The sequence below is a fragment of the Hyperolius riggenbachi genome, chromosome 1 (genome assembly GCF_040937935.1).
Source record: "Hyperolius riggenbachi isolate aHypRig1 chromosome 1, aHypRig1.pri, whole genome shotgun sequence".
Classification (NCBI taxonomy): Eukaryota; Metazoa; Chordata; class Amphibia; order Anura; family Hyperoliidae; genus Hyperolius; species Hyperolius riggenbachi.
Genome location: NC_090646.1, coordinates 256724410 through 256868588, shown reverse-complemented (window position 1 = coordinate 256868588; position 144179 = coordinate 256724410). Strand labels below are relative to the sequence as shown.

General features: G+C 43.3%; 3 protein-coding genes across 6 annotated transcripts in view; 1 reads left to right on the top strand and 2 right to left on the bottom strand.

Annotated features, from left to right (window-relative positions):
* The window catches only part of HERC3 (HECT and RLD domain containing E3 ubiquitin protein ligase 3), a 126268-nt gene extending 100971 nt beyond the window's left edge, over nucleotides 1-25297 (bottom strand). Inside the window, exons 1-3 of the mRNA XM_068233196.1 lie at nucleotides 25123-25297; nucleotides 6094-6357; nucleotides 2658-2817 (exon numbers count right to left, since the gene is read on the bottom strand). Of these exons, the coding sequence (XP_068089297.1) occupies nucleotides 2658-2817; nucleotides 6094-6319 (386 nt within the window). The 5' untranslated portion in view covers nucleotides 6320-6357; nucleotides 25123-25297. The remainder of the gene's footprint in view (nucleotides 1-2657; nucleotides 2818-6093; nucleotides 6358-25122) is intronic.
* A 6564-nt stretch (nucleotides 25298-31861) lies between these two features.
* Nucleotides 31862-32263, top strand: PIGY (phosphatidylinositol glycan anchor biosynthesis class Y). The gene has a single exon (XM_068233203.1). The coding sequence runs from the start codon at nucleotides 31954-31956 to the stop codon at nucleotides 32167-32169; it is 216 nt and encodes a 71-aa protein (XP_068089304.1). The 5' UTR covers nucleotides 31862-31953; the 3' UTR covers nucleotides 32170-32263.
* Nucleotides 32264-36642: 4379 nt separating this feature from the next.
* HERC6 (HECT and RLD domain containing E3 ubiquitin protein ligase family member 6) lies at nucleotides 36643-130405 on the bottom strand. Of its 4 annotated transcripts, none has more exons than XM_068233167.1 (23): nucleotides 130075-130405; nucleotides 118387-118546; nucleotides 117591-117667; nucleotides 108878-109105; nucleotides 108701-108795; nucleotides 107205-107332; nucleotides 105289-105440; nucleotides 105082-105158; nucleotides 101279-101397; nucleotides 99775-99834; nucleotides 98219-98312; nucleotides 87148-87337; nucleotides 86285-86427; nucleotides 75151-75267; nucleotides 71868-71975; nucleotides 71381-71551; nucleotides 65199-65342; nucleotides 63556-63722; nucleotides 52886-52949; nucleotides 49718-49788; nucleotides 45075-45258; nucleotides 40341-40443; nucleotides 36643-37166 (listed from the first exon to the last, which is right to left on the bottom strand). In XM_068233167.1, exons 1-23 carry the CDS (start codon nucleotides 130292-130294, stop codon nucleotides 36955-36957), a joined length of 3084 nt encoding a protein of 1027 aa, XP_068089268.1. In that variant the 5' UTR covers nucleotides 130295-130405; the 3' UTR covers nucleotides 36643-36954. The 4 variants fall into 4 exon arrangements, with proteins under 4 accessions (XP_068089268.1, XP_068089276.1, XP_068089283.1 ...); XM_068233175.1 differs by having other exon boundaries at nucleotides 108701-108792; XM_068233182.1 differs by lacking the exons at nucleotides 36643-37166; nucleotides 40341-40443 and adding an exon at nucleotides 49519-49619 and having other exon boundaries at nucleotides 45176-45258.
* Nucleotides 130406-144179: the final 13774 nt, after the last annotated feature.

Below are 144179 nucleotides of genomic sequence, written 5' to 3'. Positions count from 1 at the left end.
GAAGCCTGCCTGTCAATAGCTTCAACCTTCCGAGCAAACCTGAACTGAGAGGGATATGAAGGCTGACGTATTTACATCCATTTAAACAAAGCATATTGCCTGGCTTTCCTACTGATCCTGTGCCCCCAATACTTTTAGCCATAGACACTACATAAGCTTGCAGATCAGAGGTTTCTGACTGGATTAGCCGCATGCTTGTCTCAGGTGTGTAAAATCTAAAGCAAGGTACACACGTGAAGATTGCAGAAGATGGATTGGTGAACTTCCGTCGACCCGCCGGCCGCTCGTTCCCTGATCCAGCTTCTGCAGTGGGTACAAAGGACGGTACGAAGAGCGTGACACAATTGCGGTACTTTTGCAAGAAATGCTATAGCGATCGGAACGATCATTCGTGATCGGATCCAACAGTAACAGTCGTTTAAAGATGAATGATCGCCGCGTCTAGCTGCGTCACGCAACATTAAACAAGGCTTTGTTGACCGATGTAGCAAAAAAAACAATGTAAAAATTGCGTTGTGGGTACTGGCCTTAAAGAGGAACTCCAGTGAAAATAATGTAATAAAAAAAAAGGTGTTAGAACCTGCTTCTATATCACCTTGCTTCGACACCAGTAACTTCTTACAGTTACGTCTCACAGACTATTGAGATCACTTGACTCTCCACACAGCAAGCAGGAAATAGACTTCCTCAGGCTTCTTCAAGGTTTACGTTATTTAGTCAAGTAACAGAAATACAGATAGATACAGTTTATCATCTCCTGGCCAAGCAGACTTCCATGTTGCGTTACAGCTGCGTGAGTACCTTCCTGCTGAAAGTACCCAGGTCTTCTTGTATCTACTCTATGTTACATCTAGACTACCTATGTACAGCATACATTATATCAGATTACAGAAAGGAAGCACATACTTAGAGGTCCCAGGCAGCCTTGCGAGCTATTGCGAAAGTAAAGAGCAGAATGAGCTCCCATAGCTCCCTCAGCCTTTAGTACTGACTAGGAAAGAGTTAAATATGACATCATCTTCGCCACCCCCTAGATCAGGCTATTGGTGGACCCACTCGTGGTGTCATCATACACACCTACTTGATTAATAATCAATGAGGCTCCTGACCTATATGCAGGAATGTGGTTATTTACATAACATGGCTTATGTTTATTGTTCTAGTGGCGGTACATGCCCAGGTCAGGGAGACCTGCGGCCTTGTACTAGAACAGCTTCTTGGTATGTTCTAGTTCTGCTGACAGAACTGCAGATTTTCTCTCTCAGAGAAAATCCCCTTAAAGGACCGATCTGCACTCCAAGCCTTTTTGACTAACTCAGTCCAAATAACTGAGGCCTACTTAAATTATAACAAAAAGGTACTTCATTTTTACAATAATTATGTATAAATGATTTAGTCAGTGTTTGCCCATTGTAAAATCTTTTAAATCCCTGATTTACATTCTGACATTTATTACATGGTGACGTTTTTACTGCTGGCAGGTGATGTAGCTGCTGCATGGTTTTTTGGCAGTTGGAATAAGCTGTAAACAGCTATTTCCCACAATGCAGCAAGGTTCCCAGACAGGAAACTGCCAGGAGAACATACTCAAGAGTTTCTTGTGGGAGGGGTTTCACCACAATATCAGTCATACAGCGCCCCCTCATGGCCTGTTTGTGAAAAGGAATAGATTTCCCATGTAAAAGGGGACAGCCAAGTGAAAGGGCTGTCCCCAGTACAGTACTGCATTAGAAATCCAGCAATGTAAACTAAAAGAAACGGGCATTTCTTTTCTTTTCAGTCTGCTAGCGGACTGCCGGCAAACTGTTTATGGAGCTCTGCTCAGTTACTCAAGTGGTGATCTCCTCCTCCAGGACTTGACGCCTTTCAGCATTAGGCAGTCCTGGGGGAGCCGCCAATCGGCGTTAGGCAGTTGTAAGGTGGTTAAAGGCCAAATCTGCATGTCTCCTGCCTGATTGTTATCTGTTACTCAGGCTTATCAGAACCATTTCCTGCTGGCCCCTGGTGGCACCATCCCAAAGCCTATGACCTTGCAGCACCTTCCTGTGAAGTCACCCAACAGTCCCTGGGGCTGCTGGTCCAGTAACCCTTGCAGAGTGCTCTGGTGAAGACCAGATGTTACTATGAGTATACTTCTAACACCTGCTAGTAGGGCTGCCTGTTTTTTCAGTGCCAACTTCTTGATGTAGAACAGTGGCATCATTTTGTGGTCTACAAACCACATGCAGCCCCTGACTACTTAAAGTGCAATCATAATACTGTATAAAAGAAGAATTTAAATACTTTACTAAAGAGGATGAGTGATCCCAGTTATTCTTAGGCCACCCAAACTTGTTGCTACAGAAGGGAATGCTGACCTGAACCATGCATTCTCCTAAATCCAGCATCTAATCTATTAAAAATATTGAGTTGTATGGCAACCTTTGTCCTGCCCATTGCCCTGTTGACATCTACAATATTTTTTAATTTCCCACTTTTGTTCCAGAGGCAAGTCACAGACACAGAAGAAAAACTCCAAAACAGGACTCCTGCCCAATTAACACATACATTAGAAACATAAGTTGTGCCAAGATTTCCAGTTTCATAAACTCTGTCTACAGACAGAAGATTTTAGCACAATGTAGTCACTTTATAGTACGGAACACACATACACCCACCTTGGAACAGGAACAGACTGTTCAGCGTTGGAGTGACCCAGCTGCCCATCGCTGTCAGCACCCCATGAGAAGAGCTGGCCTTGAATACTGAGTGCCACACTATAGGATTGACCACAGGCCACGTGAGTTATGTGTTCAGCTGCCAAGGCATTCACATGGCCTAAGGAAAACACAAGAAAACATTATACATTTTTACAGAACTGTTTTGTGACAGAAGTAAAAATAATAATAATAATATTAATATGACACTAGTGAGCTAGCAGCCACTACTGACCCCAAATAATGCTCTCCTACTCTGTAACCTGTTTATCTGGGATACTTTGAGCCAGCGGTGGACACTCGCCTCACATTTGGGAGGCCCACAAACAGCTCTTGGATCTATAGACTATACATGTAACATGTATAAAGTGATCAAAAAAAAAGAATACCTGTCACTACCAGAAAAAAAAAAAAAAAAAAAAACTACTTGGGCACGATTTTGATACCCTTAAAAAAATGCAAATTTTGTAGATGTAAGACTAATCCCCTGAGAATAGTCAGTGGCCTGATTAAATTACGTGCTTGGTTTTAATGAAGAGTCCAAAAGTCCTACGACCCGAGGATCAGCGTAACAGTTACAAATGTTTGCAACATAGGCATTTTTCAAAGCTTTCAGTTAACACAAAATAAATAAATAAATAATAAAAAAAATAATATATATATATATATATATATATATATATATATATATATATATATATATATATATATATATATATATATATATATATATATATATATATATATATATATATATATATATACAGATAGAAGCGCACAGGGGATTTGTAACATTCAAGACATTAGAGAACCTTTTAGGATTTGTATTTAGATTTGAGAAAATTTGGGATTCGTCCCATCTCTAGTTATAACAGGGTCTTATATTTTTTAAAGTAACAAAGTTTAGCCTAGAGTTACACTTTCACTTTCCCGAATGTAGAGGAATTATATACAGTAAAAATATATTACTTAGCAGCAGGGAAATAAGCCTGTTTACAGTCTACCTGGTATTCTATTTTAGCGTAGGCATGGCTCAGTGGAGATAAGTACTTCACTGGGAGAATAGCCTATCTAAGGGCTCATTTCCATGCAGCGCAGAGCCCATGGCTCTGCGTTGCGCGTCACTCCTGGTGGGGGCAGAGCTTGGGATTCCATTCATTATAATGAATGGGATCGCGGACTGAATCGCCACAAAATGTAGCAAACCATGCGATTCAGCAGTGAATCACAATGCATGAATGGAAACGGCAGACAGTGCAGTCTATTCACTGTCTGCTGCCCCTGCAAGCTTGTTTCCATAAGTGCACTTGAAAGCGCGCTATATGGAAACAAGCTCTTAGGGCTGGTGCACACCGAGCGGCTTTTTGGGCGTTTTCAGATCCGCTTGCGGCTGCGGATCTGCTTGGTCAATGTATCTCAATGGGGTGGTGCACACCAGAGCGGCAGGCGTTTTGCAGAAACGAAAAATGCCTGGGTGAGGCATTTTTTGGATTTCGGATGCGTTTCTGCCTCAATGTTAAGTATAGGAAAAACGCAAACCGCTCTGAAAAACGGCACTTCAGAGCGGTTTTGCAGGCGTTTTTGTTACAGAAGCTGTTCAGTAACAGCTTTACTGTAACAATATATGAAATCTACTATACTGAAAACCGCAGCAGCAATCCGCAAAACGCTAGCAAAACGCCTCATAAAAATAAAAAAAAGCGTTTAAAAATCTGCTAGCATTTTGCAGATCTGCTAGCGGGTTTTGGTGTGCACCAGCCCTTACGGCCTGTTTCCCCTACACGCGGATTCTGGAAAAACTGACTTCAATGAATGTCTATGGGCCTGTTTCCACTATAAGTGATTTTTCTGATGCAGAAAAACTATGGATGGCATGTTGCAGATTTCTGCATAAGGGCCTGTTTCCACTACAAGCTGATTCTGTGTGCAAAAAAGTGACTAATGAATGCCTATGGGCCTGTTTCCACTAAATGTGATTTTTCTGATGCAGAAAAATTATGGATAGCGTGTTGCAGATTTCTGCATCAGATTCTGAATGCAGAAAAACTGACTCCAAATGGATGCCTATGTGCCTGTTTCCACTAACGGTTTCATTGTATGGGAAACGATGCATGATGCAGAAATCTGCAAACAGCGTCTAGTGGAAACAGGCCTATAGGCATTCACTGGAGTCAGTTTATCTGCATCCAGAATCTGCGTGTAGTAGAAACCGGTCCAAAATAGCCACATCCAGAAATCTGGATGCAGATAAACTGATGCAGATATAATGCAGAACTAGTTGAAATAGGCCCTTAAAAGGGAAGGTTCAGGGAGGGTGGGTAAAAAATAGAAATCAATTTCCACTTACCTGGGGCTTCCTCCAGCCCGTGGCAGGCAGGAGGTGCCCTCGCCGCCGCTCCGCAGGCTCCCGGTGGTCTCCGGTGGCCGACCCGACCTGGCCAGGCCGGCTGCCAGGTCGGGCTCTTCTGCGCTCCAAGGCCCGGAACTTGCGTCAGGAAGTGAAAAATCAAATCGCTCTGCAAAAGCACTTAGAAAAGCATTTTACCAAAAAAAAAAAAATCGCAATGCACAGATAAGCACCGGGAGGCGCTAAAAATAATTGTGCACCAAAATCGCAAACCACTGGCCTCAACGATTGCGATTTTAGATGTGAAAAAGGCCTTAGGCATGGAGCTTCACAGGTTGCTCCTGGAAAGCTCTTCCACACCTTCATGACTAAGCTGGTGGATGTTGCGCTCCTTTCCTCCAGATGCTGAATAGGATTTAGGTCTGGGGACATGCTTCATCAGTCCACCACCTTTACCCTCAGTTTCTTTAGTAAGGCAGTTGTCATCTTGGAGGTGTGTTTGGGACAGGTAATAATGTTGAAATAATGCAATGTGGCCCAGTTTCTGAATGGAGGGGGATCATGCTCTGGTTCAGTATGTCACTAGCTTTATGTAGAGTCAAAAAAAAACAAAAAAAACTGTTTTTTGTTTTTTAAATCTAAACACTTAGGGCGATTCACAAAGCCTTGATAACTTATTACGGCTGTAAAAAAAAGTGCGTGCATTTTAACGTGAAAAACTGTTGTCGCGCGCAAACATTTGCATCCGCGTGTTAACGTGAATTTTCATGCGATAACGCAAATTTATTGCGCGAAACATTCACGTGAACACGAGTTTTTGCATGCGATAACCGTTTTCATGCAAAATTTCACGCAAAGCACTTTTCACAGCATGATAAGAGTTATCACTGCTTTGTGAATCAAGCCCTTAGACTCTTACTTATTGTTAGGGGAGTTCCTTTCCTGCCAAAGAACCACATACTATAAATATGGTTTAATAACCATAAAGAGCATCAATTTGTTTCGTTTATTCAGGGTTGGGATTATAATAACCATGAGTAATATTAATACCTGGCTCCGTATATAGAGGATCATGTCCAAGCTGGCCAGCACTGTTTCCACCACAGCTAAAGACCCGACCGTCGTCAAGCAGAAACACAGTATGATTCTCCCCACAGGCCACCTGTTTCACACAGTCAGCCAGAGGAAAAGTAGCTGAAACAGGCTCCGAAATAAAACTTATAGATCCATGATTTAGTCCCAGCTGACCAAGAGTAGACTGACCCCAACATAACATGGCTTGGCTTCTCAGCAAGTCATAAAGCCCTTGTATACCTGGAAAACAAAGAATTACATGAGATGCATTTCAAAGAGCAGCATATTACCTCCCTGAGCCCTCCAGTATAATAAAATTCACATGCTATTTTTACTTCAATGAGTTACCCTGTCAGGCCCCACACCAAGCAGGCACAAATTTCCCCGTTCAGGTCTGAAGTAACCTATCACTAATTGATATACTTGTCTAATGGCACCCTCCATTATAGCAGTAAAGGCAATCACCCCACTCACAGGTTCAACACTACAAGCATGAGTTTTGTAAGGCAAGACCTGCCTCAAGTAAAGCCTGGTACAAACTTCCAATCATGATTGGCCAATCACTGACCAATTTTACCACCTCCGTGGAGTATGAGGGTTTACCTACATATTGTGCTCATAGTATTCAACATCTGTTGATCCTCATACTACATGGAGGTGGTAAAACTGGTCAGTGATTGGCCAATCATCACACTGAAATAGTGTACTAGGCTTAAGACAAGAATTTAGCTTAAACAAAACCATCACACATATTAAAGAGTATATTCTAATGCATACTAAATAAACCTAAATTATCACATGATTAATTACGCAATTCTAGTGGATTACGGGTTTTGCCCATAAAGAGGTCAGAGTCAGAGATACGTTTAGCTGCAAGTTCATTTCCTTTACCAATATTTTATATACCAATGCCAGCAGTTTTTCTCTACTTGGTTCAGCCATGGTTACTGTGGTGTGTTGATGTCAGTAGAACAACCATGTATTTTCATTGAAGACTCTGCTGACCGCAGTTCAAGGCTCATGAATCGAAACCCAGAAGCAAAGCACAGCTGGATCTTCTTATAGTTTAGTTCCTTGAAATGTTAATTCTACTCTCACTAGTGCTGAAAGCAAAGTTTTCTTCTAAAGATATCGAATAAGCAAAAGGATCATGACTACATTTTTGTTTTTATACTGTATATGTTTAGTGTACTTTTCCAATTGATAACATAAAATTCTTAATTTACAAACTTTTGCCACCAATTAAAAAAAAAAAAATCCAATGCAAGTTTGCCAGATCACTAACACATACCCACATTAGTGCCTATGAGAGGGATCATGCTGATCACGAGAAGGGAAAAAAATGAATAAAAAAAAAAAAAAAAACAACACATCGCAGCAGCAATCAGATGCCACCAACTGAAAGCTCTGAACTGAAAAAAAAAAGGCCTGGGGGAGGGGAGGGGGGGGGGCGTGTAAGCCTGTGGTCCTTAGGCAGTTGAAGGGCACTGTATGACAGTTGGAATGTAGAATAACTGTCACTAATAATTACACGGTATACAAATCTCGCATGGCAGAAAGAGAACTCTGAGCAAAAGAAATAGATAGAAAAAAGTTAATAGTTGAAGATAGTCATTCAGCTGAGACAAAGACTTCACGTTGCGAGCATCCCAGCAGGCATGAAGGAGCTTTCACAGTTCCTCCTAAGTGGGACTGGGTAACGTGGTAACAAGGATTTCTGGGCGGACTGTTACATTTTATGCATGAAGGCCGGATGCTAAACATACAGGAGATACTGGGCATGCATGGTCCTACAAGCAATTAAAGGGTAACTTAAGTAAGAAGACTATGGAGGCTGCCATGTTTATTTCCTTTTAAACAATACCAGTTGCCTGACAGCTCTGCTGGTCTGTTTGGCTGCAGAAGTGTCTGAATAACACCAGAAACAAGCATGCAGCTAATCTGTCAGATCTGACAGTAATGTCTGAAACACCTAATCTGCTCCATGCTTCTTCAGGGTCTATGGCTGAAAGTATTAGAGGTAGATGGTCAGCAGGGCTGCCAGGCAACTGGTATTGCTTAAAAGGAAATAAACATGGCAGCCTCCATATACCTCTCTCTTCAGTTGTTGCCAAAGATCTCAAGACATGCTTCTCCAGAGTGATGTCACAGTTTGAATTGATTTGCCAGCAAGGGAATCAAGTGATCTATACTGTGTCTTTCGTGTATACATTTTTTGGAAGCCCAAAAAAGGGAAAAAACAGAAGTGTGCCTTCTTAAAACAAAAGGTATTCGCAATTATTCAGGTTGGAGTGAGCTCTGAGATGTCTCCCAGCGCATCTCACAGTGCATGACTGCTAAAATATGCAAATCATCTATTGTTGTCCCTGTAAGCTAAACACACCTCCAGAACCACTGAAATGCAATGATGTGTCAGCTTGTTAATGTTACAGAGCCACATTAATTCAACATGCATACAGACTGTTTCAGACTGGTTGGTCATCATCTGTGCATGGCATGGATTAAAGAGACCCTGAGCAGTAGATATAAATGAAATCAGTACTTACCTGAGGCTTCCTCCAGCCCACTGTAGGCTGCGAGGTCCCCCGGCGTCCTCCTTGGACCCCGGCCAAGTGTCGGCCCATCACTTCCTCAACAGTGAGGCTCCGCGTCATCACGCCGGCCAGCATGACAGTCCTGCTCATGTGCGTTCTGAGTTAGAAAATCGCGCATGCTCAGGAATGTCACGTCGGCCGGTGTGATGACGCGTAGCGGCTGGCGTGATGATGTGGAGCGTCACCGTTCAGGAAGTGTTGGGCTGACACTCGGCCCACGTGTCGCCCAGCGGGGTCGGGAGAGGAGCCAGGAGGATGCCGGGAGACCTTGCGGCCTACGGTGTGCTGGAGGAAGCCCCAGGTAAGTACCGATTTCCTTTTTTATCTACTGTTCAGGGTCTCTTTAATGTGGCTCAAACAAAGGAGACTCCATTGACATTTACTGATAAGTAGGAGCGGAACGCTGAATAGGCTGGAGTAGAGATAGACTGGGAAGACATTTTTACACTTAAGCAGAGTACTCGAGAAGGGATTTTCTCGACGAATTTCCCAATGACCAGCGATACTTTGAGCGACAAGCGATTGCTTCTGCAATCTTGCAATGAGGGTACAGGCGCACAATCACGCATATTTCATTTAGTGTTGCGCGAGGAAGTCAACTGTCAAGGCAGATCAGATCTTTAAGATCCCCGACGACTCTGTGCAAAGTACAATTGTTTGACTTCCCATGTGCGCGATGCCACATGTATCATGTGGCATCGCGCATACCCGCCGTCCGGAAGATGGATCGTGGAACACTCGTCGTCAGGGAGACGTCGCTGGATCCATCTTCCTCGTTGCTGCAGTGAGTATTCATTAAGCATGGGTTCAATAAACACCTCAATTCAGGAAGTGAATTATAAGATCCTGACACACTGGCATAAAGCACAAGCTGATGTCCACCTTTGCCACCAGCAAGCGTTGCGTTAGGGGACGTTATGCGACCTTAACGTCCCCTGCAATGCAACGTCTAAGTCTGAAAGAGCCCTTAAAGTTTTTACTGTTTCATTGTCTCTGCTCAATTGTCTCACCTTCATTGAAGTATGTCAGAGCTAAAATCTATGAATTATTGACCCTTTTTATCTCTTTCCTGCTCTCAGAAGCCATTTACTGACAGTATTGTGTTTTAGGGCTGTAATTACTTATCAGTGAGGTTATGCTATGGTCTGACCCAGTCCGGCCCGGTCCCGACCCAGGCAGAAACTGTCACTTGCATACCTGATGTTTAACTTTTTCAGGCAGAGAAATTAAAAAAAAGGAGGAACACAGCCTAGTTATTTGTGTGCTTGGCACTGTACATACACATGTCTATCTCATCATGTCACCTCGGTTTTTCTTTACGGCTCACGGATTAGCCTCTTAATGGACAACTGAAATGAGAAGGATATGGAGGCTGCCATATTTTTACCTTTTAAAACAGTTGCCTGGCTGCCCTGCTGATCTATATGACTGCAGTAGTGTCTGAATCACACCAGAAACAAGAATGCAGCTAATCTAGTCAGATCTGACAAAAATGTCAGAAACACCTGATCTGCTGCATGCTTGTTCAGGGTCTATGATTAAAAGTATTAGAGGCAGAGGATCAGCAGGGTGGCCAGGCAACTGGTATTGTTTAAAAGGAAATACATATGGAAGCCTCCATATCCCTCTTACTTCAGGTGTCCTTTAAAGGACAACTGAAGCTAGAGGGATATGGAGGCTGCCATATTTGTTTCCTTTTAACAAATACCAGTTGCCTGGTTGTCCTGCTAATCCTTAGCCTCTAATACTTAGTCATAGCCCTTAAACAAGGATGTAGCATATGAGGTGTTTCTGACATTAATGTCAGATCTGACAATATTAGCTGCATGCCTGTTACTGGTGTTACTCAGACATACTGCAGCCAAATAGACCAACAGGACTGTCAGGCAACCAGTATTGTTTAAAAGGAAATAAATATGGCAGCCTCCATGTTCTTCTCACTTCAGTTGTCCTTTAAGAGTTAAAATTTAGGTTAACCTTTGGGAAACAGACCTCGGCTAAAAAACATGACCATTCAGATTGTTTCTTTTATTTCAAAAGCTGCCTCTGTAAAGAACCTTTACAAAGATACCGGTCAGCCTGGTCTACACGTGTCACTATTATAGCAATTGGACTGTACCACTGTGGTTTAGAGAGTTCAATGCCACACTCCATGAGAAAGCTGGAAGTCCGGCAAAACACGTAGCGTTCGTTCACCTGATGCATGAGATGCCACATCCCCCATGCCTGATGTGGTTTGTGCGGCAGGATTGGCATCCCATGTGGTTTTAAATGTTGTTCTATCAATTTTAAGAATGGTGTCAAAGTTGTGTTCATGGTTAATAAAATATGAAGATTTCATTATTGAATATCTGATTATTGTACACAGCATATATACTCCACAATTTGTCCCTCTCTTGTTCCGTGGTTTGATGTTCAGAGAGTGCTTTTGAAAATAAAGAAAACCTTAAAAAAAAAAAAAAAAAAAAAGCAGTCAGTAAAGCTGGGTTTGCTCTGAATCGGCTGCTTTCAGCTATAATGCAATGGAGAACTGATGAGAAGGAATTTTACATGTTTCCCTATGAGTCACTTTACATCTATAAACACATACAGTGACATAAATGGACTTTTGCATGATATTCTAATTTTGAGTTTCAACTGACCCATGCAGAAACATAGAAAATTTCTTCTTATCAGTTGTCCATTTGTTGACAGCAACTAATTAAGAGTAAACCCAGCCTTAAGGGGCCCATACACCTAACGATTTTCCTGCCGATATAATATAATATGCTGTGAAATCGTTGCACAAATGTTGACCGAATGATTGATTCCCGACCGAAATCTATAGTTCCCGTCGTTCCTGTCCGTGCGGAAGAGTTTGCTCGATCACCGGCGGGTCGGGAGTGCGTCGATAGCAGCGTTCGAATGTCCGACGCAATACATTACCTGTTCCGACGGCGCGTATCCCCACTGTCACCGCTGCTCCTTCTCTGCTGCGCTCCGAGTCCGGCAAGCTTCACTTCTTCCTGTCCCAGCAGGAAGTTTAAACAGTAGAGCACCCTCTACTGTTTAAACTTCCCCAGACAGGAAGTGAAGCTGGAGCCGGCGCGGAGAAGAAGACAGCAGAGACCGCGGGACTCGTGCCAGCCGGATCAGGTAATGTATGCAGGGGGGGGGGGGGGGGGGGGGCGGCAGGAGCTTCACAGATGGTGATCGGTTTCGTGTCTGAGGGCAGCCATGCTCAGGTGGGACTTCATAGTGGGGCAAGAACCCAGCTAGTGCAAGGGAGCAACTGACGGGTGGTGAAATCAGTGCATTAATTCTGGGACAAAGGTGTATGTCATGTGTATGGGCACACGTTTTATATGTTATAGTTTTTCACCATAGTACCCATTTGAATTTGACAGCATGAAGAAGTGAAGTAAGGATGTGATATAATGGGGGGGGGGGGTTAGAGCTACTTTTCATATAAGGAGAATATTAGGATGATGAATAGGTAACATAAATCAATGTAACCAGTATTTTCTACTTGAAATTCATTTTTATAAGAACATAAGACTATAGCATATCTGTTAACAATGCACAGGTGTTTTGATCTTAAATATTTAAAATAAGGGATTAAAAAAAAAACACGCAGATTGAATAATTTACCAAATATTTCCTGTGTGTCTGTTTAAAGGAAATGATCGGACTGCAAAGTCATTTCTGTAAACACACAGCACATACAGTAGAACTGCATGTAGTAAGATGGTTGCAGGCCAACTCAGCTGTAGGGCAAGTCAGCTGTGTTTGTTCACAGTGAGGAATGTGAGGCGATTCTCCTGGCTCTTCCAGCTAGGGGAATCACAACAAAGGTTTTGCACAGATGATCTAATGAGAACACCACCGTATTTGGTGACAAATCCTCCAGTAGGTTGTGCCTAGAGATGAAAAATCTCTTTCGAGTGTCAGGTACAGAATGTACATTTCTACTTACATCAGAAGAAGGAAAAGATTAAGCTTTGACTTTGGTTTGCACGCATTACTGAATACTTTACCTGACATTAATCTCAGCTCCTCACTAACCTAAACACAAAACTAACCCAAAAAGTAATAGAAGTAGACACAGTCATAAATTGGGCTAGTAAGTCAGAAATCGTAACAGCATCCAAACAAAAAAAAAAAAACAAAACAAACAAACAAAACAAAAGTCCAGATCCTTTTCCAGCTCACTGTTCCAGCGATGGGTCCCTCTTTATCTTCTGCCCAGTGGGTACAGGTGAAGAATGGGCTGGGTTGAATAGGTATAGAGGGACACAGAGCTGGAACTGGAGTATCCAGGAAGCCTCTGGTCTATTCACAGGATTACCACCACTTAGATAAGCATCTACCTCCTATGTTTTTCTCATTTCAGGATTGCTTTATACATTTGATACATAAATTTTGACTTTATACATTTGATTTGTTGATCAATTGGGGCATCTTCCTCCACATTAATATCTCACAATTTTTCAGTGTTGCTTTAAAAGGGAAATATAAGGGTGCATGTGGGCAGCCTTATCGCTAAATCGCCCTCCCCATTATCCACAACCATCAAATTTGGGTGTAAACAGCAAATTAATAATTTGGGGTGGCCATAGACTTTAATGTAAAATAGTGGCTACAAAGTCTAAACCCAGAAATTTGGACATGGGGTTATTTTGCATTATAAAACAGTATCGACTACAAAAGGTTTAGTTTTTTCCCATTTATATAGTATTAAACACTTCAAAACATCGTTAAAGTTAACCCGAGCCGGGTGTCAAAGTAAAAAACAAAAAAAACATGCTGCCTGATTAGGGGGTGTGTTGGGAGTGTTGGCTGGTTGCCGGATCAGGTAGCACTCATTGCCTCCTCTCTCCGCCGCTCCTATCTGCAGCAATCCATCACTTTCAGTTTTGTGATCTTTTGGGTCACTAAGCTGGAGAAGCAGCACTCCTCTGATTGACGTGGAGGGGGCAGGGAGCAGGCAGTGGAGTGCCTGTTAGAAGGCTCTGATAGGCAGGGAAGAGGCGTTACTATCCTGCAGTAAGACGCCCCTTCCCAGTTAGTTTACAGACATCTGAATGTTGGTAGATTCTGGAGTGGGGGGCGCTAGCATGACACAGGGGGCACAGAAAGCAGCGAACAGGGCACACAGAGGCATGACCTGCAGATGGGAACATGCCAAAGTGTCCCTTTTTTAGATTTAAAAAAAATGTCTCAGGTTCTCTTTAAAGGGACTCCGAGCAGTGCAGAAACTATGGAAAGATGCATATCATTTTAAAGCTCTCTCTTTCTCCGCTTTACAATGATATATAAACCGCCGCCCTACGCCTTTTAGTTTTCGCTATTTTCGCGATCGAAATTGCCGCGGCCGCGATTTCGATCGCGAAAATAGCGAAAACTAAAAGGCGTAGGGCGGCGGTTTATATATCATTGGGAAGAGGAGAAAGAGAGCTTTAAAATGATATGCATCTTTCCATAGTTTCTGCACTGCTCGGAGTCACTTTAAGGTTAGGCTCCAGGTGTTGGGGGGGTTTGTAACGATTGTGGAATTCTCTCCGTGATCAGCGCACAAGACACTGCGGAAATCCTCCACAAGCGTGTAATTTGAGGGAACCCAGCAAAAGGTGCAATGCACCTGTAGAGGGAAATTCCTGTCGACAGGTGGAGCTGTGGAGTGCAGAGGAACAGCTCCTCTGCCCTGCCACAGACGCCAGACAGGAATTGTACGAAGGGAAGAAACGCAGGGCAAGATAGCCCTGAAAGAGAGAGATCAAAGCGACAGAGGGTGTGTGTGTCCACCAAACTAGTCGCCACCCTGCGACGATGAACACACAACCATGAAGATAAAGTGAGAAGGCAATCGCCAGAGATGGCGATTGCTAACAGCGACACAAGACCGAATAAGCACAGATGAGGAATGTATGTATGTCCACCAATCTAGCCGCCAACCTGCGACGGTGGACACACAACAGAAGAAACCAAGTGAGAACGCAATCGCAAGAGAAGCGATTGCGGAAGAGAATGAGCACAGGGACAGATTGTATGTGTGTGCACCAAACTAGTCGCCAACCCACGAAGGTGCACACACAACAGCAGATATGAAGTAGGAACGCAATCGCGAGAGAGGTGATTGCCAGAGGTGACACAAGGCTACAGCAAGGCAGAGCACGAGAGTAGCAAAGGCACAGCAAAAAATACAATGAGGAGGTAAGGAAAATAACAAACGCTAACTAAACGCGAACACCACACTCATTCGCAACAGTGCACGCGTTTATGCGCGGTCCCCGCGTGATAAGCACAACAGAGACAAACACGCCTAACTAACCACCGACAGACAAACATGAAACAGAGGATGCGAGCGCTTAACGGTTACCTCACCGAGCCTCCAGCAAGCGTTCGTAGCAGACAAGACAGATACACGAAAACAGGAATAAGTGAGAGATAACAGCAAGAGAGATGGAGATCAGACAGATCCACAGCACTAGCGCTAGGCGCGTGCGATCCAGGCAAGACAGATAGCTATACTCCAAGAACACAGATCAGAATGACTTCCTGTCGACCACCGCTGGGACAGAACAATCGCAACAGACAAACAAAACAGATATGCAATCCTAACTGCACTAGGGAATCTGCCTAGTGCAGTCCCAGGAATTACTCTAAGATAATCTTCAAACAATGAGCAAGGCTGACACTCCCAGAGTGTTTCACAGGACTAACCCTTATGACCAGCCCAGGACTCTGGGTAACATAGCTCTTTATAGAGCAAGCCTACAAAGGATGTGGCTAGGCAATCTGCATGACAAACGTATGCAAATTCCTTAGCAGCAAGCTGCACAACTGACAAAAGGTCTCTCTTGCAGAGACCTGCAGAATGCAGACCTGAACAGTGGTCAAAAGGCTGCCTGCCTGCGCAGGCAGCCGAGCGGATCCTCACAGGGTTAAGGTTAGATGGGAGGGGGGTGTTAAGATTAGGTGTCAGGAGAGGGTTTTAAGGTTACCGTATATACTCGCATATAAGCCGACCCGCATATAAGCCGACCCCCCAACTTTTCCCTGAAAAAACAGGGAAAAATGATTGACCCCCATATAAGCCGGGGGTAGGAAATGCTGGATTGGTGCAGCCCCCCAGTGTGTCCCAATATAGCTAGTATAGTGCCCAGTATAGGTAGGTAGTGTCCAGTATAGCTAGTATAGTGCCCAGTATAGCTAGTAAAGTGCCCAGTATAGCCAGTATAGTGCCCAGTATGGGTAGGTAGTGCCTCAGTTTAGCCAGTATAGTGCCCAGTTTAGCTAGTATAGTGCCCAGTTTAGCCAGTATAGTGCCCAGTTTAGCCAGTATAGTGCCCCAGTATGGCTAGTAAAGTGCCCAGTTTAGCCAGTATAGTGCCCAGTTTAGCCAGTATAGTGCCCAGTTTAGCTAGTATAGTACCCAAGTATGGCTAGTAGAGTGCCCAGTTTAGCCAGTATAGTGCCCAGTTTAGCCAGTATAGTGCCCAGTTTAGCCAGTATAGTGCCCAGTTTAGCCAGTATAGTGCCCAAGTATGGCTAGTATAGTGCCCAGTTTAGCTAGTATAGTGCCCAGTTTAGCCAGTATAGTGCCCAGTTTAGCCAGTATAGTGCCCAGCATAGGTGGGTAGTGCTCCCCCCCGCTCCCCCCGCGGCCGCCGCTGCTACTATTACCTTGTTAGACAGCGGCCGCTTCCTAATCTGCGTTCCTCTTCTTCCTCAGAGTGCATCACAGCAGCGCGCCCGGCGCTGCTGCTGTGACGATGCAGGGGGCAGGAAAGAGCGCGGCTCCCTATAGCGGCGATCTGTATCGCCGTTACCAAGGGAACCGCTCTTTCCTGCCCCCTGCATCGTCACAGCAGCAGCGCCGGGCGCGCTGCTGTGATGCACTCTGAGGAAGAAGAGGAACGCGGATTAGGAAGCGGCCGCTGTCTAACAAGGTAATAGCAGCAGCGGCCGCGGGGGGGAGCGGGGAGGGGGGGGGGGAGCGGGGCGCGGACCACCCGACCACCCACCACTAGACCACCAAGGAAGACTCGCATACAAGCCGACCCCCCAACTTTTGACCCCCTTTTTGGGGGTCAAAAATTCGGCTTGTATGCGAGTATATACGGTAGGTGTCAGGAGGAGGGTTTAAGGTTAGGCGTGGGAGGGCTTTAGAGTTAGGCATTGGTAGAGGGAGGTTTCTGTGTGAGAATGCGGTATGGTTTAGCTGTAGTAAACCGGAATTTGCACTGTAGCTGTTACTGTTTACCATAAAATTCAGTTTTATTAAGAAAAGTGGTCTAATTATAATATTTAGCAAGCTTTTTTCTTCGCGCTTTTCTTGCATAGCCTCCCCCTGGGTCCTTATAGTATGTTTAAAAAAGGAACAAATATGGCAGCCTTCATATCTCTCTCACTTCAGATGTCCTTTAAAGAGAACCTGTACTGAGCAAAAATATTTAAAATAAACACGAGGTAACTTCAAATGAACATTACATAGTTACCTTGCCATCAGTTCCTCTCAGAAGCTCACCATTTTCTTCTGATAATAATCCCTTCCAGTTCTGACAATATTTTGTCAGATCTGAGATATATCAGTTGCTGTCAGTTACAGCTTCGAAGAAAACTGATGTACCAGGTAATGTCCATGTTTCCCTATGGCTCAAGTGGGCGATGTTACAGTTTAACTGTGTGCTGACCAGAAAGCTGTTATGGGTAATTGCCATTTTCAAAATGGAGGACAGAAAATTCCCTTGATCACAGTGAACAAACAGGATGCAGGACAGGAGAAAGACACGGAGGAGTAGACTACATGGAAGGCAAGTATGACTTGTGTATGCTTATTTTGACTTTTAATTTTCAGTTCAGGTTTTCTTTAAGGCCTGTTGACACTGCATGGTGCAGTGCACTACTACATGCTGAACATATTGTGCAGTATATAAGATCACACACTGGATAAAAACAGCCTGTCCTATTCTGTACAAATGAATGGAGCCAGTGTCACTGTGCACAGGGCAATGAACAGTGTTGTAACATATTCCACATGCACTGGTAGTCTATAGCAAGTGAGGTATGATCCAATGTTAGCCGTGGAGCAGATATGCCTACATCAGACTAACAAACACTAATTTACTTACAGTAAGGGCCCGTGTCCACTAATGCGGTGCGGAATCGCCGCATATCACCGTTGACAAAATCGCATGCGGGTGCGATTCCGCATGCGTCTTTTGCCGCGATTTCGCATAGGCAGGGTATATGCGATTTTAACCATGTCACTGCCTGTGTCAATTTACATTACTTTCAATGCGAAATCGCGGGAAAAAACGCATGCAAAAAACGCATGCGATTTCCCTATTAAATACATTACCTGCGAATCGCCTGCATTCCACACGCAGGCGAATTCTGCAGGGTCTACCGTGCAGAAAAATCCTGCACATAAAAACACAAATGAAAACTGACAAGTGGAAACAGTCCCATCCACTTGTATTGCCTATGCGAATCCGCATGCGTTGTCTGCATGCGAATTTGCGCTAGTGGAAACGGGCCCTAATACCTTTCACTTTTTATTTGGTTCTGTAACATGCCTGAAGAAGAAATTTAAAGTGAACAATACAATACAATAACATTTGTAAAGCGCTTTTCTCCCATAGGACTCAAAGCGCATGAATGGTAGTGTATACATATCCTTAGGGACTGTATAAAATAAATTGGTAAATACACATGGCTTAGAGACCAACTAAATGGAAAACTATTCTTTATATATAAAAAAAATGCTATGTGTAAATACAGTCAGCTCCTCTGTCTGCCACTTACCTAATGCTTTGTCTCCAGCCACTGTCACAGCTCTACTCTATTGCATGCACCTGGCACAATTACAGCCCGCTGCATGAAGTAAGTGGCAGGATCAGCTGGCACCTCATGGCTCTAACAGCATTTTTTTTTTTTTTTTTACATTTGAATGCCTTTAGGCTTACGTTAAAGATGAAATGTCTCAAGAGATCTGGCACTTATGTGGGTTTCACAAATGCTCGGCTTATGACTTTAGTAGGAAATAAGACATAATAAAACATCACTTGGATATGAGGCATTAGTCATGTCATACTTTCATACTTGTACATCACTTTCATACAGTAATATTCCTGTCACTTGGGAGTGAGTTTAAAAGTAAGGAAAAAAAAAATCACTTCACTTACTACTAAAAATCTGGAAGCATGTGTATGTGACGAAAAAAACTTGCAGTAAATTACAGAATAATTTGGCACAATTTTTTTCCATACACAAGTAGTAGAAAAAAAAGGGAAAAAGAACAGGTTAAAAAACAAACGAGGTGACATGTGACATAATGAGATAGACGTGTGTATGTACAGTGCCAAGCACACACATTACTATGCTATGTTCCTTTCTCTGCCTGAAACAGTTAAACATCAGATATGCAAGTGACAGTTTCTGTCCGGGTCAGGACCGAGTTAGACTATAACATAACCCTCACTGATAAGAAATTACAGCCATAAAACACTTTCCTGTCAATTAATGGCTTCTGAGAGCAGGAAAGAGATGAAAGGGGTCAATGGTTCATAGATTTAAGCTCTGGCATACATCAATTCATGTGTCATTGAGCAGAGACAATGAAAAACAATAAAAACTAGATTTAAATTTAAAATAAAACTTGCAGGAGGATATATACACAATTGTTTATCTCATCAGTTTATTTTCACCTCTGATGTCCTTTAAGCCTAAACTCTCAAATGGAGATGTGCAAACTCTGCTAGACAGTCTTTTCTGTATGTTCTTCTCTTGAGTTTAATAATCCATATAAAGGAGAACAGAGAGTACTGTGAATTGGAGTATCCCAGGCTGTTTAAATCAAGTCACACAATGCAATGCTCACTATTCAGTGTTCTCCCCAGGCTCTTTTAGGCGGGTACTTCACCCAGCTAATTTTTGTGACCACCCGGCTGTCATCGGCTCCCTCCTCATCCTCCTCCTATACCATAAGCAGTGTTGCACTGGTCCTGCCTTCCCCCATCATGCCCAACCCAGCTATTTGATCATTCCACCTGGCTGGAAAAAAAAATCTGGAGAACACAGTTATTGGCGTTGTGAACCTCTAGCAGTAAATGAGTTATCCTAGGGGGTTAACAAGCAATAGAGAACTTGTGTGCAAAGGCAACCAAAATATAAAATGAGCAAAAAGAATTATTACATCAGTCTGAATACTTTCATTTATCATTGCATGCACTGAAAGAGATAGTTTTTCTGTTCTAAATGCATTATTTCACCATTAGTTTCACAAAGTTATGGCTGATGGCATAGCAATTGCACATAACAGACCACAGTACAAACCACACAAAAAGAAAAGGAAGACAAAGTCAAAAGTAGACACATATCCTGTCACAATCACATCTTGCACTGCACTCAACTCATAATCAACTTAATGTTTAACCTCCCTGGCGTTCAGTTTCTGCTGGATTTCTGTGCAAAAAGTGATCCAGTTAATTTTCATAATGTTCTTTTCCTGTAACTTAGCAAAATGTGTAAAGCAGGGGTCTATTGTACATTTTGAGTATAATAAAAGCTCAAAACACAAAATCAAATGAAAATTAAAATTTCAAAATCACTTCTGAGCTGCAGCAGCTCAACCTCCACTAATAGGAATGTAAAGGTAGCCACACATCTAGCGGTGATGGGCGATTCGACCAAGAGACAAATCTCTCTCTGATCTGAAATCTGATTAGAAAGAGATCTGTCGGCTGCCCATACGCCACAGGCCGATTCCTGATCGATTTCAGCATGAAATCTCTCGAGAATTGGCCATGTCCACTGCCTCACTGCTGCCCCCCTAGTGTATAAATGTACCACCGTGTGTGCATTTATACATTACCTGTCCTGTGTCACCCACTGCACGGTGCTCATCCATCTTCGGAATCCACTGCCGGTTATTGTATTGGATTCAATAAAAAAAAAAAAAAAAAAAAGTTTGCTGCCAGATGCTGCATGACCCTGGCATCATCAACACAGATCGCTGGGGAACGTCACTATCAGAGGTACACGAAGAGGGTAGTGGCATGCCAATGGTGAGTATAGGTGCTCCCAGTATAGGTAGCCAAGTATAGATGCCCCCAGTATAGTTTAGCCAGCAATAGATGCCCAAGTACAGGGTAGCCAGCCATAGGTGTCACAGTACAGGTTACCCAGCTATAGCTGCTGCAGTACAGGCTAGCCAGTACTTGGTGCCCAGTATAGGTTAGGCAGCCATAGGTGTCTCAGTATAGGTTAGCCATAGGTGCCCAGTACAGGGTAGTCAGACATAGGTGCCACAGTATAGATTAGTCATTGATTAGTCATAGATTTAATTATTCCACAGTTTTATTTTATATTTAAATCTACTCTTTAAATGTTTACTGTTTCATTGCCTCTTCTCAATGACACATTCAGTGAAGTATGTCAGAGATAAAATCTGTAAACTATTGACGCTTTTTATCTCTTTCCTACTCTCAGAAGCCATTTACTGCCAGGAAAGTGTAATATGGCTGCAATTCTTTATCAGTAAGGGTTATGTTATAGTCTGAACTGGACAGAAATTGTCACTTGCATACCTGATTTTAACCACCCTGGCGTTCTATTAAGATCGCCAGGGCAGCTGTGGGAGGGTTTTTTTAAATAAAAAAAAAACTATTTCATGCAGCCAACTGAAAGTTGGCTGCATGAAAGCCCACTAGAGGGCGCTCCGGAGGCGTTCTTCCGATCGCCTCCGGCGCCCAGAATAAACAAGGAAGGCCGCAATGAGCGGCCTTCCTTGTTTTGCTTACATCGTCGCCATAGCGACGAGCGGAGTGACGTCATGGACGTCAGCCGCCTCCGATCCAGCCCTTAGCGCTGGCCGGAACTTTTTGTTCCGGCTACGCTTGGCTCAGGCGGCTGGGGGGACCCTCTTTCGCCGAGCGGCGGCGATCAGGCAGCACACGCGGCTGGCAAAGTGCCGGCTGCGTGTGCTGCTTTTTATTTCACTAAAATCGGCCCAGCAGGGCCTGAGTGGCAGCCTCCGGCGGTGATGGACGAGCTGAGCTCGTCCATACCGCCCGGCTGGTTAAACTCTTTCAGGCAGAGAAAGAAAAAAAAAGGAACACAGTATAGTTATTTGTGTGCTTAGAACTGTACATACACATGTTTATCTCATTATGTCATCTGTCACCTTGGTTGTCCTTTAAACATCGGGTATGTAAGTGGCAGTTCCTGTCTGGGTCAGTACTGAGTCACACTACAGTGTGACCCTTACTGATAAGGAATTACAACTATAAAACACTTTACTAGCAGAAAATGGCTTCTGAGAGCAGGAAAGAGATAAAAAGGTTAATAGTTCATAGATTTTAGCTCTGGCATACTTCAATGAATGTGTCATTGAGCAAAAACAATAAAACAAAAACTTGAAAAGTAGATTTAAATATAAGATAAAACTGTGGAATATCTTAAAGTGTACCAGAGTTGACTAATAATAAAAGTTGTATACGTATCTGAGGCTTTCTCCAGCCCCAACCGCACGGATCACTCCCACGCCGCCGTCCTCAGCCTTCTCCTTCTCCGGTACCGGGTCCTGTAACTTCAGCCAGTCACGGCCAGTCTGCCGCAAGAGAAGTGCGCTCTTTACATATCTCTCCAGCAGCCGCTGGAGAGATACCTAGAGGGCGCGCTCCTCTTGCGCAGACTGGCTGAAGTTACAGGACCCGGTACCGGAGAAGGATAGAGTTGAGGAGGCGGCATGGGAACGATCCGTGCCGATGGGGCTGGAGGAAGCCCCAGGTATGTATTAAAAAAAAAATAAAAAAAAATAAAAAATTAAAAAACAAACAAACAAAAAAGAAACAACTTTTATTATTAATCAGCTCTGGTTTCCTCAAGGCTGCTTACACACTAAGACGTTACAGGCGCACGTTAGTGCGCCTGTAACGCTCCCCCAACGCACAGCAATGTAACACAAGTGGGCTGTTTACACAGCCCACGTTGCGTTACATGTAACGCTGCACGTTCTGCCGGAAGTGCAGCATGCTACGGCGTTAGAGCGGCTATAGCCGCGTTAGACTGTTTGCACATGCTCAGTGGGGGGTGAGAGGAGGCTGGGAGATGCTGCTACAGTAGCCGCGCACATGGCTACTTAATATTCACTGCCCTGGCGGCCGCTGATTGGCCGGCGGGACCACGTGATGCGGAGTGTCTCGCTCCGCATCACGTGGTCCCGCCGGCCAATCAGCGCCACTATGGGAGACCTTATATGGATAGAGCCTCCTAACGCGGCTCACTCTACCGTCCTCTCCGGCACCACCATACGTTGCGTTAGGTGCATGTTATGCGACCTTAACGTAGCACCTAACGCAACGTCTTGGTGTGCAAGTAGCCTTAAAAAGTCATTTTTAGGAGAAGGAAGATAGATACAATTGTTTATTTCATTAGTTTATTTTCACCTCGGGTGTCCTTAACGTTTCTGTGAAATATAAAGGTTTTAATATCTTGTCCAAGGCATTCAACTATTTCACACTTTTTGGCAGCAGAGAGATCATTTTTCTTTCTTTACTGATTTTATTTATTGTATTTATAAAGCAACAACATATTCTTTCTCATATTGCTTGAAAATGGTGGTCTGCTTAATAATGTGGAACACCGTTTTTTTGTAGTTTTTCCTTTAATAAGGCTCCTTTCACATCTAACAACGCGTGCAGGAGCAGTTCTCCTGCACACGTTGACTAGCCTGCGGCTGTCGTCGGGAATCTGCGGTGCGACGCTGAGTAGCGGCGGTAGTATTAATTAACCCGACGGGAAAACGCCGATTCCCGACGAGAAACAGCTCCCGGGTGCGTCGTACCGCAACGCATCGAAATGCACATCGGGTGTGAAAGGTAAAATGAAAGTCTTTGGACTTTCCTTTTACCTTGGTTAACTCAAAGTATAGAATTTGCGTTAAAACACTGAAAAAGGGCTTTGATGTGAAAGAGCGCCCTAAGGCTCACCTGGCAAACTAGATACCAGAGGTGTCCGAGATTGATTTCAGTGATTAAAAGAGCCCTGAGACACACAATACCATCCATGAGTTTAATTGAAAAAACAAAATATTTAATCTTTATGAGACTTAAATTCAATTTGCATAATAATTTGGAACAGTGTAGTTATGACATATTAGTCATAACTAAAACTATGATGTACCGGTAAGCACAATGCAAACATATATGTGTCAACTAGTTTTTTACATATAGACCAGCCTATGGTTCATCAGCGGGAAACCATTTTTTTTGTAAGAAACTTTACATGAGAAAGAGATAACCAAAACGTATTAAAACACAGATATAAATCAAAACAAAGAACCACTCTATATATTGCAGAAACTCGTGTATGTGTTTAAAAGGTGAAATCTAAAATGTGACAACTTTGTTTTTCAATCTACTGTTAATGGAATCAGTGGAAATGGACTTTTGCACAGGGCTAGCGATTAATAAACTTAGGGCTCAATTAATTGCCGAAGCTGTCACTATATTACTCATTTGCTTCCACACGGGATTAGCCCCACTCAAAGATCCTGTTTTGCAGCCACTAAAGACATCCAATTTTTATTGGCCAATTTTACCACTTTAATGTTGTATTAAAATTTACTTGCATAGTCTGTTCATAGTAATTAATATCTGTTGGCTCTCATACTACATGGAGGTGGTAAAATTGGTCAGTGATTGGCCAATCACAATTGGGATGTGTGTACACTCCCTAATTCTGTTTGCTGTAAATCAAAAATCTATAGGAAAGCCAAATTAATTTCTTTAAAATATCCCTAATATTTTACAAAGGCAAGGCCAGGAATTGCCACACTGGTTTGTGTATAGAATACATATCTTGTCAGCTGTCAATAAAGTTGTCGTGGCTGCAACAAAATAGCAGCAGTTTACCAGGTTTTAGAACTATGAATCCTGACTGCAGATTAAAACAAATAAATCCCTATAAATGCCAGCCTATCAAAATCTTATCGACTTGGCTCCAAAGTTCATTGATCTCACCAACTGGGGTATACACAACACATACACACCCCTACATAGCTGCTTACTTCACAAAGACTAGAGCAACCTTTCAGCGTCCCCAACCACCCTGGATAAGCAGATCAGAGAGATAGATCCTGTGATCCTAGCTAATTCATTTCCATCTAGTTCCTTCTTAACAGTATACACCAGCAATATATTAGATGGGCAATATAAAATGGGCTGTAGGTGTCGGAGGTCTTAGGTAAGTATAAGGAACAGTAAATCAGTGTAGTTCCTACACATTCTATTCTAACTGCCATTGCAATGTTGACAGCGCGAGGATACATACTGAAGACTATCATCATGACAACCACTCCATGAATAGCTCAGCATTCCACTGCTGGTAACAATGGGCATCGTTGTGATGGATCGCTGCAGCTTACCTGCGTCCAGATCATCCAAATCTTGCCGAGCTTGACTGCTTCTCTATTTTCTCATCATAACAGGGAAGTTTAGGAAACGACTCCCACACAAGCGCCGCCCTGTGTCGCCTCTGACCGACAACGCGGCCAGGCCAATCCCAGCAGGCTGACACACCAACACACGCAGCAGCCAGTCTGCTGACGGGAGAGGGCGGCACATGAAAAAAAAAATCACAAGGTGCCTAGGAACTGATGCGTGGGTGCCCAGTTTCAGGAGGGAATGCTTTTGCAATAGTGCAGTAGGAGGAGGTTTGTGTGCTTTCTGGGTAGTCCGTGCTTGTTGTCCTTGTGAGTGTTGTGTGGATGATGCTGGGACTGATTGCAGCCAGGGTTCTGCGTGTATCAGTGTCGGCTGTCAGGCTGCAGCCTCTCCACACTGCCTCTGTCCTCCTCAGCACCGCAGCAGACGGTACGAAGAGCAGCTCAGGGTTTGACAGCACTGTGCTGAACTTCCTACGCTGTCCTCTCTCCAGGAAGACTCTCAGGTAACACAGTTTGCTCACACAGCTGCCTGTTTGTACTGACGTGCTACTGACTTATTTACTAGCATGCAAGCTAGAGAGAATTAGATTTTAATTTGTAACTAGTGACCTTAGCCCGTTTAAAGAGTCTGAAGCGAGAATAAATCTCGCTTCAGACCTCATAGACTAAACCGCCGCTATCCCGCGGCTTAACGGGGGTCCCTTCACCCCCAAATCCCCCACGATACAGCCGGGGAGCGCTTCCTGGTTGGGGCAGGGCTAACTGTCGCAACCCTGCCCCACGCCCGTCTGTCAGCGCGTATCTCCGCCTCTCCCCCGCCCCTCAGTCTTCCATCACTGAGAGGGGCGGGGGAGAGGCAGCGATGCGCCGCTGATAGACGTGACTGGAGGCAGGGCTGCAGCCGTTAGCCCTGCCTCCAGGAGCGACCAAGTGTCGCAGTGGGGGGTGAAGGGACCCCCGTTTAGCGGCGATTTAGCAGGGGCACACGTGCCCCTGCTAACTATGAGCTTTGAAGCAAGATTTATTCTCGCTTCAGAGTCTCTTTAAAGGGAACCTAAACTGAGAAGGATATGGATTTTTCCTTTTAAAATAATACCAGTTGCCTGACTCTCCTGCTGATCCTGTTTCTCTAATACTTTTAGCCACAGCCCCTCAACAAGCATGCAGATTAGGTGCTCTGAAGCCAGACTGGATTAGCTGCATGCTTGTTTCAGGTGTGTGAGTTAGCCACTACTGCAATTAAAGAGATCAGCAGGACTGCCAAGCAACTGGTATTGTTTAAAAGGAAATATCCATATCCCTCTCAGTTAAAGCGGACCCAAACCAAACATTTTTTAATTGAAAATATTTAGTTGCACTCTGACACATACAAAGATAAATAAACACTCCTTCAAACCTATGATCATTTCAGTGCATGCTTTTCACCCTTCTCTTTTCATAGCTAGGGTTATACGGGGGGGCAGCCATTAGCAATTCCTCCATTGCTGGACACCATCTACTCCACCAGTTTGCCGGAAAAATCCCGGCAATTTGAAAGGAAGGGAGGGGTTCCTCCAATAAATGTAAAATATTTTATATTTGTCATCATGCAGGTGAAAAAAGGCTGCTATTTATTATTATAATTTAGAAAATAGATTTTATTTCTGAAATTCTAAAAAGTATTTTTAATTTGGGTCCACTTTAAGGTTACCTTTGAAAAAGGGCTTGGTCTGTCTCTGCACGCATCCGTCCACCGCGCACGTGCGCAGCACCCTCTACAGCATGAAGTGTGATTAGTCTAATAGTGTGGGGGTGTGGTTTACTACAACCCATCTATAACCTAGCTGTTCAAGAGGGTGCTGTCCAATAAATCGCATTAGCGGAATTTCACTATGAGGTTTCCTGCTGGGTCCCTTAACCATTTCAGCCCGTGAGTATTTTTCACTTTATGCATCAGCAATTTTCACCTCCCATTCATTCGCCAATAACTTTATTACTAATTATCTCAATTAATTGATCTATATCTTCTGTTTTCCGCCACCAATTAGGCTTTTTTTTTTGGGTGGTACATTTTGCTAAAAAAAAAAAAATCGAAATGTATTTTAACCACTTCAGGATTCTGCGTACGCATAAGTACGCCCCTGAATCCTGAAGCGGTTTCCATGGAAACGTTCCAAGTCAGTTCACGGAGGGTGTCTCCGTGAACACCCTGCGAGCCTCCGATCGCGGCTCGCAGGGTAAGGCTGCTTACACACCAAGACGTTACAGGCGCACGTTAGTGCGCCTGTAACGCTCCCCCAACGCACAGCAATGTAACACAAGTGGGCTGTTCACACAGCCCACGTTGCGTTACATGTAACGCTGCACGTTCTGTGCAAAGTGCAGCATGCTACGGCGTTGGAGCGGCTATAGCCGCGTTAGACTGTTTGCACATGCGCAGTGGGGGGCGGAGAGGAGGCGGGGAGAGCCAGCTACAGTAGCCGCGCACATGGCTACTTAATATTCACTGCACTGGCGGGCGCTGATTGGCCGGCGGGACCACGTGATGCAGAGTGTCTCACTCCGCATCACGTGGTCCCGCTGGCCAATCAGCGCCACTCTGGGAGACATTATAGGACTCGAGCCGCCTAACGCGGTTCACTCTACCGTCGGCTCTTGCAGCACCATACGTTGTGTTAGGTGCACGTTATGCGACCTTAACGTGGCACCTAATGCAACGTCTTGGTGTGCAAGAAGCCTAAATGTAAACACGTGGGGAACATCTTCCCCGCTGTTTACATACATACGGCGCTGCTGCGCAGCAGCGCCGTAAAGGAGATCGGCTATCTGATAGGCTGAAGCCTATCTGAGGCGGCGCAGGACAGATTTCAGTCCTGCGCAGCCCATAATGAAGAGGGGAGGGAAGGAGGCGGAGGGGGGCTTTGAGGAGCCCCCCCTGCTAGGCACAGCAGCGCGGCGGCGATCAGACCCCCCCCAGCAGGACATCCCACTAGTGGGGAAAAAAGGGGGGGAAGTCTGATCGCCCTGCCTGATATCTGATCTGTGCTGCCGGCTGAAGAGCCCCCGCAGCACAGATCAGCCAAACCACCCGAAATCCGGAAGTGGTTAACAGGAATATTAAGGAAAAAAATGCATTATTTCTATGTTTTCTGCCATTATAGTTTTAAAATAATACATGCTACCATAATTAAAACCCCACATATTTTATTTGCCCATTTGTCCCAGTTATTACACCATTTAAATTATGTCCCTATCACAATGCATGGCACCAATATTTTATTTGGAAATAAAGGTGCATGTTTTCAGTTTTGCGTCCATCACTATTTACAAGCTTATAATTAAAAAAAAATGTTCGCAATATACCCTTTTCACATGCATATTAAAAAAAGACCCTTAGGTAACTATAATTTTTTTTTTTTTTTTAATTGTAATTTATTTTTTTCATTAATTTTATTTGGGCAATTTTTGGTGTGGGAGGTAAACAGTTAATTTTAAATGTAATAATGGGGTTTATTTTATTAAAAAAAAGTATGTAAATATAGTTTTACTATTTGGCCACAAGATGGCCACAGTGAGATTTTTTTTTTTTTTTGTCTTTCGCTTCCAGGAAGCATATAGAGGACGGGAAACTTTTTGGTTCTTTTCCATTAGCCGGGCGCATCCACTAGGTGGCGATTAATACTGAGCTAAGTAATGTAGAATGTAATCTCCCTCGCCAGCGATCACTGGCAGCAGAGTTACATCTTTCCCTACTATCCATGATGGCCTGGAGGGGGAATAGTAATTAACGCCGCTGGGATTTTGCAGGCCGAGGGAGATTACGTTCTACATTACTTAGCTCAGTTGCGCCCGAACCTCCCCCCGCACTGTTCAACGCTGAAGTTTTATCGCCACCTAGTGGATGCGCCCGGCTAATAGAAAAGTACCAGTTTTTTTTTGTTTTTTTTTTGTCAGAAAGGCGGCGGCCGCTGATATGAAGCCGCCGTTTTTTCTGCCGGGGACTTAGATCAATGAAAGGGAACTATATTCCCATTCATTGATCTCCGGGCTCTCGGGGGGCGGCACGCTCAGGCACGATTGCACGTGTGGGATCGCGCAACAGCAAGGCAGCAGCCGCCTGGACGTGACAATATGCAACTACTTCACGCAGCAGGGCCGGTTCACACTTGCAGCGGATAAAACTGATCCATTTAAATCGGATGAGATAAAATGGATTCCTTTTACACGATTTGTGCTTTTTGTAGGATTTCTAGTAAGTTATTTTTTTTTTTTTCTTTACATGGTAATGTAATTTTTTTAGACCAGTGGGATGGAATTGCGATTGGTTATGCTGTAGCAAACTATTTTTTACCCATACGCCCTTATTTAATGTACCATACAACTGAAGCAAGAGGGATATGGAGGCTGCCATATTTATTTCCTTTTAAGCAATACCAGTTGCCTGGCAGCCCTGCTGATCCTCTGCCTCTAATACTTTTAGCCATAGACTCTGAACAACCATGCAGCAGATAAAATGTTTCTAACATTATTATCCATGGAGCTATCACAAATGGCTCCATGGATAATGCTTTTTCATAAAGCATATATGCCAGTAAATGGGTATAACACCTGCACCCTGCTAAATGATGCACAAGGAATGATACCTACATTCTGAAAGTCAAGTAGTTCCCATCATACATGAAAGTACTGTATCAATTTATGAAACATTGAAATCTGAGAACATTGCATAAAGGCAGAAAATGCTGTTTGAGAAATACAATCACACTGGCTATAAACACAAGCATTCTACCCAATGTTTTCTGGAAAGTGTCCAATTAAAATACTCCTCGTAGTGCTAATCATCCCCCTCCACCTCGCCATTGCAGTGTTGGGACTCCCTTAACTTCATCTACAAGGGTTCATTGACTGAGCAAGACAGCACTGCACATCCCACGCCTGTCGAGCCGGTCAGCCTGAGTGCCTCTGTGCCGCGCACAGGACAGCTTGTGCATGCACTGTACAGCATAGAGCTGCTCTGTCACATACGGGAGCGTGGCCACAGTGAGGAGCAGTAATGGAGGAGAATCCAGAGGCTTCCCTCTACTAAGGTAAGTCTCTAACTTTCCCTCCATTAAAGGAATACTATCGATTCACATTTTTTCGATTGACACAGGAATTGTTTGGGAAGTGCTGCTAAGTACTGGTGTATACATTTTTGTAGCAACCTCTTTGTTTACTGTTATTAAAATACTTTCAAACTTTACTGACGCCAAAACTGACGGCTGACTGAGCCATGAGGAGAGGGGAAATTCCCCTCACACTTGATCAGTTAACTCTATGTGTAGCTCTGTGTGTGACAGAGAGAGAGAGAGAGAGAGTACTCCCAACAGCTGCAGCTCCTGTGTCCTGTGTTTCTGACTGAAGTGTCTGAAGAGAGCAGAGAAAATGTAACTCATTGTCACAGCTTTTCATACTGTTTTTGCTTTCAGAGTTTGATATGTTTGATATTTGCTTTCTGTAGTCTGATATGCAACTCTGGCTGTGCATTGAAGCAGACACCCCTTCTGCAATTGATTTGTCCCAATATAGCTAAATCCTACCCTCAATAAATTACAGTTTTTGCCTCTGATATTTAACATGAAAAGTAGGAAAATTTTTACACAGCTACTTAGACATTATTTGTACATAGTCATTTTAGAACACTTGGGCAATGATAGTAATCCTTTAATTTTACAGGTTTGCTTTAACAGCTGGATTAATCATGTGTAGACATTGTATCATTGATAGAAAAGGTGCCAAAAGTAATTGATCTGCCACCTGTTTATTTTGGCAATGGTTGATTCTGCACAGTTGCTGGTATAAAGTTAAATGTTGATGCTAGCCTTTTGTTTTGTACACTGAGGGAAAATTGACATACTGTAAATTAAATATTCTTACTGTATAGAGCTATTGTTGTTTTGTCTAAATTAAATGAATACACTGAAATGTTTTGTATTGCAGTCTACACAAAGTCCAACATCATGTCTCTTGAATTTATTACAGGCTGCATTATAAAGATGTGAAATTAAAGATGATGAATTTTATGTATGCATATTTTCCACAAATACATTAAAAAACAAACATCTATTTGCAGAAGCCCAAGCGTACACGGGTATTTTTCTCTTTGCATATTGATTAGGATCTTATAGAGCAGTTTGCACCTGTATTTGAGATGCTTTTGATAAGCCTGGAACTCATTAGCAGCACTTTTCATTAGCAAGAGCTTTTCAAATCACAGGCGCTTGGGCTACGTTTCCACTGTGCTCAGCATGTGTCTTGCGAGACGCGATCCCGGCACAGCTGTCCAGCGTCTCGCAGCCGAATCCTTCTAGCCGCGATATGGGATTCGGATGGGTGAGGCAAGAATATGCTGTAGGCCGTCAGATTTTTTTTCCCCACCCACGAATTCGGATGCCTCCTATTTACTTCAATAGGCTGCCAATTCCCATCCGAATTCGTGGGTGGGGAATCAGCCAGTATTCGTAGCAGTGGAAACCTACCCTTAGAAGAGCGCTGCTAGTGAGTCCTAGGCCTTATTTTGGTTTGCCACAGCTAACTACATCGGAGTCAAAGTGTGTGCCAATTTCATTAAACAACATAATAAATTATTATATATTTTTTGTGTGTTTTCTAGGTATGACGAGTCAACCAATGAACTAATTAATGATGAACTTGGCATTGCATACCCTATTGTAGATGGTATACCGAATATGATTCCTCAGGATGCAAGGATGATTCACAAAAAGCAGACGCCTTCGGAGAACGATCAGAAATCGGAATAGTTTGATTGGGCTGTCTATTGATACTGAAAACATGTTTCTATCACTCCCCACATTAACAGTGCTTGTTCCTCTGGTGTCATTGGCTGGTATTTTCTATTCTGCTTCTGTAGAAGATGACTTTCCCCAGGGGTGCACCAGCACAGAAAGTGTCTGTTTCTACAGCCTCCTGCTGCCCATCACCTTGCCAGTATATGTGTTTTTTTACTTGTGGACTTGGATGGGGCTCAAACTTTTCAGGCATAATTAGTTTCTATGATTAATTACATGACTGTATAAAAACCTTATTAGCTTTAGTTAATGGCAAAGCAGTGTATGTCATAATAAAGGTGTGATGCACTTTACCAGGAGTGTGTTTATTTCCAGGAAGCTGGCAGTTTATGAAGAAGTGAACCTGTGATTTATTTTAGGGAAAACATTATATGCCTACCTCAGTAGAGTGAAGCCTCTGGAGGATGCAGAGACTGGGAGACTAATGTGGGAGCGCACGTAAACTCTTGAAAAACCCTACCCCAAGACTTGACGCCAATTGGCGTTAGGCGATCCTGGGGCTGCCGCCACGATCACACCCATCGCTGTGACGCGGTTGTAGACAGGTTAAAGTGGATCCGAGGTGAACTCATTGCATAATTGTGTTCCTTTCCTATAGTTTATAGGGCATTCCTCAAGCCAAATACTTTTTTGTTTTAATACTCGAATTCCCTATAAACTAAAGAAGCCACACTCACAGGTTTTCAGAGAGCCAAGGCACTTTCAGACAGTAGCAAGGGCTCATGGGAGCTCAGTCTGGGCAGCAGGAGGGGGAGGTATTACTAGCCAGAGATTTCAGAGGCAGAGGGGAGGAGGGGGGGATTAGTTTTTTTTTTCTTAAGATGCAGATAAGCCTGCTTCTGTGTAATGTTTACAAACATGGCTGCTGTCATTGTATCACAGGAATAATCAATCATATTCTATTAAAGCTGTTTGCAGCTAGATTTGCTGTGTAAACTATCTAAACTTTAGATAAGATATATAGACAAGTTACTTGTTATAGTTAGTTTTTCATCTCTGATCCGCTTTAACCATCTTAGCGGTATGGACGAGCTCAGCTCGTCCATGACTGCTAGATGGCGCCGCTCAGGCCCTGCTGGGCCGATTTTAACAATTTTTTTTTTTAAAACACGCAGCTAGCACTTTGCTAGCTGCCTGTGGGGGGCGATCGCCACCGATGCGCCGCTACCCGTCGCGTAAGGGCCCCCCTCCCGAGACCCCTGCACAGCCTGGCCAATCAGTGCCAGGCAGCGCTGCGGGGTGGATCGGGACTCCCGATGTCACAACGTCGATGACGTTGGTGACGGCATCACGATCGTTACCATGACGACGGGGGAAGCCCTCCAAGAAATCCCGTTCAGAAGCGGTCGGAAAAGGTGAGTAAGACGCCGCCGCGAGGGGGGAATCATGTAGCTAGCGCTAGGCTAGCTACATGGTTTAAAGAAAAAAAAATATACTGCTGCACCGCCACCCTGGCGATCTTAATAGAACGCCAGGGTGGTTAAGATGTCTGAGGCTGGGTTCACATATGACATGGTATGAAAGGCTGCGTTTTATGTTAATGTTGTGTGCATTTTTGGTGCGTTTGCAATGCGTTTTGTATCCATCTTTCATGCGTTTTTATATTTCCTTTTATGCAAATCACTAGGAAGACAATAGTAAGTGGAAATACAGCATAAAAAAATTATTTTGGGGGAAAAAAAACATATAAAAATGCATGAGAAACGCATACCATTGCGTTTCCATTGACTTTCATTATGTGTGGTTTTTTTTGATGCGTCTATGAATATTATGCAACAAAACCAGTGTTTTTTTCCTGCGGCCCATAAACGTCCATTAGGGGCAAAAACGCAGCGTTTTACACAACACTAGCGTATCTGCTTTGTGTGCACCCAGCCTGAGACAGTTTTGCACAGATTTCTAAAAACCTAACAACATTTTGGGCATGATCCACAAAGCTTTTTCACCTGTTTCCCTTTTTCACCTTATCTATGTTACATTTTTAAACTCCCAACGAGCAAAAATATAGTTTACGGTAAAAAAAAAAATAAAAAAATATTGAAATGAAGTTAATCAACAACTTACTTTGAGTGATTATTTTGCTTGTAAGTGTGCTGAAAGGTTATTTTTATCAATTAGGTGATAAGTCTAAAGGTGCATACACACATCAGACTATAGTCTTTGGAAAATGAAAGATCACAGATCAATCTTACCACCCTTCATGTAGTATGAGAGCCATACTCTACACAGTCTTTTCTATGGAGCTGAACTCCACATCAGAAATAAATCTTTGCAAGATGCTGCACACAAAGATGCTGTACAGACACAAAAGATCAGTATCTGCAAAAGATCTGTTCCTGCCAAAAATCCATTCCTGCAAATTGCAATGAAAGTCTATGAGATCTGCAGATCATCATACACACATGATTTAACTGACATTTATCTGCAGATCAAGCAGTCATCTGCAGATCTGAAAATCCATCCTGGTGGATCTGATCTGCAGATGAATGTCAGTTAAATCATGTGTGTATGATGATCTGCAGATCTCATAGACTATCATTGCAATTTGCAGGAATGGGTTTTTGGCAGGAACAGATCTTTTGCAGATACTGATCTTTTGTGTCTGTACAGCATCTGTGTGTGCAGCATCTTGCAAAGATTTATTTCTGATGTGGAGTTCAGCTCCATAGAAAAGACTGTGTAGAGTATGGCTCTCATACTACATGAAGGGTGGTAAGATTGGTCTGTGATCTTTCATTTTCCAAAGATTATAGTCTGATGTGTGTATGCACCTTTAGAGTGATGTGCAGGTACTCTGCAGGGAAATGAGGGGACTATTATCTGAGAAATAGAACGTTATCATTTCTCTTTTCTTTTAACCCTCCTGGCGGTTTAAAAAAATCCGCCAGATGGCAGCAAAGTAGTGTTTTTTTTTTAATTTTTTTTTTTTTCATGTAGCGAGACAAAGTCTCGCTACATGATAGCCGCTGCTCAGGGGCATCCCCCTAGCCCCTTCGATCGCCGCCGGTGATCGGAGATCAGGAGATCCCGTTCAAAGAACGGGATATCCTGGAGGGCTTCCCCCGTCGCCATGGCGACGGGCGGGATGATGTCACTGATGTCGTGATGTCAAAGGGGACTCTGATCCACCCCACGGCGCTGCCTGGCACTAATTGGCCAGGCAGCGCACGGGGTCGGGGGGGGGGGCGGCTGCGGCGCGACGGGTAGCGGCGGCGATCGGATGCTACACACAGCTAGCAAAGTGCTAGCTGCGTGTAGCAAAAAAAAAAATTATGCAAAGCGGCCGAGCGGGGCCTGAGCGGTGCCTCCCGGCGGCATAGCCCGTGCTCAGCACGGGCTTACCGCCAGGGAGGTTAATTACAGTTTAGATTTATTAGGAGTTGGTGCATTTTTCTTTACGAATCTGACCCCAGGGCCCATATGCAATTAACTTTTTCTCCCTAGTTTTCTCTTAGGAGATAATTTTTCATCTTCTATTTAAAATAACTTTCCTGCATTTTCAATTGAAAAAGTACCAAATAGTAGGTGAAAAAGTACTAACAAAATTATTTTGAGTATTTTCTTGCTTGCTATTGGCTTAAAATGCATTTTGACAAGTTTAAAAAAAAAAAAAAATCACCTAGGAGGAAACTCAGGGGAAAAATTAATTGCATATGAGCCCAGGACCCAAAAATTGCTCTGACTCCACAGTCCTGGTTTTACAGCCAATGGAAACCGCTACATAAAAAAAGAAACCAGATACTTACCAAAGGAGAGGGAAGGTTCTGGATCCTAATGAGCCTTTCCTCTCCTCTCCCGGTGCCCGCGGTGCTGCGCTGTCCCCGGGAGCAGTATTTGACTAAATTGGTCAAATACTGCTCCTTCCGCCGGCGAAGGTGACTTCAGAAAGTCTCCCGAAGACGGGCTGCTCCATACTGCGCACGCGCGAACGCCCTCTATCGCGCACGCGTAGTATGGAGCTGCCTGTCTTTGGGAGGACTCTGCTCCCAAAGACTTACAAAAACTCCCGTGGCAGACAATTCGAACGGGGGAGCCAGCGCTGTACCGAGGTCAGAGGAGAGGGAAGGCTCATTAGGACCCAGAGCCTTCCCTCTCCTTAGGTAATTATCTGGTTTCTTTTCTTAGGCCTGGTGCACACCAAAAAACGCTACCAGATCCGCAAAATGCTAGCAGATTTTGAAACGCTTTTTCTTCTTTTTCTGTAGCGTTTCAGCTAGCGTTTTGCGGTTTTGTGTAGCGTTTTTGGTGTAGTAGATTTCATGTATTGTTACAGTAAAGCTGTTACTGAACAGCTACTGTAACAAAAAACGCCCGGCAAACCGCTCTGAAGTGCCGTTTTTCAGAGCGGTTTGCGGTTTTCCTATACTTAACATTGAGGCAGAAACGCATCCGCAATCCAAAATCTGCAGCAGCCCGGGAGTATGCGGTTCTGCAAAACGCCTCCCGCTCTGGTGTGCACCAGCCTATTGAGATACATTACCCAAGCGGATCCGCTCCCGCAAGCGGATCGCAAACTGCAGCCGAAACGCTCTGGTGTGCACTAGGCCTTAGTTGGCTTTCAGTTTATTAATTTATATTACAAAATGAAAAGATTTTGTTTAATAAACATTTTTTGAAAGCAAATTATAAAAAAGCAAGGGCTATCTAGTACATTAGCTTTTGGGGACATATGCACCTGCCAATAAATATGTGTTTAATAATAAAAAGATAAACGAGATATACTTGTGCACAACAATTTTACCTCAATTTAGATAATCTACCAAATATAATATGTGGTAAATATAATTGCAAAAGTATTGGCTGACTTGCACATCTCTCATAAATTTAAATTACCATTTTTTTCTCTTATTACTGATTACAGAATATTGGAATTATTTATTAATCATTGTATTTGTTATTATGGCACTCAGTATCCTTCACAATCTCGTGGCATTGCACTCTGAGAAATGTTGCTTGAAGTAAGGGCTTGAAGTATCGGGTTTGTCTAGATTTTGTGAAATCCTTTGTTGTTCTCTATAGCCAAGAGCAGCTTTTTGCGAAGCAAAGAGAGAGAGGAATATTCTGGGAGCAGCAGCTGTTGCGTGCAGGTGTGTGCTTCTGGTAAGTAATCTTCCTTTGGAACACCAAATGAGGAAATTTTCATGCATGTGCTTTCCAAGCCAAATACTGGAATTTTATCATTTCCAGTTAGGAAATCTGAAAATTAAACCATAAATGTCATATCACAAGGCAAATGTATCTAGACCTGTGCATGGAAAATTGGAGCAGATTTGGGACCTTTTCACACTACCGTTGTGTTGCTAATCAATGGGGGATTTCACACTGTGCATGAACTGTATGCGCTTTACCAGTCGCATTGCATCAACATCTACATCGCCATTGTCCAGTAACTGCACAGCATGCTGTGTGCCATTCAAACGGAAACCGAAGCACTGCACCACTGGTGCACACATGTAAATGTACCATATAAATATAATTGCATCACTTTGCGATGCGACTATATTGTCAAATGCAATGGATGCAGGATAAAAGGAGCCTAAAACTGAGTAGCATGTGCACACTAATGCCAGGGACACACTAGAAGTCGCAAAGCGCTATCTCAGTCGCTTTGTGTCAGCGTTTTGTTGGCAGTTTGTGCTGCATTTTCGGGTGAAAACAGTAACTCATACAAAATCAGTGAGGGGTCAAATAATTATTTCCTCCACTGTATAATATAAGTTTGTCCAATGACAAAGAAATGAAAAGTCTCAGAACAGTATCATTTCAATGGTAGGTTTATTTTAAGTGGCAGATAGCACATCAAAAGAAAAATCGAAAAAATAACCTTAAATAAAAGATAGCAACTGATTTACATTTCATTGAGTGAAATAAGTTTTTGAACCCTCTAACCATAAAAGACTTAATACTTAGTGGAAAAACCCTTGTTTGCAAGCACAGAGGTCAAACGTTTCTTGTAATTGATGACAAAGTTTGCACACATTTTAGGAGGAATGTTGGTCCTCTCCTCTTTGCAGATCATCTCTAAATCCCTAAGGTTTCGAGGCTGTCTCTGTGCAACTCTGAGCTTGAGCTCCCTCCATAGGTTTTCTATTGGATTAAGGTCCGGAGACTGACTAGGCCACTCCATGACCTTAATGTGCTTCTTCTTAAGCCACTCCTTTGTTGCCTTTGCTGTATGTTTTGGGTCATTGTCGTGCTGGAACACCCATCCACGACCCATTTTCAGTTTCCTGGCAGAGGGAAGGAGGTTGTCGTTCAGGATTTCACGATACATGGCTCCGTCCATTTTCCCGTTAATGCGATTAAGTTGTCCTGTGCCCTTAGCAGAAAAACACCCCCAAAGCAAAATGTTTCCACCCCCCTGCTTGACGGTGGGGGCGGTGTTTTGAGGGTCATAGGCAGCATTTTTCTTCCTCCAAATGCAGCGAGTTGAGTTAATGCCAAATAGCTCTATTTTGGTCTCATCAGACCACAGCACCTTCTCCCAGTCACTCACAGAATCATTCAGGTGTTCATTGGCAAACTTCAGACGGGCCTGCACATGTGCCTTCTTGAGCAGGGGGACCTTGCGAGCCCTGCAGGATTTTAATCCATTGCGGTGTAATGTGTTTCCAATGGTTTTCTTGGTGACTGTGGTCCCTGCTAATTTGAGGTCATTCACTAACTCCTCCCGTGTAGTTCTAGGATGCTTTTTCACCTTTCTCAGAACCATTGACACCCCACGAGGTGAGATCTTGCATGGAGCCCCAGAGCGAGGTCGATTGATGGTCATTTTGTGCTCCTTCCATTTTCGAACAATCGCACCAACAGTTGTCACCTTCTCTCCCAGCTTCTTGCTAATGGTTTTGTAGCCCATTCCAGCCTTGTGCAGGTCTACAATTTTGTCTCTGACATCCTTGGACAGCTCTTTGGTCTTTCCCATGTTGGAGAGTTTGGAGTCTTGATTGATTGATTCTGTGGACAGGTGTCTTTTATACAGGTGACTAGTTAAGACAGGTGTTCTTAATGAGGGTGACTAATTGAGTAGAAGTGTCTAACCACTCTGTGGGAGCCAGAACTCTTAATGGTTGGTAGGGGTTCAAAAACTTATTTCACTCAATGAAATGCAAATCAGTTGCTATCTTTTATTTAAGGTTATTTTTTCGATTTTCCTTTTGATGTGCTATCTGCCACTGTTAAAATAAACCTACCATTGAAATGAAACTGTTCTGAGACTTTTCATTTCTTTGTCATTGGACAAACTTACAAAATCAGTGAGGGGTCAAATAATTATTTCCTCCACTGTATATTGGAGCCCAAACGCTCACAAAATGCTGCATGTCCTACATTTTCATTTTCAAAATCACAATTGCTCTAGTGGGCTCACCTCCATACACTTTCATTAGTAAAACGTTTTTAAAAGTGCTGGCGATTTCCAAAATCACTCACAAAAGTGCTCTAGTGTGTCCAAGGCCTAATGCTGCACCTAGGACTGGCAGAAATAAAAGCACTGTCACAGTCCTAGCTCTTGAGATTACAACCACTTCTGTGGCAAAGAATAAGCCACCCTTCACCCCATATCAATGTAATACAGGTGCTTAGCTAAGAGGGTAAAGATATGCGCAGCGCCTATGATCAGAATTGGTCTCATGGCTGGTTTACAGTGAATGCGCTGCAATGACACAATGCACAATTGACAGAGCACAGTAAAGGAAATGTCCATGTTTCCCTAGTGGTTAATTTACATCTATGCAATACAACTTAAAGAGAACCTGTACTGAGTAAAAATATGTAAAATAAACACATGAGGTAACTTCAAATGAAAATTACAGAGTTACCTTGCCATCAGTTCCTCTCAGAAGCTCACCATTTTCTTCTGACGATAATCCCTTCCAGTTCTGACAACATTTTGTCAGATCTGAAATATATCAGTTGCTGTCAGTAAAATATCAGTTGTTGTCAGTTATAGCTGAGAGGAAAACTGATGCACCAGGTAATGTCCATGTTTCCCTATGGCTCAAGTGGGCGATGTTACAGTTTAATTGTGTGCTGACCAGAAAGCTGTTATGTGGTAACGGCCATTTTCAAAATGGAGGACGGAAAATTCCCTTGATCACAGTGGACAAACAGGACGCAGTAGAGGAGAAAAACACTGAGGAGTAGACTACATGGAAGGTAAGTATGACTTGTGTATGCTTATTTTGACTTTTAAATTTTCAGTTCAGGTTTTCTTTAAAGCTTTTTCACAGCACACTTCTGCGTGCATTGTTGTGCAGTGTGTACCCAGTACATTTAAAAGTGCATGAAAATGTGTGTATTTAAGTGTAAAAATTATTCTGTGGTTTTTAATTGCTTAAAATTGGCTTTAATCAGTATATACGCTATACTTACAGAGAAAACATTTTTTTTGTTCCTGTGTTAGCTTGTGAAAAGCCTTCCAAAACATTTTAATAGTTGGGTGATTTTTGGAGTATTTTCCCATGTATATAGTATTCTGTAGACAGAAAAACAGATAAAGTAGATTTGTTGCTTTAAATTGATATAACAGATGTGAAAAAAATACATTACAGTGAATAATGTTCAAGACAAGGAATGCACGTTTTGCATCTGCCTTGTGTGCCAGTGCACTCCTTTCCTCTGAGAGACCCTGACAACAGAGTATTGCTGAGATTATCTCATCACTTGCTTACGTTCCATCCAGTGTTTCCTCACACCTGCCTGCAGGTCCCAGAACAGTGCAGGTTTCATGGGTAACCTGTCTGATAAGTGCACAAGTTATCCCATATGAAAGAGGTCTGTATTGTGAAGTAATATGAATTTCCTTGCTTAATGGCTACAGTGATATGAGAGAAACATCTAATTGCAGAGCTATGCATACAAATAACTAAGCTGTTCCTTTTTACTTTGAGTAAACATTTAGTGACAGTTTCTCTCAATTCAGGACTAAGTCGGACTATAGTGTAATCCTCACTGATAAGGAATTACAGCCATAAAACTTTTTCCTAGCAGATGGCTTCTGAGAGCAGGGGATAGATAAAAAAGGTCAATAGTTCATATATTTTAGCTTCTGGGACGCTGAAAGACTGTCAGCATATGAGACAATACAACTTAAAACATTCTTTTTTTAAGCTGATACACACAAAATACAACTGAGATAGATAGATGGGACAATTCTAAATTGACTTTCATAAGCTTCTTCAAACTGTGCAGCAGTAATGATCAGCAACTTCTGTTAAACACTGTCTTGCGCTTAAAGGATACATCCGAGGACCTAAAAAAAAAAGTATCTTGGGCCTCCTCCAGCCCCTGCCAGCCGTCCTGTGCCCACTCCGCAACTCCGCTACACGCTGGTGGTCCTGGGTCCCCTCTGGTGAAAAATACCGACTGCACATGCGCAAGCGGCAACTCGCTCATTGAGTCGCGCTGACGTGATTTGGACTGTAATGCGCAGGCCCGGATGACGTCAGTGCGATTCAATGAGCCGCACAGTGGAACACAAGAAGATGTAGGAAGATGCCGACCTGGCGAGGTCGGCCTCTGCATCGGGGGAACTGGGAGTCAACGGAGCTGGCAACCGGCCACAGGTCGGTTGCCAGGGGCTGGAGGAAGCCCGAGGTAAGTGGATTCCTTTTTTTTTTTTTTCCTCGGACCTTCCCTTTAAAGATAATACAACTGTCTTTTCAATAGTAAGTGCAATCAATCTGCTTCTCTACAGGCTTGGGATGAATTGCCCAGCTGGCTAGAGAGTTTTTTCATTGCTGATAACTTTTGAAGGACATAATATTTTAAAATGTGTAATGTAATGATGCTTCATGGAGTTATCCTTTAAAGGGAAGGTTCAGGGAAACCTTTAAAAAAATAAAAATCAATTTCCACTTACCTGGGGCTTCCTCCAGCCCGTGGCAGGCAGGAGGTGCCCTCGCCGCCGCTCCAGAGGCTTCCGGTCGTCTTCGGTGGCCGACCCGACCTGGCCAGGCCGGCTGCCAGGTCGGGCTCTTCTGCGCTCCAAGGACAGGCTCTTCTGCGTCCCACGGGGGCGCGCTGACGTCATCGGACGTCCTCCGGGCTGTACTGCGCAGGCGCAGAACTACTGCGCCTACGCAGTACAGCCCGGAGGACGTCCGATGACGTCAGCGCGCCCGCGTGGGACGCAGAAGAGCCCGTCCTTGGAGCGCAGAAGAGCCCGACCTGGCAGCCGGCCTGGCCAGGTCGGGTGGGCCACCGAAGACGACCGGAAGCCTCTGGAGCGGCGGCGAGGGCACCTCCTGCCTGCCACGGGCTGGAGGAAGCCCCAGGTAAGTGGATATGGATTTTTATTTTTTTAAAGGTTACCCTGAACCTTCCCTTTAAATACCAATTCAGACACAGAGGCTCATATGCAATTAACTTTTTCACCTGAGTTTTCTCCTAGGGGATAATTTTTTATCTTGTATTTAAAATAATTTTTCAGCACTTTGCACTTGAAAAAGTGCCAAAAAGTAGGTGGAAAAATACTATCAAAATTGTTGGTGGATTAAAAAGTATTAACCACTTAACATCTCAGTCGTTTTCAGCTTATGCATTCGAGCAATGTTCACCTCCCATTCATTAGCCTATAACTTTATCACTACTTATCACAATGAACTGATCTATATCTTGTTTTTTCCGCCACCAATTAGGCTTTCTTTGGGGGGTACATTTTGCTAAGAGCCACTTTACTGTAAATGCATTTTAACAGGAAGAATAAGAAAAAAAAATGAAAAAATTCATTATTTGTCAGTTTTCGGCCATTATAGTTTTAAAATAATACATGCCTCCATAATTAAAACCCACGTATTGTTATTGCCCATTTGTCACGGTTATTTCACCATTTAAATTATGTCCCTATCACAATGTATCGTGACAATATTTTATTTGGAAATAAAAGAGCATTTTTTCCGTTTTGCATACATCACTATTTACAAGCTTAAAAAAAAAAAAAAAGAGAGAGAAATATTTCATCTTTACATAGATATTTAAGAAGTTTAGACCCTTAGGTAAATATTTGTTTTTTTTTTTTTATAGTAATGTTTTTTTTGTTTTTTTTTTATTAAACATTTTATGTGGGCATTTTTGGGAGGGTGGGATATAAAAGTGTTTTATTTGGGGAAATATTGGTGTATTGTAATGTTTTTGGGAATTTACTTGTAGTTTTACTTTTTGGCCACAAGATGGCAATCTCGATTTTTTTACATGACGTCACTCTAAGCGTACAATGTACGCTTAGAGGGACACAGCTTCAGAAAGAGCGAAGCTTCCGAGAGAAGCTGTCGCTTTTTCAGCGGGGGAGAGGAATCAATGATCGGGCTCCATAGCCCGATAAATTGATTCCGTGGCTACCGACTCCGCGGCCGGGAGTGCGCGTGCACGCGCGCGATCGGCCGCGGGGGCGCGCCTGTCCTCCTTGACGTTTTTATATACGTCAAGGAGGACAAAGTGGTTAAGTTGACAAGTTGTGAAAATATCCTGGCCCATATGAAATTCACTTTTAGGGCTGGTGCACACCGACCGGCTTGTTCAGCGTTTCTGCAGCCGCTTGCGGCTGCGCATCGGCTTGGTCAATGTATCTCAATGGGGTGGTGCACACCAAAGTGGGAGGCGTTTTGCAGAAACGAATCCTCCCGGGGTGAGGCATTTTTTGGATTTCGGATGCGTTTCTGCCTCAATGTTAATTATAGGAAAAACGCAAACCGCTCTGAAAAACGCCTGTTCAGAGCGGTTTTGCCGGCGTTTTTGTTACAGAAGCTGTTCTTTACTGTAACAATATATGAAATCTACTACACCAAAACCGCTACACAAAACCGCAAAACGCTAGCTGAAACGCTACAGAAAAATAAAAAGCGTTTCAAAATCTGCTAGCATTTTGCGGATCTGCTAGCGGTTTTTGGTGTGCACCAGGCCTTACTCCTGAGTTTTCTCCTAGGTGATCATTTTTCATCTTTTATTTAAAATAACTTTTCAGCACTTTGCAACTGAAAAGGTACCAAAAAAGTAGGTGAAAAAGTACTATCAAAATTATTTTGAGTATTTTCTTGCTTGCTGGTGGTTTAAAAATATCACCTAGGAGAAAACTCAGGAGAAAATGCTAATTGCATATGGGCCAGAGTGTGCATTGTGGAGAACTCTCAACACACCACAAACACACTTTTCTCCTTACCCCGAATTCCATAAGGCTAAAAAGTCCTCACATACTGTTCTCAGTATTGTAAAAAATGTGATTGAATGTCATGGGTGCTTTAGGACAGCATTACTCATGACATAAAATGCCCACAACTTATGGGGGTCTAACATTGGCAAAGTGCGGCTTTTCCCAGTCCTGCGGAACAAACCATGTGTAAGGCGTTTACTCTCATAATTCTCCCAGCTAATGTATAGTATATGATACATTTATAGCTCTTGACAAGCAAATGTACTAAAACTTAATCTTGAAGAACATATTTTAACGACCTTTCTGATTACTATAAGGTGAAAAATTATTTAGATACGATGCAGTGGTCTTGAGTCCAACCATGTGATTTTGCTTGGAGTAAAATTAACAGTAGTTGCCCTTTGCCTCAGAAATTATAATGAATACATAAAATAATGAAATAAGGTAAGAAACAGACAGAAAGCACCTGAGAAAAGTTTAGTGTACCATGGCCATCATCTAAATTATGTAAACTAACAAGGTATTAAAGGGACCCTGAGCAGACAAATCTGAACTAACCTGGGGCTTCCTCCAGCGCCCCGTAGCCCGCGAAGTCCTTCTGCATCCTCTGGGTCCCCTCCGTGGTCCCACTGTCGGCCCTGTTAGCCTGACAACGTCAGACAAAGTCGTGCACAACTGTGCATGTATGACTCGTCCAGCCAGACCTCAGAGCGAACCCAGAGGATGCAGACAGACCTCGCAGGCTACGGGGGGCTGAAGAAAGCCCCAGGTAAGTTCAGATCTAGTTTTTAAGTATCTGCTCAGGGTCCCTTTAGGATTGATGTATAGACATGAGATTGTGAGCCCCTCTGAGGGACAGTTAAGTCACAAGACAATTTATACTCTCTCTGTACAGCGCTGCGTAAGATGTCGGCGCTAAGTGCTAAATAATAATAATAATGAGAACATTAGATTATCACCTGCTCAAATATGGTCCAATCATAATTTGCATGTCCAGCAACAACAGCCATTAATTCATTTGGCTGGAAAAGTGACAGGATATCTTTGTCACAGACTTTGTGCAGTCCTCTCTCAAACTCAGGAAAAGTCTCTGCCACAGAGGTGTTGAAAATGTAGTCAATGCACTTGTTCACGTAGTCCTTCCTGTAGCATATAAAGAATCATGGAACATGGAGTACAGTCTTTCCTACATCTCTCAGTGCTTTAAACATGCATCTCATTAAAGCACATTTCCAGTAATCTAAAGAAAGGGGGGTAAAAAAAAACACAGCAAAAAAACCTGCCCCAAACCTTTCAACAGATAAATACAAGTAAAAAACAAGCAGCTGTAAAGTTTGTCGGTCATGTTTGTATTCCTCCAAGGAAACTGCCGGGATCTCCTTTAGGCTCTATTCACACTTGAGCGGGAATCGCGTAATTCCTGCTCAGCGCAAAATGCTAGCGGTTTTTAAAAACCACTAGCCCATATAAGTCTATGGCAGTGTTCTCACTGCCGCGTTTGCGGTTAGTGTTAACCGCAAATGCATAACATGCAGCATTTTGCGACCGATTAGCGATTGCTAGTAGCAAGCATACCACTGCTTATTGTGATCGCTCCCAAAACGCTGCAATGTCCAGTGATTTTTCCGCGTTAATTGCTGAAAAAAAATCACTCACGCAAAAAGCCGGCGGTAATCACCGGCGTTTTGCGGTTTTAGGTGTGAATGGGGCCTTACAGTGTGGGGAACTTGACCTTTCCTGGGCCACATACTCCTCTACAGACTAGTCAAGGCAAGATGTTCTCTGGAAATCTCAGCTGTCCCAAAGTGTGATGTGCATGATGTATTGGATATGGAGGGAGCAGCTCCCTCACAAGTTGGGGGCAGTAAAGGCTGGTGGACATGGCTGGCTGGCTGGCCAAGTTGAACTATATAGTTAAATGTCACTTAGACAATACAATACAGAGGCGCCAACAGAGTAAAAGTATCAAGTTAAAAAGGTATAAAATGAGGGGCAAGAATGGACTTACCTCCCTGACAAAGACACAACTATTGTATAAGATCAAGAAAAACTGTATTTATTCTTACTCCAAAAACAGTTAGCAACATGTTTCACGGGTCTCAAGCCCGCTTCCTCAGGCAAAAATACACAAGTAGCAACTGCAATAGAAACAATATAAAAACATACTAAACATTTTTCACATAATACATTTTTGGTATGATGATACGATCTGTTAAAAAATTTTCAATTCAAAATAATGCAATACAAAACCGTGCAGCACAAATCTAAACAACACAAGTTTAAATATGTAGATGTTCAATACAGAGAACTGTGGGGTCTAATGCGACCGCACAGTTCTCTGTATTGCACATCTACATATTTAAACTTGTGTTGTTTAGATTTGTAATGCATGGTTTTACATTGCATCATTTCGAATTGAAAAATTCTTAACAGATCGTATCATCATAACAAAAACGTATTATGTAAAAAATGTTTAGCATGTTTTTATATTGTTTCTATTGCAGTTGCTCCTTGTGTATTGATGCTTGAGGAAGCGGGCTTGAGACCCGTGAAATGCGTTGCAAAGTGTTTTTGGAGTAAGAATAAATACAGTTTTTCTTGATCTTATACAATAGTTGTGTTTTTGTCGGGGAGGTAAGTCCACCCTTGCCCCTCATTTTATACCTTAACTTGATACTTTTACTCTGTTGGCGCCTCTGTATTGTATTGTCTAAGTGATAATTATCCACCTGGTGGATGGGTGTGACCACCCTTCTTTCTTGTTCTATGAAGAGTGACTTCTAAAGCAGGCCATACACTGGCTCGATTCACGGCCGTTTCGACAGCAGATTCGATCCTGGGATCGAATCTGCTGCCAATCGTTCGCGGTAAACGCAGCCGCCGATCCGATTTCCTCCCGAAATCGGATCGGTCCGTCGATCGCGCCGTGCGGGAAATTACCCTCGATCGCCCGCGGGTAGGGAGCGCGTCGCTAGCGGCGGCCGATCCGATCAAGTATACATTACCTGATGTTGGCTCCCGGGCGTCTTCTCCGCATTGCACGGCTCCGTTCCGGCTCCATCCATCCCGGCGCTTCCTGTGTCACTGCAGTGACCAGGAAGTTACAATAGAGGGCGCTCTATTTGAACTTCCTGGTCACGGAGTGACACAGAAAGCGCCGGGATGGAGCCGGAACAGAGCCGTGCAATGCGGAGAAGATGCCCGGGAGCCAGCATCAGGTAATGTATACGGGGGGGGGGGGGACAGGTGGCAGGAGCAGCTCAGCAGATGGTGAATCGGTTTCAGGCTGAAATCGATTCACAATCTGTTTGCAGTAAAGGCAGCCATACGATCCCTCTCTGATCAGATTCGATCAGATAGGGATCTGTCAGCTGGTCGATCTAATGGCACATCGACCAGTGTATGGCCACCTTTAGCCTGAGTGGGGACAGGCCTAATCTCCCCTCTTGCTTTTTGAGTGGTTGCCTGGTCTTGGCAACCCATACTTGTGAGTATTATTCACTACATACAATATATACATTGTATTATCAATAATACACGATTGGGGGCTCTCGATTGTCTACCTTCTTGTTTTATATATCTATATAGTTAAATGGTTGGTGTGGCTTTCCAAATGAATATGCATAGTTATATTATGCTTGCAGTTCTTTAATATCACAGTTCATGTACCATAGCCCTAAGGTTAGAAAGATGCAGCCTAAAGCCTGGTATACACTCCCAGTTTTGATTGGCCAATTTTACCACCTCCACTTAACATGAGGGCCAACAGATTTTGAATACCATGTGAAGGTGAGCTCTCACACTACATGGAAGTGGTAAAATTGGCCAATAAATGGTGTGTAACCAGCTTTAAGGTGCATATACACACACTAAAACTGTCATTTATAGGAATTGGACTCGACACTAGGTTGACCATTCTGGCTATGAGATCATATAGAAGCATTCCATGGTTACAACTCAGTGATGTGTACTGTTGCTATGAGGAGCGGGTGTTGGACGATGATGTGGCACAAAGCTGAATGGCTTCCGAAAGGGGAGATCGTCATATATTACAGCTTGGAGCAGCCAAAGGGAGAATGGTGGGAACCCAAAGGACGCTGAGGGACCTCACGGACTACTGGGGACTGGGAGAAGCCTCAGGTAAGTTAAAGTCAACAGTTTTAAAGAGAAACCGTGACCAAGAATTGAACTTCATCCCAATCAGTAGCTGATACCCCCTTACCCATGAGAAATCATTTCCTTTTCACAAATGGATTATCAGGGGGCTCTGTATGGCTGATATTGTGGTGAGAACCCCGCCCACAAGAACCTCTGAGGACCATGGTACTCCTGGAAGTTTCCTGTCTGTGAACCTTGTTGCATTGTGGGAAATAGCCGTTTATAGCTGTTTCCAACTGCCAAAAAAAGCAAGCAGCAGCTACATCACCTGCCAGCAGTAAAAATGTCACCAAGTGATAAATGTCAGAATGTAAATCAGGGATTTAAAAGATTTTACAATGGGCAAACACTGAATAAATCATTTATCCATGATTATTGTAAAAATGAAGCACTTTTTTAATATATTATTTTCACTGGAGTTCCTCTTTAAGCAGAGTTCAGGTGTGCTTTAGCGCACGCATTTTGCAGTAAAGCAGTGTGAACTTTACATAGGTATTGCATTGCAGTGCGGCAAGCCGTATTACAAAGTGGCCGTATTCCGCACTGCAATGCACCACTGTAAAGGCAGTCTGATTCTCTGGTATAGTTTACAAAAGCATATGGATTTTAATACGGACATAAAAAGCGAACTTTTATTGTTATGAAGACAGGGTGCTCCACTGTATTTTACTGAAATGAAAATGAATAAAGGGGCCTATACACTCAGCTGATTTTCTGGCCGATCGATCCCGATCGATTGATCGTTTGAAAATCGGTTGGCCAATCGACCGATCGATGGCCGATTTCGATGGATTTCCATCGACCAGGCACGATGGAAAATTTAGGTCGATCTGATGAGATTGCTTATCAGTTTGCATTGGCCTTAATGGAAATCTGATGGCAAAAAAATGCCATCAGATCGAATTTCAATAGATTTCAAACTGAAATCTATTGGAATTCTTTCCTGGTAAAAAATGTTCTAAAAACGCATCAGATAGATCATCAGATGCATTTCTTATCTATCTGCTGCCAATCTGACGAGTGTATGGGCACCTTAAGACTGGCTCTTGTACTCTGTACAGCTATTTGCTCATGCAGCAAATTGGGGAGTTTCCAGGCTATCTATATTTTACAAGCACAGATTTCAGGCTTGCAGAGAAAAGAAATGTAGGCTTTTGGTAACTTACAATTCGTTAATAGTAAATTACAAGAAATATTCAATGTCAAATGAAATGAAATGTCATCGAATAATCATTTAAAGTGCACCTTATCTGAATTATTGGTAATTCCTCTGCCCCTAACCCCAGTAGATAGCCTTCAGTTGTTGGACGAGACAGGTGCTCACTAACCTCTGCTGAGGAATCCCCCTGATAAAATCAAGCATACTGCTAATTTTAGTGCCGTATAACTATAAAGTTAATCTGTAATGATCAAATGAACTGAGAGAACACACAAACATACATACTTGTTTAAACCGGTCACACGCTCGGTAGCTCCATTTGGAATCAGTTCTATTGTTTGTTTTTCCCATGTAAGCTGCAAGTAAATATCATTAGTTCAGGATTTAATCAGATATTAGATGTATAGAAAATAATATACTTTTTAAAAATTTTTTTTACTGTTTTAGCTTTTCAGAGACAAATGCACCCAGAGTCCATCTATTCCTTGCATTTAGAATGCAGCTGTAAAATATGAGTATGCAGCGCTGTGATGAATCCCTTAATAAGATTACATCCGTGATGTCATGGAAGACCAAATAAGCTGAGTAGGCCAAAAGGTTAGATGTGCAGGTATTTGCTACCACTAAAATAACTTATGCTTACTGCAGAGACTATATTGAATATTCAAACATCACACAAAACCTTGAAAATAAGTTATAATAATCAATTTGCAGAGAAAAATATAAAGTGTGTATGTAGATTAAACTGGCATATGAGAAGAAGCTAGGATTGACTATACTGTACCTTGAACAGCCTTAAAAGGAACCTGACGTGAGAGTGATATGGAGGCTGATATATTTATTGGATTTTATAATACCAGTTGCCTGGCTGTCACCATGATCCTATGTCTCTGATACTTTAAGCCATGGACTCAAAACAAGCATGCCGGACAGATGTGGCTGACAAAAATCTGACAAATTACATGCTTGTTTCGAATGTGATTCAGACTGTACTGCAGCCAAATAGATCAGCAGGACTGCCAGGACTACCTTCAGGAGCCCTGTAAGGTAGTTCTCTGTCTCAAAGGTCCTCATAAACGTAAAAAGCTGATCTTTCATCAGCAACAGTTAAAGGACAATTATCATGAAAAATTTTAACATTTAAAGAGAGTCTGGAGCCTCTCAAAAACCCTGTTTTTACTTCACAGTCCTTTTTAGAATTAATGCCCTAGCTAAAACACTGCATCCCTGCGGCTGAACACTCAATTAAAACCCCAAAAATCCCAGAGCAAAAATGTTGCTGCCCGGGGGAGGCAGAGCTTTGGGCTGTAGCTCTACCTCCAGTCCAATCAATGTGCACTGATTACCAACTCTCCCCGCCCCTCTCAGTGAAAGAAGACAGAGGGGCGGGGAGAGGTGGCAATCAGCCCTGATTGACGCGAGTAGAGGCAGAGCTACTGCCCAAAGCTCTGCCTCTACCTGAAAGGAGCCCCAAATCTTCCTCTGGGGATTTCGGGGGAATTAATTGAGAGTTCAGCCGCGGGGATGCGGTGTTTCAGATAGGTCGTTAATTCTAAAAAGGACTGTGAAGTAAAAACAGTGTTTTGGGGAGGCTTGTATATATAAATGTACATTTCTCCCAGAGTAAAATGCATTCTAAATTACTTTTTTTTTACTACATTGCTGCTTATAGTAGGCAGTGAAAATCTAACAGATTTAGGACTAGCGCATCTCCTCATGCAGGATTCTCATTTATTTACAAAAGCACTTATTGAGCTGCAGTAGCTCAGTCCAGTAGTAAGCAAATGAGTTGGGAAGATGGCTGAATCATTTTATAAGCCCAATCTACACGATACGATTCGATTACGATTCTATTTACGATCCGATTAAATCCGACATGTCCGATCGGGATACGATTCAATTCGATTTGCCATAGCCAATCAGAGAGCCATCTGGCCGAGTGAGGGCAGTGCTGGCGTGTCAGACACGCGTGTGTGTTCTTCTCAGCCCCGGTTCAAGCAGGGCAGGAGACAGAGGTTTGGGCACGCCCACCCGCGGACCTGATTGGTCATGGCAGCCTGCTTGTCAGGTTGCCATGACAACCCCCCGGGACACTACACGATCAGCCAGACGGCTGATTCTTCCCCTCAGGCGGTGGCTGGAACTAATTTCATGGCTGGAAAATGTACAGGGAGATGTGTACAGTAACTACAGGAACAGCTTACCATACAGGTTAGTTGCTGAGCAAGGATTTAGCATTTTGCAGCATGATTTATGCAATGCATTTGTATGAAGCAAAATATGTATGTCAATGAAGGGGGAGGTTCCTTTTTTTTATGCCTGGTGATTGATCACAGTTCTGATATATATGTGTGTTTGTACCTTGCATCACTTGTATGTCTGCACTTTATCTGATGAAGGGGACCCGCCGTGGCCCTGAAACAATTGTCATGTTGTGCATACAATAAAACTTGCTGGTGTGCCAGCAGAACTTGAATCACACCTATCTATACTGGGAACACACATGCCTGACTATCTATACTGGGAATACCTATGCCTGGCTATCTATACTGGCTGCACCTAAAAAAGGTAAATTGCTTGGGCCCGAAGGGGGGTTTCCACGCCGGTCCTCAAATGGTTAAAGGAAACCTGAAAGGAAAAGGGAAAAACAATTTATACATACCTGGGATTCCTCCAGCCTCCTTCAGGCTGATCGCTCCCTTGTTGTCCTCTCTGGCCACCTGGACCCATTAATTCCGCCAATTGTGGTGCACTGCTCATGCGCGGCTAGGCCACATGCATGCGCCCCATCACACTCCCGGCCATGGGAGTACGTGCGGCTGGACTGCACCTGCGCTGACGGTAACAGACTGGCAGACTTTCCGGGCCGCCTATCGAAGAATCGAGGCAGCCCGGGAAGACAGCGAGGGACTGATTAGCCTGAAGGGGGCTGGTGGAAGCCCCGGGTATGTATACATTTTTTTCTTTCGTTTCAGTTACACTTTAACAGTGAAATAAGTGGTCATATATTTCTCTATAATGTACCCCACTCACCTCCAGCCCTTACAGCTTGTTCCATTAACCTCCCTGGCGTTCAATTTCCTTAGGATTTCTGTGCAAAAAGTGATAAAATTAATTTTTATAACTTTTTTTTCCCTGTAACTTGCCAAAATGTGTCAAGCAAGGGTCTAGTATACAGTGCAGGAGAGTATTGATGTGTATGCATGTTTATACTGTTCACAGCATGTTTTGTATGGACGGATAATCTGTCAATACCGCTAGGGAGTTAATGGAAGACCTGTAATTGTATTTTATGTGAGTGAAAATCTATAAAACACAACTGGGTTGTGTCCTGGCACCAGAAATACATCATTATGCTTTCCACACAGTAAAAATCAATTAGGAGAATGGAGGATCCCTTATCTCTAGTCTGTGTAGATGTTTTTCATTAGATAATACCTATTACCCACTTACAGTAAAATATAGTTCAAGGTGCTCCACGTCCGCATCTTTAGCATGTAGAATGATCTGCAAACAGCTACAAAATGTAAAAGAAAAGTTATAACACATCTACCTCCAAAATATGTTACATTAGGTCTAAAAATCTTCATAAATGTTTCAAGCAGATTTTTAGTTGTAATACGGTACCATAAATTTAGAAGATAAGATGTGCTCAGCATTGTACTGCAGTCCCATTTACAGAAAAGGTTGGCATTGTGTAAAATTGAATAGAATAAAATGAAAAAAAAAAGTAAAAGCAGAATAAAATAAATCCATAAAAATTGTGCAAATGATACAAAAACAACATAGCAAGGGTTAAAATTGCACAACAATAAATGTTTAGAATGAGAGGGCATGTTTAATTGATAAAGAGAGGAGGCTCCTCTCGAAACGTTGTCTTAGCTTGCCCTATATGCTGTAATGACACTGATGCCTTAATAAAAGATCTTGAATACAACTGAAGACGGTGTTGGGTCGTTTTTCTTCATACTTCCATTGCGGTTCCTTGAGGCAGAGGGACAATGACCAAAGCACGTCACACTTAGATGGTTGGGTGCTGCCTACTACTGTTTCTTTCCAACAATAAATGTATATTCAGAGCCCATTTCCACCGCAAATGTTTCAATGCCTGCATTTTTCCCTTCACAATGATGCTAGCACTATAATGTAAACCTCAGTGTGGTGTTTCCCTTAGGGAAATGCAATTTTTACACTAATACAATGCCTGCTGCAGCGTTTCAGTGTTTGTATAAAGTCAATAAGAGCACAGAAAAATTGCATACAAAATGTGGTTATATTCCATTTCCTTGCAATTTCCTTGGTTTAATGTTCTGTTCCTAGCCAGCATTAATGAGAATTGCATACACAAATGCATTGGCAAATTTAAAGATGACACAAAAAGTAGTAGTGGAAACATGCCCTCATTTTGAATTAGTAGCAGCAACACATTTCAGAGAAATCGGGATGCAGGAGCATGTTTACCATTGTGCTGCTGTTATACTCTAGTCTATATTCGATAGGATCCTGTCTTGCTCTCTAATTCAATTCCCAGGTGCCCTCATTAGAAGGCTAGTCTCATGGGACAGCTCCCTGTGCACTGATGCCCCATTTAGACTACCCTCGGTGCAATACGGTGCCATGTAGAAAATGCATACAGGCGTAGTTATTATCAAGCAGCAGGGATGGGCGATCCCATTAACTTCTATCGAATAAGGCAGTGCTACCACCTTACTCTGCTGCGGACTGCAGTGGTGCCAAACACTGATGCAGGAGTAAACAATGATGGGTTAAGCCAGTTGTTCCAGGGACAACTGTAATTTCTTCTATTTTTTTTCAAACAGATTTAGCCCACTTTCTGTATACTTTTCATACGAAAGCAAAACAAAAATGTCTGGGTTTTAACATTTTATAATGTTGTCTTTGGGGGGTGGCTAAGAAGGCTGTATGTAGCTATTCCACCATTTTCCACAAATACTCTGATAATTTATAGTCATATCACTATTAGGTTGTTGTCTTGTTGATTGTTCTGATGGTAAACATAAAAAATGCCTTGGGTCCAGCTTTAATTTGTATTTTCGATAGACTGGGGAAGAGTATAATCTACTATACTCTGCTTCACACTCTAGCACCCACATCCTACCACTGCACCTCATTTATTCCTTTTCTGTGGAATAAGTTGTGTGATTCCACTGGGATCAGGATCCTAGTAAAACCATGTCTGGACAGTGATCGCATTTGTCTTCTGTTACAAGTTTCAGTCACTGCTATAGGCACATCCTGTACAGCTAGGTCAAGATTCATCGGTGGCATGGTAAGTGTGTATGAAAAATGTCTTATCCTGCATTGTATGGAGTGCCAAGTCCATTCTCTCCTTGTCCTGTATCTCGTGTTGTAAGCCCTGTGTATGACATGTGGCTTGCCGGAATACAGCCAGTAATATAATATTCTCCGCTGCAGTTCAGGTGTAGGAGGGTTGCCTTAGCAACATATCAATGCTTCAGCTTGGCTTTGAGTAAAGCTCTGCAAGTATCAGCCAAAGAAGGTTTCCATTATTATGGCATTTTTTTTCACTATCTGGGTGTTGTATTTTATCGGTATAAACTGTGTATTTCCAGATGTGCCTTAATGGAAAAGTATGTCTGGACATTTATGTTGCTATGAGAGATTTACAGTGAATCTAGTTGATCAGCTGGGGCCTTGTGCAAAGCCTGTGTTTCATAAATGACTTTTTACAACCACACACATCTGCATATGAGTAAATAACACAGCAAAGACAATGGCCTCTGACACTGACCCCAGCCCCCGCAAATGGCCATTGAGGAGAAAGCTGAGAGGAAGCTGGTTTGTCTGGTTTGGTCAACAATGGTCCATGGGATTAACTACAAGTTCCTTCCCCCCAGCTGCTAAGGGCAGGAACTATTGATGATGTATGACACAGAGGAGGAGTCTCTATACCTGTGGTATCCCAAATAAAAGACAATGTTTGGGAATCTCTCTCTCTCTTGGAATGCTGACATGGACGGTGAGATAGAAAGGGGCTCAGCTAATGAAAGCGTGTGACTGAGCATAGGGTATATAGAGCCATTATGTGAGTCACATCGTTTGTATGCTATAACTTGTACATATGTAAATCTGTAAATAAACCCCTTTTATTTAACCCCTTTGAAACGACCTCAAGTGTCTGGTCATTAACATAGAAATAAGTTAACATAAGCTAGAGTACATTCTACATTTGGCACCCCAGATAGCGTGTGGATAATTAGTAAATCCACATAGAACCCCATAACAGAAATTACTCTAGCTATTAGTTCCAGAGAGCGTACAATTACGAGGAAGGACCTAACGGAAGACTCCAGCGTGGAACCTGGACGCGATGCAAGCATTCGAGAGGCGATAAGGTATTTTGTTTCTGTTATATCATTGCATGTATGTATTTTGGTTGCAGCTTGTGATGTTTAGTTGTATGTATGACGAGTTAACTGCTAGGAAAATAGTTTGTTGAAAGCATATAGGTATGCTATAGGAAACAATAGGTTTCAGGAATTGTGTGGATTGAATATGAATGGTCTGTGAGAGGCAGTAAAAGCTTCATCTCCTGTTGTTGCTGTATTTGTGTATATAGTTTGGTCAGCCATTGTGAGTGTAGATCACATAATCTGAAGGCAGTTAGAAGTGAATGTGAGTGTATTATGAGGACAATAGCTTTTGTGTTGGTCATTGAAGCTTGTGTACAGTGTGGTGAAAATGGAGCTTGCACAGAAGTATGTTAGGGACAAGGCCACGGTTGATGTGAATACATCTGCAAATGAATCCCAGGAGCAACAGTTTGCTTCATTGGTAGAAAAATGTGAGAAATGTAATAATGGATTGCAGCAGACATATTTTGGAAAGAAAGTACAGAAGATAAAGCTTGCAAATGAAATTTCGATTTTACTTAGGATGAGGGTCATATCAGAGCAGAGAGCGAGAGATTGGGCTGCAGACAGACAGCAAATCAGAAAGGACCTGGATAAGTTTAAAGATAATTTGGTGGTTATGGCAGATTCATCGAGAGCTGATTTGCAGGCGTTAAAATTAGAGGCAGATGATTGGAAGGAAAGGAATAGTGAATTGGAGAAACAAATAGAACAGCACAAGGTCAAATGCGCCTCAAATGAAACCTTAATTCACTTACTCAATGATAAATTAACCCAGATGCAAGAGCTGGTTGCCTCTTTAAAAAGAGAACTGTTACATACCAACTCATTGTTGATACAGAAGGAGATTTACATATTATCAGTATGTGAACAAAAAGCAAAAACTTGTGATTCTGCAAATGTCTGCACTATTACTGATGACAGTACCTGCAGTGGGGTACAACTAGCAGATGTGTCCAGCCCTACTGTGCTAACAATTCAGGACAAACTGCGCTTATGTCAGATTCTGGGCGATTTTGATTCCCTAGAATCGCCTGTGAGGTTGTCTAGTCAATTTGAGGCAGTGGTATGTCAGTACAGTCTAAATGATGAAGATGCATGTGCACTTTTACGGGCCTGGTTGCCGGGGCCCTTAGCCACTCGCATAGTTCTGGAAAATGGTGGTTGTGTAGCAGATGCAGGAGGTAGGAGACAGGAAGTACAGCGTGTATTGGGAAGCCGTGATGAAAGAGGCGTGCAAGCGTTGGCAAGCATGAGGTTCATGAATGGAATGGATCCTGTGATATTTTGTCATGAGTACATGTCACTGTATAGAGTGGTCCATAATTGCCAAGATGTATCAGCTGATGATGGGGAGTTGTTATATTCCATGGCGAATAAATGTATGGTGAGCCACCCAGTTAAACTTGCTCTTAAAAATGCCATCACGTGTCAACAATTCATTAATATACTGAGGGATTGTTGTGAGGAGGGAAATGAGGGAGAGACATCCAATGTATCTGTGGCATATAAAGGTACACAGAGAAAAAATTTCCGATGTTACCGATGTCATAGATCTGGCCACATAAAACGATATTGCAGAAACCACAAAGTTAAGAATAGACACACCAGCAATATCTCCAATTGTGTAAGCACCGTCTCCCCTCACGATCATGAAAAACATGAGAACTTTGGTGCATTTCAGGGCCCAGATAAACTGGAAAATGGAATCGGAAATCATGGCCAGCAAGCGAAACCTAAACAATATTCTAGTTGTGCATACGGTTCCAGTGCACAGCAAGGACATTGGCCAAACATTCCAATTTATGCCCCGCTAGCCAGTATGCCATATTGGCTAATCTGTAGTTTGTCAAACATTGCAATTCCTTTTTTCTTGGGATATATGTCAGACTGTTCAAAAATTAATGTGTAATAATGTGTGGTAAATGGAATACACTCTGTTGTCTCAACAGGTTTGCAGTATAGGGGTAGACTAACAGATTGTGAAGTAACAATGGTGTCTTAAGGTGAGGATATTAACATAATTATGCTTTGTTTTTCAGATATCTCAGAAAGGAAAAATGTATGTGGTTTAAAAAAAAGTCAAGCCATCTAACATTTGATTATGTTGTATTCATGTATTGTGTTTTTGTTTCTCTCCTCTTCAGCCAAGGGCATCTACATGGAATTTGGTTTAGGATCAGGGTGCACCCACTCTAAATTATAGAGGTTAACAATTAGTCTGCAGAAAATACCATGAGCTCATGAGTTAAAATCCTAATTGTTTGCAAACAATTAAACAATAGAAGGTTTAATGAGTGAAACTGAAGTAAAGGTGGTTAACAGTTAACTTGTACTGTATTGTTGTTGTTTCTTGTATTTCTTGTTTCTATGGACACAGATGGCCCACCCAATACTGAAGACAATGAACTCCAAAGGATATCAGCATCTTTGTGTCAATGTACTAATTGTACAGACCTGTGTGTAACTAACTTATGTGTGTGTCCTGAAAGGCCTGTACGTTTCTGTGTTTGTTTGTTGGTTGGATTAGTAACAACCAAAGAGTTGTAGTTTTTTTTTTCTCTCTCCCTGTTCAGTTTTTGAATAATTTTATCATTTATTTTCGCAATACATTTTTTGCTTTTCGGTTGTGGGGATTTTTGTTGCCCCATACACCATTTTTTATTTTGTTTTAATTTTTTCACTTTTGTGTTTTTTTTTTACATAGAAGTATTGAGAAAGTGGTACCTACGCTTTGAGGTACCAAAGGGGGGGATTATATACACGATATTGAAGGCATGAGCAAACACAGCTATGAATGCTGTTGGCCTATTTATACTGTATATTCATAAAGAGTACTCAAAGGCAATTTTACGGTTACGAATAAACCTCTTAAGTTTATAATTTGATCTACAAGTGAAGGAAAGTAATGGTAAGGGTTGCCAATACACTCATCGATTTTCTCAGTTATTTCCTTGCAGATTCAGCTGCTAGGAATCGATTCCCCAAATGTCAGATCAATTTTGGCGATTGAATAAATCGATCGGACAGGTTGGAAAGTTAAAAACAATCAGGAGCAACAACTTTGGCAAATTAATGGCCAATAACCTTGCACTGCATTGGGCAACTCTGCAATACGATCGATTAGTAATAGATTCCAGGCTGGAATCTATTGGGAATTGATGTGCAGTGGTTGGTAGGAATCGAGTTATTCTGAATCGATTATTTTCCTAAAGGAATTGATCGTTTTGGAACATTGGATGGAAATCTGTAGGTGTATGGCCAACTGACAGCATTATTTAAGATGAAAGATTTTGTTCTCTTGTAGGACGTAGTGTCATATGTTATATTTTCCTGAGAGCTCTTGCACACTACATGCAATTCCGATTGGCAATTTTGGACGCGATTTTACGTGCGATTGTGAGTTGCAATTTTGAGTCGGTACTGCATGCTGAGTTTTTTCTTATGCGTTTTTCTGCGTATGTCGACAGTGCCCAGTGAAAATCGGAATTGCAAATCAGATTGGCAGTGTGCAGGGGGCCGCAGAGATATTAACATGCAGCAGTAGTGGAGATATTCATTTTCTTTTATTGGGATTTATAAGGAAAGGGGGATGGTTTCTACACTAAAATGCCTTCCCAAAAAGTCCTCTCCCAGGTTGGAGGGCTACAGAGAGTATTCTCATTGTTATGTAAAGGGTGGTATAGATTCATTGACACAGGTAAATTGTAGAAGGACTCATCAAAGGAAGTGAATGGGTATTTGGCCCACAGGGATGGGGGAAGTCTACAACCAAAAAGAACGTATGCAAATTCACACAGTTGAATGGTTAACAAGAGTAGCCAGAGCTTCAAAGAAGCCCCTGGAAATGACCACCAACAATGGTTTATTATTAAATAGCTGGGCATCACCATCCATTCTTGTTTTGTTAGAAGATAAATGTAACTTTGAAGGTGGATAAGCCTGAACAGCAGGCGTATTCTTTGTGTGTAAAACCTTTATCCAGTTAATTTAATAATCAGGCCCACCCTTTCAGTATACAGTAGGGGTGGGTAACCTCTGGTAATTTAATGTCTGGACACCAATGATATAGAATCAAGGTACTGATAATTGATTAGAAGTTAAGCTTTTTTGTTTCATCTATATATATTTTGTGCCCAATCCACTAAGTACAAGACAATGTAGGTAATGTAATGTAAATGTGTTTTGCAGCAAGATTAGTCGAGTACTGACTTAATTACATGAATACCGCATGACCTACAATGGTACAATAAATAGTTTTCTTCTATTATATTTTCATGTGCACAACCTACCTACACAAACAAACGCATTGAGATATATATTTGGTTGCAATGGATAATCCATGGGTATGATGTGTCTTTGTCATAAAGGTATACATTGATGGCAATAAACTTGCAGAACAAACTAAGGTTCACATGATAAGATATTGCGATCTGATAAATCCAGGTGATACATATATGGTATGATGCTGGATATTCACCCTTACAATTAATGTCATGTCAATGTACCGATTAGGTGTGAGTGGGAATGAATGTTGGGTTCCTGGTCATTGGCCCCTGCATAGCGAGGATGGTCTTTCCACAGGAGAAATGATTCCCAATAACCTTGGACTGTGTCACACTGCCGGGGATAACTGTTATTTGATACAGCCCAGCGGTGGCTTGCGTCCAGCAAGAACTGTTTTGCGACTCAATGTAGCTGTGCGGAGCATACAGAAGCTATCCGCTGAAGGGCACATGTTCCGGATCCCAGCCATGAGGGTGTGTCCATTAGGCACAACAGGAGGGAATGTTGTATTTTATCGGTATAAACTGTGTATTTCCAGATGTGCCTTAATGGAAAAGTATGTCTGGACATTTATGTTGCTATGAGAGATTTACAGTGAATCTAGTTGATCAGCTGGGGCCTTGTGCAAAGCCTGTGTTTCATAAATGACTTTTTACAACCACACACATCTGCATATGAGTAAATAACACAGCAAAGACAATGGCCTCTGACACTGACCCCAGCCCCCGCAAATGGCCATTGAGGAGAAAGCTGAGAGGAAGCTGGTTTGTCTGGTTTGGTCAACAATGGTCCATGGGATTAACTACAAGTTCCTTCCCCCCAGCTGCTAAGGGCAGGAACTATTGATGATGTATGACACAGAGGAGGAGTCTCTATACCTGTGGTATCCCAAATAAAAGACAATGTTTGGGAATCTCTCTCTCTCTTGGAATGCTGACATGGACGGTGAGATAGAAAGGGGCTCAGCTAATGAAAGCGTGTGACTGAGCATAGGGTATATAGAGCCATTATGTGAGTCACATCGTTTGTATGCTATAACTTGTACATATGTAAATCTGTAAATAAACCCCTTTTATTTAACCCCTTTGAAACGACCTCAAGTGTCTGGTCATTAACATAGAAATAAGTTAACATAAGCTAGAGTACATTCTACACTGGGAAAGTGCCAGCTGTTTGCACAACTCCGCACTTTGTTTCAAAGTTACTGCTTGATAAACAGTCTGAACTTTCAAATGTGTTTGGCCTGCAATGTGATGAAAGCTGCAAAGAGATGTACACTTCAACTCTTTGTAAGGACAGGCCAGAGGAGGCCTTGGTCTAAAGAGATCTGCACTAGTGGTGCTGGCTCTTAAAGATGTAGTTCAGCCTCCGTTTTTAATACATAATATAAGTTTGTATTACTGTATATTCTGGCATATAAGACTACTTTTTAACGCTTGAAAATCTTCAGAAAAGTTTGGGGTCGTCTTATACGCCGGGTGTCATTGATGCCGGGTGATACGCCCTATCCTGTTACCGCCTATCAGATCTCACTGCTGAGGATTGTAGTGAAGCGGCGCAGGCACATATATGCGAGATCTGAGAGGCAGAGAAGGAGGTAAATAGGATACAAGGGTGGGCCAGAAGGGTGAAAGAGGTGTGTTTTATGGGCACTATTCTTCCATACCGCTCTGATAAACTGGTAGACACGAGAGCTGACCAATCCACTTAGGGAGAGGGAGAGTTGACCAATCTAACCAGTCAATTGACTATATACTGTTATATACTGGGTAACACATATAGTACAGCACCAGAATATGTCCATATATAGCACCAGTATATGATTTTTTTTTATTTTAATGTGGTGTGCGTTGGAAGAGGGGTAGTCTTATACGGCGAGTATATCCCAAACTCTATATTTTAACTGGAAAAGTTGGGGGTCGTCTTATCCGCCAAGTCATCTTATATGCCGGAATATACGTAATTACCAAAGTATGTATTAGAAACAAATATTTAAGCTACCTGATGACTGGCTCCCCTTCCTTCTGATATGAAAATTAAATTTTATTTGAGACATAGCTGTCTAAGCTCCTCGTCCAAACCCCATCATCTCCCACATGAGACATTCAAGGAGGAGCTGGAAAGAAGCAGCCAGAGATTCCCAGTTTGTACAGATCACCTGTTCTCACCCACCACCTCACTCTACAGGGATATCTTCATGAACTGTAAGACGTGGAAAAACAGTCTGGCACTATAGTATTTATTGTGCAAAAAGTGACACAAAAATGCACGATCAAGGCATTGGCAGTATCTGACAATAGTACAAAAAGTACTTTTTGCACAATAAATACTATAGTGCCAGACTGTTTTTCCACGTCTTAAGCTGGCCACTAACCGTCCAATTTCTAGCGAAAAATCGTTTGAGCGATCAGAAATTCTGATCGGACGAAAAATCGCTCACTACACCATCAACTAACCAATCATTGCTTCCTATCTATCACGACCACCAAGAAAATCCAAATTTTCGTTCGACAAAAATTCATTCGGGCGACATTTTTTTCACTTGTTCATAATCGATTGTGTCCACCAATGGAGATTATTTACAACCAATCCGATCAGAATTTCTGATCGCTCGAACGATTTTTCGCTAGAAATTGGACCGTTAGTGGCCAGCTTTACAGTTCATGAAGATAACTTTGTTTTTCAGTCTTGAGCACATAGTTGTCTGGGTGCAGCACATCTTGTTTGTTATCAGCTCTCCCACACATTTTCACTCTACAGGGAGCTTAACTCATTGTGGCCATTACTGCAGCAGTACAGCTGAGCACAGTCTTATCTCCCTGTTCAATACCCTCAGCTGTCACTTGGCCAAATGTATTCGCCAGGCAGATTTCTGGCCGAGCGGGATCAGAGACGGCTGGTATGAAAAACAGGGCCTACCAACGTCACGCCACATGGATGCTACCACCAATCGTGCTGCTCTCCATCGCTGAAGCTCACTCGCTCTGACAGCAAAGCTCTGTGAGACGGTCAGGAGCCGATTTCATTGGCTCCTGACCCTGTGATCGATGTGAGCCAATGAGATTCATGCCGACAGCAGGCTGAGTGGGCTGTAGCGATGGGAGAGCATCACGATCGGCGGTAGCGGTGGGTCCATGAATTGCGCTAATTGAAATCTATGTCCTGGCAGGGATAACAGCTCCCAAATAGAGCGTAGGTTTCAATTAGTGCCATCCTGAAGCACTTAAAAAGCATCTTAGGCCTGCTACAAGTTTGGCTTGGAGTGTTGGGACTCCCTTCAGCTAAGGCTATACTAGCTACAAAAAAACCTTACTACTTGCCACAGCATTATCAAAACTCGCTATTGGAAGGTGCTATTGCTGTTACATCAATTCTAAGAAGATCACTAAAATCTAATACATAATGTGTATAGGTTTGTAGCACCACTAAGATTCTCATTACCTTCCCATAGAAGGTTGTAGTTCTGTCAAATCTTCCACAGTTATCTTTTTGCCCAGAATCTTCTTATAAAAAGCAAGTGGAAATGGCAGATACATGACGGTTTGATTGAATATTGCCAGTCCACAAAGTATGCCATAGTAATAATACTTCTTCTTTTCCACTAATGCCTGCAGTGCAAAATAAACAATGAATCATCTTCAGTGTATATACACAATAAGGCCTAGTGCACACCAAAAACCGCTAGCAGATCCGCAAAATGCTAGCAGATTTTGAAACGCTTTTTCTTATTTTTCTGCAGCGTTTCAGCTAGCGTTTTGCGGTTTTGTGTAGCGGTTTTGGTGTAGTAGATTTCATGTATTGTTACAGTAAAGCTGTTACTGAACAGCTACTGTAACAAAAAACGCCTGGCAAACCGCTCTGAAGTGCCGTTTTTCAGAGCGGTTTGCGTTTTTCCTATACTTAACATTGAGGCAGAAACGCATCCGCAATCCAAAATCTGCAGCAGCCCGGGAGTATGCGTTTCTGCAAAACGCCTCCCGCTCTGGTGTGCACCAGCCCATTGAAATACATTACCCTAGCGGATCCGCACCCGCAAGCAGATCGCAAACCGCAGCGGAAACGCTCCGGTGTGCACTAGGCCTAAGAGCTTGTGCACATGGTTTAAATTACTACCAGATTATATATCTATACAGAAGCAAATGCACCTACAGCTGCAATTACTGAATACGTTGTTTAATTGTTATTGTTCCTTTATAGATATGCACTTCAACTACTTCTCTATCACATGTTATTTCCCCTTAAAAACCACAGCAATTTTCACTTATAACACTCCTCCCATTCATTCACCAATAACTTTATGGCTACCTATCACACTGAAGTGATCTGTATATATATTTTTTTTTTTGCCACAAATTAGACTTTCTTTAGGTGGTATTTTTTTTCTAAGAATTACTTTTAATGCATTTTAAAGGGAATAAATAATATAAAATGGAAAAAAACATTATTTCCCAGTTTTAAACCATTATAGTTTTAAAGTAAAATGTGCTATTGTAAGTAAAACCCACACATATTATTTGCCTATTACAACATTTAAATTATGTCCCTAGTACAATGTATCGCAACGATATTTTATTTGAAAATAAAAGTATATTTTTTCTGTTTTTTTCTTACACTCAATACACTCAACTCAATAATTACAAGCCCTTGTTTGCAAAAATAACAGTATTGTACTCTCATAACATACATATCAAAAAGTCCCTAAGGTAACTATTTATGTTTGTTTTTTTTTTATCTTTTTTTTTTGTTACACGTGCTATATTTGGGTAACTAGGAGGTGGGGGAATATAAGAGGCTAATAACTAATGCAGGGTTTATTTTTTAATTTATTCTAAATATAGTTTGGTGTAATTTTACTTTTTGGCTGCTAGATTTCCCCACACTGTATCCTGTGAACAGTACACATAAAGTAATGTGAATGTGTTTTTATTTTCATTCCCAGCATCATGCAGTGTGCAGGGAATAGGACTACAATCGCACAAGTGGAAATGTAGCCTTAGTGGCATACTGCTAAATAATATACAAATAATTGTAGTTACTACTGGAATTATATTTTAATTATGCTTAACAATAAAGCGGAAACTTACATGCGTTGGAAACCAAACTGGTAGCATTGGATCAGAGCAGGTGAACAAGCCATAATCCGGGTGAACCATTTTCTCTGCCACATGGAGGAAGAACTCTATTTTGGCAGCTCTGGGATCACTTGCTGACTCGCCTAGGAATTCCACCTGTCAGATTAAGGTAGATTTTATTACCATTATCCCTCTGTGAATACAGTTGTGCTGAGATAATACATGAATAGGAAGTCATTTCAGAAGCAAATGGCGCTATCTGACACAAACTTCTCAAATAGAATAAAGTACAATATAGCTAAACAATGACACTGTAACGATTGTGGAACTTTCTCCGTGATCAGCGCACAACGCGTGCGCTGACACGGCGGAAATCCTCCACAAGCGTATGTTTGCAGGCACCCAGCAAAAGGTGCTACGCGCCTATAGAGGGAAATTCCTGTCGGCAGATGGCGCTGGGGAGTGCAGAGGAACCAATCCTCTGTACCTCCACAAGTGCCAGACAGGAATTGTACGAAGCGCAGAACGCAATCGCAAGAGAGGCGATTGCGAATGAGATTGAGCAAAGGGACAGGTTGTATGTGTGTGCGCCAATCCAGTCGCCACTCCGCGACCGCGCACACACAACAGCAGATATGAAATAGGAACGCGATCGCGAGAGGTGCGATCGCCAGACGTGACACAAGGCAGATCAGAATAGAATACGAGGGTAGCAAAGGCACAGCAAATAATACAATAAGGAGATACGGAAAATAATAAACGCTAGCTAACCGCGAACACCGCACTCATTCGCAACAGTGCACGCGGTTATGCGCGGTCTCCACGTGATAAGCACAATAGAGACAAGCACGCCTAACTAACCATCGACAGACAAACATGAAACAGAGGACGCGAGCACTTGCTTAACGGTTACCTCACCGAGCCTGCAGCAAGCGTAGCGGACAAGACAGACACACGAAAACAGGGACAAGCGAGAGATAGGATCCACAGCACTAGCGAAAAGTGGCTAGCGCGATCCAGGTACAGAGTAGCAGAACAGAAGGATCCCCAGCGCTAGCGAAAAGTAGCTAGCGCGATCCCAGGAGACAGAACAGAAGAGATAGCTGGTAGCAACCGCTGCACCAGCTATACTCCAAGAACAGAGATCAGAACCATTTCCTGTCGACCACCTTTGGGGCAGGACAATGGCAACAGGCAAGACAAGACAGAACAGGCAATACAGATAATACAACCTGACTGGGCTAGAAGGGAAGCCTAAAGCAACCCCCAGGAATTAACTATACTAGATAGCAATGGCTGACACTCCAGCAGTGTCCATCAGGAACAGACTATGAAAAAGGAAATGACCAGCAAAGCCTTCTGGGAAACATAAAGCTCTTATAGTGCCAGTCATCAAAGAAGGCAGGTAGGGGATTTGCATAACGAATGTATGCAAATTCCCCAGCAAGAGAACAGACCAGAAACTTGCAATGGAAAGACAGGTCTCTGCTCCAGAGACCTGCAGCCCACAGACTAGAGGAATGGACAAACAGCTGTCTGCCTGTGCAGCCAGCTGAGCAAATCATCACAGTACCCCCCCCCCCCCCCCCTCTAGGGATGGATTCCAGACATCCCTCAAAACTGGTATCATCACAAAACTCTAACTGAAGACTCATGAAGGTCGGGACAGCCCGACAAGGCCCAATTCTAGAGTCAGTCCATCCGAAACCGACCTCATCGGAAGCAGAAGCCACCGAAACATGCCCATCAGCACTACAAGTCTCAGCGTAACACCCATCAGGACTGTGGACACCAGAGAAGAAGCCATCGACACCCTCCAGACAATACCCACCACCTTCCAAGGAGCGTCCAAGAATACCAAACCTGCCGCAATACCTGTTCGAAGTGTCCCTTACAACACCAAAGCCATTGCTGATCGTATTCAGGGCACCAAGCAAAATCTCCCAGAACGCCTTGAAGTTTCGCAGAGATCCCAAGAAGCCAGAACGCTCACCAGGCTCACATGGAGAACCACCAAGAACCCCTATGGAACCTATGATCATTCCAGACTCAAAATTAGCAGGACACCCATCAAGATCAGGACTTTCAGGGACCACTTCTGGGCATGCAAGCAGGCAGGCTATATCAGAACATGTCTCCACTGAGGAAGCATCTGAGTACGCTGGTAACCGAGGCACACTTGGGCTTTCTCGGTCACAGAGCACATCGGGGTACACTAGTACAGGAGAAACCTCAGGACATGTCGGGGAACTGCCAACCTCAGAGTCCGACACGACAAGACCAAAACCAGTACCGGGCAGAAAATCATCACGAGTAAAGGTCACAGGTACTGGTCTTTCAAAAGAAGACTCTGACTCAAATTCAGAATTTTCTGTAACTGTAATATCATCATTGACTACACATGAATGAAGCTCCACAAGAGCTGCAAAAGTAGTCAGCAAGGCAGCAATGCCTACTGAAGTGGGCAACACCTCAGAAGGACCTGGGGGGCAGGAGACATCTCCTACAAGTTCTGCACCCTTTGGGAGGAACTCGGAGACCTTCAGATCATCAAACAAGACCTCAGGAACATCATTTTTCAAGTTGTCTAAGAAGGATTCTGTACTATCCATGTTACAGGGCAAAACTGGAACTTTACTTTGAGAACAGGGCAGATGTCCCAGGGAAGGTTCCACCATAAACTGAGACTGAATTTCATCATCATGAGTGGAACGTACAGGAATATTCACTGGACCACACACTGACTCCCTAACTTTAATCTCGCTGCACCCAGAACTCTGCGTAGTAATCAAACTAGCTTGCAACTCCAAAACTGCAGAAAGACAGGTAAAAAATAGCAGCAATACCTAGACGAGCCTCTAGGGGCAGGGCAGGAGATATTGTACAAGGCAATATTGACTCATCCAGAGTACTGGGTGGAGAGTCAATACTTTCTTCAGAATCAGACTCGCAAATGTCAATGCAAGTGGACATCATGCCTTCATTCATGGTACAGGGCAGGTTCAGAGAAAGCTTCTCTGGACAAGGCAAAGAAGCTTCAGCATCAGATTCGCAAAACCGAAGCGCTGTCTCACTCTTAGATTCGGCTAACAAGGTTGAATCCGAGGAGTCAGAACGCAAAATTTGCGGATCCAAGATCGCTTTAGGTTGCGAAACTGACGCTTCCATATCGCAAACCTCCGCGATCTGCGGAGCAGACTGCAAGACATCTAGGACAGAAACACTGGAGCAACTGTCATCAGGCAACAGGCCTGCACAGGTGCGAACAGAATAAGACATAGATTCATTTGCAAAAGAAGTGGCGACAACAACAGGAGAAACTTTATTAGACACATCAATAATTTTCTTAAAGTTGCATAACTTAGGAATTTTCCCCATGGCAGGCTCACAAACGGACGATCTTAGAGATCCTGAGGGAAAAAATCTGTCTTCCTTAGACACAGGACCACACAGACCTTTTGCAGCCATACGTGCGGTGGCGACATCAGACCGCACTGGTTCAACTTCCACACAAGCAACTGCTCTGAACGACTTGCACTCAGACTTCAAACACTCAGTTGCTTTGGAAAAGGGAATGCATTCAAAACTCACTTTCTTTAAATCCAGAGGATTGGAACAATCGTCCGCTGACAATGTGTTTTTAGCAGATTGAAGCGCATGTAGTTCATCCAAAATCATTCTCCACACGTCAAACAGCGGAGTCACAAAGTCAGAGATACATTCACCAGTCTTGATTAAAGTGCACGCAGACTCAATGCACGCATACAAAACTGCTTCGTTTTTAGAACGGTAATGATTGCAAAACGATCTCCAATCACATTCCAATTCATAGACCAGGAGCTCGATCTCCCATTTCTCAAACGGGGGCTCCCATGCACACTTAACAAAGGATGAACAATCATAGTGCGCACAGTCTACAGATGGAACTGGAGCAGGAACAGAACGGGAATCTTTTACCTCTTTATTAAGATCAATTAATTGGTGTGTGTGTAATTCATCCAAAATGATCTGCCACACATACATCACCAGATCCACAACACACTTGTCACATTCATCAGAATCAATCAAAAGGCACACAGAGTCAAGACAATCGTTCAGGATATCCGCGCTTTTTGCGATGTAAAAATCGCAAAAGGCTTTCCAATCCAAATCAAATTCCTCCACCAAGGCCCCGATTTCCCATGAGGCAAATGGCGGTTCGAACAACCCAGTATCTAAATAATCTCCATATGGGTGGGGATCAGGAACGAGTACAGATTTTTTAACTGCTTTAATATAGTGTGCGATCCTACCTATAGCAGGATCCACATAAGCTTTGGATTGGGGCAAAAAACCTGGAAACTGATCAGCAGATGCATTATAAACATCATTATCATCATGCATGGTTTTGCCCATTTCAGACTTGACAGAAATAACCTCTCTATCTGTGGTTGCCATGGGCAACGGATCTTTCCGCTGGGAAGCCTTCCTAGATCTTTTACGTTTAGACTTAGAGGCTTTGGATGGCTGCTTTATGGATGAAAGAGTAGATGGAACAGCTGATTGAGCTGCTGACAACAACTCATTAAGGGGGTATGGTAATTGAGGTAATCTCAGCCAATTGTAAATTAAAAAGGCCAAGAATTCCAGGGGTCTTTGACTCAGGGTGGTATGATCTAACACATCATAACCCCACATTGACATTTCGCCCCCCAACAGAATGTAGACCATTTGGGGGGCCCAGGTAGACACTGGGGTGCATTGGAATTCAGGGTTCGCTAACAGTTTCGTACACTCAGACAAAAATTCGTCTGCTGATTCAGGTTCAAGTTTTTTAAATCTCTTAAAGGTACAAGAGCCATATTCGACAAAATCGTACAAATCGGAAATTCCGTCTACACTAGGGTTTTGGGTTAGGCTGGTCATTCTGTAACGATTGTGGAACTTTCTCCGTGATCAGCGCACAACGCGTGCGCTGACACGGCGGAAATCCTCCACAAGCGTATATTTGCAGGCACCCAGCAAAAGGTGCTACGCACCTGTAGAGGGAAATTCCTGTCGGCAGATGGCGCTGGGGAGTGCAGAGGAACCAATCCTCTGTACCTCCACAAGTGCCAGACAGGAATTGTACGAAGCGCAGAACGCAATCGCAAGAGAGGCGATTGCGAATGAGATTGAGCAAAGGGACAGGTTGTATGTGTGTGCGCCAATCCAGTCGCCACTCCGCGACCGCGCACACACAACAGCAGATATGAAATAGGAACGCGATCGCGAGAGGTGCGATCGCCAGACGTGACACAAGGCAGATCAGAATAGAATACGAGGGTAGCAAAGGCACAGCAAATAATACAATAAGGAGATACGGAAAATAATAAACGCTAGCTAACCGCGAACACCGCACTCATTCGCAACAGTGCACGCGGTTATGCGCGGTCTCCACGTGATAAGCACAATAGAGACAAGCACGCCTAACTAACCATCGACAGACAAACATGAAACAGAGGACGCGAGCACTTGCTTAACGGTTACCTCACCGAGCCTGCAGCAAGCGTAGCGGACAAGACAGACACACGAAAACAGGGACAAGCGAGAGATAGGATCCACAGCACTAGCGAAAAGTGGCTAGCGCGATCCAGGTACAGAGTAGCAGAACAGAAGGATCCCCAGCGCTAGCGAAAAGTAGCTAGCGCGATCCCAGGAGACAGAACAGAAGAGATAGCTGGTAGCAACCGCTGCACCAGCTATACTCCAAGAACAGAGATCAGAACCATTTCCTGTCGACCACCTTTGGGGCAGGACAATGGCAACAGGCAAGACAAGACAGAACAGGCAATACAGATAATACAACCTGACTGGGCTAGAAGGGAAGCCTAAAGCAACCCCCAGGAATTAACTATACTAGATAGCAATGGCTGACACTCCAGCAGTGTCCATCAGGAACAGACTATGGAAAGGAAATGACCAGCAAAGCCTTCTGGGAAACATAAAGCTCTTATAGTGCCAGTCATCAAAGAAGGCAGGTAGGGGATTTGCATAACGAATGTATGCAAATTCCCCAGCAAGAGAACAGACCAGAAACTTGCAATGGAAAGACAGGTCTCTGCTCCAGAGACCTGCAGCCCACAGACTAGAGGAATGGACAAACAGCTGTCTGCCTGTGCAGCCAGCTGAGCGGATCATCACAGACACAGCAGACATTACCTCAGGTCATTTACCTGCAGTTCCTTTTGAAAATCACAGTCTTCCACAATGCTCAGTTTGTGCAGGGTGTCTTCCAGAAGATATTCACGACGGATTTTAAAATGCAAGACTGGTATCCTTGGAATATCACCGATGCCCTGCATTCTGTTCATCATTAGCACTTGATTAGTATTAATCTTTATTGCCTAGGAATACAATTTACAGACATAAGATCATGACGTTAGTTATCTTTTGGACAACTTAAAAAAAAGACATTAGAATTTGCATTTTTTTAAAGTTTTTTTTTTTTGAGGTAACTGGTTACAGCAATGTCTCCAAAATGAAGCAGTATAAACAAGACACCTCTTCATACTGCCTGATTTATGGATGAATAATAGCAAATCTGCATGTTGTTAACATGAACAGCTTATTAACTTAGCAGCTTTTTTTATAAGAAGGCTCCTATGTGTCTCATTTCTGTATTACATTAGGGATTTTCATACTGAAATCTTAATGACTTACTTGCTTCTTCAAAGCAGCATCAAAATGTAGGTATTGAACTTTGGTAGGAAAAGTTAAGATGAACGGAAAACGGCAATATATTACAGGAGAACTGCTTTCGTCCTGACTCTGCAATCGAAAGAAGAGAGAACAAAGCAAAAATGCTATTAAGGAGAAAATATTTTGGTAGTAACTATATATAAATAATTTAGATATCTGAATGCATTCTCATTGATTTGTTGATCAGGTATCATTCTACCAAATATGGTGTTATCTCTCCACAAATAGGAATTTTCAAAAAAATGTTTCACCTTGCCTACTGCATTCCATAGGTTACAGAAAAGAATTTAAAGCTAAATACAGTAAAGTCCCAGTTATCTGGAATTCAGGCAACAGGAAGTCTCATCTAACCGGCAAGCGGTTAGATGAGTCTAACCGCTTGCTAGGGGATAAAGGGGAATGTGTTTTGTGCATTTTAGGCCTCTTGCACACTGCAAACCGATTGCCCCTGGATGCTATCAACACAAGAAGAAAAACGCAGAAAAAACACAGCATGCAGTAAAAACCGCTAATTGGAACCACATGTAAAATCACATCAAAATCAGAATCGCATGTAGTGTGCAAGAGGCCTTACAGGGGTTTTGTGGAGATTAAAAGACGCCAATGATTATTCCTGTAACAACACTGCCTGTGTTACACTTGTAACAAAATAATATGACATCATTTAAAAAAAAATACATAAATAGTTACACTAGGGACTCAGCTTTTTTACTGTGTGTCATAAGGGTATATTACTGTTATATATGGTATGTACTAGGGACATAATTTAAATGTTGCAATAACTGGGACAAAAAGGCAAATAAAATATGTGGGTTCTATTTACAGTAGCATTGTTTATTTTAAAACTATAAGGGTTAACCAGCTTCTATAAATCTCTCCAACCTTCAGAAAAGATCACCAGACCATTGTTACTCTTTGAAATATATGCACACGAACTGAACCACAAGATCACACTCTGTCCCAGGTCTACAAACTCATTCTACTATCCCTTACTAAAGGAGCAGCTACATCTTTAATCTCAAAATGGGAATCCAACCTTAATACAAATTTCACACCAGATGACTGGGACAAAATATGTACCCTTATACATAAAACCTCTCTAGCTTCTATCGCCCAAGAAAGAAACTATAAAATCTTTTCCAGATGGTACAGATATCCTACCCTACTACATAAATGTAACCCATCCACCTCAGAAACTTGCTGGCAATGCTTGAAGAGAACCTGATTCGGGGTTGTGAGAATAAAATCCCCATACAGCGGCTGGGTCAGTCTATAGAGCCCAGCCTCTGTTGCTATCTAGATCGCCCTTAAGCCCCCTCTGCGCTCTGCAATCCCCCCATAAAACACAGCCACGCTGCTGACACGCAGCTTGTCAGAGCGGGCTGTGTATACCTTTGTAACGTCAGTCTCCGCTCTCCCCCGCCTCCTGCATCACTCCGGTCCCCGCCCGCGTCCCTTCCCTCCCCGCTGATTGGAGGGAAGGGACATGGGCGGGTACCGGAGCGATGCAGGAGGCGGGGGAGAGGGGAGACTGACGTTACAAAGGTAAACAGCCCGCACAGCGCGGCTGTGATTTATGGGGTCTTCCTGAGCGCAGGGGGGATTTAGGGGGGATCTGAATAGCAACAGAGGCTGGGCTCTATAGGCAGACCCAGCCTCTGTATGGGGATTTCGTTGTGAGAACCCCACCTCGGGTTCTCTTTAAAAGATAAAGGTACATACTTTCACATGTGGTGGGATTGCAAACCTATTAAAACATTTTGGCATATAACATTTAAACTATACTCTAAAGTTATGGGGATTCCTAGGTGCGCAACTCCAAAACTTGCCTTATTATCTTGCATACCAGGCTCTATAGTGGTAGCTAAAAAATCCTTTTTGAAGATATATCCTGGTAGCCGCTAGACAATTAATAGCGAGACACTGGAAGTCCACTATTATTCCTCAACTACCTGAACTCATAACTGCTATTGACCACATAATGCAAATGGAAGAATTGGTACATTCCGCACAAAACATATTTGATGCATATGTCTCAACTTGGGCATGCTGGATTGACATGCGAGACTCACTCACAGATCAAAGCACCCTAGATGACTTATTATCAGAAACATAAGGCTTTGTATTATGCTACTTATCCCTAAATTGCATCCAAGCCCTTATGGCCCATACTCACGGGCTACAATTGTCGCCCGTGAGTATAAGGCGTTGCACGGGCGCGCAGCCCGAACCGTCGCTCATCACTGATGTCGCCAGGCGATTGGCGCGGTCAATCGCCTGGCAACAGTTGCTGCCGCAACTCCGCCGCAACTGTCGCTAGTCCGCGTGAGTATGCGGACTAGCGACAGCAACCTCTATAAGAACACGGAGCTTCCGGCGGGGGGAGGAGGAACGTCGGCGACAGCTTCCGTCGGACCGCTGATCCCTCTTCCGCGTGTGTACGCGGAGGGACGTGGCGACGAGCTGTCGCCGAACTGTCGCGCACACGCTCCCGTGTGCTAGCGACAGTGCAGAAATGTTGCCCGTGAGTATGGGCCATTATACAGGGTAATCTTACCAAGAGATGACAATTACTGAGAGTGTGGATCCGAGACCTAGGTCCTACCCTTCCCTCCCTCCCTCAATTACTCATACTTTACACTTTTCCTCCTTTCTCTAACTTCTCTCCTCTTTTGTTCTGCTACTTATCTATGGTTTATAAAAAAAATGAGTTCACCAATTCTCAGAAAATTTTACTGATGTTAATTTGCATTACCAGACTTATTAGGGTATAGCAATCATTTTACTCTATGTTATTGTACTGGATGTACTTGCTTTATTGGTGTCTCAATAAAAAATTGATTTAAAAAAAAAAAAAACTATAGGGGATGGAATTTGAGAAATAGTGCATTTATTTCATTTTTTCCCCTAGTTTTCCATTTTAAATGCATAGAAAGTACAGTAATTACTGAAAACAAATATCACCCCCAAAAAACCTAGTTTGTTGCGGAAAAAACAAGATATAGATTATTTAGGTATGATAAAATGTGGTAAAGTTATTGGCGAATGAAAGGGATAAGAGCTGAAATATGAAAATTGCCCTGGTCCATAAGGGAAAAAAAACCTTTGTGGTGAAATGGTTAAAAGTAAATAAATATGGCAGTCTCCATATCCCTCTCGTTTCAGTTGTCCTTTAATCGTCACTGCTGCACTTGGTAATAATAAGTAAGCAAATTAATCCTTGTGAATAAGTTAATATACTCACTGTATCCTTTCGCCATATGTGCCAGTTGCCAAGATCCACTGGTACAATGATCACATTGGAAACTTCAAGAACACAGAAGAAGTTTATTGGGACTTTACAATTGGCCTTAATGTTTACCTGCATCAAAGTAAAAGTTATTTTTAGTGGATGCCTAAAATAATGTAATAGGTGCTGCATAAAAATGTTTTTGTTTTGCTCTTACAAACAATATGTTTTATATATGTAACTGCATATTGGAAAAATAAATATAGTTTTGTTTTTTAACGCTGTGTTCCTTTACTTCTTTCTCTGCCTGAAAGAGTATTATTCAGCTATGTCAGCAACTGACAATAGTCCATATGCAATTAACATTTTCTCCTGAGTTTTCTCCTAGGGGATAATTTCTTGTCAAAAAATGCCTTTTAAATCCCCAGAAAGCAAGAAAATACTCAAAAAAAATTTGACTATAATTTTTAAGCTACTTTTTGGTACTTTTTCAACTGCAAAGTGCTGAAAAGTTATCTAGTAGGAGAAAACTCAGGAGAAAAAGTTAATTGCATATGGGCCAATTTCTCTTCAGCCAGGACCCAATCAGACTATAGGATCACTCACTGACAAGGAATTAGTGCCATAAAACACTTTCCTGGCAAAGAACTGGGCTTCTGAGAGCAGGGCATAGATAAAAAAAAAGTCAATAGTTCTTTCACTAAAGGTTTATTAAGCATATCAAAATATCAAAAAGTACAAGAACATTATTCCAAATGTAGGAAATAAGAACAGGATTTGCAACCAAGTATTAAAATGTGAAAGTTTGATTTATGATTATTATTCGGTCCCATTCCTTTTGGTCCCTTAGCAAGTGGGAGGCACATATGCAAACTTTTGTAATTCCTACACGGTTCACCTGATTTGGATGTACATGCCCTCAAATTAAAGCTGACAATCTGCAGTTAAAGCGCATCGTGTTTGTTCCATTTCAAATACATTATGGTTGTGTGTAGAGCCAAAAATGTTAGAATTGTGTTACTGTCCCAATATTTATGGACCTGACTGTAGAGTTGATCATACTATTAGTCTATTGCTCTATTGCTTAGGCGCCTCCTACCTCTATTGTCTACTTCAATCCTCACCCCAGTATTGGTGCTGGATTTTGTGATTTCATCTCAAACCTCTTTTTTGGGAGCAGCAGCCAGTCTATTCACGAAAGGCAGAGTGGGTACGGTACTTCCCCATATGCACATACGGTGGTTGCTATACTAGCTACCCTGACTTGTGAGTACTTCACTTAATTTTTGTATACCACCTCCATACTATCTAACATACTACACCAGATTGAGCTCCCATTGTCCCTGTGCTTTCTCTTTTTCATGATCCTGTTTGTCTTTTAATTCACCAGCAAGCAAGAAAATACTCAAAACTATTTTTATAGTACTTTTTCACCTACACCTAAAGAGAACATAAAAAAGACCTAGGAGAAAACTCAGGAGAAAAAGTGAATTGAATATTGGCCCATGTGTGTTGTATAGCTTCCACTCTACAACTGTAACGATTTGTGTCAGCAAGAAACAGAATTCTGATTATGAGGTGATCTGCAGTATCACCTATAATGTATATATATACCTGATTATATGGTGATCTGCAAATTCACCTTATAATGCTGGTATATAGAAGCTGATGTGACAACAAATGCAATGAGTGATTGGTGCAACAGTAGTACTGATAGTTTTGGCAATACCTCACCAGAGGAGCTGGTGGGTACTAACAGTACAATATTCCTCACCAGAGTCAAGGGCCCTCTGGTGAGAGTATAGTGGTCAGACAGAACGGTTTTGGCAGCAGTAGAACTAATAGCTTTGCAATACCTCACCAGAGGAGCTGGCGGGTACTAACATACAGTGCCCCTCACCAGAGTCAAGGGCCCTCTGGTGAGAGTAGAGGAGTCAGACAGATCGGGTTCGGCAACAGACAGACAGAGACAGTACAAAATCAGGAGGCAAAGACAGAAAGGTTAAGCAAGCAAAGTCGGCAGCAGGATCAGATGGGCAGAGGTACAAAGTCACTAAGCAGAAGAGTAGTCAGAACGAGCCAGAGTCATGCACAAATAATAACACAGTACAGTAAATCTTTAAGGCTATCAACAATTCCTATCTTGTGTGAAATCCCTAGTTTCCTCCCGGATCAAAGCACACCGGAACTATCTAAAGGTCTGAGCGCTAACACAGAGTATTCGCAACAGCAGACAAGTTGCGAGTGATTCAGCCAGGCTTTTGAAGCAGAGGAGACCCTTCAGGCATGCCCTCCTTCTAACAACCAATGAGGAGCGGCGAACGTCTCCTCTGACATCAGCCGACCGGCCGGTCAGCTGACGTGCCTCCTCCCCGCATAAAGGTCCTGTCTGTGCGCGCGCGCATGCGACAAAGCAACCCTATGTGCAACTGACAGACCCGTCCTCGGCGTGCTAGACGCCTGAGGCACGGATACATTGCTAAACAGGGAGCTGGAGGCAGCTGCGGTGGTAGCGCTATACACCGCGGCTGCCTCTCCAGAGTTTGTTACAGTACCCCCCCTTGAGGCGTGGACTCCGTACACGTTCTGCATGGCTTCTCAGGATGTAACTCATGAAACTTTTTCCTAAGTTCCTCAGCATGCATGCGATGACCCGGCACCAAAGATCTCTCCTCAGGTCCATACCCCTTCCAATGGACAAGGTACTGTACTGAGTTACGCACCCGCCTAGAATCCAAAATCCGCTCAATCTCATACTCAGGTTCCCCATCAATCATCTCAGGGGGGGAGGGGGGAGGGGGGAGGGATCCACATGCACAGCCGGCTTCAACAAAGACAAATGGAATGACTTAACACCTCTCATACTGGGTGGTAATGAAATGACATAAGTGACATTATTAATCTTTTTAGACACAGGGTATGGGCCTATAAATCTGGGACCCAGTTTTGCTGATGGCTGTTTCAGCTCCAGATGTCGGGTAGAAACCCATACCATATCTCCAGGTACAAAGTCCCACTCCACAGATTGCTTTTTATCAGCCTGCTTTTTCTGAGTCTGTAAGGCCTTTTGCAGGTTCCTTTTGACCATGGTCCAAATCTCCTTAAGAGATCACTGCCACTCTTCCAAGACAGGCAAAGGAGAAGAGACCACTGGTAATGGAGAGAATTTGGGAGATCTCCCCGACACCACCTGAAAGGGGGAAAAGCCTGAAGGGGAACTTTTCAGGTTGTTATACGCAAATTCTGCGAATGGCAAGAACTTTGCCCATTCTAATTGCGCGTCAGCCACATAGCATCTCAGGAACTGATCTAAGGACTGATTAACCCTCTCAGTTTGCCCATTGGTCTGTGGGTGGTAGCCGGAGGAAAGTGACTGGTTCATTCCAAGATGATGACAAAAGGCTTTCCAGAACTTGGACACAAACTGGACTCCCCTATCTGACACCACATTTTCTGGTATGCCATGTAAGCGGAAAATGTGTTGGATGAAGAGATCCGCCAGTTCCTGGGCAGAGGGGAGTCCGTCCAGTGGAATAAAGTGAGCCATTTTGCTGAACCTGTCGACTACCACCTATATGACTGTTTTCCCATTAGACCTGGGGAGTTCGCCCACAAAGTCCATGGACAGATGGGTCCATGGTTCTTCAGGTACTGGCAAAGACTGAAGGGTGCCCACAGGAGCCTGTCTGGATGGCTTATTCCTGGCACAAACTGTACAGTTTCTGACAAACTCCCTACAATCTAGGACCAGTGAGGACCACCATACACACCTAGACAGTAAATTCTGTGTTCTTGCTATCCCAGGGTGCCCTGCATTTTTATGTGCATGAAACAATTGTAGAATCTGCAGCCACAAATGAAGAGGCACAAATAAAACTCCGTCAGGTTTCCCCTCGGGAATATCCTGTTGATAAGGCCCCAAAGTAAGCGACCAATCTTCCCAGGTCTCGGTAGCTGCCACGACCACTTTTTCGGGCAGAATGTTCTCAGGAGTTGGTGGCTGTACTGTCTCGGGCTCAAAACATCTAGACAGAGCATCTGCCTTGACATTTTTACTCCCTGGTTTATACGTAATAATAAACCTGAATCTTGAAAAGAATAATGACCAGCGGGCCTGTCGAGGACTAAGCCTCTTGGCCCCTTTAATATATACCAAGTTTTTGTGGTCAGTATAGACTGTAATCACATGTTCCGCTCCTTCGAGCCAATGACGCCATTCCTCAAACGCGAGTTTAATGGCTAACAGCTCTCGGTTACCGATATCGTAATTTCTCTCTGCGGTAGAGAACTTACGTGAGAAGAAAGCACATGGTTGTAATCTGCCCTGGAAACCTGAGTGTTGAGACAGCACAGCCTCAACTCCAATCTCTGATGCGTCTACCTCAACTATAAAGGGACAAGTGACATCAACATGTCGCAAAATAGGGGCGGAGAAAAACAGGTTCTTTAGAGATGAGAAAGCTGAATGTGCTTCGGGTGACCAATTATAAGTGTCAACTTATTTCTTTGTGAGGTTAGTGAGAGGTGACACTACAGAAGAAAATCCCTTTATGAATTTTCTGTAATAATTGGCAAAGCCAAGAAATCTTTGGAGTGCCTTCAGCCCCATGGGCTGGGGCCACTCTAAAACGGCAGATACTTTTTTGGGGTCCATGGAAAGTCCTGAGGTTGAAATGATATACCCCAAGAAAGGGACTTCTGATACCTCAAAAAAAAATGTCTCCATTTTTGCATACAAAGAATTCCGTCTTAGTTTTTTCAGGACAAACTTCACATGTTCCCTGTGTTTAGCTAGACTGGGTGAGAAAATCAGTATGTCGTCCAGATATACCAAGACGAATCGTCCTAGGACCTCACGGAAAATCTCATTGACCAGCTCCTGGAAGACAGCAGGAGCGTTACATAACCCGAAGGGCATAACAAGGTACTCGTAGTGCCCGTCAAGTGTGTTAAATGCCGTCTTCCATTCGTCACCCTCTCTTATGCGTACCAGGTTGTATGCCTCTCGGAGATCAAGTTTGGAAAAGACACATGCATCAGTAACCTGGGAGAACAAGTAGTCAATTAACGGGAGTGGATAACAATTTTTTATGGTAATTTATTCAGTCCTCGATAATCTATACAGGGCCGAAGCCCTCCGTCTTTCTTTCTTACAAAAAAGAACCCTGCTCTGGCCGGAGACTTAGAAGGACGGATAAAACCTTTGGCAAGGTTTTCTTTAATGTAGTCTTGCATAGCGAGTTTTTCTGGAGCGGACAGGTTATACAAATGACCTCTAGGAGGCATACAACCAGGCCTTAACTCAATGGGGCAGTCAAAACTCCTGTGTGGAGGAAGTTTGTCCGCCGACTTAGGACAAAACACATCAGCGAATTCAGCATATTGTGCAGGTAACCCTTCTATCTAAATCCTAGTGGTGCAAACAGCAACTTTCTCCATCCAATGATGATGGCAAAAGGAGGACCAGCTAAGCAACTGCCTGGAGCTTCAATCTATCTGAGGAGAATGCTTTTGCAACCACGGCATCCCAAGGATTACAGTAGAAGTGGCCATTTTAAGTACAAAAAATGTATTTGTTCTCTATGCAATACCCCCGCATGACATAACACACTCGGAGTCTGAGACAGAGGATAGTTCCCTTGAAGTGGAGAGTCATCCACTGCAGTGAGGACAATCTGTCTGTCTAAGGGAAGCAGGGGAATCCCCAATTTCTTAACAAAATCGTAATCTATAAAATTGGCGGCAGAACCCGAGTCTATAAATGCCTGGGTAGACCGGACTTGATCTTCCCAGGAAATAGAACAAGGGAGCAGTAAGCGATTATCAAGTAGAGGTAACACTGACTCGCCTAGGGTGGTACCTCTGGCTACTCCTAGGCGGCAGAGTTTTCCGCCTTCTTAGGACAGTTCTGTACTATATGGCCTTTTTCTGCGCAATATAGACAGAGCCCCTCTGACCGTCTCCGATTTTTCTCGACCTCTGACAGTTTAGAATGTCCGATCTGCATCGGCTCATTCTGAGGAAGAGAAGGGGTAGGAGAGGTGATGGGAACAGACCTCATAGGACGTTTACCACGAGCTTGCCTCTGATAACGAATACGGCGATCTATTCTTACTGCAAGGGAGATCGCATCATCAACAGTCTTGGGTTCAGGATGACTTAGCATTACATCCACAATGGGGTCGGATAACCCACCTAGCCGATACTGCCCACCGTCTAAACTCTGCAGAATAGGTCTCTGCGGTGTTATGTCCATGTCTGAGACTTTTAAGTTTCAACTCAGCAGTGACTGCGGTATCTGGATCGTCGTATATGATAGCCATTGATTTGAAAAAATTCTGAACATGATAAGAGCGAGGCGATGGGAGTGCTGCTACCAGAAACAATGAAGTCCACTGTTCAGAGCAACTTTCCTTTTAAATGGCCCCCAATCTACATGAAATATTTGGGGGGTACACATCACACCAGACCCAAGGGATTTAGTACCCAATAATTTCATCCTTGCCCTAGAACGAATCAAAAAGGATCTCCAAAACTGGAACAAACAACAATTTTCCTGGTTTGGAAGATCTAGCATAATAAAGATGACAATTATGCCTCGGCTACTTTACTTGTTCCAGACCCTCCCTATATACATCCCTTCTTCATTCTTCAAGATGGTGACCCGAACCTTCTCCAAGTTTATTTGGAATGGGCGCAAGCCCAGGCTGAAATATCAGACCCAGACAGCCCCTAAGGAATCAGGAGGAATGGCCATCCCTAACCCTAAACTGTACTACACCGCCGCAGTCCTCACTCGCATTATTGATTGGCACAGACACGCAGACCATAAAAGATGGGTGGGAATGGAAGAAGAACTCCTAAAAGATAAGCTAAGCGACGTCCCATGGGCCACTAAATTCAGGAAAATCCCAGACCCAGCTGCCTCTCTGGTGGCTTACACTATTAGCACTTTTGCTAGACATAGGCACCTACCCCTACTGTCTCCATGGCCCACCCCTCTCTTGCCCATCCTGAACAACCCTGCGTTTCCACTAGGCTTATCGGCTAAGAGTTACTCAGCATGGAGGGGGGGACCAACTATACGAGCCCACCACATGCTAGAGAATGGGGACTGGACACATCTTCAGGCACTAGCCCAAATAGTAGGAGCACAGACTTTGGACTCCTGGAGCTGGATCCAATTTAAGCATTTCCTTCTATCTCAGGGGCCCAAACCCAGCTATAACAGACCCTTTACCATCTTTGAACGTACTTGCATGGAAGAGGGCCAAATAAGAGGTATGGTTTCATTAATGTATTGTATCCTAAATGACACCACCGCTCCATCTGCCCAATTCCGAAACAAATGGGAACAGGACTTGGGATTAACGTTCACAGATAAACAGTGGGACAAGATCCTGATCTTTGCCCACAAATCGTTCATGTCCTCTAGATTCCAGGAATCAGGATATAAGCTCTTGACCAGGTGGTAAGGCACAAAGCGGCTGGGCACATCCAGTAAAAACAGGCCTTTATTGTTATTCCAATTAAAAACGATGCAAAGGACCAAAGCAGTAGTCAGCCAGGAGAGAGAGTGACAAGCATGAAAAGAACGTCTACAGCTGTTTCGCACTCAGCACGGAGTGCTTCATCAGGACCTCATCAGGACCTGGTCCTGATGAAGCACTCCGTGCTGAGTGCGAAACAGCTGCAGACGTTCTTTTCATGCTTGTCACTCTCTCTCCTGGCTGACTACTGCTTTAGGCCTTTGCATCGTTTTTTTTTTTTTTTGAAAAACAATTTTTATTTTCAAAATATACGACAGTACAGTTAACAACAGTAACAACCCTCACCCCCACCCTAACCCACCCCCCTCCATATCTGGTTCCAATCGAGGTAAGTATATCGTCCACAGTGCATAGACATAATAGTATCTTTGCATCGTTTTTAATTGGAATAACAATAAAGGCCTGTTTTTACTGGATGTGCCCAGCCGCTTTGTGCCTTTACACTGTCTTTACCTGCTGGAACTTGCTTTTGGCTGGAAGCACTCCGGAGTGTCTTGGGGCCCTGAGTCTTGTGCACCTCCCCCTCTATCCATTGACCTCTTGACCAGGTGGTACCTGACCCCATCCCGTTTACATGCCATGTTCCCCAGTGCATCCAACCTGTGTTGGAGGTGTGGACAGGGTATAGGTACCCTTATACATACATTTTGGTCTTGCCCTAAACTTACACAATTTTGGACGGAAGTCAGAAGCATTATGCATGAGTTAACTGATTTTCTCCCACCAGACTCCCCAGCTTTCTTCCTCCTGCATCATAATACTTGGTCCATTAGAAGATATAAAAAAACACTAACAAGACACCTAATTAATGCAGCAAGGACTTTGATCGCTAAGCTTTGGAAATCAGAAGACCCGCCCAAGATATGTGACTGGCTAAGGTTAATAGGACAGATACAATGTATGGAAGATCTCACAGCCACGCTACATGATAGACATGACCAGCACTGGAAGACATGGTATGGCTGGTTTGAGTTCCAAGAAACACAACGGTACAAGTCTTTGCTAACGGGCTAGATGGTCTGGAATATATGCCTTTCCAGTTAGCCTAATAGCCGTGTCCTGCTCGTCCTTTCTCCCCCTGGTGTGAGAGGAAGAGAACACTGACTCTTTACTCGGCCCCCCCCCCCCCCCCCCTGCTTTGCCCTGAGCTCCCTCCGCGGCCACCCACAACTTCTTCTACTCTCTTTTCCCCTCTCTTTTTCTTACTACCATGTCCTCAGAGTGCACAGAGGAGAACAATACTCTCTAGGTACAATGGGTAAGACTGGTTTTCCTTTACTATAGGCCCCCTGGTGTATGATCCCTATGGGCCCAGGGGAGCCATGAGAATAATAACAAATGTTTTGCCCACCACGCTGGTCTTACTATCTATATTACATATCAAGCTAGGTATGCAAAGTAATGACAATATGTGGCTATTGTTTTCTTCTCCAGGACTCAAAGACACATAAATGTCCTCCTTTAAGACTTCATATGAAGCTATACTGGATTTTGAACTTGCATGTTTTTATATACTGTATTTGTTTAAACTACAAAAGTCTGTTGATACTCTTTCTATATGTTTATTCATATAATGACTTATGGCATTCATGTCGGCTGACTATGTATTTCACTGTTTTTTCTTAATATTCAAAATAAAAGAATCTGAAAAAAAACAGAAGATAATGCCTCATGACCAGTAGGAAGACTGTAGGCCCATGTCTGTGAATCCCCTGATAGAAGTGTCTTAATGAACGTTACCCTCTGACTCTCAGTCCCTGATGAGACAGGTCTCATCACAAAGTAAGAGAGGCAACGGTTCCTGAAATTCTGAAAATCAGATGTGTGCCCTGAAAATTTCCCTGGCATGGGCATTCTAGGCTCTATAACTGGAGGGGACTGCACTGGTCCAGTTGCAGTCTGGAGGGTGCGAACCGCCCCAGACAGCTGGGTGATCTGAGTCTGTTGGGTATTGACCAATACAGTTAGATTTTCCAACGCTGTGGTCAAGGCCCCAACCTGGTTACACAGTGCGTCCATAGACATTTTTTGGTCTGCTGTTCTGTAACGATTTGTGTCAGCAAGAAACAGAATTCTGATTATGAGGTGATCTGCAGTATCACCTATAATGCAGATATATACCTGATTATATGGTGATCCGCAGATTCACCTTATAATGCTGGTATATAGAAGCTGATGTGACAACAAATGCAATGAGTGATTAGTGCAACAGTAGTACTGATAGTTTTGGCAATACCTCACCAGAGGAGCTGGTGGGTACTAACAGTACAATATCCCTCACCAGAGTCAAGGGCCCTCTGGTGAGAGTATAGTGGTCAGACAGAACGGTTTTGGCAGCAGTAGAACTAATATTTGCAATACCTCACCAGAGTAGCTGGCGGGTACTAACATACAGTGCCCCTCACCAAGGTCAAGGGCCCTCTGGTGAGAGTAGAGAAGTCAGACAGATCGGGTTCGGTACCAGACAGACAGAGACAGTACAAAATCAGGAGGCAAAGACAGAAAGGTTAAGCAAGCAAAGTCGGCAGCAGGATCAGATGGGCAGAGGTACAAAGTCACTAAGCAGAAGAGTAGTCAGAACGAGCCAGAGTCATGCACAAATAATAACACAGTATAGTAAATCTTTAAGGCTATCAACAATTCCTATCTTGTGTGAAATCCCCGGTTTCCTCCCGGATCAAAGCACACAGGAACTATCTAAAGGTCTGAGCACTAACACAGAGTATTCGCAACAGCAGACAAGTTGCGAGTGATTCAGCCAGGCTTTTGAAGCAGAGGAGACCCTTCAGGCACGCCCTCCTTCTAACAACCAATGAGGAGCGGCGAACGTCTCCTCTGACGTCAGCCAACCGGCCGGTCAGCTGACGCGCCTCCTCCCCGCATAAAGGTCCTGTCTGTGCACGCGCGCACGCGACAAAGCAACCCTATGTGCAACTGACAGACCCGTCCTCGTCGTGCTAGACGCCTGAGGCACGGATACATTGCTAAACAGGGAGCTGGAGGCAGCTGTGGTGGTAGCGCTGTTCACCGCGGCTGCCTCTCCAGCGTTTGTTACAGCAACGCAGTCATAACCTAACACACATACTGCACATTATAACGTGCAGTGAATAATTGAGATGTAACGTGTTGGTATAGCCATGTAATGAGTTATTGCACACATTTTCCAGAAACCCACTGTAGAAAGTGTCTTTGGATAATGTGAACATTCCCAAACAATTATATGTGCAGAGGGTGCACAAGCAGCAATGCAGCACACAGCAATCCGCAGTCTGAAAGCACCCTTTGTTAGCACAACACAAATTGTATCGTAGGTTTGCTTTAAAGCAAAGTCTTAACACATTTTGCTGCACTCACTATTACATATGAGGCTTCAGCAATAGTTTTTAGATCCTGCTGCATCTGTGCATTCAGCTATTAATGCTTAACACAGAGACTGCAGACATGCCCCTAGCCAAACAGCTGAATTTATTGCAATCTGCGCATACAAAGCCATGCTCTTTTTACAGAAATAGATGTGTTACATTGTTACAGATATTACTAGCGTAACAGTCAAAATGAAGTGACAAATTTGGCACCACAGATACATTATAATCCCTCACCTTGTATAGCTTCTTAAGAACTTCTAATAAATCCTTGATTGAAGTAGCATTATTATTATTAAGGACAGCCATTACCAAGGCAACTTTAAACATCTGAATTTGCTTTGTCAGCCAGGGTGCAGGTAGGGCGGACCACATGGACTCTGATGAATGAAATAAGGGATTTATTAATTATTAAACCATCCATTTTTGACCCATGATAAACTAAAGTAATTTACACAAAATGCTCTGTAACTAAGTATTTGGTAATGTATTGAAGATGGCAAAATATGTAGACCACAGAGTTTTTTACATTCACAAATTCTGCCATCAAATTTTACATTGCAATGCAAACCTCCTTTACAAGAATATGAATACAGTACTTTAGTTTAAATGTCAATATAATAACTGCAAACTTGATGCAATGTAAATAGAATGATGTCCCCAAGTTATGGGTTGTAGTCAACGGTTTGGAAGAGGCACACCATACCATAATGTCATTGGGTGCATAGCCAGGATGCAAAGCAGCATCCATTATAGTACAAAAGAGTCCAAGGTTGGACATACATCTGCACCTTTTGATGAAGGGGACCCTCCGTGGCCTTGATACAATTGTCAAATTCTGTGTTAACACATACAATAAGGAATAAATACTCCTGCAAATTATGTTCAGTGTGCTAGCCAACCTTGGACTCTCAAGTTATGGGTTGGGAAGGACCACGACACCCAGAGGACCATCCCGACAATGATGCCCACTAACGACAATCATCAATTAAATCAACCACTGGAAAACAAGGCTTAAAGTGTTTTGTAAAGCAGAGTCCACTTCTTCAGAAGCCAATCAAAGGAGAGCGATTAACCAAAAGCATAAAAAAAGAACTTACCTAGGATCTTTAATGCATTGGTGCTGAGATTGTTGACAACGTTTGCTAAAGCTACTACTAATGGCACGCATATGTTTGGGTCATACATGATGGGACATTGTGGGACTAGGAGAAATATAGACAAAGCCTCATAGAGAGTTGGAAGAGACTCCATGCTTGGGATCAGATCACTTTTGAAACAGGAGCTTATCTGAAAAGAGAACAGAGAAAATGGTGTTTGATGTAAACATCTGCTAGACAAGGAAACTTTTGCTTTGCATTTAGGATGGAACTTACACTGGGGGTGTAGAGTGGCGACAAACCTAGACCAATGAAAGACTGTCTGTCACTAAGCCAATAGTGGAAAGCATTTGTAAGCAAAATGTACAAATACTGTCACTACCAAGTACAACCAGCTTTAATTATACATACCCTACTCTGGCTCTACAGGCCCTCGCAACTTACAAAAGTATAATATTTACAGACTATGTGGTTGCTGCATAAAACCTATACCATTAATTATTTTCTATTACTTTTTTTCATGTACATAGACAGTGTATATAGCCAGATTCCCCTGTATATAGCCAGATCCCCCTGTATATAGCCAGTGTATATAGCCAGATCCCCTCTGTATATAGCCAGATCCCCTGTATATAGCCAGTGTATAGAGTCAGATCCCCTGTATATAGCCAGTGTACATAGCCAGATCACAGTGTATATAGGCAGTGTATATAGCCAGATCCCCCTGTATATAGCCAGATCCCCCCCCCCCCTGTATATAGAGATCCACCACCCAAATAAAAAAAAGCTTTATTGGCAGGACCAAATACATTTAGCATTGCCAAAGCAAAACAAAGGATTAACATGGGGAGGAGGTTGTGGGAATAAGGGAAGGGTATAGGGGGTTGGGGTATGTAATCCTTAGGGTGTGGAAGATGTAGGGGACAATATGGGGGGCTGAGATATATGGTCCATAGGGGTTATTGGGGGTATACAGTCCATGTGGTATCATGTTCCTCTCAGTTGGTGGCAGGCTGTGACATATCGGGCAGCTATTTGCACAGTTGTTGCCTCCTCTCCCAGTAGGATGTAGAGTTTCCTCTCCTCATCTGTGGAGGTAAAATCCTGGATCTGTTCAGAGAGTCTCTGGAAGTGGACAGTCCTCACAGGTGCGTATTTGCTGCAGTGTAGCAGGAAGTGGGTCTCATCCTCCAAGACCCCCTGGTCACATTGTCTGCACCGTCTCTCCTCCCGGGGCTTCCATGTCTGTCTGTGCCGCCCTGTCTGTGCCGCCCTGTCTCTACCTCCAGGCTGTGGGCACTCAGGTGGTACAGGCTCAGGGTCTGTCTTTGTGGTGGTGTAGCCTCTCCAGATATGGAGCCATTGTGTACTCCCTCTGTAGTGATTGGTAGACAGTGAGTTTCTGGGAGTTCTTTATGTCACTTCTCCATTCCTCTATGTATCGTTCCTTGCTGCTTTCTATAGTCCCATTTACTTGGGCTTTTGTCAGCCTCAACCAAACCCCCCCCGATCTCCTCCAGAAAGTCCGGATTCCCCTGCTGCATTGCCCGGTGGCATTCATACCTCAGATCAGCGGGGACCTACAATGCAGCGGCAGCAAGTGTTGCCCAGTAACGCTAGCCGAGTATAGGAAATACAGGAAGTGACATTTGTCTACTTCTTGTATGTGGCCAGTGTTACTAGGCAGCCCTCGCTGCCTCTTCGTTGTAAGTTGCCACAGATCTGAGGTGTGAATTCCGCTGATCAATGTAGCAGGGGGATCCGGACTTTCTGGAGATGGGGGCAGACAGAGGAGGTAAGGTAAATGGGTAAATGGCAGCAACTGCGGGGGGGGGGGGGGGGGGGGGGGGGGGGGGGGTATGGAAGCAGGTGCACAGCATTAAATTACCACAACCTCTCCAATTATTCTGCTAGGGTTTATTTTCAGGGGATGTCTTACTTTCGGGGAAGCATGGCATTGTAAAGTCAGTGCACAGCAATATTACTGCTGCTTTGTGCATCAAGCCCTGTACTACTGATTCGGGAACACAATTAACTGGGTGGGTAATAACTGAATCCTTTATACAAGCTTAACACCAGGTGAATTTTTTATTTAGGTTTGCTTGCATCATTTGGTCTCAACTCTAAATATGACTTTTATTTTGCTTTGACTTTGTTAGTCATAGCTTTTGTTTATGTATTTATCTATCTGTCTCTGTAATTAAGTTTTCTACTTATACAAACAGTACATATTGGGATTGGATATGTATTGTCTTTGAGGGAATACTGAATGTGTTTCTGTAAGGGAAGCACCCACTGATATATTATAAGGTTTATATTTATGTATATTTTTGTATTTATATCTATATTTATTTAGTTTGATTTCATTCTTGCTTTATTTATTACTAGCTGATTGCCCGGCGTTGCCCGGGTATGTATTTGGCTGGTGTCAGCTCCACCCAGTTTTTCTAACCCTAACACACAATTACTCACTGACCAAGTTTGTGAGCTTTGTAGTCTTTGGCATCAATAGTTTGCATTGAAATGAAAAAATCTAATGGGTTGTTTGTGGCTCCACCCTCTTTTCTGAATTTGAACCCCAGTCACCCAATGACCAACTGTACCAGGTTTGAGGGCTGTGCCATTAACAGTGCAAGAATGGTAGCAATTAAATATTCCCTTGAAAAGCAATAGGTGAAGCTTTATTCACTTTTGTAGGCTCCACACATCTGAATATTACGCCCATTCACTGAGTGACCAACTGTGCAAAGTTTAAGAACCCTGCCATTAACAGTGTAAGAATGGCTGCAGTTTACATTTTCCCAGTGAAATTTGTATTTGTCTCCAACAGGTGAATTTTGATTGGCTATTATAGGCTCCACCCACTTCCCTGAATATTAATCTCAGTCACCCAGTGACCATCTGGCAAAGTTTGGGAACCCTGCCATTAACAGTGTAAGAAGGCCTGCAGTCTACATTTTCCCAGTGAAATTTGGTTTTTGCTCCGCCTACTTTTTGTAACCTGGACATATAGTCACTCAATGACCAAGTTTGTGAGCTTTGGGGTCCTTGGCATCAATAATTTGTATTTTCCAAAGAAATGAAACTGTTTGTGGCTCTGTCCCCTTTTCTGAATTTGAACCCCAATGACTAACTGTACCAGGTTTGAGGCTTGTGCCATTAACCATTTACTGACATCCTAACGTATTAAAACGTGATGCTTACCGCTATTAACAGCAACATGACGTTTTAATACGTCCCGCGTTCCCGCCGATGCTACCGCCGTGTGTGCGCCGCTACCGCCGCTGTTTCCGTCGGGCTTCCGTGCTGGGTGATTGGGGAAGAGGACCGAACGGTCCTCTACCCAATCGCAGTGCCTGGAGTGAATGGACGTGACCGCGAACGGCGGCTACGTCCATTCACAATAACAGGAAATGTAACAATTAAATAAAGTGAAAAAAAAAAAAGTGAACATTTCCTATGAGTGTTCACTAGCGCCATCTTGTGGCCAAAAAGTATGTTACACCTACAAAATAAAATACATTCATTTTCAAGTACATACAGATCTTAATAAAATTACACTTCCAACCCTCCCCCCCCCCCCCCCCCAAAAAAAAAAACACTTGTAAAAAAAAAAATCAGCTAAAAAAATAAATAAATAGTTGCCTTAGGGACTCAGCTTTGTTAATTTATATTTTATGGGGGGAAGTTAATTTTAATTTATTACATAGAGGCTTGTGATTATGGCCAGAATAAAAAAAAAAAACACAACAGAAAAATAACACTTATATTTCAAAATAATATACTGTCGCCATACATTGTGATAGGGACATCATTTAAACTGTTTAATAATCGGGACAACTTGGCAAATAAAACGTGTTTGTTTTATCCACAGGAGAATGTTTAATTTTAAAACTATAATGGTTGAAAACTGAGAAATAATGATTTTTTTTTATTTTTTTTCAGTTTTTCTCATTAAAACGCATTTAGAATAAAAAAAATTCTTAGTAAAATGTACTATCCACAGAAAGCCTAATTGGTGGCGAAAAAAACGAGGTATAGATCATTTTCTTGTGATAAGTAGTAATAAAGTTATTAGGGAATAAAAGGGAGGAGCACTGACAACTGAAAATTGCTCTGGTCCGTTAGGATAAAAACCCTTGGGGGTGAACTGGTTAACAGTGCAAGAATGATAGCAATTTTAATTTTCCCCTTGAAAATCAACAGGTGATTTTGATTGGCTTTTTTAGGCTCCACCACCTTTTCTGAATATTAATCCCAGTCAACCAGTAACCAACTGTGCAAAGTTTGAGAACCCTGCCATTAACAGTGAAGAAGGGCTGCAGTTTACAATTTCACAGAAAAATCTGTTTTTGACTCTACCCACTTTTTGTAACCTTGACACACAGTCACTACTCAATGACCAATTTTGTGAGCTTTTGGGTTCCTGGCATCAAAATGGTGTGAATGGAAGCAGTTTATCCAAAAAAAGCAAATATGATTGGCTGTTTGTGGCTCCACCCCTTTAGTGAATTTGAACCCCAGACACTTGATGACCGACTGTAGCAGGTTTGAGGCCTCTGCCATTAACAGTGTAAGAATGACAGTAGTTTCAATATTCCCCTTGAAAATCAATAGATGAATTTTGATTGGCTCTTGTAGGCTCCACCTACTTTTCCGAATATTAATCCTAGTCCCCCAGTGACCAACTGTGTCAAGTTTGAGAACCCTGCCATTAGCAGTGTAAGAATAGCTGCAATTTATATTTTCCCATGTAAAAAGTTAGTTGTTTTTGGCTCTGCCCACTATTTCTAACCTTGACATACAGTCACTCAATGACCAAGTTTATGAGCTGTGGAGTCTTTGGCATCAATAAGTTGCTTTTTACCATTGAAATGAAACAAATCTGATTGGCTGTTTTGGCCCATTCCCTTTTCAGAATTTAAACCCCAGTCTCCCAGTGACTGACTGTACCAGATTTGAGGCCTCTTCCATTAAGAGTGTATGAATGGGAGCAATGTAAATATTCCCCTTGAAAATCAAAAGGTGAATTTTGATTGGCTGCTGTAGGCTCCACCCACTTTCCTGAATATTAGTCCCAGTCACCCATTGGCCAACTGTGTCAAGTTTGAGAACCCTGCCAATAACAGAATGGCTGAAATCAATCTAAAAAATCTGATTTGTGGCTCCACCCACTTTAGTGAATTTGGACCCCAGTCACCCAATAACTGACTGTATCAGGTTTGAGACCTCTGCCATTAACAGTGTAAGAATGGTAGCAATGTAAATGTTCCCCCTTGAAAATCAATAGGTGAATTTTGATTGGCTTTTTTTAAGGCTCCCTCCACATTTCTGAATATTAATCCCAGTCACCCAGTGGCCAGTGGCCATGTAAAAATTAAGTTGTTGGCGCCACACACTTTTTCAAACCTTGATATACAGGCACTCAACTTTTTCAAACCTTGATATACAGGCACTCAATTAAGTTTATCAGCTTTGGGGTCCTTGGTATCAATACTTTGTATATTCCCATTGAAAAATAAACATATCTGATTGGCTGTTTGTGGCTCTGCCCCCTTTCTGAATTTGAACCCTAATCATCCAGTGACCAACTGTACCAGGTTTGAGGCATCTGCTATTAACAGTATAAGAATGGTAGCAGCTTAAATATTCCCTTTAAAAATCGAAAGGTGAATTTTTATTGGCTGTTGTAGGCTTCACCTACCTTCCAAATTCTTAATCTCAATCACCCAGTGACCAACTGTGCAAAGTTTGAGAACACTGGCATTAACAGTGTAAGAATGGCTACAGTTTATATTTTTCTAGTAAAATCTGTTTTTGGCTGCGCCCACTTTTTGTAACCTGGACACACAGTCACTCAATGATCACGTTTGTGAGCTTTCAGGTTCCTGGCATCAAAAATGTGTGAATGGAAGCAGTTTATCCACCAAGGAAATCTGATTGGCTGTTTGTGGCCCCGCCCCTTTTGTGAATTTGGACCCCAGTCACCCAAAGACCGACTGTAGCAAGTTTGAAGCCTCTGCCATTAACAGTGTAAGAATGGCAGCAGTTTAAATATTCCCCTTGAAAATCAATAGGTGAATTTTGATTGGCTGTTGTAGGCTCCACCCACTTTCTTGAATCTTAATCGCATTTACCCAGTGACCAACTGTGGCAAGTTTGAGAATCCTGCCATTAACAGTCTAAGAATGACTGCAGTTTACATTTTCCCATTTAAAATGAATGGCTGAAATTTGATTGGCTGTTTTATGCTCCGCCCACTTTTCCTGGATTTGTAACCTCGGTCACCAAATGACCAACCGTGCCAAGTGTGGGGACTCTGGCTTGATTACTGTGAGAATGGCAGCCTTTTACATTTTTTCCATTGACTTGAATGGGTAAAATCTGATTGGCTGTTTGTAGCTCCGCCCACGTGTGCAGGGGGGGCTGCAAGACCCCCAGAAAATAGCATCCCAGGTAGTAAGGGATCTGTATACCAAGTTTTGTTCAAATCGGTCAAGGCGTTTCTGCGTGATCATGACACACACACACACACACACACACACACACACACACACACACACACGCACACGCACACGCACACACACACACACACACATATATAGATTATATGTGCCCTTTAATGTAATTCCAGTACGTCACATAGGATTAATGGCCATGACTAGTAACTTCATGCAACACAGATACCAAGGCCACACCGAGTGCTGGGGTATAGGGAGTAAAATACAGCTCTACTCAGAGATGGCATAGCGGAATGTTAGACTGGTTTCATTACAATAGCCAGGCTGTGATTGGCCAGATGAGTGCTGCATAATTTGCGAAAGTGACAGAAAATGAAACTGGGAAAAGACAAGGGGCAGCCTTAGAGCAAACCACTGCAGATAAATAGCTGAGTGTTTGTTGCCTGGTTTCCAACTGGTCAGAAGGAACAAGCAGTACTGAGCTATATTAAGTTGGTCTTAAAGAGAAACTCCAGTGAAAATAATGTAGTAAAAAAAGTTATTCATTTTTTACCATAATTATGTATAAATGATTTAGTCAGTGTTTGCTCATTATAAAATCTTTCCTCTCCCAGATTCACATTCTGACATGTATTACATGGTGACATTGTTACTGTGGGCAAGTTATGTAGCTGTTTCTAGCTGTTTTGGCTGTTAGAGACAGCTGTAAACAGCTAATTACTGTCTGTGAACATTGTTACATTGTGGCAGTTTGCCCAGAGTACCGCGGTATTTAGAGCTTCTTGTGGGAGGGGTTTCAGCACAAAATCAGTCATACAGCGCCCCCTGATGGTCTGTTTGTGAAAATCATTATATTTCTCATGTAAAAGGGGGTATCAGCTACTGATTGGGATAAAGTTCAATTCTAGGTTGGAGTTTCTCTTTAACTGTGGATCCTGAATAAGAGACTCAATATGTAAGTGATCCTATTATCCTTGGTTATTATCAGCCTGATAATAAACGTAACAATTTACACTTAGGCCCCTTACCCACTTGTGCATTGCTGAAAACATTTTTAGCAACGCACTGTGTATCTAATTCGCAAAGACATCAGAAGAGCATATACTGCACTGTCAAATGTTTCTAAATCATATGTTGCATTTCAGGATGGTAATGAAACATATGGTTGAAAGCAATTTTGTAAAAACACAGGGGCCATAAAGTGTGTCCACCACTGTATGTAATAAAAGTTATTTAAAGCGAGTTTGTCACCATAAAAATCTAATTTCATCAGGAAATGGTCTGAGTGTATTAAGTGATAAAGATGCTAATCCTGCATTTAAAATTTTCAAAACTTTTTCTGCTGTTCTAGTTTGGAGTTATCACATATCTTAGGAGCACTGGCCCTTTAATTGCCATTGCCAAACAGTTGCATGCAGGGGGGTCTTTTTATCTATAATATATTCCTCCTCTTCCCTTTAGTTCCCCCTCCTTCTAATAACATAAGACACTGCACTTCCTAGTATAGACCTCAGTGGGAGTGTCTGAAGACTCTGGGAGGAGGGCGAGTAATTAATACACAATTAGCAAGAGAAGAAAAAAAGTGAGGGAGGAAATGATATCAGGAAGTCAAAGTTAACCAAGATGGAAACTGTCTAGAATATGATTCTCTACTTTTCCTTTATAAAATTCCCAGGAAACATAACGTGGACAGTGCAATACTACTTATTATCTACTTCTCGTATGTGTTTTTTATTTCTAAGTTAGCATAGGTGTCACTTGTTCTTTAAGGAGGAAGCAGAGGAGCAGGAGTGTCTGTGGTCACACAGTTTTAATTGGTGTCTACACATAAAACAATTATTACAGCCTCAAAACATAGGTTGAAGATAGGCCAGTAAGCTTTTTTTGCTTACTGGCTTTGGGATTGTCACTTATGTACAGTACTGTGTAAGTTTTAGGCCGCTGTGGAAGAATTCTGCAAAGTAAGAGTGCTTTTACAAATATAAATATTAATTATTTTTCTTATCAATTTGCAAAATGCAATGTACGCTATAAGGCCTCTTGCACACTGCACGCGATTCCGATTCAGATTCCGCTTTTTAATCAGTTTTTACATCCGATTCAGATTCTGATTTGCAGTTTGCTCCCTGCACACTGCAAATCGGAATCTGAATCGGATGTAAAAACTGATTAAAAAGCAGAATCTGAATCGGAATCGCGTGCAGTGTGCAAGAGGCCTAAAGAAGAGTCTAAATCAAATCAATATTTGGTGTGACTACCCCTTGCCTTCAAAAAAACCCCTTCTTATAGGTACACTTGAAAAAGTCACGGATTTTGTAGGTTTATAGTCATTTATCATTAACCAATTAAACCAAATACTTGCTAATGATTCTAACTTTCATACAGTATGTAAGTTGAAACACAGTCAATAACTGAAACAAAAACAGCTGTGAGGGAGACTTAAAGGGATACTGTAGGGGGGTCGGGGGAAAATGAGTTGAACTTACCCGGGGCTTCTAATGGTCCCCCACAGACATCCTGTGCCCGCGCAGCTACTCACCGATGCTCCGGCCCCGCCTCCAGTTCACTTCTGGAATTTCTGACTTTAAAGTCAGAAAACCACTGCGCTTGTGTTGCCGTGTCCTCGATCCCGCTGATGTCACCAGGAGCGTACTGCGCAGGCACAGACCATACTGGGCTTCTGCTATACACTCCTGGTGACATCGGCGGGAGCGAGGACACGGCAACGCAGGCGCAGTGGTTTTCTGACTTTAAAGTCAGAAATTCCAGAAGTGAACTGGAGGCGGGGCCGGAGCATCGGTGAGTGGCTGCGCCAACACAGGATGTCTGCGGGGGACCATTAGAAGCCCCGGGTAAGTTCAGCTCATTTTCCCCCGACCCCCCTACAGTATCCCTTTAAAACTGGTGAGGAATAGCCAAACTTTGCCATCACAGTAACACTACACAAGGTAGATATACTACATTAACAAGGTCTCTCCCAGGCAAAAGATTAATTACAAAGCAGATGGGTTTCATGATGTGCTATTTAAACTATTTTTAAGAAGCACAAAGAAATGGGCAACATTGAGTAATGCAGTGGTCAGCCAATGAAGAGAAAAGACAGATTATAGTTACTTCACTCCAAAAACGGAAGATGTCTAGCAAAGCCATGAGCTCAGAACTGTCAGAAACATGTGGGATCCAGGTAAGCCCATCTACTATATGGAGAAGTCTGGCCAGAAAAGGCAGGGGCGTTTTTAGGTATAGGCATTACATGCCACTGCCTGGAATGCCATTGGTCCAGGGGAGCCCATGCCCCTGATTAAGCCCTGCCCCTGAACTAAACTCTGCCCCTAAACTAAGCCGTGCCCCCGCCGGTGTTTGTACCTCCTTCTGTCCCCTTGTGCCTCCTTCTGTCTCCTTGTGCCACCTTCAGTCCCCCTGTGCCACCTCTGCCCCCCTGTGCATCCAAAGATGGATTAAAGTGAAATGGTGCCCTAGGCAAGCAACAACTTTAGTCCCATGCTTGATGGTCACCCAGCTTAATTGGCAAGATTTGTTGGGATCAGCATAAACCGGGCCCCTAGACTCTCTTCAGGCCCCAGGCACCAGCCTAAGGAGCCTTATGTATGATCCGGCTCTATGTGCATTTCTCTGTGACTCCCTCTGTCCCGCTGTGCCTCCTTCTGCCCATTTTGTGCCTCCCTCTGTCCCATTGTCCCACTATCTGTTTCCATGGGTTTTTTTTTTCAATGTAAATGAAAGTCATAGTATGACGCAGATGATCTCTGATCTCAACAGCATAGAGTTTGTCTAGGTTTACATGAGGGGACAGAAGGATTTGAGGCACCTACATCAACAGAAATGCTGTGGTTAGTTCTCCAAGATGTTTGGGACAACCTACCTGCTGAGTTCTTTTAAAAACTGAATGCAAGTATGCCCATAAGAATTGGTGCTACTTTGAAGACAAAAGCTGATCACAACAAATATTGATTTGATTACTACATTACTACATTTCTTCTCTGTCCATTCAGTTTACATTGTTAATTGATAACAAAAATAAACTGTTAACACCTCCATATATGAAAGCACTCGTTTAAAACAAGTTTTGTAAACCATCTTAAAGTCTTGCACAGTGTATATGAAGATGTAAAGACATGGTGGCGTATATTTATGATTCTTCCAAATACTTGTGCTGGTGTTGTGTGGTGGTTTATTATTTGACTGGGAAACAGATCCTGTAGCAAAAGAAGAGGACTGATCTTTTTGCAGTGCTTACTTTATTATAAACTGTATTACACGTTGCCCCTGACTAACTGAACATTGATGTTACTTATCTTGCTTTATTTTTAGTAATTGGTGCTTAAAAGGTCCTATATTAATAAGGTAAAAAATAGTTAAGGCGAAATATTTCATTGCAAACGTTTTTTGAGTCATTTCCTTTGTGACTTAGGCCTTTTTCACATGTACAGTTGACAGGCAATGCAGCCACCACCTGTCAACAGCTATTGTGGATCATTTGGGCACTTGCAGGCAACAGAAAATATTTGGATTGAGAACTGCCAGAAATAACATGCTGAGGTTTTCTACTAGAACAAAATGCTTATATTATACCCAGTCCCCATACTCACAGTATCTGCAATCCATTTGACTTGACATAATTTTGTAAACAAATCACTTGCAGCGTCAAGGTCCACTAGAGGAGACGTGTCAGAAGGAGACACTCTATAGGTTGGAGATACAAGCACTTAAATTAATGTGGGTGAAAAGTCAACACTGTTGCATGGCAAACAAATCAGCTAATTCTGTTTTAAACCCTTTGGATAGTTAAGGTGGCCACACACTGGTCGATTTGCCATCAGAGTCGACCAACAGATAGATCCCTCTCTGATCGAATCTGATCAGAGAGGGATCGTATGGCCACCCTTACTGCAAACAAACAGATTGTGAATCGATTTCAGCCTGAAGCCAATCACAATCTGTGGAGCTGCCGATGCTGCCACCCCCCCCCCCCCCCTCCTGCATACATTACCTGTTCCGGCCGGTGCGAGTCCCCCACTGTCCCCTTCTCTGCTCCGGGCTCCAGATCGTTCCTGCAGCTACTGAACTTCCTGTCCAGGGGAAGTTTAAACAGTAGAGGGCGCTCTACTGTTTAAACTTCCTGCCGGGACAGGAAGTTCTGTGTAGCTGCAGCCAGCCCGAAACCCAGCGCGGAAAGAAGACAGCGGGGACCAGGGGACTCGCGCCGGCCGGAACAGGTAATGTATACCCGCTGTATTGCGACGGTCATCGGGCATTCGACCACCGCTAACGCCGCATTCCCGACCCGCCGGCGATCGAGAGAAATCTTCCACACGAACGGATCTACGGGAACAATCGATTTCGGACGGAAATCGATCGTTCTGTCAGTGGTGTGCACTGCGATTTCACAGCCGATTCGATCACTGTGATCGAATCGGCCGTATATTGGCGGGAAAATCGTTAGGTGTATGGACCCCTTAGGAGTTAGTTCACAGTGGTCATTTGCATTGCAGAATAATTCTGCATGTCAACTCACTGCCCAAACAATTCTATGGGGCTGTCCACAGTACTGCGTTATAACTGATCACATTACGTCCACAGTACTGCGTTATAACTGATCACATTACTCTATGTCCAGTCTCCATTATAGTTCTCACAAATTATATGTGTGAGACTGCATTATGCAGTACACCACTGAGAATCCAGCCTAACGCTCTTCTGCAGTAGGTCGCATATAAGTTACAATATTTATTCTTATGTGTGCCATATTACTTTGGAAAAGTAATAGTAGTAGTAATAATACTAATAATAATGGATGGATGGCTAAATAGGTAGGTAGATACAGTGGTTTTTGAAAGTCAGTGGACCCTTTAAAATGTTCTATATTTTATATGCATGTGAACTACAACATCATCTGAATTTTTAACAAGTCTTAAAAGATGACGTTAAACAAAGGATAAAAAAAATATTATATTTGGTCTTTTATTTATTAAAAAACAAACAAATCAAAGTCCCCTCATTTTATATGGTTGGATGGGACCCACACTTTATTTTGCTGACATTGTTCACAATTACAGAATCACCATATATAACTCGGAACATCAGTAAATGTATGGTATATTTTACATGATTTAAATGACTTACATGATTCCTATTTTTCACTTACCTGTGTTTCAAAAAACTTGCAGTCAGGCAAGCAGATGAAGAAAATATCTTACTTATCTCCCTATGAAATAGAAATATAATTTATCACTACATAACCAATATTTTATCCGTTATTGTGTTATTGCTATTGCTCAAAAATAGGACAAACTTTATTAAAACATTAGACAGGATTTGCAAAAATCTCTCGTTGGCTGGAGATCATGGAATATGCATGATAAACCAAGTGAATACATTAGATTAGATGCCCATTTTGGACAGAAAACCACATTGGCTAGCAATGATTGTGAAACAAACCATTTACATCAAAAAAGAAGTGAGGGCTGGAACCCACAGGAGCGCTTTTGGCAGCGTTTTGGCAGCACTGCGATACGCTAGCAGTTTGCCAAAACGCTGGGCTAATGTTAATGGATGGGGCAACTTCCACAGGAGCGTTTGCGTTTCCCAGAAACGCAAACGCAGGACCTGCAGCATTTTGGGAGCGTTAGCGCTTCAATGTAAAGTATTGAAACGCTAGCAGAAACGCTCTGCAAAACCTAAACTGAGCGGTTTTGCTAGTGTTTTGCGGTTCAGCACACTGTAACAAAATTAAAAATAATTCACAGGACCAATCAGGATAAAAACGCGAAACGCAAAACGCTACACAACCGCTGAGGAAAAAAATACACTGTTGCAAAACGCGACCGAAAACTCGCATGAATCCGCTTGCAAACCGCTAACGCAAAACGCTAGCGGTTGCGTTTTGCGTTTGCGGATTTCAGTGGGTTCCAGGCCTGAACATCTCAAACCAGGGGCAGGGTCCTCCACTTTAAATCACTTATCAGCACCACAAAGCCACTTATATGGGAGGCTGAACTGCGCACTTGTCAGGCAGTTCAGCTTCTTGTCTGCTGGCCACGGAGAATTTAATATAAATTGAATGAGTAATCAAATTGAATGATTAGTCAAATGATTAATGATATCATCAAAGCAGTTATCCGACACCAAAAAACACACACATATCATGTCACATCTGCGCAAGTTGTGAGGCAATCGACAAAGAAAATATGCCATTGATATTGCCCTAGTTTCCTTTGGATATCCAATAAATGAGAATATTCACAGTCAATAGTGAGAAATGTTTCCTGATGACATGCAAAACAGATATTCAGAATTCAGGTCTATTTTCACTACTGCAGACTAAATGTCCCTGAAACACATGATGATGGAAATCTCCAACAAAGGAGGACCCAGTTACACAAGATGATGGAAATCTCCAACAAGGCAGGACCCAGTTACTGCCTTTTGGTAGGGGAGGTGAGGTTTTTTTTTTTATGCTAACAATGTCCTTGTTTTGTGTTCAACAAAAGCATATTAAAACTTTTTCTATTACCAAGGATCTAAAAATGCAGAAAAGGCTGACCTACGGGGCCTCTTCAGAACGCATTTTTGCATGCTATAACTCAAGAAATATTTTAATACATTCTCCGTCACTGCTCAGATCATGCAAGGTATCACTCTATGTATACCTTTTTGCATCTTGGTTTTTCTCTCTTCCAGGCTTACTCTCTATCCAGTTTTTCGCCATGGATCTGTTGAGTTGACATATCTTCTGTAAGTTGTCATGCAGAAACGTTTTTTTATGATTCTAGAAAAAAAAAATATGTATACTGATAAGTAAGCATGACAATGCAGAACTTTAGCAAGGAAAAAGGGACGCTCTGAGACTACCAGTAAATTCAGAAGAAGGCTCCAATAGGAGAGGTCTCACCTTGTTCTCCTATGGCTGGCACAGCGTACACAGCCTCGGTAAGCATGCGCCCCTCTTTGCCTAGCCGGGGACCGGGCTCTCCGTTCCGGCGTGGCGGATGTGACACTCCCCACAAGCGTTACTATGGAGAGCGAGACGCCGCCAGTCACACGCACTGATGCTGCGTGGTGGAATGCGTCTATTTATCTGCATGGGGGAAGGATAAGAATATAAAAAGCCGCTATATACGCGGCTATGTATATAAAACGACCAAACTGAAAGGTCGAAGGGATATCAAATTTATTAAAAGACAACACGTTTCACAGATGGACATCCTCTGCTTTATCAAGTCATTAATCACACTACAGTAACCACAATTCATTATATAGCAAACTGCAGCCAATCGGCTCTGTATGGGAGGAGGAAAAAAGTACAACATTGATCATAAAAGAGATCCATTGCACGTAATGCCCTGAAAAGAGGGACAGGGGACCAAGGGCATACACTGCACAGAAACCTCAGATAGAGAGGAGGGAAAAAGATCCACAAAAGGAGTCACTGTACACTGCATGTCCCCATGTCTGCCTGGGGACATGCAGTGTACAGTGACTCCTTTTGTGGATCTTTTTCCCTGGATTGATGTCTATCCTATACATTGATGGTATCTCATGTGGTATGAGGTCTCTGTCCTTTTTTCTCACTGTTTCTTCCTTCTCCTGATATAATGGCTATCTCTATCTGAGGTTTCTGTGCAGTGTATGCCCTTGGTCCCCTGTCCCTCTTTTCAGGGCATTACGTGCAATGGATCTCTTTTATGATCAATATGGTACTTTTTTCCTCCTCCCATACAGAGCCGATTGGCTGCAGTTTGCTATATAATGAATTGTGGTTACTGTAGTGTGACTAATGACTTGATAAAGCAGAGGATGTCCATCTGTGAAACGTGTTGTCTTTTAATAAATTTGATATCCCTTCGACCTTTCAGTTTGGTCGTTTTATATACATAGCCGCGTATATAGCGCCTTTTTATATTCTTATCCTTCCCCCATGCAGATAAATAGACGCATTCCACCACGCAGCATCAGTGCGTGTGACTGGCGGCGTCTCGCTCTCCATAGTAACGCTTGTAGGGAGTGTCGAGAGGAGTGACGTCACATCCGCCACGCCGGAACGGAGAGCCCGGTCCCCGGCTAGGCAAAGAGGGGCGCATGCTTACCGAGGCTGTGTACGCTGTGCCAGCCATAGGAGAACAAGGTGAGACCTCTCCTATTGGAGCCTTCTTCTGAATTTACTGGTAGTCTCAGAGCGTCCCTTTTTCCTTGCTTGTCTTCACAGTGAACATTCTCAGGGAGCAGCAGAGCGATATCAAGTGGCCTGATCGCACCTTTTTGGGGGGAATTTTCACTACCCCACACGTTTTCAATGCAGAACTTTGTGACAGCATTTGGCAACACAGGTGCATCTACAAGCTTACAACCTAACTTCAGCACAGTATGTTGGGGTGGAACTTACTCTCCAGATGCTACCATGTTCCTGCTGCATCTAATTATTGGTGCTGAGACTAGGCTCCACTATTAGTTTTGTACAAATACATCAATATATATATATATATATATAAAAGACTAGTTGCAGCTACTAGTCATGGCGACTCCTTCACCATCACAAGTTGATATGATTCTAAAGTGAGATACAGTTCCACTCGTATTTCATTAGTTCCCTATTAAACAAATACAATTTATCTTATAAAATATATTGTTGGCACTAGAAATAATGCAGATGTCTAATGTATTAAAAACAATATACATTCCCTTAAAAAATATACTATAATATTAGCAGAAAACTGAGAAATTCATTTGTATGGGGACCACACGTGAATTATCACCCAAAACAATCATGGAATGTCATTTCGGGCGACATTTATCCTGTGTGTGCATGTAGAAGAATTTAGAATGTGGGAATACCAGGATAATCTGAAAATATCATTATGGAGACCGTGGAAATTGTCATTATGTACTGTGGAAATTGTGGTGCTGGCCCCCTGCCTACTAACTAGTGAATTACTGGCCCAAACTGTGTATGCATATCAGGTGTTCTGATTCCACTAGCTACTTGCTTTTTGCTGGTGTGTGATTCAGGCACTGCTGAAACAAAAAAATCAGGAAAGCCTTTTTTTTTTTAAAAGGGGGGGGGGGGGGGAATTAAGATGTCAGCTTCCATTTTTGTCTAATTCCTTTATGGCCTCTTTTCACTAGCCACGAGTCGCTGCCATTTACCTCCAGCAATTTCGGATGCGATTCTGCAATTTTTGCATTCCGATTTTTCCACTCATATGGATGTAGCCATAAATCGGGAGCCACTTTACACATGCAATTTTGGATGCTGAATCAGAGCCTTTTGACACCAATATGCTGCAAGTGAATCACATGCAGGACCAAAAAAATTAGGCATGCTGCATGGCATAGCTAAGCAATTTGGCTGCAGACTTGCAAATGCACAGGTGCTGCATCCGATTTGGAAACAGATGTGGCCGCCTGAGGGTATGTGCCTTAATGTCACTGATAAATGGAAGAGGCAGGTGGTTCGCTAAGAGCTGCTACTGAACACAAGGGAAGAGGGGTATTTTGTATTGCATGATTGTCTTAACTGAATTAGCTTAAAATAAACATGCCCTCCTTAAAGAAAACATAAACTGAAAAGTAAAAGTCAAAATAAACATACATAAGTCATATTTACCTCCCGTGTAGTCTACTCCTCAATCTCTTTCTCCTCTCCTGCGTCCTGTTTGTCCACTGTGATCAAGGGAATTCTCTGTCCTCCATTTTGAAAATGAGTGTTAACCCATAACAGCTTTCTGGTCAGCACACTGTTAAACTGTAACATCGCCCACTTGAGCCATAGGAAAGCATGGATATTACCTGGCACATCAGTTGTCCTCTCAGGTATAACTGACAGCAACTGATGTATTTCAGTTCTGACAAAATGTTGTCAGAACTGGAAGGGGTCATTATCAGAAGAAAATGGTGAGCTTCTGAGAGGAACTGATGGCAAGCCAACTATGTCATGTTAATTTGAAGTAATCTCATATGTTTATTTTAAATAATTTTACTCAGTTCAGGTTCCCTTTAAAGCAGATTTTTCACAGATACTGGCATTGTAACATACAGATAAGTTAATTGGCTTCCCCCTGAAATTGGCCCTAGACTACAATACATACACTACACAATATATGCATATGACTATGGTAGGGACTAGATTGTGAGCTCTTTCAAGGGACAGTTAGTGATAAGTCAATATATACTCTGTACAGCGCTGCGGAAGATGTCGGCGCTATAAAAATACTAAATAATAATAATAATTGTGAGAGCTGCAATTGCTAGATCTAATCCTTTGCAGCCATTGTAAGACCTAAGTACACCTCCTAATGTGGCAAATGTGCAATGAAAAGTGTCATCATTTTCCTGTTAAGACAATGAGCAGATTGAGGTTTTTACAACATATTTGAAAAAAATGGATCTCTTGACTTGCTTGTTGTGAAGAAACCCCAACAGAGAAATTTTTTTAGAGAAATATTTGAAAATTAACCTGCGGTTGTGGTGAGGAGTTTGCAAAGTTCACATAGTTTCCAGCAAAGATCTGTTTTACATGGATGTTCACCAGGTCTGAAAAGTAGATATTACACAATCAGAAGATATAAAGAGAAACATGGATAAAAATCAAACAAACAAAAAACACATTTTTGAAGTTATGTGAAATAACATAAACCTGAACTTGAAGGTAATTGTACTTTACCGTTAGAAGAGATCAGGCTACTGATGTCTAATGTTATTGGCAGGGGTGACTGTCCAGAGTCTTCATCAGTGGAAGTGTCATGTTTCGCTTGCAGCCCATAGCCAAAGGACACAATGGAGTTAGAGGTGGAGATATATAGTAATGTGTGATAGCTAAAACCACAAAACATGCCTTTAATCAGCATAGAATGGTTTATCAATGCCATATGCAAAATACTGTGTCCACATATACATTTACAGGGTACATAACCTATCTAGTGAGAAGTTTACATTTTCACTATGCCATTTATCACTGCACTGCCCCACGCCTTCAGGTAAAGCTGGTCAACTGGTTTTTAAATGCTCTGCAAATTTTACGAGCTAGACTGAAGGTGTACTTAAGCTGCTTGCCATCCGACAACCTGCTGGCCATTTAATCATGCCTGCAGCCCACTTTAGAGCACTGGATCACTGCAAACCCTGAATTTATATATGGAAAAAGAAAAATGCACAGGATTTGTGCTGCAGTACTCATTATATAGTGGATTTTAGCAGCTATTAAGCTGGCCATACACTGGCCCGATTTACCGCCGTTTCGACAGCAGATTCGATCACTGGGATTGAATCTGCTGCCAATCGTTCGCGCTACACGCCGAATTTCGATTCATTTCGTCCAATCCCGTCGATCGCGTAGTGCGGAAAATTACCGTCGATCGCCCCCGGGTAGGGAGCGCGTCGCTAGCGACGTTCGAGTGCCGGACGACCGACGCAATAGAGCCCGCATACATTACCTGCTCCGCCGGCGCGACTGCCCCCGCTCGTCTCCGCTCTGGTCTCTGGCATGCCTTCACTTCTTCCTGCCCGGCAGGAAGTTTAAACAGTAGAGGGCGCTCTACTGTTTAAACTTCCTGCCGGGCAGGAAGAAGTGAAGCATGCTGGAGCCGGAGACCAGAGCGGAGAAGAAGAGCGGAGAGAGACCCGGGAGTCGCGCCTGCGGAGCAGGTAATGTATGCGGCGGCTGCGGCGGGGGGGGGGGGGGGGGAGCGGCGGCAGTAGCACCACCACCACAACAGATTGTGATCGGTTTCAGGCTGAAATCGGTTCACAATCTGTTTGCAGTAAAGGTAGCCATACGATCCCTCTCTGATCAGATTCGATCAGATAGGGATCTGTCTGTTGGTCGAATCTGATGGCAAATCGACCAGTGTATGGCCACCTTTAGTGTCCTGTTGCTTGCAGGAAATTCCAAATAGTTTGTACAGTTAACAGCACTCCAAATCCAATCTCTTTAAAACTTGTGCAAAAGTTGTGAAAACTTGGCCAAACAGATTGTGCCTTCCTCACCACACCACACTTATGTCTATGAACTCACCAGCTGTGAAGGGACTTAAGGTGGCCATACACTTATAGATTTGCAGCAGATTCGACCATCACATAGATTTTTTTCAGATGCCTGTCAAGTCAAATCTGTCAGGAATCTACCTGATGTGTGCCACACACTAGGAACAGATTTCCAATAGATTTCAGATTCAATGGCTAATTTTATTTATTTTAGGGTTTATCATATATTTTTAAAAGGTTTTTGTTCCTTTTATTATAGTAGCCACACACTTCTCGCCTATAGGTTAAAGGAATTGAGGGGGGATCCATGTTCATGCTGCTAAACAAACAGTTACAGGCGTTCTGCAGTCATGTGACAAGTAGTACAGGGAGAGAATAGGTTAACCTGACATGCTAGTTAAATTACACTGAAAGAAAACCTTGCATGGCAGCTAAACTGTTAATTAATGTATGACCCTCATATATTGAAGCAGGGGTTTTCAGTGTGAGGGCGACAGGCGTACTTTAGCATTACCATAGACTGCAATGCTTTGGTATTGTTATGTTTATTTGTTTGTTGGCACTTAGTTAAGCTTATGGTTCCATTTTTTTACTTACCTTCCGCAAGCTACCTGTGACACTTGTCCTTCATATTCCTCAATCTTCTGAGGGACTGATGTGTGGCTTTCCACATTTTTTCCTAGCTGTCCATGGGTGCCAAGTCCAAAAGTATAGACTGTTCCATCCTACAAGAGAAAAAACATTCATATAAAAGTTGGAATAATTTGCAACACATTTCAACACCATATTTAAATGTCAGTAATGGAGAAACAACAAATGAAATGCTCAAACTGAAAAATTTTATTGATTTATGAAATAAACTGTATGCTCATTTTGAATTTGATGATAGGAATGCCTTTCAAAAGATGCCAGAGCGACAAACAACATTAATATCGCGCTTTTCTCCTAGCAGGCTCAAAGCACTAGAGCTGCAGCCACTAGAACGCACTCCATAGGCAGTAGCAGTGTAAGGGAGTCTTGCCCATGGTGTCCTACTGAATAGGTGCTGGCCTACTGAACAGATAAGAACTACAGATAAGAACCAAGGTCTCCTGTGTCAGAGGCAGAGCCCCTAACCAGTACACTATCCAGAAAGACTAGGAAAGTTCTGCAGTGCTATAAAATTCACAGATTGTGGAACATCTCTCAACTAATTAGATAATTTGGCAACAGGGCAGAAACATGCCTGTGTATAAAAACAGCATCAGAAAGGCTATTTTTTTCAGAAGTAACACTGACAATGGGTACAACATATTGTGCAGGCAAATAATTAGATAATTGGGCAACAGGGCAGAAACATGCCTGTGTATAAAAACAGCATCAGAAAGGCTATTTTTTTCAGAAGTAACACTGACAATGGGTACAACATATTGTGCAGGCAAATAATTAAACAATTTAAGAATAACGTTATAAAATTCCAAGGGATTTGTACATTTCATAATCTACAGTACATAAAACCTCTATAGGTAAGGGATGAGGCCGAAAGCCAGTATTGGATGGTTGTGATCTTCAAACCCCCATGATACAGAAACACTGCCACCTTCTCTAGGCCTAGGCCTTCTCTAAGCTCATTTAAAATGGACTGAGGTAATGTGTAAAACGGTCATGTGGTCTAATAATTCAAAATTTGAAATTCTTTTCGTAAATCACGGATGCTGCATTCTTTGTGCTAAAAAGCAGATGGACCACCTGCTTGTTATCAGTGCATGGCTCAGGAGCTACCATACATGATAACATGATACATGATAACATGGAGTTGCATTAGAGCACACGTAGAAAGGCACCATTAATGCTGAATGATATATACTTATTTCAGGGCAACAAATAATGCCAATCTATACAATGTCCTTTTCATGGAAGCCCTTGCTTATCTCAGCAAGACAATACAAAACTGTACACTGTACATATTACAACAGCATAATTTAAAAACTACAGCAATCAGTCTCCTTGGTACCAAAGGGGTCACGGGGTGTTATTAGAAGAAGAGGCAATGAAATACAGTGGTAAACATGCTCCAGTTTTTTGTTTTTTTTTAAGCTATGCAATGATTTTACCTTGCTAAGGACAGCACTATGTTCATCCCCACAGCTTATGTAGCCAACATTGAAATTTCTCAGAGAGCTCACAGCATGTGGCTTATATACACCTTCTGAATGAAGAAAAATGGCCTTGTTATTTACTCATTTAGATCTGCATCAATTCCATTTGTGGTAAAACTGAATGTAATTTACCTTTCAAGGGATCAATTTGAAATCCCAGTTGTCCGACACTATTCCTTCCCCATCCAAACACATTTCCTGATGTAGACAGTGCAAAACTATGGGAACCACCTGCAGTGACCTGGACAAGTGGGACTCCTCTCAGCGACTTTATAGGCTGAGGACTGGCTTGATTTGTTATTTGCTTACCCAAGCCAAGCTGACCAAAGTCATTTTTTCCCCATGAATATACACTGCTGTCTGAAAAGAAGAACACAAAGCACAGTTCAGCATTCAATGTTAGGTTGATATGAATTGTAAAATGACAGAAAACAACAGCTGGGAACTACACTACAGATGTCCAAGTCTGATATTTCTTAGGATGAAGCAGTCCTCATGGCACATGTAAGTACCACTTTTAGGAAGGTCAGGCACATAAGGCCTACAGGAGATTAGTGGGAGGGTTTCAGTTATTAAAAGTAGTTTACACTTAAAGAGACACTGAAGCGAAAAAAAAAATATGATATAGTGAATTGGTTGTGTACTATGAATAATTACTAGAAGATTAGCAGCAAAGAAAATATTCTCATACTTTTATTTTCAGGTATATAGTGGTTTTTTTAACATTGCATCATTCTATAATATGTGCAGATTACACAACACTCAGCATTCAAAATGAGTCTTTCAGAGCAGTCTGTGAAGTAATGACCTCTCCTCTAGCAGAGGAAAAGTAAACAGTTATCTTACAGTTGAGATAATCAAAGTCAGATAACAGCCCTCTCCAGGACTAACTTAGTCGGAGAGCTTAATGGCTTGTTTGCATAGAGATAACAACTGGAGTTTCTCAACTCTTCCTGTACTGGAAACAATTACACTGATGTATCTGATCTTAATGTTTTATTTCTTAGCTGTACTACACATACAAATCATAATATCATAATTTTTTTTTCGCTTCAGTGTCTCTTTAAGGAAGAAGTATCTTTTTGAGGTTAAGTAAAAGTATTGGACAAAGTCAGTGTTAGTAATAGATCCAGGCACAGGTTTGTTTTGGATAGTTGGTTAGTGGTAGGCTAAGGTGAATTGTCAGGGTTAGGATAGTACATTATCAGGACAAGGAATTTAAGACAAACCTTTGTTAAAGCTGACACAGTATACAACAGGGGTAAGGCTTTGGAGTCTTTCCTTCCTTTCCACAATGGTGGTATACAAGTACAGGCAGCAACAACCCTCATGCCCTTTACTATTCTCTAGTCAAGTGGATAGAAGGAGGCATTGCTATGCCCTATTCACCTGATCATACACTTGTCTTAATTGGGCAGGGAAGTAGCTTCACTGGACATGGCCATATGTTCCAATGTAGAGGATGAGATATAGTTAGTTTAGCAGAAAAGGGTATGGCTACAGTGACAAATGTGTTTGTACTCTTTGCACCAAAATCTACAGACTGCATCTGGACATGAGAGCTTTCTGTCCATCCATTCATAGTAAAGAAAAAAGCATTGAAGAAGATACAGTAGGTTTTCAAAGACTGCATCTTCACACTTGATGGGCACCGAGGTTGGGAATGGGATAACATCTGTGTTAGACATAGTAGAGGGTGAATGTTAAGAATAGGTCAGGGTGAAGGTGAATTGTCATTTGAGAGTAGGCTAAGGCTAGATTCACAGTGGGACGTTCGGAGCTGCGTTATAAAATTTTATAATGTAGCTTACCGCACTGCAATAAAAAGTCTATGCAACGTTCAAAGTGTGACGTTAGCATTGCATGGTAACATGTGTTAACCAGGGCTGTTGAGTCGGTACAAAAATTTTCCTAAGTCTCCGAAGTTTGTGAAACCACTGACTCCGACTCCAGGTACCCAAAATTGCTCCGACTCTGACTCCTCGACTACGACTCCTTAGTCTAATTTTTACAAAAGCTATGGATTTGGTTCAAAAATCATCCGACTCCTCACTTTATTGAAATCACTGACTCCAGGTATCCAAAATTGCTCCGACTCCTCGACTCTGACTCCACAGCCCTGATGGAGTGCGTCACGTTTTATGGAGATGAAGATTTCATTTTTCAGCACGACCTGGCACCTGCTCACAGTGCCAAAACCATTGGTAAATGGTTTACTGACCATGGTATTACTGTGCTCAATTGGCCTGCCAACTCTCCTGACCTGAACCCCATAGAGAATCTGAGGGATATTGTGAAGAGAAAGTTGAGAGACGCAAGACCCAACACTCTGGATGAGCTTAAGGCCGCTATCGAAGCATCCTGGGCCTCCATAACACCTGAGCAGTGCCACAGGCTGATTGCCTCCATGCCACGCCACACTGAAGCAGTCATTTCTGCAAAAGGATTCCCGACCAAGTATTGAGTGCATAACTGAACATAATTATTTGAAGGTTGACTTTTTTTGTTTTAAAAACACTTTTCTTTTATTGGTCGGATGAAATATGCTAATTTTTTGAGATAGGAAATTTGGGTTTTCATGAGCTGTATGCCAAAATCATCAACATTAAAACAATTAAAAGGCTTGAACTACTTCAGTTGTGTGTTTTTGAATCTAAAATATATGAAAGTCTAATGTTTATCAGTACATTACAGAAAATAATGAACTTTATCACAATATGCTAATTTTTTTTAGAAGATCCTGTATAAATCTATATACACACACACAATAAAATGTATTGTACACTAAAAGGATGATGTGTTCTAGCTTGTACCCCGCTTCCTCAGGCCAATAGTGTCTGTATGTCTGCAAAAAACAGCTTGGAGTGCCTATTAGGGCTAAAAGAACACCTCCAGCCCAAAAAAGGTTTGAATGGCAATACATAAATGTAGTCTATGCACTGTGTACAGTTAGATGAACATATAAAGTTTACATATGGTACATCAGGGGTCGAGTCCTGCGTGGACACGGGTGAACGGCGTTCACCCACTTTTTCTTCAGAGTGAACGCCGTTCACCCTGGCTTGTGTGGAGGGGAGCAGCGCGGAGAAGGCGAGCTATGGGGATAGTGGGGATGGGCGGACATCTCCTCCCCCCCCCCCCCATCCCTCACCTTTGTGCTCCCCTTCCTGCCTCTCCCCTCCAGCGTTGTTAAGTGTCAGGCCCGGCGGCGAAAGTGGGCGGAGACTTTCCACCTTCTTCCAGCCGCAAGGGACGCTCCGCTCTGTGTGCGGCTAGAAGACCAGACTAGCCGCACACAGAGCGGAGCGTCCCTTGCGGCTGGAACGAGGTAAGTCTCCGCCCACTTTCGCCGCCGGGCCCGACACTTAACAACGCTGGAGGGGAGAGGCAGGAAGGGGAGCACAAAGGTGAGGGATGGGGGGGGGGGGGGGGGAGATGTCCGCCCATCCCCACTGTCCCCATAGCTCGCCTTCTCTGCTCTGCTCCCTCCGGGTGGGGGCACACCTGGGTAACCTGGGCACATATACCCCTGCCTACATATACTGGGGACATATACCCCTGCCTACATATACTGGGGACATATACCCCTGCCTACATATACTGGGGACATATACCCCTGCCTACATATACTGGGGAGTTATACCCCTGCCTACATATACTGGGGACATATACCCCTGCCTACATATACTGGGGACATATACCCCTGCCTACATATACTGGGGAGTTATACCCCTGCCTACATATACTGGGGACATATACCCCTGCCTACATATACTGGGGACATATACCCCTGCCTACATATACTGGGGACATATACCCCTGCCTACATATACTGGGGACATATACCCCTGCCTACATATACTGGGGACATATACCCCTGCCTACATATACTGGGGACATATACCCCTGCCTACATATACTGGGGACATATACCCCTGCCTACATATACTGGGGACATATACCCCTGGCTACCTGGGCACATATACCCCTGCCTACATATACTGGGGACATATACCCCTGCCTACATATACTGGGGACATATACCCCTGCCTACATATACTGGGGACATATACCCCTGCCTACATATACTGGGGACATATACCCCTGCCTACATATACTGGGGACATATACCCCTGCCTACATATACTGGGGACATATACCCCTGCCTACATATACTGGGGACATATACCCCTGGCTACCTGGGCACATATACCCCTGCCTACATATACTGGGCACATATACCCCTGCCTACATATACTGGGGACATATACACCTGCCTACATATACTGGGGACATATACCCCTGGCTACCTGGGCACATATACCCCTGCCTACATATACTGGGGACACATACACCTGCCTACATATACTGGGCACATATACCCCTGCCTACATATACTGGGGACATATACACCTGCCTACATATACTGGGGACATATACACCTGCCTACATATACTGGGCATATATACCCCTGGCTACATATACTGGGATATATACCCCTGGCAACATATACTGGGGACATGTACCCATGCCTACATATACTGGGGACATATATCCCTGCCTACATATACTGGGGACATATACCCCTGCCTACATATACTGGGGACATATACCCCTGCCTACATATACTGGGAAGTTATACCCCTGCCTACATATACTGGGGACATATGCACCTGCCTACATATACTGGGGACATATACCCCTGCCTACATATACTGGGGACATATACCCCTGCCTACATATACTGGGGACATATACCCCTGCCTACATATACTGGGGACATATACCCCTGCCTACATATACTGGGGACATATACCCCTGCCTACATATACTGGGGACATATACCCCTGCCTACATATACTGGGGACATATACCCCTGCCTACATATACTGGGGACATATACCCCTGCCTACATATACTGGGGACATATACCCCTGCCTACATATACTGGGGACATATACCCCTGGCTACCTGGGCACATATACCCCTGCCTACATATACTGGGCACATATACCCCTGCCTACATATACTGGGGACATATACACCTGCCTACAAATACTGGGGACATATACCCCTGGCTACCTGGGCACATATACCCCTGCCTACATATACTGGGGACACATACACCTGCCTACATATACTGGGCACATATACCCCTGCCTACATATACTGGGGACATATACACCTGCCTACATATACTGGGGACTAGGGTTGCAACGGTATGAAAATTCACGGTATGATAACCGTCAAAAAAAATACCACGGTATGACGGTATTACGGTATACGGTATTACTCAATTATTCTCATTACAATTACCCTTATAAAAATGAGAAAATGTCAAAGTTGAACAAACTCTTCTTTATTAAACTCTTAATGGTTAGGGTCCTCCTGTCATGCTTGAAATATTTACTCTTCTACATGTCAAAAAAACAATACCAAAAGTAAATCTCAATCTCTCGTGTCACATGACTGCCTATGGCAGACAGGGCAGATAATAAGGCCATTTGAAAGCACAGTAGGTTAATATGTCGGCTTCCATAAACCAGGAAGTAGAAACTGTGCAGATTTATTTTAGGATTTGTATCAGCTGTAACAAAGAAAGAAATTGCTGTTGCATATCTTTTGAGCAGAGAGGACGTTTTGAATTCAGGTCCACTTCAAAAATGTTGGTGAAGCATAGTGAAAGTTTTATACATAACTGCGGCTTCCTCCAACCCATTATGCACATGGATCCTTCCCACGCTGCCATCCTCAGCCTTTTCTATCGCTGGTATTGAGTCCGGTAACTTGAGCCAGTCGCGGCCAGTCTGAGCATGCGCAGTGCGTTCTCTTCAGCGGAGAATAATACTACGCAGGCGTAGTACTATTTTCTGCCAGAGATGGAGGGAGTGCACTGCGCATGCGTAAAACTGGCCGCAACTGGCCAAAGTTACGGGACTCAGTAACAGCGATAGAAGAGGCTGAGGATGGCAGCGAGGGAGGGATCTGTGCGCATAATGGGTTGGAGGAAGCCGCAGTTATGTATAAAACTTTCACTATGCTGCATCTCTGGTTTCCTTTAAAGGATACCAGAGCTGAAAAATAAAATGCAAATGGGTGGAGCGGACATGAATTAGGTGAAGTCCTGTGCTAAGCCACTGCGGGCGATTTCATTAAAAAGTAGGGGGACAGAGTAGAACAGGGGGGAGCGTTGGGCATGAGCACGCACACACACACACACACACACACACACACACACACACACACACACACACACACACACACACACACACACACACACACACACACACACACACACACACACACACACACACACACACACACCAGACATAGCTCAGACATCACATACACATACACATACACACACACACACACACAGCAGACATCACACACACATACATCAGGCAGACACTTCACACCCACATGCCATAGTACGTATACACACTGGCTGCATTCATACAAACACAGCACCTCTCACACAGTAGCACTGCTTATCTGGTGTCGCAAGCTCCAGCTCCCCACGTGCAGTGTGTCTCTCGCTCCTTCTCCCAGGCGGGCGGCATACTCATCATTTTCATGGGGGAGGAGCGCTGGACATTCCTTTGAACACTGATCTGTATCAGTGTTTATGTCAGCTCTGCAGTCGGGGGAGGCAGGGGGCTGCATGCATCTAGCAGAAGGGAGAACGGGCTGTAGCCTTTTCTCATTTGCCTATTTATTTTGCAGGAATGACCTGGTGACTCCCCCTCTGCCTTTGTGGTACAGTCCACAATACAAAAAAAAAACACAAGCAGATACATTGCCGGGGAAAATCATTCGCCGTGTGCGCTCCAGCCGTGGCCGCGTCATTACAGGACGCGCATCACCGCCCAGCTCCTGCACTCATATCGGCAAGCCTCCCGCAATCAAGAACAAGCTTTGGGAGCTTGTCTTTGTTAGGAAGGGAGACACAGAGCAGGGCAATGCCGGAGCAGTGGCGGGGATGCGGAAATACAGCAAAAACCGGTATTTCATAAAAGTGCTTACCGTGATTACCGTGCATTGTAAAACCGTGATATACCGTAATACCGGTAAATCGCGGCAACCCTACTGGGGACATATACCCCTGCCTACATATACTGGGCATATATACCCCTGGCTACATATACTGGGCATATATACCCCTGGCAACATATACTGGGCATATATACCCCTGGCTACATGTACTGGGCATATATACCCCTGGCGACATATACTGGGGACATATACACCTGCCTACATATACTGGGGACATATACCCCTGCCTACATATACTGGGCATATATACCCCTGGCTACATATACTGGGCATATATACCCCTGGCAACATATACTGGGCATATATACCCCTGGCTACATGTACTGGGCATATATACCCCTGGCGACATATACTGGGCACATATACCCCTGCCTACATATACTGGGCATATATACCCCTGGCTACATATACTGGGGACATATCCCACTGGCTACATATACTGGGCACATATACCCCTGGCTACATATACTAGGCAACTATACCTCTGGCTACATATACTGGGGACTACTATACTCATGGCTACTTATACTGGGGACACCTATAGACCTGGCTACCTGGGGGTACCTATTTTGGGGGAACTGCTGTCAGATTATCTGCATTTTTGTGGAACCGCTGTTATGTATTTTGGGGAACAGCTGCCAAATTATGTGTATGTTAGGGGAACGGCTGCTGCCAGATTACGCGTATTTTGGGGAACTGCTGCCAGATTGTGTATGTTTGGGGGACCACTACTGCCAGATTATATGTCCTTTGGGTGTTACGTGTATTTTGGGTGATCCGCTGCCAGGTTTTGCATATTTTGGGGAACTGCTTCCAAATTATGTGTATGTTGGTGGAACTGCTGCTGCCACATTGTCTATTTTGGGGGAACCACTTCCATATTATCTGTATTTTGGAGGAACTTCTACCAGATTATGTGTTTTTTTTGGTGAAATGCTGTCAGATTACATCTATTTTTGGGGGATACACTACGGCAGAGCTCAAACTTCCTCGGCAGACCTTTTACATCACTGCTAAGGTCATGTATATTTGGCCCCACCCATGACCACGCCCACGGTGTGCTTGGCCATGCCCATTTACGCGCGGCGCAGGAATTCTCCGAGTGAGTCCACTCACTTCTTTTCTTAGGACTAGACCCTTGTGGTACATCATATTGGATAGAACCGATTCACATCTACAGTATATCTGTAGTAGCACTTCCTTATTTCTAAAATACACCCTAAGCATGGTGTCCTTCCTTCCAGCCTGGTTTCCTCCTCTGCCCCTCCCTGCCCTGCTCTCTACCTGCGTGGATCACATTACTTCCCCTTCTCACAGTGCGTAGGAGAGAGGAGAGACAGCAGAACATCTGCAGCCTGTCTTTTCATGTCTGCTTGCTATAATTCTAATTTCACATGTATGTCTGCCTCCCTGGATTATATCACGTGGACATGGGGGATGGAGTTATGCCATCAATCCCCCAGCATCCTTGGCACCTGTGGTTTGGAAAGAAAAAAATCACCCAGACCCAATTTCACACTGAGGGCGGGGATTTCAAACTGGGGGAGGGATGTGATTTTATATATCTTGTCAACTTGTTAGGTTTAAAGCAAACTAAAATGTATAATGTAGGTACTCTTTAATAGGCCATCATCATGAAATGGATTATTTTAATGAATACACGTTAAAAAAATGGATTTGTGTAGACTTTTGCGGTTATTCACAGCTTGTGTTTTAGAGAACCTCTGTTAACCTCTGTGCAGTAGATTGTAAGGTATATTTTGGAAAATTACTTTCATGTACTATTTACCTTCTGAAAGAGCAAGTGTATGGTAATGTCCACAAGCCACTTGTATCACTTTTATGTCAGAAAATCCAGTTATCCTTCTGTAAGAAAAGATACAAAATAAAGTTATTCATCAGAACTTTTAAACATTTATTTTCTTGGCTTGCCATATTTCCATGCCAACATTTACTGTACTCTGTATGCTAGAGTGTTACCATGGTGAGCATCTGCAGCATGTACATTAATAACCTGATACACAATAAGGATGTATTATATTCCACACAATTTGTAAATTAAGATAGCAACAAGGCCACAGCTCTTAAAGAGACACTGAAGCGAAAAAAAAATATGATATTATGATTTGTATGTGTAGTACAGCTAAGAAATAAAACATTAGGATTAGATACAGCAGTCTAATTGTTTCCAGTACAGGAAGAATTGAGAAACTCCAGTTGTTATCTCTATGCAAACAAGCCATTAAGCTCTCCGACTAAGTTAGTCCTGGAGAGGGCTGTTATCTGACTTTTATTATCTCAACTGTAAGTGAACTGTTTACTTTTTCTCTGCTAGAGGAGAGGTCATTACTTCACAGACTGCTCTGAAAGACTCATTTTGAATGCTGAGTGTTGTGTAATCTGCACATATTATAGAATGATGCAATGTTAGAAAAAACACTATATACCTGAAAATAAAAGTATGAGAATATTTTCTTTGCTGCTAATCTTCTAGTAATTATTCATAGTACACCAATTCACTATATCATATTTTTTTTTTCGCTTCAGTGTCTCTTTAAGTCTGATGAAGAAAAAAAAAAACTTGCCTTGGAACAGGACTTTGATGGGGTAACTTCCCTGATCCAAGTTGTCCATGTAATCCTTCTCCCCACGTAAATATATTGCCTTCACTACAAATAGCAACAGAGTGATTTAACCCACTACTCAGGTCGACAATGGTCTGGGCTTCCAGCGCATGGATTGGATCTGTAGATACAGCAAAATGCATTTAAAGAATCTATGTCAAATTGCATGAGGCAGAGTTGCTTCCTATGCATGATGATTTTTATTAAGGTGCCAATACATTTATCGATTTTCATGTTTGATTCCTGGCAGATTTGCTGGGAATTAACTGCCCCTAAAATGTCCAGTCATTGACCAAAAATCGATTGAACATATCAATCAGACTGGATGAAAGATATTGGTCGATTGGGGGGGGGGGGGGGGGGCAGGACAGGGCAGGAGCAGCAGTAGATTGATGGCCCATGGCGTTGGACTGCATCAAACAATGCAATACTGCAGTTTGATCAACTTTCAATAGATTCCCTGCTGGAAAGGATTAAAAATCGATGTACTGGGGGTGATAGTAATTGATCCCTTTCAGAGAGGAATCAATCATTTTGCAGCATCAGGTGGAAACTTATAAGTGTATGGCCACCTTCAGACAAGTTATTCAAACGAATACCGACGAATTGCCGCACATACCTTGCCGCAATCACCATCACCGCCGCACATCGGGAACTTGGGCCACCCACTCTGTTGTCTCTATGACGGCAGAGTTCCTGTGAGCTGGTTAGGAACCACTTTCATTGGCTCCTGACTATGCCTATCAATGTAAGCCAATGGGAGCTGTTAAATCGGCTCCTGACCCGCTCACAGGGCTCTGCCGTTATAGAGACGGCAGAGCGAGTGAGCTGCGGCGGGAGACTGCGGCGAGATCGTCGAGAGCGACGAAAGCGACAAGAACGTGCAGCGTCGGTGTATTGAAATCTACGCCCTGGCAGCCAGATAGCCATCAAAACAGGGCGTAGATTTCAATTATCAAGGTCCTTAACCTCCTTAGCGGTAACCCCGTGTGTGACACGGGGTAAGCCGCCGGAGGGTGCCGCTCAGGCCCTGCTGGGCCGATTTACTTAATTTTTTTTTTGCTGGACGCAGCTAGCACTTTGCTAGCTGCGCCAGCACCCCGATCGCCGCCGCCGCGCGCCCGATCGCCGCTATCCGGTGCGGCGCGCGCCCCCCCCCCCCCCCAGACCCCGAGCGCTGCCTGGCCAATCAGTGCCAGGCAGCGCCGAGGGGTGGATTGGGTCTCCCAATGACGTCCCGTTCTTTGAACGGGATTTCCTGATCGCCTATCGCCGGAGGCGATCGGCGGGGCTGGGGGGATGCCGCTGAGCAGCGGCTATCATGTAGCGAGCCCTCGGCTCGCTACATGATTTAAAAAAAAAATAATTAAAAAAAAAACTGCTGCGCTGCCCCCTGGCGGTATTTTTCATACCGCCAAGGGGGTTAAAGGATACCACAACTGACATGTGGCATAATGAGATAGACATGGGTATGTACAGTGCCTAGCACACAAATTACTATGCTGCATTCCTTTTTTTCTTTCTCTGCCTGAAAGAGGTAAATATCAGGTATGTAAGTGGCTGACTCAGTCCTGACTCAGACAGGAAGTGACTACAGTGTGACCCTCACTGATAAGAATTTCCCCCTTTTTTATCTCTTTCTTGCTCTCAGAAGCCATTTTCTTCTAGGAAAGTGTTTTATAGTTGGAATTTCTTATCAGTGAAGGTCACACTGTAGTCACTTCCTGTCTGAGTCAGGACTGAGTCAGCCACTTACATACCTGATATTTACCTCTTTCATGCAGAGGAAGAAAAAAAGGAACACAGCATAGTTATTTGTGTGCTAGGCACTGTACATACCCATGTCTATCTCATTATGCCACATGTCAGTTGTGGTATCCTTTAAAGTGGATCTCTTAACTCTTGCACAGGACAGAAGGAAAACATAGAGAAATGCACCCTGAATGTATTTAAAGAGTTTAGCCTGTTTAATTCCCCCCCCCCCCCATTAAGTCTAATCACAAGCTGTAATTTGACCCTCCCCTGTGTCACTTGACTGCCTATGGCAGATAAGCAGATGAGCCCATTAGGAAGCACAGGCTGTAACCAACACTGTATGTCTGCTTCCATGAATCCGGAAGGAGAAACTGTGCAAATGTATTTTAGGATTTGTATGAGCTGTAACAAAGAAATGTTTTTTGTTTAAAGGTTATTATGCTGCTGTGTATCTTTTAGAACAGAGAGGAGTTATGAGTTTAGGTCCACTTTAAATAGTTAATATAACTCTCTAATTTCACCAAGTTAAACACCTTCTCATGATAAGCAACTAATCTTAAATGACTAAAGGGGCCCATACACTGGTTGATTTCAGCCATCGATCGATTCTATCAAATCTATTGATCAATGTGCAGCTGATTTCGATCGATTTCGATGGATTTGATCTATCTGACAGGATGGAAAATCTAGGTCGATCTGCTGCTAGTAGCAGATCCGTGGCCCATAGAGTTGCATTGGATCTAATGGTCCAATAATGCATTTAGTCAGATTTCCAATAGATTTCATTCTGAAATCTATTGGAAATATGTTCCTAGTGTGTGGCACACATCAGATAGATTCCTGTCAGATTCGACTTGACAGGCATCTGACAGAAATCTATCTGATGGTCGAATCTGCTGCAACTCTATAAGTGTATGGCCACCTCAATCGATCGATCGATCGCAAATCGATTGACCAGCCGATCGATTAAAGGCTGATTTCAATCGATCTGACATGCTGGAAAATCTAGGTTGATCTGTTGAGATTGCTTATCATTTTGCATTGGACCTAATGGAAATCTGATGGCAAAAAAAATGCCATCAGATCGATTTTCAATAGATTTTATACTGAAATCTATTCCTAGTAAAAAAATGTTCCTAAACACATCAGATAGATCAGAAATCTATCTGATGATCTATCTGCTGCTAATCTAACGAGTGTATGGCCACCTTTATGTAAGTTGGACAGGGGCCTACTTCCAATAGCTAGGGTGGATAACTATACATGAAAGTAATATTTGACCCTTTTCCTTATGTGAAATTAGGTGGAATTTTCTTTAACAGCTTTAAGCCCCTTTTCCCACACATGTATGGACAGGGGGACCTGCACCTGACATATAGTATTTTAATCAGTCCTAAAGATAGAGGTAAGCTAGGCTTATTGAATATTAAAGGGCAACTGTAGCAAGAGGTATGTGGAGGCTGCCATATTTATTTGCTTTTAAACAATACCAGTTGCCTGGATATCCTGCTGGTCCTCTGCCTCTAATACTTTTAGCCATAGACCTGAACAAGCATGCAGCAGATCAGATGTTTCTGACATTCTTGTCAGATCTAACAAGATTAGCCACATGCTTGTTCAAGGTGTGATTCACACACTGCTGCGGCCAAATAGATCAGCAGGGCTGCCAGGCAACTGGTATTATTTAAAAGGAACTAAATATGGCAGACTCCATGTTCTTCTCCATGTTCTTCTTAACCTCCTGGGCATTACGGACAAGCTCAGCTCGTCCAGTAATGCCGCGTTGCATTGCTCAGGCCCTGGTGGGCCGATTTGCATAATTTTTTTTTAAACACGCAGCTAGCACTTTGCTAGCTGCGTGTCTTACCCGCTCGCTGCCGCTTGCCGCCGATCCGCCGCTACCCGCCGCGAGAGAGGCCCCCCCCCGCAGACCCCTTGCGCAGCCTGCCCAATCACCGCCAGGCGCTATGGGGTGGCTTGGGACTCCCCCTGACGTCACGACATCGATGACGTCATTTCGTTCCTCTCCATGGCGACGGGGGAAGCCCTACAGGAAATCCCGTTCAGAACGGGATTTTCTGATGGGTTTGATCGCCGGCGGCGATCGGAAGGGTGGGAGGGGGGAATCATGTAGCTAGCGCTAGACGAGCTACATGATAATAAAAAAAAATTAGGTGAAAAAACCACCCACAGAAAACGCCAGGGAGGTTAAGCAATACCATCAAGCAATAGCACTTAGTCAACTAATACATTTGGCCCTCATTATCAAAAAAAAAAAAAAAAAGATGTATGAAAAAAAGAAAAGACTCAAGCAGAGCAAGACCTGCCAGCTACCCCCTTGCTCCCTAGAAAAGAATGTTGCCTTTCGGATACCTCTGAGTGGGTATACCATACAATTGAAAATAGGACAAAATAAATTTGAGGTACAGGTGGTTGGAGGGATTGTTGCCACTGATGCCTCTCGAGGGTTTCCCTTTCCTTACCCCGGGTTTAGAAAGAGCACAATTGTAGTAAACCCTGGCCGAGCTCTGTAATAACAGCGCAGGAGATTTGGGCGCAGCCAGCGCTACCATAGACAGTAATAGGAATTACTGCTATAGCGGCGCACAGTGAGTAACTTCTGCGCTGTCAGAAGACGGAGCTGAAGTTACTTTTAAAACACTGCAATTCGGCTTCCAGCAATAGCTGGAAGCCAAATTACATAATTTCCCACTATCCACGTGGACCTGACAGATTTTGGACTAGCTCATCTTCCCATAGGGAGTTCTCCGGGCTTTCTTTATTTTTAAAAGCACTTAGTGAGTGGCAGTTTGCTCTGTCCAGCTGCCAAAAAAGTGTTCAGCAAGCAGGAAGGCTGGCCAGCATCTCTGTATAAATCTGTTTCAGCGAATGTCTTTATAAACAATAAAAGGCCATGCTGAGAATCCTCCATGAAGAGATGGACTAATCAAAACCTGTCGGTAATGTCAGATTTCTACTACCTACTATAAGTGACAGCAACGTAGGAGAAAAGTAATGTATGGCTCATTTTACTCTGGAAGAAATGTACTTCTTATTTGTATGTGTTTTAAATTTTATGATTATCGCGACAGTTCCTCTTTAATGATAAAAAAGACACTATAGACATCATGCAACGTTTCGGAGGAAGCTACTCCTTTGTCAATCATAAGTCAGTGTCGCTTAAGACTTAAAGGAGTCATCAGGGCAAATATAGTAAAATGAGTGGTACTTACCGGGGGCTTCCTCCAGCCCCAAGCTCCCAGGACCTCCCTCGCCGCAGTTCTGCCCGCAGCCGTTCGCCGGAGCTCCGACCCGGTCCCTGGCGATGACGTACTGTACTGCGCCATCGGCGCTGTCAATCACCACCACGTGGGCCGAAGCGGACTGCGCAGGCGCTGTAGTAGAGCTCTGGCGAACGGCTGCGGGGAGAGCTGCGGCGGGGGACGTCCTGGGAGCTTGGGGTTGGAGGAAGCCCCCGGTAATTACCACTCATTTTACTATTTTTGCCCTGATGACTCCTTTAAGCTTGACAAAGGAGCTTAAAGGGGAACTGAAGTAAGAGGTATACGGAGGCTGCCATATTTATTTCCTTTTAATCAATACCAGTTGCCTGGCAGCCCTGCTGATCCTCTGCCTCTAATACTATTAGCCATAGCCCCTGAACAAGCATGCAGCAGATCAGGTGTTTCAAACTTTAAAGTCAGATCTGACAAGACTAGCTGCATGCTTGTTTCTGGTGTTATTCAGATACTACTGCAGAGAAATAGACCAGCAGGGCAGCCAGGCAACTGGTATTGATTAAAAGGAAATAAATATGGCAGCCTCCGTATACCTCTTACTTCAGTTCCCCTTTAAGCTTAAGACACTGACTTAAGCTTGACAAAGGAGGAGCTTCCTCTGAAACGTTGCATGATGTCTATTGTGTCTGTTTATCATTAAAGAGCAATAATACTTCATGGATGGTGCCGGCCTCTACTTGCTACATAAGGCGCGTACACACACCATGCTGTAGCTAGGCGGGCGTTCTGCCAACAGTAGGACGTGTGCACACACTGTCGGCAGACTGATAAGACTGTTTCTGACAGATCAGCTGAGCGTCTGCCGACAGCGTGTACACACGTCCTACTGTCGTCAGAACGGACCCATCGTTAGCTATGTGTACACACGTCCTACTGTCAGCAGAACGCCCGCCCATTGGACGGACCCGTCGTTAGCTACAGTACGGAGTGTGTACACGCCTATATGTATGCACCCTGGCTACTTTTGTCCTAATGTCTGCAGACCAGTTTTTAACCAGAACAAAAAGAGTATAGGTTAGTCTGCCCTCCTACAGGGGTAAGCTGAGCTGGAGATAAATAAGCTCATTGTGAATGGAAAGACAGCGTTATAAGAATAGTATCTAGGTAGGATGGTAGAAGCAGACAAGATATGATCAATTGCTATTGTTACAAACAGGAATTATATTTGCATGTCTAAGTGGATTACTTAGAAATATATAAATTTTTCACATTTATATATCATATACATTTGATAAATGGACATTAAGAACATATGATATGTTGTTTCATAAGTTATACTCACTGGGAGTTGATGTTAATTTTTTCGTAGTAAGTTAATGCACACCAGTTACGATGTCTATGTCAGTCTAGATTTTTATTTATAAATGTCCTATTTTTTAACAAACTTATTATTAAAGGGAACCTGAGGTGAAAGGGATATGGAAGCTGCCATATTTATTTCCTTGTAAACAATGCCAGTTGCCTGGCAGTCCTGTTGATCTTCTGGCATAAGCAGTGTCTGAGTCAAAACCATAGAACATGCATATGGCTAATCCTGTAAAATCTGAGTCAACTGAGTCGAGTACCTGATCTGCTGCATGCTTGCTCAGGATCTATGACTACCAGGATCAGGAGGACTGCCAGGCAACAAGTATTGTCTAAAAGGAAAAAAATATGGCAGCCTCCATTTCCCTCTCGCCTCAGGTTCCCTTTAAAGGTTACCTTTTATCATACAGACCAAATACTGCCATAAATAAGGGTTCTTTCTTTTAGTGTGTATGCTAAATTAGAAGGCCAACATATGCAACCCCCCACCATGGTCATCCCACCTGTTTAAATATTATGGAGGCTCCAGCTCTCTCCTGAGTGGACTGTGTTCCATAGATCCCTTAGCTATCTTCCTAGTGCAGGCCTCTGGCAGGCAGCAAAGACAGTCAACAGGGGAATTGCTATCCCCCAGATCTATTCTGGGCTGCCCCGGATGTTCCCAAGGAGTAGAGGCACCACAGCAACCAGCATGGCACCACAGTACCCAAAATGCCCAAATGCCTCACCCCAACTCCCAGCATGGCACCACAGCATCCAGCATGGCACCACAGCACCAAGCATGGCACCACAGCACCAAGCATGGCATTACAGCACCCAGGGTGCCCCATAGAGACACCACAATGGGGGGTATGCTGGGTGCTGTGGTGCCTCTATGGGCGCATGCAGGGAGCTGTGATGCCTCAATGGGAGGCCCATGGGAGCATGGGAGGCGGTCCAGTAAAAGGTCAGGGAATGCTATGGGGGGACTGTCAGACAACCTGGCAGTAGGCCAGCCCACCCAAATGAAAACAAGACAAGCCAGCACAGAAGACAGGTAACTGCCTAGTTATGTTTAAAGAGAACCTGAGGTGGGGTTCTGAGAACGTAATCCCCATACAGAGACTGGGTCTGCCTATAGAGCCTAGCCTCGGTTGCTAGTCAGATTCCCCCTAAGCCCCCCCTGCGCTCTGCGAGACCCCATTAATCACAGCCGCGCTGTCGACACGCAGCGTGTCACAGCGGGCTGTGTTTATCTCTCTAATGCCAGTCTCGCCGCTCCCCCGCCTCCTGCATCGCTCCGGTCCCCGCCCACGTCCCTTCCCTCGCCGCTGATTGGAGGGAAGGGACGCGGGCAGGGATCGGAGCGATGCAGGCGGCGGGGGAGAGCGGAGACTGACATTAGAGAGGTAAACATAGCCCGCACAGCGTGGCTGTGATTAATGGGGTCTCGCTGAGCGCAGAGGGGCCTTAGGGGGAATCTGACTAGCAACAGAGGCTGGGCTCTATAGGCAGACCCAGCCTCTTTATGGGGATTTCGTTGTTAGAACCCCGCCTCGGGTTCTCTTGAAGAGTAGGAACACACTAGGCAGAATTGCATATGCGTTTTCCACTATGTGTTATGGAAACTGCATATGCAATTCTGCCTAGTGTGTTCCTACCCAGAGTGACACTGCCTATTTATGTGATATCCTGCATTTTTGTCTTTTGTTTTCTTTGTATTACTGGAGAGTAAGGATTAGCAAAGAGGTGCAAATACTTAATGCAAATTTGTATGCACATATATGCAGCTTCAAAATGGACCAATCAATTTAAACCTGGGTTTAAACTTTTTGGTTCCTTTTCAAACTGCATACATTTGCATAAAAAAATTGCATCAACCCGGAAAAATTCATCTCATTGATCATCCCTAATGAAGATGGGAGCTTCATCCAACATTTTGCTGGGCAGGCCTCTTTAGACCGCTGTTAACCCTCCTGGCGGTATGAAAAATTCCGCCAGGAGGCAGCGCGGCAGTTTTTTGTTTTGTTTTTTTTTTTAAATCATGTAGCGAGCCCGCTTCGATCGCCTTCGGTGATCTCCGATCAGGAAATCCCGTTCAAAGAACGGGATTTCCTGGAGGGCTTTCCCCGTCGCCATGGCGGCGGGGCGGGATGACGTCACCGACGTCAGCGACGTCGTGACGTCATTGGGAGTCCCGATCCACCCCTCGGTGCTGCCTGGCACTGATTGGCCAGGCAGCGCACGGGGTCTGGGGGGGGGGCCACGCGCCGCAACGGATAGCGGCGATCGGGCGCGGGGCGGCGTCGATCGGTGTGCTGGCGCAGCTAGCAAAGTGCTAGCTGCGTCCAGCAAAAAAAAAAATTAGGAAAATCGGCCGAGCAGGGCCGGAGATAACCTCCTGCGCGGCTTAACCCGAACTACGTTCGGGGTTACCGCCAGGAAGGTTAAAAAGAACCTGTACTGAGTAAAAATATTTAAAATAAACACATGAGGTAACTTCAAACGAACATTACATAGTTACCTTGCCATCAGTTCCTTTCAGAAGCTAACCATTTTCTTCTGATAATAATCCCTTCCAGTTCTGACAATATTTTGTCAGATCTGAAATATATCAGTTGCTGTCAGTAAAATATCAGTTGCTGTCAAGTTATAGCTGAGAGGACAACTGATGTACCAGTAATGTCCATGATTCCCTATGGCTCAAGTGGACGATGTTACAGTTTAACTGTGTGCTGACCAGAAAGCTGTTATGGGGTAATGGCCATTTTCAAAATGGAGGACGGAAAATTCCTTTGATCACAGTGAACAAACAGGACGCGGGACAGGAGAAAGACACTGAGGAGTAGACTACATGGAAGGTAAGTATGACTTGTGTATGCTTATTTTGACTTTTAATTTTCAGTTCAGGTTTTCTTTAAGTTCATGTAAAGTTGGCTCCACCCATGACCACACCCACATTCTGTGCATGGCCACACCCATTTTTTGGCTGGAGTGCCCAAAAGTGCCCTGAATCTCTTAGGACTCTAGCAATGCCCCTGACAGTCAATAAGGATGTAGATCATTAGTGATGCTGGTTTATATGCAGCATAGAGTATTCTCACAGGGGTTTACTCAGCCAGTGTGGGAGACTGCCCCATAGTGAACAATAACTGTCTGAAGCAGCCTATTCCCATTAGCATTGGCTATATATATATGGGTATATACAGCAATTCCTACATCTGATCAGATATGTATGCAGACAACTGGCATAATCAGATCATACAGAGGTCATCTGGGGCAAAGACAGTAAGATTATCTCAACATTTCAGTTATGTAAAGTTGTGCTTGAGTACATAGCAACTGTGTTTCTGAGTGATGCAAGATGGTGGTAGGTATATGAAGCCTTCTAGCTAGCTTATGTGGTGCTTTGTCAGGGGGACAGGATGTGAGCAAAATGCACTATGTACACCTGCTGCCATCTAGGATCACCCAACACATGTGGAAAGCACCATAAACTGAAACAGATCATGCATCAGAAAGGAGTTCATGTTTGGGGGATGTTAGGGTGTGGCATCAGAAGAAGTAAACATTGGGAAGTTAGGGTATGATGTAATAGGGGGTTAACATTGAGGGGAGTTAGACATGAAACAGGCTGACGAAGAAGGAGAGGAAGTTAGACTACTGGAAAGGGGTTAATGGGCGGGTGGGGGGGATCAACTTTGCACATAAGGGTATTGTATAAGGTTTTTTTATTTGTATTTCTGTTCATTTTGCAAGGATTTGAAATACATTGTGGCTAACTCCTATATTTTCTTAACGCTACAAAAGTGGAGGGTTCCTTCCCCACCTAAAGCAGATCACCTGACCTGACCCAATTCATCCATGTGACCAGGCAGCACTACATTATAGTTCCCAAACACTGCTATTAGCTAACATGTTGTATCCAGCGCAGGAGATTTGGACGCAGCTGGGACCACCATAGACCGTAATAGGAGTTACGGCTATAGCAGCGCACAGCGAGTTACTTCAGGTGCCATCAGAAGACGGAGCTGAACTTACTTTTAAAGCACTGTAATTCGGCCGCCAGCAATAGCTGGCAGCCGAATTACATAATTCCCTACCATCCATGTGGACCGGGAGGGGAAATAGTAATTAACGCCTCCAGGACTTGTGCAGGAGCAGGGTAAGCCGTATATCGGCTGTATCCCGTGCTCAAGTCTCCCAGCGGCGATTTCACTCATACTCGTTTATTAGGTATGGTCAAAGTAATGATAATTATTTCAAGTTGATGCTGATTTTGCTTAAAGTGTACCAGAGACGTAATACAAAAAAAAGTTTTATACATACCTGGGGCTTCCTCCAGCCCCATGCCCGCAAATCGCTCCCACACCGCCGTCCTCACTCTTTTCCAGCTCCGGTACCAGGTCCGTGATACATAGAGGATGCACTTTTCTTGCACAGACTGGCCGTGACTGACAGAACTTACGGGACCCGGTACCAGAGCTGGAGAAAAGTGAGGACGGCGGCGTAGGAGCAATCTTACTTTGTACAGCGCCACGGAATATGTTGGCGCTTTATAAATCAATAGTAATAATAATAATCCGCGGCATGAAGCTGAAGGAAGCCCCAGGTATGTATAAAACTTTTTTTGTGTTATGTCTCTGGTTTCCTTTAAATGTATGTAACATGGAACTAAAATAATCATATGTAGCTGCTGCTAGTTACTTTACATACAGTGCTTGTGAAAGATTGCACAGAAAGTCAGCACATGCTGGTAGTTTCAGTACATGACTGTCTGCATTACCCTCTATCGGCAGAAAATACACAAACTTGTGCAGAGTTCCGAATCATAATTAGAACATGCCATATGTAACAAAATAACAACTAGCCTAGAACAAAGGTTTGGGTGTGTACAGGGACTGTGAAAACATTCTTTATGATAGCTGAGCAGATCATGCTACTCCCTTCTACAGCCAGCTGCTTCAGGAGAAATGAAACTACCCACTAAAACGAAACTTACATTGCAGCCTCCCTGTGCGCAATTCTGAATCTCAATACTCGATAGCACTTCCAATCACAATAATTTTTATTGGAAATTTTGCAATTTAAACATGCAATAGTCAAATAAATGACATTTGGAAGTGAATAACATCTTATTACATAACAGCTAAGTCATTAGAATACCACCCCTCAGGACAACTACGTCTAAGAACACACTATATTCAGCTCCAATAAATACATCAATATAACAATACTTTTATTACTGGAGAACTGTGTTACTGAGCATGCATAACATCTTTAATAAAACTCTTCTACCGTCACTTCTTACCCAGACTGGTGCTGGCAGACTTTCTTCCCAGCTGCCCACAAGGGTTCTGACCACAGGACAAAACTGTGCCGTCTTCCAGGAGAAACAGCGTGTGCCTGCCACCGCATGCCACTTTCAGTACACCTCCATCAAAGTTAGCATTTTCCACAAACGTAATGCTTTCACTATGTTGATCAGCAAGACCCAGCTGGTTAAATCTGTTATTTCCCCAGCAATACATGAGTACTGCCTGTAGCTGGATATCTAGCAGAACAAGGAAGGAGTGAGTGAAGTCGTAAGTACACTGAGATATTTGCCTCTACCATCAACAGCTCACCGAGCTTCTGACTCCACCTTTCTTGCATGGAACATCATTGATATCTGTTCTGTCTGTGGTGCTGGAGGGGTGGGGAAATTGAAAGTAAAACTGCTCTGACTAGGACTCTTCACATTTCTTTGTTACTAAAGAAATAGTTGAGGAGAGGAATGAGCCAGTGAACCAAGTAGGAAGAAACATAAAATGAAATGTATTTGGAGTAGCAGAAAATGGTAAAAGCACCTGAGGCAGTGGCGGCTCCAGGATTTTTTTTGGGGGGTGCTATGCAGGTGCTGGACCAATTCCCGGGGGAGCTGACGACCTGCGGTGCGCAAAGCGCGTCGCGGCAAAAAATGGGTGTGGCTACAACCTGCGGCGTGCAAAGCAAAAAAAATGGGCGTGGTCATGACCGGATGAGGGCGGGGCTAACTGTAATTTAAAGTGAACCCAGGGTGAGAGTGATATGGTGGCTGCCATATTTATTTCCTTTTAAACAATTTTAGTTGCCTGGTAGCCCTGCTGATCTATTGGCTGCAGTAGTGAACTGAATTACACCAGCAACAAGCATGCAGCTAATCTTCTTAGTTCTGACAATATTGTCAGAAACCCCTGACCTGCTGCATGCTTGTTCAGGGTCTATGGTTGAAAGAATTAGAGGCAGAGGACCAACACGGCAGCCAGGCAGCTGGTATTACTTAAAAGGAGATAAATATGGCAGCCTCAATATTATTCTCACCTCGGGTTCCCTTTAAAAGTGCAACGCAGAGACAAAGGGCCCAAGTTTTGGTGACCCTTTCCCCAGAAAATTCACATAATTGTGCAGGTTTTCTCAAGAAAATACATGTAATGTGAGCAGATTTGAACAAAAAACACGTTCAATGACCCCAATATATGCACAATCGTTATCAGATATGACCCCAATATATGCACAATCGTTATCAGATATGACCCCAATATGCACAATCGTTATCAGATATGACCCCAATATGCACAATCGTTATCAGATATGACCCAAATATGCACAACCGTTATCAGATATGACCCCAATATGCACAACCGTTATCAGATCTGACCCCAATATGTACAATCCTTATCAGATCTGACCCCAATATGCACAATCCTTATCAGATCTGACCCCAATATGCACAATCCTTATCAGATCTGACCCCAATATGCACAATCCTTATCAGATCTGACCCCAATATGTACAATCCTTATCAGATCTGACCCCAATATGCACAATCCTTATCAGATCTGACCCCAATATGCACAATCCTTATCAGATCTGACCCCAATATGCACAATCCTTATCAGATCTGACCCCAATCAGCAGCACCACCTAAAAAAGAAAAGAAAAACCCATTTACTCACCTAGTCAGAAGACCTCCTGTTCCGGCCTCCTCCTCTTCCGACCTCCTTGTGGCGCGCAGCTCCCACGATCCTCTTCCTTCCTGGAGCAACCTGCATCCGGCGAGCAGGGCTACGGGAAAATGGCCGCCCGAAGCCCTGCCACTGCAGACTCCAAGTCTGCAGAGCAGGGCTTCGGGCGGCTCCAAGTCTGCAGAGCAGGGCTTTGGGCGGCCATCTTACCGTAGCCCTGCCTGCTGCTCCGGGCTGCTGCTGTGAACTGACTCGGCGTCTCTTAGACGCCTGAAGTCAGTTCACGCCAGGGGGTGCTTTTGGCGTGCTTGGACAAATTTAGGGGGTGCTTGAGCACCCCCAAGCACCCCCCTGGCGCCACCACTGACCTGAGGTAAATCTCAAGTAAACTTCTGAATAGTCTTCATGTTCACAGTGGGGTGTTGCAATGCAATGTAATGTAATGGAGGCATTTTAACTCACAGAATCGAACTGCAATTGTAAGTCTATGGGCTGTGCACACCTTTTAAAAATGCTAGCACTTTGAACAGTGCTTGGATAATGTATTTCAATGGGATGGATCACACCAGAGCGATGTGATTTTTTTTCCCAAACGCAAAGACGGGTCCTTCAGCATTTCTGAGGCGATTCAGCCTCAATGTTAAGTATAGGAAAATGGAAAATCGCTGTAAAAAGCGCTACAAAGAGCAATTTTCCAAGCATTTTTTTTTACAAGAGCTGTACACTTCCAGCTCTACTGTACAAAAAATAAACAATTGCTAGGCATAACTAGAAAATTACTAGGCACATGCCTGAAATCGCTTTGAAAAGTAGCTTCAAAAAACGCTAAGCGTTTGCGATTACGCTAGTGCTTTTAGGTGTGCACTGGTCCTATGTGGCATTCAGAGTTGCCCTGTAGGGATGCGACCTAGCGATCTACAGTATTCCCAACAAAGTATATGCAGTGCGCTACTGCCAAACAAACACGTGAACAGTGACAGGGAAGCATACTTTTCATTGACTGCACGCTTCACTGTATGTGACGCAATACTTGTATAATGTGCAATGCAACTTTTCCCCTTCATTGTGTTGCGTTCCTGTTTTTACAGGGAACACAAGACAGCTTCCACTGTGAACCAAACCTACAGTGTTATCTCCCTTTTCAACCTCCCTACATGTGAAACCATAGCTTTCAACTGACCCTTTTTGGAGGGACAGTCCCGCTTTGGGAACCAAATCCCTCCATCGCTCTTTCTTCGTCATAAGTTCATCTTTCAGGACTAATGTAGAGATATATGTAGATATATGTGTTTTTGTATTTAAAAAAATATGTTTGACTCCAAACTTTATTCCCAGTTGGCACAGTTCACACTGGACGGATTAAAAACGGATCCGTGTAAATACTGATCTGTGAAACGGAATCAGTTTTTATTTGGCATCAGTTTTTCATCGGTTCCATTAGCGAGTGGTCAATGTGACACATCCGTCACTCTGAAATTATCGCAGCATCCCCAAACTTGAAGTCCGGTCGGCGGAACGCGCTGAACGGATCAATTCTAACAAAGCAATGTGAACTGTCCATAGGTTTACATTGGATCCATTCGCATCTGATAGGATCCCTCTGCTAAACGGATCATTTCAGCTGCCTAGGGCTCTTCCAGACGAACGGCTAAACAGCACGTTTAGCCGCCGACTGCCAGGGTCAAGCGCCAATCGGTTGCACAATAATGCAACTGAATGGGAGCGTTAGTAACCTCAAGAGTGTCAGCGGTTGACACGTGGTGCGGCTACTGCCAGGAAAAAATCTACATGAAGCGTTTAGGGGACGGCTATTGCCAGCTTGAATGCACATGCAGTTGGTGGCGTGAGGGCTTGTTCACACCTAGGGCGTTTTTGCCTTTTTTTAAGTGCCAGCGATTTTCAAAATCACCCTAAGGGCTGGAACCCACTAGAGCGATTTTTTGGGAGGTTTGCAAAACGCTAGCGATCCTAAATGCTCGGCTAATGTTAATGGATGGGCCAAATTCCACTGGAGCGATTGCGATGACCAAAATTGCAAATGCAGGACACGCAGCATTTTTGAGGGTTAGCGTTTTGCGTTAGCGTTTCTGCAATGTAAAGTATATAAACAATGGCGTAATCGCTTGTCAAAACCTACACAGAGCGATTTGCTAGTGTTTTTAAATTACTGCACACTGTAAAAAAATGAAAATTAAATGAAAGGACCAATCAGAATTTAAATTGGTAACCACAAATCGCTACACATTTGCTGGCAAAAAGCTGACACTTTTTAAAATCGCTACAAAAATTGCCAGAAAACGCTCATGAAATTGCTTACAAAACGCTCATTAAAAATGTTAGCAATTGAAATAGCGATTTACGATTTGTAGTGGGTTCCAGGCCGAAAAGCACTTGTGCAATGATTCCCTATGAAAGTGATCACATCTGAGCGGTTCGATTCTGATCCGCTCACCAAAGTGCTGCCTGCAGGGGCGTAGCAATCGCAATCGCCATAGCAGTCATAGCAACTGCTATGGGGCCCTGAAGCAAAGGGGGCCCAAGCAGTAATGGGTTCACTATTTATTTTTCTGTTTTTCTCCACCCTCTAATTTAATCTCAGTGCCCATAGACTGTTTGCAGTGTACATAGCATAGGAATGTACATTGGCTAGTTAACTTATATCCCTTTGCATATAGGTGCAAGTGGCATTGCTATCAAATGAATAGGTCTGATGGCCCCATCAAAATTCTGCTATGGGGCCCCATAATCTTAATTATAATTGTATAGCGAGTGCTTTCATTAATACATTGGGCTTGATTCACAAAGCTGTGCTAACTGTTAGCACGCTGGTGAAAAGCCCATTATCACGCCTAAACTCAGTTTAGGCATGATAAAATAAACTCGCACGTAAAGTTTTACGCGCACAAAGTTTACCCGTGCAACGCCATCAACCCTATGCGACGTTTCGTGCGCACCGGACATTGCATGCGCAAAACTTTGTGCATTTTTCCCTCAAAGCGGTGCTAACCTACTTAGTGCAATGCTTATCACGCCCAAAAGTCTTTAGGCGTGCTAATTGGCTTAGCAACGCTTTGTGAATCAAGCATTGTATTTATTCATTTCCGGGTGAACGAGTTCTCTTCCTGACTGACGGCAAGAAGTGAAAAAAACAAAACCACTCTGCAAAAGCGCTTAGAAAAGCGCTTTATAAAAAAAATCACAGCGCGCAGGCTAAAAAAAAATGTGTAAAAAATCGAAAAACGCTGGTGTCAGCGGTTTTGATTTTAGATGTGAACAAAGCCCAAGTGCTGGACTGCACAGAAACAGGAGTGGCTGACAAGCAGTAAAGTGTGCTGCTGTCAGCTGTTTGTGTAAAAGAGCCCTACATTGATCTGTTTCTTATTTTCAATGGTAATATGAAGGAAAAGTGGCAGGGAATGCTCAAACCAGGAAAGAGTCAGAACGATCATGGTTACAGTATGCAGATGTATTTATATGTTTCTGACATTTTAGGCATGATGCAGGAAACCGCAGTAATATTGCCATGCAGACATCGCACAGAAATATTACCCTTACTAATGGCACTGCGTACCGGTACCGTGAGTTATGCTATTAGCGAAACCTGTGGTACTTGACTACCATGACCATTGCTATATTACTCACGAGACACGTGACACGTGACAGTGACCAATGGTCACGCTAGTAGAGTATTGTGGATTGTGTTTATAGTGTAACTCGCGGTATACAATGCCGCTAGTAAGGGCAACATTGCTGTGGGATGTCTGTGCACGGCAATATTACCGCGGTATCCTGCATCAGCCCCTTTGACCCCTTAACACATTCAGGTTTGTCCATATTTGATGCTTTTAACTAAAATATATTTGGCATTCTTGTATAACACAGAGAGAATCTGATTATTGGTGATCTGCAGTATCACCAAGAATACAGATATATACCCGATTATTGATGATCTGCAGAATCACCAATAATACAAGTATAACTAACCTCTGGACACCTATATAGTGTGAGTGTTTGGTGCAACAGTAAGGACTTTGAGTGGGACCACCCAAGGAGCAGGTGGTCCTTGGCAGTATGAGAGATACCTCCCTCTGGGAAGTGTGAAGACAGCCTGAGATTTCCAAAGGGGTGGAGCCCCAGGCTGAATGGCAGGAAGGTCTAGTGGCTAAGTGACACCTAGAAGGTGGGCGTCACAAGCAGGACTGGAGACTAATCTCTCAATGGAGAGGGATAGCTCGCAAGGTTGGGCAGGCCAGGTCGGAAACACACGGGCAGATAAGGTACTGAGACAGAGGGCTGATTCGGTAACCAGGGACAGGCAGGGTTGGCAACAGGTAATCAGATATGCGTAGATACCGAATCAGAAAGCAGAAGGATAGTCAGGAAAGCAATAGGTCATAACAGATATCAACAATGCCTAGTCTTGCATGTGAGGTTCGTGGTCTCAACACCCTGGAACTAGTCTTAGGTATAACACGATGGTAACACAGTATCCCTAGTCTTGGGTGTGAGGTCCGTGGTCTCAACACCCTGGAACTAGTCTGAAGTATAACACAATAGTAACACAGAGTCCCTAGTCTTGGGTGTGAGGTCCGTGGTCTCAACACCCTGGAACTAGTCTGAAGTATAACACAATAGTAACACAGAGTCCCTAGTCTTGGGTGTGAGGTCCGTGGTCTCAATGCCCTGGAACTAGTCTGAAGTATAACACAATAGTAACACAGAAGTAATCTGGCTCAGTGTGAATTCCCAGGCCCCCCTGGTTCTAACACACTGTAGGATCTGACTATGGTCTGAGTGCTTCCACGTAAGTGTTTGCAACGGCAGACAACCTGAGACTGACCAGCAATAACTATATATAGAGCGGCGCTCCCCGGCGCCACCCATCGCTGATCAACCAATGGCCACTCGCTCTGAGATCAGCTGACCAACGTGGTCAGCTGATCCCTCCTCGTTTGTCATAAAGGTTCTGCCTCTCAGCGCGCGCGTATTCCTCAATCTGTGTGCACCAACAGGCCCAGCCACACCAGACGCACGCCGCCGCGTGCAAACCGCCGAGCTGGACGCGGAACATTTCGCGCGGCGGCTTCTCCGCAATCTATTACACTAATACTATGTTCCTTATATTCACCGTGGAGCTGCCATGAAAAGTAATTTCGTTGTGTTACACAATGGCAATAAAGTGCTTGAATCTTGAATCTATGTATCTTTTTTTAACCCTCAAACTTACTGTAATAGGGGTATGCACATACCACATATTGAGAATATAGCTAAAGTAAACCTGAGACGAAGGGGCGGGGGGGTTTACATACCTGGGGCTTCCTCCAGCCCCCTCCAGGCTTATCATTCCCTCTCCATCCTCCTCTGCTCCTGGTTCGCCATTCTCCCCGCCTCCTGGTTCTTCTTCAATTGGCCCCGGAAAGTCCTCCGGTCTGGGGCCAACTGCGCATGTGTGGGCTGGATGTGGCCCGCACACGAGCCCACGTCGCTCCCCTGTCACACTCCTATAGGAAGTAGTACTGTACAGGCTCAGGACGTTGAGAGCGTTCAGTGCCAGCATAGTACTACTGTGCAGGTGCAGAATGCTCTCGGCCACGGGAGCATGACGTGGGGAGCGAGTGCAGCCAGACTGTGCCTGCACCAACTGGTCCCGGCTGGACGACTTCCTGGGGCCGATTGCGGAACATCCAGGAGGACATCGAGGGAGCAATATTCCTAGAGGGGGCTGGAGAAAGCCCCAGGTATGTATCATTTTTTTCTCCTGCCCCATCTCAGGTATTCTTTAAGTCATAGTTGTCACGGAACAGCCGTGAGAAACGCAGGTGAATCTGGAATATTCGCCATCGATTTTCTGATCGCTTCCTGGTTAGACTTGTGCAGCGATCGGAAAATGACATTCCTTCATTTAAAAGACAGGTTTTTTTCTTTCCCTTGTACCAACTGGCAGGAAGCCTGGTGCCTGTGACTTGTTAATTAGCCAGAGGTGTAAAACTCAAAGTTTGTGCAAGCTGATCTCACACTCAGATGTTAATTAACAAGCCAAAAGTCTTTTCAGAGCCAAGGGAGCTAGTCCCAGCATGAAGGCAGACTTGCCAGAGCCATTCAGCCAGATTAAGAAGTACATGGAGTTATGCTTTTTAGCACGTTTTAGGAATACCATTCATAGGAGAGATGTGAAAGTTATCTCATTCTGCTGGTCCGGATCTTGTGAATATTTTGATATTAAATTGGGGCCACTGATATAACCAGAACCCGAGGTATTCCACTATTTCGTAACCGGGCATGCAAACGCGCCCAAGTTTGGTATCATATGAACTGGCATATTCTGAGGAATATGAATCTGTGATGGTCATGTGTGTATGGAAAGCGTAAGCCGAGCTATGACAAATGTCATATTTGGTGGGCTTGGGAAACCCACCCAGGAGATTAACCGCCCCCTGTCCAGCCCCTGGGCTGGACCTGAGACTCCACCCAAAGATGTACATTATTCAAAAGTGTCTGCGAGGGTCTCCTCCCTCAGTCCTCCTGTGTACCATCACCTGATCAAGCAAGCCAGAGCACCATGTGGCTGGCGGCCATTCTCCTGAACTGAAACAAGGGACATTTCTCGTGTGCTCAGATTTTCCCAGAAGGACATATTTCCACGAACTCTAAGTATTTTCTCCATTTTTATTTTCTATATTTTGTTATCATTTGTCTCTATAATTGTTGATTTTAACGATTTTCTGTATATATTAATTAATGTTGCATATTTAATAAACGACGCTAAAACGTCCTTTATTTATTCAGCTACCCTGCTATTCAGCCGCACAAACTGAACCTGGCCTCTGAAGAGTCGCTACTATTGTCGCTAGATAGACAGAATAGAGTGTGTTTAACCGTTTTTATTTGCAGGTCTAGACTCAGCCAGTCAGTGGGCTCCTCTGTCCCATGGTAACAGAGGTGGTGGCAGTTATACACTGAAATAGTGTGTAAAGTGTATTACCGTAACTCACAGGCTCCCTTCTAGTCGGTCGGCTGCCAAAATTCCAGCGGTTTCTGCGCACCAATTGCGACCACAGCTTGCATGGTCTGTGTGCTGAAACCGATCGGAAGGAATTTTGTGGTCCGGACACTAGGGGTCCTGTGACAATAGTAACACAAAAAAACATTGGAAAGCTGAAAACACACCACAGATGGATTTGAAATGCTTGAATATCTTCAGGTGGGGGCAAGGGGGGGGGGGGGGGGGGTGTTACACTGGGACATGGAGGAAACTCTTAAAGGGCAACTGTAGTGATGAGAGGGATATGGAGGCTGCCATTTTTATTTTATTTTAAGCAATACTAGTTGCCTGGCTGTCCTGGTGATCCTTTGCTTCTAATACTTTTAGCCAGACCCTGAACAAGCATGCAGCAGATCAGGTGTTTCTGACATTATTGTCAGATCTGACAAGATCTTCTGCATGCTTGTTTCTGGTGTGATTCAGACACTACTGCAGCCAAATAAATCTGCAGGGCTGCCAGGTAACTAGTATTGTTTAAAATGAAATAAAAAATGGCAGCCTCCATATTCTTCTCACTACAGTTGTCCTTTAAGCTAGCTACACACACTAAATGACTCTCCGTTGAGATGGACCATGTCAGCCCAAGAATCTAGAATGTGCTGTGGGTGTCCCCCAACATCAAATAAAGATGTAGTATTCCAGATCTTTAGGGCTTTTTTATACAGTAAATCACAATGCACAGTTGCAAACGCAGTGTGATTTCTTTGCAATTTTACCATGCGATTTTTCTGCGATTAGGTGTTGCGATTTTCTTTCGGTGCTAGCAACACACGAGAAAGGCAAAATAAATGCTGTTAGCAATCAGGCAAAAATTGCAATTGGATCGCATTAGTATAAAGGGTTTTTTTTTAATTTGAAGATGTCCTTGCTCTTTGCAATTTGCATGCCATCGCAAATGAATTACATCTAGTATAAAAGGAGCCCTTAGTGACAGTCACAGTAACCAATACACGGGCCCATCATTACCCTCATCACCCCACCTGTCCTAAGCTGCTCTTTTATGTACTGTACCGTTGTCCCTCCTCTGCTCTCCATAGCAACAGATGCATTTATGTCAAATAATTTATACATGGCAAATTTTAATATATCTCATAAAAACACGGGTCTTCCCAAACCAGGGCTTTAACGGAACCTTGAGCTGCGTATTAAAAAAGAAAAACTGACCTACCTGGGGCTTCCTCCAGCCCACCGTAGCCCGCGAGGTCCCAGCATCCTCCCAGTTCCCTCTGCTGTCCCGCTGGAAAATGCTGTAGTCATACGTGTTCACCTCCACTACATAGCCGACGCGTCATCACAACAGCAATCGTAAGAGCCCTGCGCATGTGCTGTTCTCTAAAGACTGAACTGCACATGCATAGGGCTCTTCCGGCGGCCGTCGTGATGACGGCTACGTAGTGAGGGCGGGCATGCGCGTCTTCACCCGAAGTTAGTGCATTACCGGAGCTAGCGGGACAGCAGAGGGGGCCAGGTGGATGCCAGGGACCTTGAGGGCTATGGCGGGCTGGTGGAAGCCCTTTTTTTTAAATACACAGCTCATGGTCCCTATAAAGTGACCCCAAGCTGTGTCAAAAACAATAAAACAAAAAGCATACTACCTGATCGGTGGTGGGGAGGGGGGCTAGCTGAATCACAGGGGTGTAACTACAAATCATGCCCCCCCCCCCCACTGCAATACTTTGATGGGGTCCCCTTAATGTTCGCAACCTTTGCCTTGCTGCCCCTCGGCGACCCTCACAGTTTGGGGTCCATCTTGCAAGGGTCATAAAACAAGTATGGCCTTTAGGATCTTCACACCCATAACAAGTGTAGCCACAAAAAATAATTGTATCTTACCTCCTAATTCTAAAAATGACTTTTAGATATCCCCCAGTTTTATGTTATGGTTAAAAACTTTAAAAAAAAATAGATTTATTGTTTTGTCTCAGCTCAATTAAACAGTATGTCCATTATCTCTGAGTGCTAAAATATATGAACTATTGACATTTTTATCCATCCTCTACTCTCAGAAGCTCAGTTCTCTGCCAGGAAAGATGCAATTCATTATCAGTGAAGGAAGCTATAGTGGACTGGGTCCTGACTGGAGAAAAATGGTCAGTTCCATAACTGAGTATTTACTATTTCAGGCAGAGAAAGAAGAAAAGCATCACAGCATATTTATTTATGTGCTTGGCACTGTACATACAAATGATATCTCATCATGTTACATTACATGTCACTTAAAGCGGACCCACACCAAACATTTTCTTAAATTCAAAATATTTAGTTGCACCACTCTGACACATATAAAGATAAATAAACACTCCTTCAAGCCTATGAACATTTCAGTGCATGCTTTTCATCCTTCTCTTTTCATAAATAAGGTTATACAGGTGGCAGCCATTACTTCTGAGCTTAGTAGGAGGTTTTAGAATAGATCATGGTTAGTTTGTCATCAGCTACCCTCCCTCACAGGGGCGTCTTCTATGTGAAATCTCACACAAGCTGAGATCACCTCCCCTGTGACATCATCAGTAGCAGCCTGTGTTTTGTTTTTTATCTCCTCCACCAGTCTGCCGGATTCTGTCCCGGCAATATGAAAGAAAGGGAGGGGTTCCTCCAATAAATGTAAAATATTTTATATTTGTCATCATGCAGCTGAAAAAAAGGCTGCTATTTATTATTATAAGTTAGAAAATAGATTTTATTTCTGAAATCTTGTATTTTTAATTTGTGTCGACTTTAGGCCTACCTTTACAGTATACCAGAGCCGAAAACATAAGGAGAAATGGGCAGGCATGTCTGGGGAGCTGTCCTGAAAGCCTCATCCCCCCCCCCCCCCCCCCCCAAGCAGCCTCTTCCGGGTTGCCGGAGTCAGACTTCACTGCACCTGCGCTGGCCTGGCTATGCATGTCTTACAGTGCCTTACCGCAGCCGGTTGTCCTTTAATAATAAAAACATATTTCCCTAATTTCACATTATTATGTAGTACTTAAACTATGTAAGTAAGATATGGTTTTCAGCTGATAAAAATGTTATGCAAATTTTATGTACTGTACCTATTGCTATCTGTATCACATCTTTCATCCATTTTTGATGCACTGCAATAATCCATCAAATTCCACATGAAATACTGCTGCATAGTTCGCTAAAATATTGAGTGAAATACCCCATGAGGTAAAAATCTTTGTGAATTGTCATGCATTTTTTTTGTAAATTACCAAACTTTTAAAGTTATTCCGTACATTTCCACATGGTGGCACCAAAGAGCACATAGTCCCATTTTTCACTGTGCTATAATGGTGTCACTTTCCCTAAGGTTGCATCAGTTACGGAGTAAGACACAGAGAAATATATGTTTGACACATTTGTTCTAGTATCACTGTAAGCTTGGTAAGTATAGAAAGGCCCTTGTTTCACTGCCACATATTTCCATAATGAACACTCTAGTTTAGTTATGTGTCACAATGTTAGGAGACATAGATTAGGTAATGATACAAAATTATCTCTGCAGCAGTAGACAAGAGCTCTTTTCAAAAGAAAGCAAAACCTGCCTTTACAGCACGCCTGACGTGATTAACCTCCCTGGCGGTGCATTTCTGACTTGAATTATGAGTCAAAAGTGGTATATTTTTTCAAGAATTTTAGGCCTCCAATTTTTAAGTCATAACTCACCAAAATATGTCAGAGTAAAAGTCTGGTAGACATTCTGCATATAAATAAAAAACTAGAACACACATTTGTTGAACTAATTAAATTTATGAATAAACTTAAAAAATTGTGAAACTGTACAAATAAGGCAGGCAGAGAGTAGTCAAAATCCAGGCAGAAGTTGGAGCAGGTGGCAAGCAGAGAGTAGTCAAAATCCAGGCAGAAGTCGGAGCAGGTGGCAAGCTGAGAGTAGTCAAAATCCAGGCAGAAGTCGGAGCAGGTGGCAAGCAGAGAGTAGTCAAAATCCAGGCAGACGTCAGTGCAGGCAGCAAGCAGAGAGTAGTCAAAATCCAGGCAGACGTCAGTGCAGGCGGCAGGCAGAGAGTAGTCAAAATCCAGGCCGAGGTTGGTGCAGGCAGCAGTATATATATATATATATATATATATATATATATATATATATATATATATATATATATATATATATATATATATACAGTGGGATGCAAAAGTTTGGGCAACCTTGTTAATCATTATGATTTTCCTGTATAAATCATTGGTTGTTACGATTAAAAATGTCAGTTAAATATATCATATAGGAGACACACACAGTGATATTTGAGAAGTGAAATGAAGTTTATTGGATTTACAGAAAGTGTGCAATAATTGTTTAAATAAAATTAGGCAGGTGCATAAATGTGGTCATTTTATTGATTCCAAAACCTTTAGAACTAATTAGTGGAACTTAAATTGGCTTGGTAAGCTCAGTGACCTCTGATCTACATACACAGGTGAATCCAATTATGATAAAGAGTATTTAAGGGGGTCTATTGTAAGTTTCCCTCCTCTTTTAATTTTCTCTGAAGAGTAGCAACATGGGGGTCTCAAAACAACTCTCAAATGACCTAAAGACAAAGATTGTTCACCATCATGGTTTAGGGGAAGGATACAGAAATCTGTCTCAGAGATTTCAGCTGTCTGTTTCCACAGTTAGGAACATATTGTGGAAATGGAAGACCAACACAGCATTCCAAGAAAAACACCTGCTACCTACAGTAAAATATAGTGGTGGTTCCATCATGATGTGGGGCTGTGTGAACAGTGCAGGGACTGGGAAATTTTACATAGTTATTTTGGTTGAAAAAAGACATACGTCCATAGAGTTCAACCAGTATAAAGTACAACACCAGCCTGCTCCCTCACATATCCCTGTTGATCCAGAGGAAGGTGAAAAAACCCTTACAAGGCATGGTCCAATTAGCCCCTAAAGGGAAAAATTCCTTCCCGACTCCAGATGGCAATCAGATAAAATCCCTGGATCAACATCATTAGGCATTACCTAGTAATTGTAGCCATGGATGTCTTTCAACGCAAGGAAAGCATCTAAGCCCCCTTTAAATGCAGGTATAGAGTTTGCCATAACGACTTCCTGTGGCAATGCATTTCACATCTTAATCACTCTTACTGTAAAGAACCCTTTCCTAAATAAATGGCTAAAACGTTTTTCCTCCATGCGCAGATCATGTCCTCTAGTCCTTTGAGAAGGCCTAGGGACAAAAAGCTCATCTGCCAAGCTATTATATTGCCCTCTGATGTATTTATACATGTTAATTAGATCCCCTCTAAGGCGTCTTTTCTCTAGACTAAATAAACCCAGTTTATCTAACCTTTCTTGATAAGTGAGACCTTCCCTCCCACGTATCAATTTTGTTGCTCGTCTCTGCACCTGCTCTAAAACTGCAATATCTTTTTTGTAATGTG

Coding starts and splice junctions, on each gene's coding strand:
- HERC6 (XM_068233167.1), bottom strand. CDS start 130,294: ATGTATTGCTGGGGAAATAACAGATTTAACCAGCTGGGTCTTGCTGAT. Junction 101,398..105,081: donor ACTCCTCACCACAACCGCAG/GTTAATTTTCAA, acceptor TTTTTTTTCTAG/AATCATAAAAAAACGTTTCT. Junction 52,950..63,555: donor CTACAACCTTCTATGGGAAG/GTAATGAGAATC, acceptor TACATTTTGTAG/CTGTTTGCAGATCATTCTAC.
- PIGY (XM_068233203.1), top strand. CDS start 31,954: ATGTTTCTATCACTCCCCACATTAACAGTGCTTGTTCCTCTGGTGTCA.